The sequence below is a fragment of the Solanum dulcamara genome, chromosome 1, assembly GCF_947179165.1.
Source record: "Solanum dulcamara chromosome 1, daSolDulc1.2, whole genome shotgun sequence".
In the NCBI taxonomy this organism is placed as follows: domain Eukaryota; kingdom Viridiplantae; phylum Streptophyta; class Magnoliopsida; order Solanales; family Solanaceae; genus Solanum; species Solanum dulcamara.
The window spans coordinates 2,932,016-3,075,677 of record NC_077237.1 but is presented as its reverse complement, the minus strand read 5'-3'; the positions used below and the strand labels follow the sequence as shown (position 1 = coordinate 3,075,677).

At 32.4% G+C, this 143,662-nt stretch overlaps 15 protein-coding genes and 1 non-coding gene across 20 annotated transcripts in view; 9 read left to right on the top strand and 7 right to left on the bottom strand.

The window, feature by feature from the left end:
* LOC129897890 (kinesin-like protein KIN-14B) overlaps positions 1–2,500 on the bottom strand; it is a 20,539-nt gene extending 18,039 nt beyond the window's left edge. The window contains exon 1 of the mRNA XM_055973065.1: positions 2,127–2,500. Coding sequence (XP_055829040.1) covers positions 2,127–2,351 — 225 coding nt within the window. The 5' untranslated portion in view covers positions 2,352–2,500. The remainder of the gene's footprint in view (positions 1–2,126) is intronic.
* Positions 2,501–16,349: 13,849 nt separating this feature from the next.
* Positions 16,350–22,293, top strand: LOC129897854 (MADS-box protein JOINTLESS). 3 transcript variants are annotated; one of them, XM_055973064.1, is made up of 8 exons: positions 16,350–16,688; positions 19,477–19,555; positions 19,667–19,731; positions 19,909–20,008; positions 20,187–20,228; positions 20,462–20,503; positions 20,998–21,192; positions 22,033–22,293. In XM_055973064.1, the coding sequence occupies exons 1-8, from the start codon at positions 16,507–16,509 to the stop codon at positions 22,150–22,152; spliced, it is 825 nt and encodes a 274-aa protein (XP_055829039.1). In that variant the 5' UTR covers positions 16,350–16,506; the 3' UTR covers positions 22,153–22,293. The 3 variants fall into 3 exon arrangements, with proteins under 3 accessions (XP_055829039.1, XP_055829037.1, XP_055829038.1); XM_055973062.1 differs by having other exon boundaries at positions 16,354–16,688; positions 20,998–21,169; XM_055973063.1 differs by having other exon boundaries at positions 16,365–16,688; positions 20,998–21,188.
* A 4,184-nt stretch (positions 22,294–26,477) lies between these two features.
* On the top strand, positions 26,478–28,064 carry LOC129886035 (uncharacterized). Its single transcript, XM_055960549.1, has 3 exons — positions 26,478–27,278; positions 27,365–27,550; positions 27,761–28,064. Exons 1-3 carry the CDS (start codon positions 27,180–27,182, stop codon positions 27,821–27,823), a joined length of 348 nt encoding a protein of 115 aa, XP_055816524.1. The 5' UTR covers positions 26,478–27,179; the 3' UTR covers positions 27,824–28,064.
* A 976-nt stretch (positions 28,065–29,040) lies between these two features.
* Positions 29,041–30,884, top strand: LOC129897838 (probable methyltransferase At1g29790). The gene has a single exon (XM_055973061.1). It carries the CDS (start codon positions 29,219–29,221, stop codon positions 30,488–30,490), a length of 1,272 nt encoding a protein of 423 aa, XP_055829036.1. The 5' UTR covers positions 29,041–29,218; the 3' UTR covers positions 30,491–30,884.
* A 3,297-nt stretch (positions 30,885–34,181) lies between these two features.
* Positions 34,182–38,093, bottom strand: LOC129885088 (very-long-chain (3R)-3-hydroxyacyl-CoA dehydratase PASTICCINO 2-like). Its single transcript, XM_055959303.1, has 5 exons — positions 38,023–38,093; positions 37,813–37,909; positions 36,083–36,136; positions 35,347–35,417; positions 34,182–34,326 (listed from the first exon to the last, which is right to left on the bottom strand). The coding sequence occupies exons 1-5, from the start codon at positions 38,091–38,093 to the stop codon at positions 34,182–34,184; spliced, it is 438 nt and encodes a 145-aa protein (XP_055815278.1).
* A 7,325-nt stretch (positions 38,094–45,418) lies between these two features.
* LOC129897812 (O-fucosyltransferase 39-like) lies at positions 45,419–51,068 on the top strand. 2 transcript variants are annotated; one of them, XM_055973060.1, is made up of 10 exons: positions 45,419–45,968; positions 47,457–47,519; positions 47,623–47,704; positions 47,856–47,923; positions 48,042–48,130; positions 48,210–48,413; positions 48,796–49,066; positions 49,305–49,532; positions 49,652–49,849; positions 50,614–51,068. In XM_055973060.1, exons 1-10 carry the CDS (start codon positions 45,849–45,851, stop codon positions 50,821–50,823), a joined length of 1,533 nt encoding a protein of 510 aa, XP_055829035.1. In that variant the 5' UTR covers positions 45,419–45,848; the 3' UTR covers positions 50,824–51,068. The 2 variants fall into 2 exon arrangements, with proteins under 2 accessions (XP_055829035.1, XP_055829034.1); XM_055973059.1 differs by having other exon boundaries at positions 47,853–47,923.
* A 998-nt stretch (positions 51,069–52,066) lies between these two features.
* Positions 52,067–60,307, bottom strand: LOC129897786 (mechanosensitive ion channel protein 2, chloroplastic-like). 2 transcript variants are annotated; one of them, XM_055973057.1, is made up of 14 exons: positions 60,151–60,307; positions 59,621–59,850; positions 59,180–59,239; positions 58,498–58,652; positions 57,899–58,022; positions 57,721–57,815; positions 57,516–57,629; positions 56,184–56,244; positions 55,907–56,056; positions 55,638–55,748; positions 55,338–55,505; positions 55,130–55,243; positions 54,114–54,170; positions 52,067–53,366 (listed from the first exon to the last, which is right to left on the bottom strand). In XM_055973057.1, exons 2-14 carry the CDS (start codon positions 59,705–59,707, stop codon positions 52,389–52,391), a joined length of 2,274 nt encoding a protein of 757 aa, XP_055829032.1. In that variant the 5' UTR covers positions 59,708–59,850; positions 60,151–60,307; the 3' UTR covers positions 52,067–52,388. The 2 variants fall into 2 exon arrangements, with proteins under 2 accessions (XP_055829032.1, XP_055829031.1); XM_055973056.1 differs by having other exon boundaries at positions 57,721–57,818; positions 60,151–60,302.
* Positions 60,308–61,640: 1,333 nt separating this feature from the next.
* On the bottom strand, positions 61,641–67,975 carry LOC129897770 (uncharacterized protein At4g38062). The gene is made up of 2 exons (XM_055973055.1): positions 67,846–67,975; positions 61,641–65,800 (listed from the first exon to the last, which is right to left on the bottom strand). The coding sequence occupies exon 2, from the start codon at positions 65,766–65,768 to the stop codon at positions 61,884–61,886; it is 3,885 nt and encodes a 1,294-aa protein (XP_055829030.1). The 5' UTR covers positions 65,769–65,800; positions 67,846–67,975; the 3' UTR covers positions 61,641–61,883.
* Positions 67,976–75,246: 7,271 nt separating this feature from the next.
* Positions 75,247–78,138, top strand: LOC129897754 (uncharacterized). The gene is made up of 2 exons (XM_055973054.1): positions 75,247–76,428; positions 77,673–78,138. Exons 1-2 carry the CDS (start codon positions 75,960–75,962, stop codon positions 77,720–77,722), a joined length of 519 nt encoding a protein of 172 aa, XP_055829029.1. The 5' UTR covers positions 75,247–75,959; the 3' UTR covers positions 77,723–78,138.
* Positions 78,139–84,563: 6,425 nt separating this feature from the next.
* On the top strand, positions 84,564–88,749 carry LOC129897705 (kinase-interacting protein 1). Its single transcript, XM_055973051.1, has 2 exons — positions 84,564–85,018; positions 86,060–88,749. The coding sequence occupies exons 1-2, from the start codon at positions 84,925–84,927 to the stop codon at positions 88,747–88,749; spliced, it is 2,784 nt and encodes a 927-aa protein (XP_055829026.1). The 5' UTR covers positions 84,564–84,924.
* Positions 88,750–89,107: 358 nt separating this feature from the next.
* On the bottom strand, positions 89,108–92,180 carry LOC129897737 (nicotinamidase 1). Its single transcript, XM_055973053.1, has 5 exons — positions 91,904–92,180; positions 90,651–90,834; positions 90,439–90,572; positions 90,134–90,319; positions 89,108–89,518 (listed from the first exon to the last, which is right to left on the bottom strand). The coding sequence occupies exons 1-5, from the start codon at positions 92,057–92,059 to the stop codon at positions 89,402–89,404; spliced, it is 777 nt and encodes a 258-aa protein (XP_055829028.1). The 5' UTR covers positions 92,060–92,180; the 3' UTR covers positions 89,108–89,401.
* Positions 92,181–92,487: 307 nt separating this feature from the next.
* On the bottom strand, positions 92,488–97,587 carry LOC129897721 (protein ecdysoneless homolog). The gene is made up of 5 exons (XM_055973052.1): positions 96,288–97,587; positions 95,072–95,392; positions 94,225–94,358; positions 93,326–93,489; positions 92,488–93,010 (listed from the first exon to the last, which is right to left on the bottom strand). The coding sequence occupies exons 1-5, from the start codon at positions 97,424–97,426 to the stop codon at positions 92,831–92,833; spliced, it is 1,938 nt and encodes a 645-aa protein (XP_055829027.1). The 5' UTR covers positions 97,427–97,587; the 3' UTR covers positions 92,488–92,830.
* An 8,242-nt stretch (positions 97,588–105,829) lies between these two features.
* On the top strand, positions 105,830–106,403 carry LOC129886025 (protein SKIP34). The gene has a single exon (XM_055960538.1). It carries the CDS (start codon positions 105,904–105,906, stop codon positions 106,195–106,197), a length of 294 nt encoding a protein of 97 aa, XP_055816513.1. The 5' UTR covers positions 105,830–105,903; the 3' UTR covers positions 106,198–106,403.
* A 7,032-nt stretch (positions 106,404–113,435) lies between these two features.
* On the top strand, positions 113,436–123,560 carry LOC129897689 (nucleobase-ascorbate transporter 11). Its single transcript, XM_055973050.1, has 10 exons — positions 113,436–114,541; positions 117,949–118,046; positions 118,147–118,317; positions 118,737–118,837; positions 119,515–119,650; positions 119,977–120,027; positions 120,256–120,543; positions 121,145–121,379; positions 122,436–122,716; positions 122,998–123,560. The coding sequence occupies exons 1-10, from the start codon at positions 113,851–113,853 to the stop codon at positions 123,217–123,219; spliced, it is 2,274 nt and encodes a 757-aa protein (XP_055829025.1). The 5' UTR covers positions 113,436–113,850; the 3' UTR covers positions 123,220–123,560.
* Positions 123,561–124,174: 614 nt separating this feature from the next.
* LOC129897673 (putative U-box domain-containing protein 50) lies at positions 124,175–129,041 on the bottom strand. The gene is made up of 8 exons (XM_055973049.1): positions 128,701–129,041; positions 128,482–128,594; positions 128,264–128,391; positions 127,766–128,186; positions 126,797–126,937; positions 126,029–126,568; positions 124,970–125,677; positions 124,175–124,617 (listed from the first exon to the last, which is right to left on the bottom strand). The coding sequence occupies exons 1-8, from the start codon at positions 128,870–128,872 to the stop codon at positions 124,420–124,422; spliced, it is 2,421 nt and encodes an 806-aa protein (XP_055829024.1). The 5' UTR covers positions 128,873–129,041; the 3' UTR covers positions 124,175–124,419.
* Positions 129,042–132,432: 3,391 nt separating this feature from the next.
* TRNAA-CGC (transfer RNA alanine (anticodon CGC)) lies at positions 132,433–132,505 on the top strand. The gene has a single exon. It is a non-coding gene; the product is annotated as a tRNA-Ala (tRNA).
* Positions 132,506–143,662: the final 11,157 nt, after the last annotated feature.

The following is a 143,662-nucleotide window of genomic DNA, read 5'->3' as shown; positions in this document are numbered from 1 at the left end:
ACCCATACTGGATACTAGAAAGAAATTTTAATGGGATCTTTCACCCTAAAACTGGAAAGAAATTTTAGGCTACTAAATCAATTGAAAACCTAGATGATTAACTTTTCCACCTCTCAAGAATATGAATATGTACTTATCAATCACTTGTACTACAAATAAAGTTAACATTGGCATAAGTAGTACCAAAGACACTTTCTATCAAAAATGGAAAATTGGTTATGGAAATTCCATGCAGTCAGAAATTAATACAGCCTCTATCTCTAGTAATTACTGTCTCGGTAATAACTAATGGGGATCTCTTTGCTCCACATGCCAAAGTTAATACTTTTAATTGTGTATCTGAGACGAATCCCCTTAAGCCTGCACTTTATCACTAGAGAGTAAATACTAACATCTGTAGATAGAGAGATCGCTCTCTTCAAACATAACCAACCCTACATGGAATGTAGCCAGCCAACCATTTTAAATGGATCAAAAAAAGCTCAATATAATTCCAAAATGGAACATTTACTCCATAAGTCAAAAGAAATTCAACTTTTCTAATAAATTAAGAACTTAACACTCAAAATTCTCATCTCTCTATCTTCTTTAGCAGAAAATATCATTGATAGTGTTTGCAGCTTACATTTTTGAAGAAATTTCAATGATTTGGAAGTAGACAGGGCTGCTGAATTTTTCAACCTTCTGAATAAAAATCAGCAGCTATCTTTTTAAGTAAGTTCCTGCTACAAAGATCTAACAAAGGTGGACAACCTGAAAAGCCTTGACCATGGAAACAAATTTGGAGTCCAAAAGATGTTTTGAAGATGGTGCTAATTCCATTCACAAGATTAAGGCCAATTATATTTTTGTATTGCTTTTTGCGTAGAATGGAACGAGTAAATGAGGCTGAAATAGTTTTAAAGGTGCTAGAGTCTTTACAGGATTAGCTGGGGTAGTTTTGTTTTTATGCTCCTCTGCTTATATTGTACAGTGGCCACAGCACAATACTTATGATGGTTTATTTATAAAATTACCTTATCTTCTCAAAAAACAAATTATATCTCTCAATGTAATTAGTGTACACTAGCATCAACCACGCATACCACTAGCGAACATCTCTTAGTTCCACAAGCCAAAGTTGTAATCCTTAAATTTTAATCCAATGAACGAACTTGCTTAAACCAACTTGGTATCAGTATTAGAGAGAAAATTGTAGAATTTGTAGACATCTCTGTCTGGAGCTAACCACATAGAATTTAGAAACAAGCTCCATTAGCAACTAATAGGGGGCCAAAGAGAATTCAATATACTTCCAAATAGAATCGTGGAAAGAAATTTCAATTTATTAAATAAATTTAGGATCTTGATTACGAACTTTTTGACTCTGCAATAGTATAACTGCACACTAGGTCTAAAATAGATACAATCTAGTAACAAGCTAACCATTCCCAACAACAAAGACCAAAATTGAATTTTTCAGCCGAAACAAAAAGAAATAATTAACATTTCCATCTCTCAATAACACTACTGTACGCTGGTATCAATCACTCTAACAGCTATAAATGAACATAGCTATTAATCCTCTACCACTAGTTTCCAGAAAAGCATCGAACTCGAGTAAATACAAAAAGGAGATATCTTTCCAATTGCATTGTATTTTAGAACACTTCAATTATACAGAACACTCTAATATCTGCAGATATAGTATTATAATTGCACACTTGTTCTAAAAATAGACATAATCTAGTAGCAAGCCAACCATTCCCAACAACAAGGACCAAAAACGAATCCCATATATTTCCACGATTGGGTTTTTCACCCAAAACAAATTAAAAACTTAATAATTAACATTTCCATCTCTAAACAACACTAATGTACACAAGTATCAATCACTCTAACATCTATAAATGAACAAAAACAACAACAACAACAAACACTCAGCTTAAACATCTATAAATGAACATAGCCATTAATCATCTACCACTGGGCTCCACAAAAAACTTCAAACTCGAGTAAATACAAAAAAAAAGGAGATATCTTCCCAATTGCATTGTATTTTAAAACAGTTCAATTCTGTTCAATTATACCAATATGAGCAGATAAAGTACTAAAACGACGTAAATTGACATGAAAGGAATATAGACCTTTAGTTTGTCCTTCAATTTCAATAGCTTAGAGTTGATAGCGTGTTTAGATAACTCTGAATGCGGTGCACCGGTGGAAACGGCGGCGGCTGAGATCGAGTACCGTCGAGCCAATGGCGGCGGTCTCTGATACTCTTCATGCTCCGGCGACTTCCGAGGTTGAAATCCCGGCACATCCCAACTCCACCTATTATTGTTGTTGTTGTTGCTCTTCTGCTCCGCCATTGATAATTAAACAAAAAAAAATAGGGATAAATTTATCTAGAAATGGAGCAAAGATGAGAGATTGAGCTTTCTCTCTCTCTTCCTCCCTCTCTGTTTCTCTCTCTAAGTTTTTTCTCTTTCTCTCTCTATGGATTTTGGAAATTGAATTTGTGGTTTGAATTTCTATTGAGGGAATGATGGGAATTTTTCATTCTTCATCCTTATATTTTATTTGTTGGTATTGATTTAGTCCTTTGAAATTTTTGGTATGTTTGTCCATGCTACCAAAATAGAATGGGGGAAATCTAATACTATTAGGTGTAGTTTGGTAATAGAGTTAAGATTTATTTTTCAAATTTCTTTTTGGTAAGGTTATTTGATTATAATTTTATATATTGGAAAGTAATGTTTATAACAAAAATCTCATTATTTGTTTATATTTCTTAGTTGATATAGTAATTTCTTAATTTTTATGTCCCGTAAGATAAATTTAAATTAATTTTAGATTAAAAAAATAAAATTTAACCATCTATTCTTTTAGCGTATTAATTAAGATGTTAGTTGGGAAAAAAATGTTAATGACCTACTCGTAGACCTGATATAAAATGGATCCAAATTTGAAAATATTACAGAGAGGTAAATTGCATTTATGTGTATTATATGAGATTTAACTACTCAATCAATTAATTATTTATTTCAAAATATATATAATTTTATTTGTAATTAGTTTTATTCGAATATCTAATAAATAAATTATTTGATTTGTAGGAAGGTAAATGTTCAATCTCAAAATTAACAAGAACATTTTTGTATACTCAAATTAGTTAGTAATTGTATCAAAAATCATTCTCGTTGACTTAAATTGACATACTTAAACTAAATGGCTAAATTCAATATTTTTGTATTCAAAATTAGTTTAGGTTTTATCTTACCTATCATGAAAAATAAAGAATTAATATGACATGATATGCCAACAGAGAAATCTTATATATTGAGAGAAAGTAAATTTTTATTTTTTAGGACAACAGAGAAATCTTATATATTGAGAGAAAGTGGATTTTCATTTTTTAGGACATAAAGTTATAATTGAATGACTTTATAAGGAAAAAAAATTAAAACAGAGCTCGGTGATAGAATTAATTCTTTTATTGAAAAGATGACTACTCCTTGCATAACCAAAAAAATAATACCTAAAGGCTTTAAAAACATTGAAAAAGATGAAGGACTAAATAGAAAGGAAATGCAAAACCTCAAGGATTGAAAAGGTAAATTTTACAAAATAGAAATGTGTAGTAAACGACGCCGTAGGATTTTTGGTGACATAAAACAGAGCCACCCAAAGGCATTGGTATTCACAAGAAAATATGCGTCCCGTATGAAAGAGGGACTCGCTCTCAGCAATTATGTTTCTATTTATCTTTCATATTATGTTATGAATTTAAGTTATAAATATCGATAATATTTTACGATATTAACGGGCTATAATAAGTTATTATTCTATTTTTATGTTATTACATTAATTTTGATATGAATTCGAATCTCATTAGGTATAAAATTTATTTTGTTAAGAAGTATTTTATTTTTAATATGAGACTTTTAAGTGTGAATCTTAATTTAGTCGAAATTGACCGAAAAACTAAAAAAAAAAGATAATTTCACCTAATGGAGCATGTAGCTTTATCCCAAGTCATGATTACTTAAATTTTTTGTTTAATTATTTGTCAAGAGTTAAGGTGTTTAGCCAAGTTTTTGAGATTTTTATTTTTGATTGGTAACAAAAATTATTTTTCAGAAGTTAAAAAAAAGTAATATTCCCTTAAAAGTATTTTATAAATTTTGACCAGGTATGAATTACTTTCTTATATTAACAAAAATATTGCTGTCATATTGATTAATCAAGACAAATTATTACTTTTGAGATATATTTTTCTAAAAATACTTGTTACAAAAGTAATTGCTCAAATATATTATTCAACTCTATTTATTTTGGCTATAATTTTGGAATACTTTATCGAATGATGTTTTAAAAACAACATTTTATTTCCGTAAAGATAAAAATAAGATCCCCATATATTTTATACTTTTCATAATATGGTGTTGGGAGGATATTTAATTCATCATGTTCTTTTTAAAGATAAGGTGGAGGGAATGTAAGTGTGCCATGTTTAACTGGATTTCTTTTGCTTAGTTGGATATCGTGCAGTTGCTTTCTGTGGACCCCTGTCATTGATCGTGGTTTGAAATCACTATTTAAGTCATATTTATAGCTCATAGAAAGAACTTTTGAATAGCTTGCACTGTTTATTTTATTTTTATGACCACGGAAATCCGCATCATATAAAAAAGGTGATCTGCATTAGATAAATTTGGTGCGATGAACTTGATTTAGAAAACAAATTTCTTATTTTTGTTTGTAAGGGTTTTCAAATTTGAGACCTTCAACATGAAAGTCTCAAGTTCAAACATCTGAGTCACCACAAAAAAGTCAACTTGATGTATTATTTTCCTTTAATCCTTCAAGTGAGATGCGACAAAAGAAGAGGAAATGAAATTTATGGACCAATCCTATTATCTCCGCCTCTAAGGAACTACGAGATTACCGCATGGATGCCTTCTGCATTCGAGGGTCACATACACAATGTGTCCACCCGCCCATTCAAAATTAATTCAGATGGTGAGGACCCACGGAAAAATCCACCTTATGTATTAGAAATGATACCTTGAAACAAAATGTCTTTGCTCCACAAATGAAGTATTGTGTTTGTTGTAATAGGTGTGAATTCGCTTGTCCAACTCAATGTGAGGGGACTGGTGGTGGAATGGAGAAGTGCAAGGAAAAGTGGAAGCAAAGAAGGTGGCGTATGCTAAGTTGATGGAGAGCAAGGATGAGGTGGAGAAGTGGACGAATGGAGAACTGTATAAGATAGCGAGGAAGGAGGCGAAGTCGGCGGTTGCAATGGCAAAAATGGTAGCTTTTGAACGTCTTTATGCTGAACTGGAAGAGAAAGGTGGGGACAGAAAATTATTCAGGCTAGCCAGGGCCCGGGAGAGAAGGGCACGCGATGTGGATCAAGTGAAGTGCATTAAAGACGAAGACGGAAAAGTATTAGTAGAGGAGACCCTTATCAAACAAAGATGGCAGTCATACTTCCATAAACTTTTGAATGACAAAGGGGACAGAGAAATTGTGTTGGGAGATTTGGAACATACAGGAAGGAGTCATGATTTTGGGGGTTGTAGGAGTATTACGGTCGATGAGGTTAAGGATGCTGTTCGTAGGATGCGCTGGGGAAGAGCGACCGGACCTGACGAGATCCCTGAAGAATTTTGGAAGAGTGCGGGCTCGGTAGGTTTGGAATGGCTGACTAGGTTATTTAATGTCATTCTTATGACGGCAACGATGCCCGTAGAATGGAGATCGAGCATCATGATCCCGCTTTACAAAAACAAAGGGGATAGCCAGAGCTGTGACAACTATAGAGGTATTAAGCTTCTAAGCCATACTATGAAAGTGTGGGAAAGAGTGGTAGAGATGAGGGTGAGGAGAGGCGTGTCTATTTCAGAGAACCAGTTCGGATTTATGCCGGGACGCTCAACTACAGAAGTCATCCACCTTATGAGGAGACTAATGGAGCAATATAGGGAGAGGAAAAGAGACTTGCATATGGTGTTCATCGACTTGGAAAAGGCTTACGATAAAGTCCCACGAGAGATACTATGGAGATGTTTGGAGGCTAAAGGTGTACCTGTAGCGTACATAAAGGTGATCAAGGACATGTACGAGGGTGCCAAAACCAGGGTAAGGACAGTAGGAGGGGACTCAGAACACTTCCCAGTTATGATGGGGTTGCATCAAGGATCAGCTCTTAGCCCGTTCTTATTTGCCTTGGTGATGGATGGATTGACGCGACAAATTCAAGGTGAGGTGCCATGGTGTATGCTTTTTGCGGACGACATAGTCCTCATCGATGAGACTCGTAGCGGAGTTAACGCTAAGCTGGAAGATTGGAGACGCACCTTGGAGTCTAAGGGGTTTAAGCTGAGTAGGACCAAGACAGAGTACCTAGAGTGCAAGTTCAGTGAAACACCGCAAGAGGTTGGCGCGGAAGTTAGGCTCGAGGACCAAGCCATCCAAAAGAGAAGTAGTTTTAAGTACCTTGGTTCTATCATGCAAGACAGCGGAGAGATCGACGAGGATGTCACACACCGTATTGGGGCAGGATGGATGAAATGGAGGCTCGCCTCCGGTGTGTTATGTGACAAGAAGGTGCCACCACAACTTAAGGGCAAGTTCTATAAAGTGGTCGTTAGACCAGCTATGTTATATGGGGCGGAGTGTTGGCCAGTTAAGGTCTCCCACGTGCAAAAGATGAAGGTTGCCGAGATGAGAATGTTGAGATGGATGTGTGGGCATACCAGGAGTGACAAGATTAGAAATGAGGCTATTCGAGAAAAGGTAGGAGTGGCCTCGGTGGAAGACAAGATGCGGGAAACGCGACTGAGATGGTTTGGACATGTGAAGAGGAGAGTCCCAGATGCACCAATGCGGAGATGTGAGAGGTTGGCCATGGATGGTTTCAGAAGAGGTAGGGGTAGGCCGAAGAAATATTGGGGAGAGGTGATCTGACAGGACATGACGCATTTACGACTTACCGAGGACATGACCCTAGATAGGAGGGTGTGGAGGACACACATTAGGGTAGAAGGCTAGTACATAGTGGTTTTATTCTCCCTTATTCGTAGGCGTATTAACGCACTATGATTCCTTGTACTCGGATGTATGTTATTTATGGTATTTATGTTATTATCCAATAATAATATATACTGTTTTTTTGTGCTTTGATTATACTATTGTTTGGACCGTTTTCGTCATCTACTTATTTACTCTAATATTCTTGTCTGACCTTTTTCTATGCTTTTATTGAGCCGAGGGTCTTTCGGAAACAGCCGTCCTACATTGGTAGGAGTTAGGTCTGCGTACACTCTACCCTCTCCAGACCCCACGATGTGGGATTTCACTGGGTTGTTGTTGTTGTATATTACCCATAAATTCTCGTCACTTATCTCGTTTTTGGATAATTATTAAGCAAATAGTCATTTCTCTTATAATTTATAAGCCTTTAAAACTATGGTCTAAAAATTCTTTTTGAACAAATCTTTTTTTTTTTGGTAAAATATAGATCACATTTGAAAAATTTATAAGTTATAAATATTAAATAATTGTCTAGTGATTTGCAATATTACATCCGAGTTAATGGATAATTACCCAAAAAGTATATTTGCCCGATTTTTATAAAAGACGGACAAAATAAAAATTATGGCCTAAAATGAAACATTTACGTAAATATCCATATGGTTGAACAAGGTAACCAAGGAATTTGCAAGAACTTTCTCCTCTAACAAGCCTTATACGATATAAATTTGAATTAACTGTAATTCTAAAAAATTATTTAAATATCAACGGAAAACTTAGAAATTAAATAAATGTATAAGCAGCTTGTAATTGATTATATTTGAATTTTATGCAACTATCCAAAATCATTTAGGCCAGCTTAGACATGCATTTGTTACCATCATTACAAGTTTTTATGCAACTATATATCCTTACGTTGGTAGTTCCATAAACTTTCCCCTTTACTTTTATAAAATTATCCAAATTCATTTTCTTCTCTAATAATGAAGTATATTTTAGTTTTAACAATTTAATGGTATGTGTGGTCGAACTTTTACAATTTGCTTAATTTGAAATATATTTTTTTTGTCAATAGTGCTTTACGCAAATTGAAGATTTATTTGAATAGTAACAATTTGTGTTTGATTAATTACTTTGAGAAATATTTTTATCAATATAAGCTCATCGATTTATATTTGGTCAAGATTTTAAACATGTTTATGATGAAAATTTATTTTCCCCAGCTTCTACAAAACATCTTCATTCAAAAACACTTAGTTTTTTCTTAAAAGTTTGGCCAAACACATGAACTTTGTGATTGCCTTGTTTTTTTCTTTCTGAAGTTATTTGAAGTTCTCTCCTCTTTAGAATAAAATAATTAAAAGTTAAATTTATCTTTTTTAAAAATCTATTTATTTAAATATATTAAAAGTTTTTATGAATATTATGTTCAAAAATGAAAAGGAAAAAAGCACTTGGAGCTCTTTTTATATGTTGGGCTTGGCCCAATCTCGAACAAGTGAACAGTATCGGCCCATAACTATTTTGATTTTTTTTAGTAAATTTTACCTAAATCTCATAGTGATTCTTTCTAATTACACTTTATCCCTACTCTTCTAAAAATTATCCTAAATTCCTTTTTTTTGGAATTCGAATACGTCACGTAGAGTAATGTATCCGATCGATTCATCACATAAAGCAATGAATCCGACGTCCTGTTACATTACGTACATGATGTATCCGACTGATATATCGCGTACAGTGATGTATTAGAGAATAGAAAATAGTAGAAATTTTTCTAATTTTTTACACACTATATTTATAAAATTACATTAATTTAGCATCATCAGTGGGAAAATTGAGATGATATTACAATTTAACAATAGTAAAAATACGAAAATATGTGAAGTAATAAGTGTATTATATATTTTTCGACTTTATACAAACACCATTTTGGAAACATTTTTTCCTGGTGTTAATACACTTGTTGTCGGAAAAGTTTGACAGAAAATTTTAAACTATTGTACAATTGTTTGGAGTCTAAATTTGGGCTGACATTTAAATTGGATATCAATATCGGATCCCAATTATCTAAATAATGTACGTTGAAGTGAAAGATCACTAAATGCAGCACTATAAGGGGCAAACCAAGCACTTGTGTAGAGGAAGAAAATAATCAATCATAATTGAAATAGTAAAAAAAAAGGCGAAGAGAAAATTTTATACCCAATTATAATAATAATAATAATAATAATAACAACACACTCAATGTGTCATCGTAGTTTCATAAGATTGGATTTGGAGATCGAGAATATGATGTACGTAGAGTTTATCTTTATTTTTGTGGGGTAGAAATGATGTTTTTGATAGACTCTCAATTCAAAAGGAAAAAAAATTGACGTATGATGGCAAGAAAAATATGACAGCAAAATAACAAGATACAAAATAACTGAAATAACAAATAATATAATAGACATTAAACAATATAAGAAGTTACGCAATTACTAAACAATCTGTTAATAAAGGAGAGAGTAGAGGGAGGGAGAGGTGCCCCAGCGCAACAACACTCGATTATCAACTACACTTCTAGTCTTCAACCATAATATTAAATCTTCATATGTTCCTATTTAACGTCATGTTCTTAATATGTTGAAGTTATGTTATGTTTTACCTAATCAACTTCCCCACTTATATTTTTTTGGCATAATTATACTTCTTTCAACTCCTGTTATAGTCAATCTCTCACAATTCTTTATTGATGTATGCGCTCACCTTTTTGATATGTCCAAACTATTTCAATCTTGTATATGCCTAATTATATTACAGAGAAACTTACAAGACTTAATTCACGAACAAAATCATGTCAACTCATGTGATTAAATAATAAATTCTTGGCTATCAAGTTTTTTACGCATTTTTTGATAAACTAGAACATCATTTTTATTATTAAAAAAAAAAACTAAAATCAAGTTTTAAGGATGTCCTGATTCCAAAGAAATGTTTTCAAATTTTTCATATTCGATTAGTTAGATTTTTAAAAAATATATAAATTTCTTCAAAATGTGAAAAATTACTTTTTTAAGAGAAGTAGAAAAAATAAATTATGTAAATAATTATATAATCTCACACCTCATCTTCACCGCACCATCAAAGCCCCCATCTCCGCTATCTCACACCCTACCTTGCCTAATTACTCATAATATTTGTTTAAATTATATAAAATATTTTTATAATAATATTTTCCAGTTACGTACCTATATAATAGAAGAAACTTAAATAAAAAATTCACATATTTTCTTTTAAAATATTTAAGACATTTCTTTTTTCACACACCATAAATTGTCAAGTCAAATCAAAATTGTAAGTACTGAAAATCAGGTCAACTAATGCCTGATATAAAGTAAAAACTGAGTATTACCTAATTCCTGTAAGGTTAAAAATAAAAATAAAAATAAAAAAGTTAAAAATAGGTACAAATTGATAAGACAAATTGACAGTAATTATTCAAGACTTTCAATTTCTAGGCTTATAGCCATTTCAGTGATTACTGTTTTCCCACATGCTCACCTGCCAGTATCTTTTTTTGGAAGTTTATAATGTTACACTCACCTTAACTTTAATTTAGTACGACTTTAATTATTAATGAAAAAATAATTGTTGTTAAAATCGGTTGGATGTGGAAGCTCGTCCGTCGATCGCTACGAAATCGAACTAATGTGGATTTACAGTCATTATTCTTGTCGACTATCATTAACATCTCAATCATCAGTGTTGACAGTCACTACCACCAAGCAATTTATTATTTAAATCACAACTCATACTATATACCAATAACCTTCATTAATCATGAGCAAATGTCACTTGATTAGTAATCACCATCTTACAACCTAAAAATTTGTGAATATAATATTAAAATTATTTTATTTAAATTTATATTTAGAAACTTTAGTAAAAATAAATTATACTTTAATTTTCATTAAATTTTTAATGTTCAAATATCTTAATTATTCGTGAGAGACAAATGACTTTAGGACATTGTTTTTTTTTGTTTTTTTTTATTTGGTGTTTGATACCTGTATTAGAGCCTCACTATTCTGGATTCATGCCGCGTAGGGCCCCATTCAAGGAAAATGCTCTCTATCAAAGATTTTTTTCATATCCAATGCTCGAATTCTAGACTTTTGATTAAGGAAGGAGCAACCTCATCCACTACACTACATCCACTGATGATGACTTTTAAGGCATTATTATGTTTATGATACCCTAGAAACATATGATATTTCAATAAATAATTGCATCAGAGTACCTGAGGTTGTGGTGCAGTGGTAAGACTGTTTTACTCTTAATCAGAGGTCTTGGATTCGAGCCCTGATATAAAAAAATATTGTTGGGAGCGTCACCCCCGAATAGGCCCTACAGTGTGCGATCCAAATTTATTCGGAACTCCACACACTCCGGACACTGGATGGGAAACAAACAAAAAAAAAGGAATCAGATTAGAGAAAGTCACTCTATAGGTGAATTAAAACATGACATGTGTTTATAAAACTTTCCGGGGGATATATATAACTTATTAAATTTATAAGTAAGTTTTTTTTAAGACTTTCAAATAATATTTTGCTTAAATTGAGAATTTAAATATATGGTAAAGTGTTTTTATTAGATATTTTTAGCTCAAATTTTAATTTTTTTTGAGTGTTCTTATCTTCATTATTTAGATAAATTAACCAATTGAAATATTTCACATCCTTTAATAGTATATCAAGCTTGCTCTAATTCAGGTTATTATGGATAATTAAAAAATGTGACATATTTATGTAATCAACTTATTTTTAGGCACTCAAGAACGCATGCAAAACTTGTTTCAAAATTTGAATCAAAAATATTTATTATGATCATATTATCATGTGTTTAAATATTCAATTATAATTAACCATAATTTAAATGTTTTAATAAATTTTACTAACAAATTTAACAACATGTCAATATATCCGTCAAAAAACAATCATATTTTTATATAGAAAAAAAAACATAGGTAATCAACACACAAATTTTACCTCAATGATAATTTAATCACAATAAATCAGTATGATTGAGTTTGACTAAATTTAAATTAGGTTAATAAGTAGTAATACTTTTAGTTCGTTACTAAACATATTTAATATTTAATTAGTTAATGTGTATACTTTTTGATTTTTTTGCTTGGGAAATACATAAATTTATTATAATCATCGACCATTCTACTTTAATTACTTATATTTATGTTAAATTTGTTCTATTATACCATGTTTGACTATTATACATTTTTATAAAAAGTTCAACATATATTATTACTTTTTACATTTTACATAAAAAGATTAAAATCACACATTACAATTAATTAAAAATTTAATATACCATACTATATATTATAAAAATTAAAATTAAAATTTATCTATAATTGAGTGACCAAAAATACTATTAATATAACACTCGTGCGACGAGAATATACGAGTCACGAGATAATGACAAACGAGAGGTTCCTTTACCTTTTCAATTTCTCATCCTCTTAGTACAATAATTTCTATATCAGTCCCCAAATCTTCAGGGTCCGTAGGAATGGACCCTATACAGAACTACAAAGTGTCCAATTTTGTCCTCAACAAATACATTATGGAAAATTAGATCCTTGGTTGTCCTGTTGACACGTGACAGACTTTCAACTTATTTATCTCTCTAATAAATTCTCCCCCACTGAGATGGAAATGAAAGTAAAGACCGAGGAATTAGTTATATGTATCGAATGAGAAAAATTTAAATATCACATGTTGATAATTTAAGGAGGCAAAGGAATTGATAAGGATGCCACACATTATATTAAAGCAAGGTGAGGGAAAATAAAGGCTCGCTTATTGAGTAAAATATTGTGTGATTATAATATATTATCTAGACTCAAATATAAATTAAATCAATATTGTTGTATGAAATAGAATGCTGACCATTCAAAAGTACTTACATTTAAACGAAGAAGATAGCGAGGATGAGTGTGTAGGTATACACCAAATTGATTTGATTAGGAAAAAAAGTTATACGTGGCAGAGTGGGAAGGGTATCAATGGATTATAACATGAGAAAAAGCAAGACTTATATGATTTGAACATGTGAAGAAGAAGTGTGAGGATCCACTTAACTTTAGTGGCCTTATATTGATGGATTGTGATGGAATGGTCAGTATTTCTTTGCCTTTAACCAAAAGTATTTGGTTCGAGTCTCTCTAAGAACATAATCGTTTTTGTTAAGAAACGTTTTACCTTCTAATATCATATAAATTTTTTTAAGAAAAGACAGAAGAGATAGTAGTATTACAATACTGTGACTATGTCCCAGCTCTGTAAGTTTTGATACTATTTCATAAATAACACTTGAGAAATAAAGTACTTACCAAAAAAAACAAAAAACAAAGAATAATCCTTTCTTTACTTTATTTTCTGTGTGGTTAAAAGGTGGGAATACCAACAACATGCAATAAAGAGAAGGGAAAAAAATAAAGAGAAAAGGTAGAAAAATGATAATGATAAGAATATAATATTGAAGGGACATGATTTGCATTTGATTTGTTTCCCACTTTTTAGTTTTGAGTTAATAATAAGAATAGATATTTTCAAATAAGCTTTAGCTAGTTTTAATTACCAATTTACGAGTACTAAGATTTGCATTTGATTTATTTCCCACTTTTTAGTTTTGAGTTAATAACAAGAGTAATTATTTTCAAATAAATTTCAGCTAGATTTAATTACCAATTTATGAGTATCAAGAATGCATCATTTTCTACATGTACAAGAATATCATTTTTTTTAATGGGAAAAGTCAGGGAAGGAAGTAGACAAGAATTTACTCACATTCATATTTAAGTAATTCAATAAATAAGTCATATGTGTTTATATATACTGTGATTAGTATTTCCTCTGTTCTATATTAATTATCAGATTTTTCTTTTATATGTTCCTTACAAAATTATAAATACTTTTTTTATTACTTTTTTTTTATCTCTCTCCAATAAATTACACTTTACTTAAGATCAAAACTAATATCATGATAAAAATAAAATAAAATATTAAGCGGAACTCAGCGGTTGAACATTAATACATGAGAGAGAATTGTCTAAGACCATATAAGAAGTTCATATTTTCATCCCTTCGCTGATATGGGACACCGACACCCCTTCCACCGACACGTTCAGAATTGAACATCTCGAGCGTGAATAGTATAAAATAGAGAAGCTAATCTTATTTCAAGAACATTTAAATAAAAATTAAGATAGTCAATAAAGTGATTAAAATAATTCTTTACTATAGCTTCAAAAGATATTAGTAGGATTTTTATTATCCAAAAGATAACATGTATAACAAATCACAAACATTATATAAAATAAAAAGAGTTGGTTTTGGCTGTCTAGTCCCTAACAAGTTATTTGGAGATAAACTAGGCCCTTGAAATTGAATTGAATAGTGAAAATCTATAGAACAAACTTATTATTTTTTCACTTTTATTTTATGATTGATTGTACTTTTACTTTTTCAGAATACTGTTTATTTTAATATTTTCTTGAATTAGTAAACATACTACAGTGCATCTTTGTTCCCTCCCTTGAGATCATCAAATAGACATAATTCTTTCATTGACACAATGTTCATTTTATATTATTTGACTCCAGTTAATTTAACATAAAAAAAATTTAATTAGAAATATATTTTATTAAATTAATTTTATTAATAATATTTTAAAATTTCATACTTTTTTATTGTTATAACTTTATATAATTATTTAATATTAAAATAATATATATTTTTAAAAAAATTAAAATTCTTTTGATTTTCTAAATTGAACAATTAATATGAAACATCTAATATTTGATTTAGGAGCTAAGTAAAATAAAACACAACGAGTATCTTTTTTTTTTTAAAAAAAGTATTACTCCCTCCTCACACCCACCCCATCCCAGCATGGATGATTAATTTTTTTAACAGATATGCCAACTATAAACACTGTATATATGACTCGGAGAGAGTATTAAGAGATCGTTTAGTAGCTAATAAAGAAGCAACCTATTAATGTATTGGTTTTTGTAAAAGTTGTACAATATTTGTTAGTTAGTTAAAAAATAAATTATTTATAAATAAAATTAATATGACAATTAATTTAAAAAATCGCATAACTAATATATGTATAAGTTTGAAAGAATTGATTTATAATTTTATACGGGAAAAAAATAAAATAAAATAACTAATATCTATATAACCTACAATGGAAGTTTAAAAGAGAAAAGAATCAAATGCTTTTTAAGCCTATCCCTATCTTTTCTTTATTAGAAATTGTAGTGTCTAAATTGGGTGGATTTGATACCTGAATTTGAAATAATACCAAAATTTATGGCCAAATAAGGACTCTTTTTGCTATCCCCAAAGCTTCTTTCTTTTTCTTATTTCCATTCATCTTCCTCTTTCCCCTATAGGGTTTTTATTCTCTTTATTTTGGCAAAAATATTTCCAGCTTTCTCAAAATCTTTTTTCCTTTCTTTAAACCTTCTTTTTGGGGATTGATTCAATTTGCAATCGATAATCTATCTCATTTTCTTTTAGATAATATGATAATATAAATTTTCTAACTTATATGGCAGTGGAAATTAAACTCTCTTTTGTACCATCAGTGTAACATAACTTTTACATTGTTAGATTAACAATCACTATTAATTACTATAAGTAACCATTTGTAAAAAAGTGAGATTAGTACTTTAATTAAGTGCGGCGTTTAAAAAAAAATTAAAAGCTTTTGAAATTTATGGTCTAAAATAATTTTTAAATATTTATATAATTATAAATTATTATATTAAAAATAATTAAGTTATTTCAAAATTTTAAAGTAAAATTCTTTATTAAAACAAATCGTAAAACACAAATCGAGATAGAAAAGTAACTTAATTAGAAAATAAACTTAATTACTAGCTATAACATGTTAAAATGCATTGACCATACATTGTCCTTGTATTAGTAGACAATATTACTCCCTTCACTCTATATTAATAAAAATAATTATCTTAGATTATTTTTTAATTTACAAAATTGTAAAGAATTATTTAAATAAATTTGTGATAATTTTAAAAAATTTCTTAAGAAAATAAATAAGTAATTATTTATGATTTCTCATAAGACGTGTAAAAAAATACGTAACATATTATAAAATTAATCGAAATATACTGAACTAAAAAATTAAATCCTCTTTCTTCTTGCCTTATATATAAGCACACAATCTCTATAATTAGAAAATTTTGCCCATCTCTCACTCACCCCCCAAGCCCCCAACCCCCTCTATATAATTAGGTCATCACACATAGACAACTTCTCACCCCCACAAACATTTCTTTGTATTCTGGTTTATTCCTTGTTACCTCTTTTATAAATTTCCTCTATCCTTGTTAACTCTCTTAGTTCTATTTTTGGAAAATTAAAAAGAAAACCCCTCCTCCTGATGGCTAGAGAGAAAATTCAGATCAAGAAAATAGATAACTCTACAGCAAGACAAGTTACATTTTCAAAGAGAAGAAGAGGGCTTTTCAAGAAAGCTGAAGAACTTTCTGTTCTTTGTGATGCTGATGTTGCTCTCATCATTTTCTCTTCTACTGGAAAATTATTTGATTATTCTAGCTCCAGGTATACTCATCATCTTCTTGATAATAATAGATTGTTTTTTTTTGGTTAATTAGCGTTACAATAACATATTCAATGAAATCTTAGAAGTAATTAATTACGACAACGGCAATAATATATTCAGCCAAAATCATAGAAGCGATATTTGGAAAGGGTGGTATATACGCTGACCTTATACCCTTTTATATTTAGATTGTTTCTGATACATCATCGGCACAAAAAGAAAGTGAAAATCAAAGCAATGATTTTTGGTTAATTAATTATAATAATAATAACATATTGAGTGAAATTCTAGCTAGAAGCTAAGTGAGATCTAGTAGATCTTACTCTTATTTTTGTAGAGTAGAAAGTTAGATTGTTTTCAACGGACTATCGGTTCAAAGAGAAGTGGAAATCAAAGCAATGATTGTTGTTAATTTTTGTGGAAACAATGGAATTTTTTAAATTTTATTTTTTAGATATTTTCAAATGGGTATCTTTAGTTAGTCATGGTTGAGAAGAATCATTTATAATTATAAAATCTTGACTTTATGAGTTTCGAGTTTTTGAAAATATAATTTATTGATTTTTTGATAAATTATTAATAAAAATATAATTTTAATTTAGATACAAATTCAGAAATTGATGTAAAGCTATAGGTTTTGTGGAATTTGTTGGTGAAGTTATAGCTCCACTCTTGTTTGCAAATGGGTGGCTTTAGTTAGTCATGATTGAGAAAAAATGTTGAGAGTAATAATTTTGAGTTATACCTTTTGACTTTTAATAAACATAGTTTATTCGGGTTTTCATGATTTTTTTAATATATTTATTAAGTAGATTTTTAGATATTGATTCAGGGCTTCGATCCAAAACTATTAGATTATGCCGAATTCGCAAGGCTTTGCAAATTTCTTCTATATAATTTAATATATGTACACCGATAATATTATCAATATAGTTACTATTTTGTTATAGTTGTTAAGTTACTATTTTTGTCAAGTTAATTACTTATTAATGACATAATTTTCACAATGATTGCCACATAACATAAATACTTTCCATATTTAGCAGCTAGCTAAGAAACCCACCTCATAAAACTTTCTATTTTGTGCCATATATTAACTCTTTTTTGAGGTAATAATTAATGGGAGAAACTTGAATTTTGTAGTTTTGCATAAAAAAATCAAGGCATTAATGACTCAAATATTTTAAAAAATAAAAATAAAAAAAGAGAATACTCAAAAATATAAAGACAAAATGAGTGGTGTTGGAAGTAGTGAGTAGTTGAGGGGTTATAAGAATTGATGCAGTTTAGATTCTCTAAAAATATTGTTGCATCATATCGAATTCTTTAAAAATAAATGAATTTTTATGATTCGACGGATTCACTAAAGATAGTCAAAGAAAACAACTTTCTTTGGATAAAACTATGTAATTTTCCACCCAATGACATTATTGAAAAATCAATAGAATATAAGTAATAATTTTATTTATGAAGTATAAGTATTGTGCACTATCAGTGTATAGAAATGTTGCACTATTATATTAAATTAACTTGTAACCAGGGATAATTTTTTATTATAAGCCTGATATAATAATATAAAAAATTGAGTAATAATCCATTATAATTAGTTAAATTGAAATAATAGTGGATTTTTTTTAATATAACTGTATGTAATTTAAATTCTTAATCTTTTTATTATCTACAAAAAAAGGAATAAAATTAGCTGGATATTTTTATCGAAAGGGCCACCATATCTTATCTGCTTCAGAAAGGCAATAATATCATATCTTATAAAATAATAAAAATGAAAACTAATTATTTATGGTGGATAGGACAATCCCCTTTTCAATAGGGAAAAAAGAAGCATATTTTAGGAATTTTCTATATGCTTTGATATTTTGGATTGTTGTATGGTATAGATAAAAAGGAACAAATTTGATGAGCTATTCTTTTTGAGGTTATTGTGTAGTGTATATGACAAATTGTTTTTTCATTCTCATTCGATAAGAATGATCGTTTTTGGATTCTCTCACTTTGAATATGCGATAAAATATCACACTTTGGATATATGCGCAATACATTCTTTACCAAAGGGATTACATTTTTAGATTGAGCCTCAAGAGTTGTTGTTTAGGTGAAACAATAATTACTATCCTTCCATAACTGTTGGCGGTATATAAGTAAACATTAAGATAACATGCAGAAGAAAAGCTGGAACTCTAGTTACGGATTCGATAGAATCCATAACTTTGTCAAAAAGTTCACTGAATAAGTAGATTATTTAGCATTTTTGTCATCCACTTATTTATCATGTAGAAAAATCCTTGATACTTGAGCTTGTTGAGTGTTTCATGTCGGTTGAGCAATTAACCTATTGTCCCTTTATATGATCTTGGATAACTTTGTATCCCATAAGCTAATTAATTTCGAAGCTAAATAAGTTGATAGGCCTCTACTCGTGCGAGGGAAGAGGTGTTAACTATCCCACATTAGCGGTGGAATGAGTTGTATTCTTGTCGGTTTTGAGAATTATTTCTTCTTTTGAGATTAAGTTAGACTTGAGGTTAATTTTCTTAACAAAGATTACATCAACATCTATTAAGTTCTTTAACGTCGTGCTCATGTCCCATACATATTGGATCGATGTGAACGTATACATATTTCAATGAGTTCAACATTTATGTATCAATATCCTACATAAAAAAAACTTATACCGTCATGATCAATCACGTAAAAGATAACTATATATAATTGTCCAATTCGAAGATTTACCTGAGATCTTAAATTTCTCTTCTTTTTTCCATGAAGCATGCAACAAATTCTTGAGAGGCGTGATTTGCATTCCAAGAATCTGGAAAAATTGGATCAACCATCACTTGAACTTCAAGTAATTATTTTCTTAATCCATTTATTTAAGCCTTAATTACCTCTTTAATTAGTTTTTATAATTTTTGGATGTTTTTTTAAAACAAAAATATTTTGTTTATACTGTTTGCAGCTTGTAGAGAATAGCAATTACTCCAGACTAAGTAAGGAAATTTCTGAGAAAAGTCATCTTTTAAGGTATATCCATAGTTTGAAATCTACTGTATAAATTCTTACTGCTTCATTTAAGTTCAGCTCATAGCATTATCACGTACGTTAAGTAAAAGTAAAAAGAGAGAAAAATTTAAATACATATAAATAAATTACAATAATAATAATAATAAAAGATCTCTAACAAGTAGCATCGGTTAACAGGCAAATGAGGGGAGAAGAACTTCAAGGACTAAATATTGAAGAGTTGCAACAATTGGAGAGGTCTCTTGAAACTGGATTAAGCCGCGTCATAGAGAGAAAGGTCGGAATTTAATTTATATATACTGACATTGTAAATTATACTTGTATTATCAATATAATTTTTATACTTGTATTATCAATATAATTTAATCCGTCGTAACAAGATATTATTCAACCCCCCCCCCCCCCCCCTTTTTTTTTTTAATTATCTTACACAACTTGCTTTATTCGTATATCAGGGTGATAAAATAATGAAAGAGATCCACCAACTCCAACAAAAGGTCAGGAACAATATCTTTTAAGCTATGTTGTTTGGACTCTTTAAAAATGTCAACATCTTTATGTTGGATTTTTAAAAATAATGTATTTTTGGAGAATCCAACATGAATGCAACATCGAAAGTGAAGAGTCTGTGCAACTTAGCATTTAAGTGATTCAATAGTATAAAATTTTTATATGGTAATTTTATTTGGTTTTCGTGAGGCTGAAAATTGAAATTGTGAAAAATCAACAGGGCATGCTACTAATGGAAGAAAACGAAAAATTGAGGCAACAGGTATTTTTTATTATTATTTATTTTTTTACGGAAAAGTAGGTGAGATTAAAAAAATTCAGTGTTCCACAAAAAATTCGAATGGTAATTTGATTCTTTTTAATTAAAGATCTCGAATTTGAGCTTCTTGAAATAAAAAAAATAATCTTTGATGATAAACGTTTTTTCTTTAAATGATCCTTCCATTGCATGAATCCAAATTAATCGTGGCTAGAAGGAGAACACCGCGCACCAAGCACTATTGTCATTTTTGAATAAATAGAATCTTTCACTCCAGATTAATTAAAAGCAAATTACCATTCCAAAGTCCAATATTGGAGCATTGAAATATTTTAATTACTGGAATTCTAGAATTCGAGTCCTTGAAATGAAAAATAATCTTGATAGTGAATATATATTTTTTAAAATAGATCTTATATATATTGCATTAATCGCGAGTCCAATAATTAAGTACTTATATGTTGTTGCTAATATGTAATTATTATTTTTTGTTGTAGGTTGTGGAGGTATCTAATAATAATAATAATAATAATGGATACAAACAGCCAACAGTAGTAGCATTTGAATCAGAAAATGGATTTAATAATAATTCAGAAGGACAATCATCTGAATCAGTCACAAATCCATGTAACTCTACTGGTCCTCCTCCTCAAGATGATGACAGTTCTGGTACTTCTCTCAAATTGGGGTTAGTACTTTAATCTTTCAAATTTTCTTATTGTAACTTTGCTAATTTCTTGTTAACTTGTCGTTTAATACGGGAGATAAGGAATAACTAATTTTAAGATTAATTTTAGAATGAGTATATTTCATATTTGATTGAAAAAAATCACAGTATAATTTATTCTGAAAGTAGTTATTCCGGATTGTGGTGTTATTTTTATCCACCTAAGGGTGGTATACTAATTTCGAAAAAACTAATCCCGAGATAATTATTCTCGGGATAACTTGTTCCTCAACCAAACAAGTCTTGATTGTATAAAAAATCATTAGTCAATATGTTATTAGTACACGGTCCTCAAGGTATAAATAAAATTACATACATATTACTCTTTTCAAATCGCACTTGCGAAATTACATTTAATGATATTTTTTTGTTGTACATTATTGGTGTAACTTAACCGACTACAAGATGTATATACGATGCCGAGCTACAACACAAGTTAGGAGTTTAATCGAATCAGTAATTAGGTTCAAATTCGATATTTGAGTGTTAAGAAATTTATTTAATATTTAATATCAATGCTAGAAGTTGACATACAGGCTTAACTGAATTCAATAATTTTAGTTCATGTCTTGTATTTATATTTAGAAATTCATTAAATATGTTTAAAAAATTTAATTCAGAACTTAGTTACTAACACATAATGTTGCTATCTTAAAATTTAGACCCCATTAAATTTAAATTTTGATTCTGCCTCTGAATATACATCATTATGTGCTAAATTTATTATACATAAACTTAAAATTCTAAATCCATCCCCGTTTTATATATGTATATGCATATTCATCTTTGTCTTTTTTTATTTCAGGCTACCTTACTCAGGGTGAAGGAACAAAAAGCAAGGTGTGGCTATTTTTGTATGTTATCGGATAAAGGAGGAAAAAAATTAGTACTGACTACTAATTATTATATTAGTATGTCCGATTAATGTAAAAGCTAACCCCAAGAATTTCATATTATGTATGTAAATGGTGTATTAATCCCATGTATTGACCTCTCTTATTTTATATAATATTATGATAAGTATCTAGTAGGTTAATTAATTAGCATCAATAATCTTTTGATTGAACATGTCAACTTGTAAATAAACAAGGGCTAAATTATTTGCTTTTTTTTGGTTGCAAAATTTGATTCTATCAGTAATTTCATTTATTGACAAATACAGTTATTAGATGTTAGATTAAGAAGATAAATTTTGTTTAAAAGTTTATAATATTTACTTAGCACTAATATATTGAACTTGTCCAATTTATTGAAAAATCTAAAAATATTATTTATAAAACTATCATTGCCATTACTATCCACTAAATAAAACAAGTTCGAATGAACTAATTAATGAGAGGAAATACACTTCAGTTGGTATATGGAGGCACTTATCACGACATTATTCGCTTTGAACTTATTAGTACGAGTATTATTTTTTTTTGTTAAATTTAATTTGTTAATATATCATATTTTTGTAAATTAAATCAAGTTTATTTCACATATTTTTAAAATCTGAAATAGATAATTATGTTGATTATCTCAAATTTCTTCGTGTATGACATTGATTTCCTTCTATGGCTTCGATTAAACCATTATACCATAAAATTAATGACCATGAAAACGAGCCGTGAATGTTTCCTATTTTTGGTAAAAAATAATTAGAGTCCAAATTGTCTTATACTACTATTTTATTATTTATATTTAAATATAAATTAAAATAACTGAGAATCTTACCTATTAAAGGATGAAGAATTTTTGACAGCGTAAAATAATTGGATAATAGTTTAATCTCATTATGAATTTCCACTAGAATGAATTGTAATTTATTATGATAAGAATAATTTAAATTAATAATTGAAATTATTTCCATAATTGAAAGCTTACGTGCTCATATTTAATTAGAATTTAGATTATTTTTTTCTAGAAAAAAAGGGAGAAAATAATGTGTGCTTTTTTTGTTCTAAGGAAACCTTCTCCTTTTTTTACTTGGAGAAAATCTCTATAAGTATATGTTCTTCTAACATAAAAAGAACTTAGTTTTCTATACAATATTTATTCATCAAATTATTGAGAGTGTTTGGCACCTTAGAATTACTTGAATTTGCTTCAAGATATCTAATTACGCTTCAGCTATTTATCGAATTAAATTTCAATAAATTTATATCATAGGTTGTGTGCACCAAAATCAAACTGAGCAATGGCCGAGAAATTGACACCGGAGAAGATGGTTGAGTCGCGCGAGGAAGAAAAGAAGGAAATACGCCAGAAGATTTGGTCTAAGGTTCGTAAGTTAGAAGTATTGGATGAAAGGCGATGTATGAGGCAATAATGCGAGGAGATTGGGAAGAATCAACAAGAATTTCAACAAGAGGCCATTTCAAAGTACTTAAAAATTTACATTGAGATTCAAATTGTTAGTGTGGGCATTTTAACATTTTATTAAATTGCAATTTTAGCAATTGTCCATTGATGACATTTAATGTCATCTTTATTCTATATTTCATTAGTGCATAAAATGCCTTTCATTATCATCTTTAGTTAGTGCAAGACTAAATTATTCCATTATGTATTTTTAACATAATTATCACTAATAAGTGGTGCACTAAATCATAATGGTGCACTAAATGATGATAATGATGGCATTCCATTATTTTTTCATCTTTGTATGATTTTCTCTCCTATAAATAGAGAGGTCTTATTTGTTTTGAAATGTAAGATAAGAGAAGAAAAAAATTGAGAGAATTAAGTTTGTCTAAAAAAAGAGTTCTTATTAGTTGAAGAGAGGTGTTCTTTGTGTGGAGCTTTAAACTCAACTCTTGTCTAGAGTTTGTTGAGTTACATTTTGTGATAACGCCGTTGTATCCTGGAGGGGACAAGTCAAGAGGACTATTGCTGGACCAGTGAAACGATTTACTGCAGTGAGTTTGAATCTCCTTAAAGAGAGCGAGATATCCGCGCCTCAGCCAAGAAGTGAAGTTAATTTCTTCATTTTTATTTTTCAATTATAATTTATAATCTTATAATTTCACCAACACAAATTCTTCAAAAAGAATTGTTATTTGTGAAGGGCGAGGAAGAGCAGGCGAAGTCTCATTGGAAGAAGCGAATATTGTCATTTGAGGAGATTATGGAGCTTCGAAAAGAATTTGGTGGTGAGGTGTGTGGGATCCGGTCCGCATTTCAAATTTCATAAAAATAAAGTCAAATATGGCTGCAATTGTTCAACAATTTGCTCTTTGTTTTTTTTGTCAAATATTGGTGCCAATTGGTTCAACAATTTGCTCTGTATTTTTCTGTCAAAAAGGGTTGGCAAGGTTGGTGGGAGAAGCTCCTGTTATAGGAGCTCTTCAGCTTCTCATTCAATACTATAAACCAAGACAGAGAGAAAATATTTGAGTTGTGAGGTTTCATAGACAATGTATAAGAAAATAGTCTGTGCAAAAAAAATTAAGTGTGAGCGATATTTTTAGTAAGGTGGAGATCAAAAGTTTGTTATTACTTTTGAGTGTGTGACAGTCATTTTTTAGTATTGTACTCAGTACTACCCTGTGTAAAATTTTTTACTATAGTGATATCAGTTGCTCCTCTTGGTCCGTGGTTTTTTTCCCTTATTTGGGTTTTCACGTAAAATTCTTGTGTCATTATTTTTTCATTTTATTTCTACTATTTTTGACTATATACGTTTTTGTGTTAGTCCGTTTTTCTCAACAAACTGGTATTATAGCAAATTTTATCTGAGTATGCTCTGTGGTTGCAGCATAGTCCGAACTTCCAAATGAAATTTTTTTTACTTTGATTTAATATATATATTTTTTGGGGGGGAGGGGGGACGATGAAAGCCAACACTAGGAGAATTGTTACTTTGAATGGTGCTAATTATGTCATTTGGAAGGAAAAAATGGAACACTTGCTTTATGTCAAGAACTTTTATCAACCAACCTTTACCAAAGTAAAGCCTGAAAATAAAACAGATGAAGAGTGAAATCTGTTGCACAGACAAGTGTGTGGATTTATTAGGCTCGTACCTTATAGGAACATCTTGAAAGCTTATATATCCGGAAGACTGGAAATAATAAAATATTCTTAATAAAGCAGATGCTAAGTTTAAAGTATCATGATGGTTATCCGATGACAGATCACCTGAATAATTTTCAGGATTCATGAATCAGTTATCTGCTGGGCATTAAATTTGAAGAAATTCAAGATTTGTTTTTACTTGGTTCCCTACCAGACTCTTGGGAAGCATTTAAAACTTTATTGTGAAATTCTGCTCCGAATGGTGTGATCTCTATGGATTCCGCCAAGAGTAGTGTCTTGAACGAAGAGATGAGAAGAAAATATCCAGGCTCTTTTTCTTCTTCGGATATCCTGGTAACTGGCTCTAGGGGAGAAATAAAAATCGTGGTTCTCAGAATAGAGAACATAGCAGGAGCAAATTCAGAGGCAGACTTAGGGATATTGAGTGCTATCATTGTGGCATGAAAGGGCACACAAAGAAGTTCTGCCGGAAATTGAAGAGGGAGAAGAAAGACAAAGAGGAAAATAAAGAAGGTGGCAATGGAAATTGCCTAGCCACCGTCTCTACCAAAGATCTTGTTACAGTCCGTGATGCAGATCTGATAAATATTATTTGTGATGAGTCAAGCTAGGTTGTGGACACTAATGCCGCATCTCATGTGACATCAAAGAAGGAATTTTTCTCTTCCTATCCTCCTGATGACTTTGAAACCTTGAGTATGGGTAATGAAACTGTATCTAGGGTGGTTGGTGTTGGTACAATCTGTTTGGAAACTAGTATTGGAACTAAACTAGTTTTGAACAATGTAAAACATGCACCTGATGTTCGTTTGCACCTAATTTCTCTTGGTGTTCTAGATGATAAAGGATATATTAGTACGTGGTGGAAAATGGAAACTTATTGAGGGTTCCTTAGTTGTGGCTTGTGGTAACAAACGTCGTGGTCTATACTGGACTACAATTTCTGCTTGTGCCAATATGGTGAATCCAGTTGAGAGCGATAACTCCTCCATATTGTGGCACAAGAGGGAAATGACTCAATGTTTTGGCCAAGAAGAAATTATTGTCTGATTTTCAAAGTACTAAATTAGAAAAGTGTGAGCACTGCTTGGCGAGAAAACAAAATAGTGTCTCCTTTTAAGTCTAACTCTCCTTCAAAAAAGACAGAGTTGCTTGAGTTGATGCAGTCTGATTTATGCTATCCAATGAAGACAAAGACTTTGAGTGCTGCACTTTACTTTGCCACTTTCAATAATGATTGCTCAAGAAAGCTTTGGATCTATATCTTAAAGACTAAAGACCAAGTGTTGGAGTGTCTTTAAACAATTTCAAACTTCAATTGAAAGAGAAACTGAAAGAAAACTAAAATGTATTCGTACGAATAATGACGATGAATAATATGGACCATTTGGCGAATACTACAAGCATCAACGTATTAGACACCAGAAACTTCTCCCAAAGAGTCCTCAGCTTAATGGGAGTCGGTCGCCGTTAACAGAGGAGGACGAGACACGATTCAGAACTACTGAGAGACAGGTAAGCCATCCGTGTTTCCCATCGGCATCATGGGATAAGAGGGAATTTGTTCCTCTCACCGCTGAGATGCTCCAAACGTTTTTCGAAGAACAACAAAGTGCACCGTCTAGTAGTGTGATCTTAACTACTAGTGTGCTCTCAAGGGAGGAGAAGCGAGAAAAACTTGCCTTGATGGGTCCTATCTAACACCATATTGCATGTGTGATGGTACCTCACATCCCCCAGCTTTTGCCCCAATTTTTCTCGCATACAAACGTCAGATTCGTCAATCCCATGTAAAGGGTTTGAGAATTTCCTTTTGCTTAAATTTCTGAAATCTGAGGCTTCACATTAAATCTGTGTTATGTTGCCCCCTTTTAAAGCTGAATATAATTTCCTGTTGATGACTATCCCTGTTCGCCTTTTGGTACCTCAGTAATGCTATTAGAACGACATGAGAATTTCAGAGGCAAGGGTGAGTTACTGATGGAAATGGCTAACCTTGCTATCCTGAAATATAATGAGAGAGAGTGCAATGTATGTACATATGACCTTAATTTACTTTGTGTGATTTGTCTCAGACTACCCTTTATTTTTCAACTAATAGTGACTTCTCTTTGCAGGTTTTCAAATACAAGGTTTTGAAGATTGAGAAAGTGAATTATTTAGTGACGGCATGCTTTCACTATTGGATGACTGTTAAAGCGTTAACTCTCACTCTTGGTAGTCCTATCGAGACTTTTCAAATCCATGGTCGTATGAGTTCCCTCGATGATAAATTTATCTATTGTTGCCGACTTAAAGAAGAGGTAATTAAACACCTAGTCATGTTTACAAATTGTGTTTTCCTTGACGCTTGTATGTATTACAAAATTGAATCTTGGACTAGGATTTAATGATAAATTGTGGAGTAGAAAGGGATTGCAAATGGTGTTTATTTGTATTTTCGTTGTGTGGAAAATGCACTTGTACTCGATGATTAACTTTAGTTTGGTTTGTTTCTCCAAACTAATTTGCAGGATATTGTTGGTTTGCCAAGCTGTGATGGTTGTTTTGGGAAGCTAAACAGAGAGGAGGTTTAGTTTTGGACTGTTTGAGTTGAGGTAAAGAGTGTAGCCTAGTAGTAAATGAAATGGGCGAAGAACATGATGCCTCAGGTTCAAATTTTGTGGAATTCGTTGAGGTGTGCACAAACTTGATCAAGATACTTCAATATGAAAAATAGTTAACTTTTTGTTAGTTCTCATTCTATATGTAAATTCATCACAGTTAGAAGGTTGTTTTAGAAACCTTGTTCTTTATGAAATTGCCTATATATTTCTAAATATTTGATGTTATAAACAATGGAGTTCCTTTTATTCCTATAGTCTTGATCGTGAATCTCAAACATGTTTAAACAACTAAATCAACTATTGTGATCTCAACATGTTTTAATAACTTTTTTTTTGGGAAAGAAATATTAAACTTATCAATCAATTTGAATGTTGTGATGGCTACCTACCTTTGGCCATACATTATGAAGTTGAAAACTATTCCCAATAAATATCTTGATTAATCTCTCTTCAATTAATATTTTATTTAGTCTCTCTTCAATTAATAAAAAGAGAATTAGTCTAATCAATCACAATATTAGAGTATGAATTTATGTTCTTCACTTATATCAAGAGATAATTTATCATTTTATATCTACATTAATTTATTATTAAGAGTTTATAGTCGAACATACATAAAACATCTTAGGTGTGTGAGTTTCGTATTTGAACTATTATCAATTATCTATCAAAATACAATTCAACTATCAGATGTATCAATCACAATATTAGAGTATGAATTTTTGTTCTTCACTTATATCAAGAGATAATTTATCATTTTATATCTATATTAATTTATTATTAAGAGTTTATAGTCGAACATACATAAAACATCTCATTTTTAAGTTGTATGAACTAGTAGGTGTGTGAGTTTCGTATCTGAACTATTATTAACTATTTATCAAAATACAATTCAACTATCAGATGTGCGAGCTTTTAAACTATTTATCAAAACACATCTCAATTATCAGGCGTGTGAGTTTTTTATTTGAAATATCATCATCGCTCAAGTTAAATCGTATTTCAATAAATAATTGATAATAATTTAAAAAAATATAATTTGGATATAAAACCTAAAAATAAAAAACTTCAAACATGTTTTTATTCATTAATTATAGTCATTTTTGAAAATATTATTAATTTATTTATTATTTATTAAAGTGTTCATCAAGTCAATAGATATTTAACAAACTCCAAACTACCGACAGACATAGATCACCAAAGTCACTTTGCTAATATAAAAATTTATCCCAAATCTACCCTCTTCTTCCTTGCAACCTTTTTTCTACCACCCCACCCCGCACTCCCACACAACTTGCTTACTTTCACTCCTTATTTGCTTACTCCAACTGTAAGACAGATCAAAGCAGCAGAAGCGGATCAAAGATGGGATCTGTTTCTTTGAAAATAGGTGATGGAACTGCAAGATTCAAGAAAGTTTCATATTGCTCTTCAGCTCTAAATCTACTTATGCTCTTCTCTGTTGTAACAACTAATCTTTTTGCTTTATATGCATTTACATCCTCACCCAAGAACCCCCACCATCATCTACTACTCCCACATACCCACAAGAACATATCTTTAATCTCAGAACAAGTTTCTTTAATCCTCAGAGAAATTGATTCTTCCCAAAAGAAACTTGCCCAGATGGAAAAAGAGCTTTTAGGGTATGAAAGTTTTGATCTTTCTAGTCCAAAGATTGTAAATGAAGTGAGAAATTTCTTGCAACCCCATTTGCTACCTTTAGGTAAAGATTCAAGAACTGGGATTACTGAAATGGTAGCTTCTATTGGACATTCTTGTGTGAAATCTTTAGATTTGCTTTCTCAGTTTATGAATTACAAGGTTAATGGGCTTTGTCCTGATGATTGGAGTCTTGGGCAGAAGCTGATTCTAAGTGGATGTGAGCCTTTGCCAAGAAGAAGATGTTTTGCTAAGACAATTCCTAAGGTTGGTTTACTTTCTTTTCCTGATTCACTTTGGAGAAATTATAGTGAAAAGATTTATAGTTGGAGTGGTCTTGGTTGCAAGAATTTAGCTTGTTTGAATGTTAAGAAATTGAATAGAGATTGTGCTGGTTGTTTTGATATAGTAAGTAGTGGGGGGTACGAGAGGCAGAGGTATGTTAAGGGTAGGGGGAAAAATGATTTCTTGATTGATGATGTGTTGGGAATGTTGGGAAATGGTGGAGGAATTAGAATTGGATTTGATATTGGTGGGGGATCTGGTACATTTGCTGCTAGAATGGCTGAAAGGAATGTGACTATAGTTACTGCTACGTTGAATGTCGATGCACCATTTAATGAATTCATTGCTGCACGGGGTGTATTTCCATTGTATTTGAGTCTAGATCATCGGTTTCCCTTTCATGATAATGTGTTTGATTTGGTTCATGTGGGAAATGTATTGGATGTCAGCGGACGTCCTGAGAAATTAGAGTTTTTAGTCTTTGATATTGATAGAGTTTTGAGGGCTGGAGGGTTGTTTTGGTTGGATAATTTCCTTTGTTCCAATGAAGACAAGAAAACTGCATTAACGAGGCTAATTGAACGTTTTGGATACAAAAAGCTCAAATGGGTTGTCGGTGAGAAGATCAATGGTTCTGGAAAGTCTGAGGTTTATTTGTCTGCTGTTCTACAGAAACCAGTAAGAGTTTGATGGTATCGCGGGTTTCTCTTAGAAAAGTTGTGCAAGTTCATTATTGACATAGAATAAGTGAACGCGTTTGTCTTCTTTACACAATTGCTAACCAGTATCATAAGAGGCGGGTTCGGCTTTGTGGCAGGTATTATATGCCTACGATCTGTAAGATTATTCGCTTATCTTTGCATTGAACTAGATATTTAAAGAACCACTTGAGGTTAGCATTGACATGAGCCTTTTGTCTGTGTCAATTGTTAATTTGAGTTTAGGAAAAGCAAAAAAAAAATGTTTTTTTTTGCTTCAAATTTTATTCACAGTCTAGCTGTAATTGAATTGTATTATTGGGGTATAAATTAAATCCACTCATCTTGTTCCTTGATTAAAGCATTTGGTTGATGCCTTTTCGACATATCGTTATGTTCTTGATAAAGTCTGTTTGATATAACTTGTGGTATGCTTTCTGCAACTTAAAACAGGTGTACTTCTAAGATTCAATAGCTAAATGTTACATTCAAAACTAGTCGACTATTCGAATTCGTTAGGTACTCTTTTCCCAAGAAAAGGAAAGTGTGAGGACTCTCTCAGTCTCCAAGTATGTCATCCCTTGGAGCAGTTAGGCATTTTCTTTTACATCACACTATAGTCCTCAGATCCCTTAGATGTCTTCCATATATATAGGCATCTTTTCCAGGGTCCCAAATGTCGTTTGACATACTCCCACATGGATCCTCCACCGTGGCTAGATTTATACATTCTTCCGTCCCTCAAAAAGAACCTTGTCGTCAAGGTTCGTGTAAAGTAGAAAGTATAGCAATATCCCCTTGACATTGGGAACATCATCCAAAGGATTTATAGCAACATTAGTGTCGCGACTTCCCTATTATGCACAAATAACAACTGAGCTAGTAACCCTGTTTGTCACGAAACCCATGCAATGACAGATTTGGCTTCGCATCACCAAACTGCATAGAAAGACTGAGAGACGACTGCCACCAAATAGATTCAATGATGCAAAAGGATATCCAAGTCGTCGTTCTTTCAAATAACAACATACCCAGTGTAATCCTACAAAGAGGAGTCTGGGGAGGGCAGAGTATAAACAGACTTTACTTTGGAGGTAGAGAATTTTCATTCTTTCAAGCGTAATTACAAATGCAACAGGGTACTCCCAAGTACTGCCTAAAGGCTCACAAACACCATTTATGACACTACTATTGGAAGGGTCTGTGTACACTCTACCTTACCCTATTTATGTAGAGAAATTGCTTCTTCATGTCCTTGACACCAGCTTGTTCAAGTAGACTTTCATAAGAAAAGGTAATTGTTGCTGCCTATGGAAATTGGTTATAGTTGTTGTCAACACCAATGAATAGGATAGCCAGAAAGGTGAACCTAGCAACATCATTTTCACACTACCCTGCAACCAAAATTTCAACAAACTGTGTGACAATTCTTATCTTTGGAGTTAATGGTAAAAAACATATTTGAAGTATCCTTGATTTTTCTAGTTTAGATAGGAAACTCGCACATTTGATATGCAACTTATTTGATATTATTCTCCTGACGATGGTTTCTTCCAAGAAATAATATGATACTTATTCGTTCGACATGCTTGTGGTATCAAAAGGCATAACATCACCAAAATGACAGTTGATTTCAAATCGACCTACCTCTCCCCAAAAAAAAAAGTTAGTTATACGATCAAGTTCATTCTCTCAATAAAAGAGTGTCTCAAATCTCAATCACTTGTCTATTATTAAATTTGTTAACAACGCGTTGAACATCCCCAACTCCTCATTTGATTTTATTAATTGGTGTATAAAATTTAAAACAATCTTTCTTTGAACAAAAAGCCCGTGTCACGAAGAAAGAATAAAAGGACAAAAGGATTGATATGCCAAGATATATTCGTACAAGATCTTGCAAATTAATGAAGAATATTAGTTGACATGCGTGGCAGTATTTTCAGGTAGAACATTTTCATTGGACGTAGTAATTTAGGATTTGAGTGAAACTTTCCTATTGACTGATGTATAATCTTTGTTTCATATACATAACAATTTTTAGTTACTTATAAAGAATTGATTTTTTTTTTGTGACAATATTGAAGTAATCATTGATATTCTTGTGCTTCAAACTTTCTATTATTTCGATATTTCTTATTAAGTCTTAATTCCAAGCAAGTCAGTCTATTGTTTCCTTCGCTTACTTTACTTCATTACTGTTCTTATTAAGTTCATTTATTAACATATTACTTGTTAAAGAACTAATCAACAAGTTAAATCGATTAATATATTCTTGTCCTTGACCTAATAACAATTCAACTGCGTTGTTTTTTCGATAAACACATCTCATGGTTATACTCTTTAATGTTGTAGGGCACTTTGATGTGTTCTACAAGATACCTTGTTGGATTTCCTTGCCTTTCACCTTTCTCTCGAAGTCTATAATGCACGAACTTTTTTCTCTAAATACCACACCACTTTAAAAATAATACTATTGTTTAACCTTTTGGAGTGTGCATTTTGATGATATATTAGGTAATAATCTTTTTTCTTTTGACATAATATATAAACATGTTGTTTAATTTGGTCTTAGCTGATATGTATGTACTTCAACTTTAAGTTTGCACAAGTATATACAGACATTTAAATCTGTATAAAGTTGAATAATTACACACATGTTTTACGTAACATAATACACATAGAATGTGAATTGCTACATAGGATTCATAATATTTTCTTTGTATCAATTTACATATCATATTTTGAATTTCGAGAGTCAAAAATTTTAAATTTGATCGTGAATTTGGATATGAAGTAAATTTTTATATATTTGAAAGTAACCTAAAAATTGTTATAAATTACAATAATTGACAATTTAAAATATTTAATAGATATATATAAAAAAATTATGATCAAAGACGCCACATATATTATATTGAGACGGAGGGAGTATTGTTATAACTAAAATGGCTACTAATTATAAATTAAAGGACCAAAATAGCCTTAATCATATACTTTTAAGGGGCTATTTTTTTAATCTTTCTTTCTTTAAAAACGGTTTGAGGGACTCAAAAACCCGTAGCGCTTAGTTTCAGGGGGAGAGAGTACGTAGGGTTTTGTGCATGCGAAAGAGATCAATTTAGTTGAAAAATGGCCGATGAATCGGCACCGGAGAAGATTCAAATAGGAATTCGTTCGACGCCGGCGGAGGAAAAGGAACCGGAGAAGAGTGAAATAGGAACTCGTGTGACGCCGGCCAAAGAATCGGCACCGGAGAAGAGTGAAATAGGAACTCGCTTGACGCCGGAATCAGAGGAGGAGGAGGAGAGGCAAAAAGCAATTTCCGCTACAGGATGTGTGATACCGTCATTCACGGTTGAGGAGGAGCTGCAGAGGGAGAAAGATTTATACGAAGAGAAGAGGCAAAAATACATCATTGAACTTATTCTTTGCTTTATATTCCAGAAGCATATCAGATAAAATTTGACAAATATGTATATGAATTCTTATTCAATCATATGATTCTTTGACGTATTCAACCAGTAATAGGTGATTTTTTTCCAATGACTCAGGAAAAAAAGATACAGCTCCTATAAACCGTGTCCTCAGGATGGAGGCACAATGCTAGTAACAAGTTCGGCACAACCCAGTAATTTTGGTTCAACTCGTGTACTTGTGTTAAAAATACTATTGAATATGTATCAATAATCTTCCAGACTCCGCCTGTGTCCTATGCTTTTTTGGATTAGAGAGTGCTTTCTTTCTCTGCCCAAGCATGTAACTATACAGGTGAGGACAGCCTGCATTTTCACAAACATCGTCTCGTCAATCATAGCTCTTGCTGTCCTAATAAAAAAACTAAAAAGGAAATGTAATAAACTGGATATTTGTCTCCGAGTTCCCTCACCCAAGAAACCGGGTAATAAACAGAATGACATATTTGAGACGTGAAGATGCTTTTAGTAAGAGAATGATGTTATGGTTCATGCCTAGTACATAGATGGCAAGGCAAACAAGTGCTGCATAGAAGTAATCGATAGGAGTATAATAGGAGTACTCCTAGTAAGTCGATAAGAAGTCGATAAGAAGACATAGTAAGTACTCGAACTGAATCAGAAGCACGAGTAAGGAGCAAATATTCAATTACAAGTTCCCAATAAAGAAGGAGGAAACCCGCAATAGCTATCCTTCAGGTGTGCACAGGGTAAACCTTGCTCCAGTGTAATAGCCCGCAAACACATAGGAGGGGTAAACTACATTAGGCAAGCTCCGTGTGACGAGATCGACCAAGAAAACATGCAGAGGATTTCGAACCTGAGAGACCCCCCATTTGGAAGATCCCTTGCTCAACCAACTTGGCCACCCTTACGAGTTAGCTCTTTGCCACCTCTACAATAACTAATCAGATAGAAAGACGCTCATGCTTGATAAATGGATAGAAAGATGAGTTTATTGCCATTTCTAAGAGAGAAAAAAAATGAAAAAGAGGATCTTGGTTAACTTCATGTAAGGCAAGTCATTATATATTAGACCTACTTCACTTATGATGCCAGTAGGATACAACAATAAGAAAGTATTATACCTGCAATAAGAAAATCAGCTTGATAAGAACATGCTAGAAAATATATCCATCCATTATAATAGAAGTAGCAAAATGGGTGAAAATGGAGGCAGAGCCTGGATTTCAACTTTATGGATCCTGAATTCTAGAATGATGACTTCACGTGCTGATAACTAGGTTCTACATTTAATGTGTAAATATTTCATGAATTCCCATTTGTGTTCACCTGTTTTTCATGCATTAGCATAGTTTGCTACTTCAAAGTCATAATAATGCTGGCAAAAGTTAAATGGTACTAGTAATACCTTAGCCACAATAGCCAATAAGGTGCAGAACCAAATGCCTCCTTTGTGCCAAAAAATGAGCATCGAATAATCTGAAGTTGAACATAAGGATAATACCAATGTTAATATACTTCTTGGACCATGAACTAGCACCAAAAATCAACGGATAATTTTCATTATGAGTATTATAAGTTAAACAGTCATGGACTGGCATGTTTAATGACATATTTGTTCCTCCTGCACCTGGTTTTAAGAGTGTCTGTAGACGCTTTGTAATGTATTTTCATTAAAGATGTTCTTATTCTTTGTGGAGATCTACTCCTATGCGTTGTGTCTTTGTTGTGTATGTATCACTAATGCTTCCCTTTGTAATGTTGTGTTGTGTGGCTGGTCTATATGTGCTTCCCATGTAAGAAAATACTTCTAGTGCTGGAATGAAGAAAATCCGCTATACAATTTGACCTTTAACTGCAAATGGGACGGATGCGTTTTGCACACAAACTAGGTGTTACTAGGTACAGCCATCAGCCTTCTGCTGTTCAATGTTCTTTCTCTTTCCGCCATATATAGGAAATAAAACCTCGTAATAATAAACATATAAGGTAAGAGAACTGATGTTTGATTTTCCTTTTCCAATGGAGGATCAATGTTTAGGTATTGTATGAACTATTTGTCAGGGAGTTGAAAACTCAAGTTACTACAAAGATATATCTCATTTTCTATAATTTATTGGTGTTTATGAATAAGCAAGGCTCACCTCTGTAATAGACCAGCTAATAACTAGAGAACTAAAAAGTATATGATTCCGGACCTGTAAACAGCAAACGAGTCATTAGTAAAGAGGCTTCATAATGCCTTGGTGCTATCCAAGGAAAATACTAATCTCGGGGAAACTCCACACAATTCCCCATGTTACATATAATCTTGAACTAATTTGTGGCAGAGTTGCAGATACTGGAGATCTTACCAAATCTTATTTGAGGATAAGGAAAAATATAAAAGAGTTATTATAATATCAAACCTTCAAACTAAAACAAAGAACATAAAAATGCTTCAGATCATAAACGTACCTACTAGACTATGAAGTATCTGTTCCGCAAGTTATATGGAAAAGAAATCAACTGTTAGGCTTTATTCAGTATTTGCAGTTCATGATGACTACACTTACAATATAACAGCTAGAACAACAACAATATCATCGTCCAAAAAAATACAAGACAAGATATCACTGTCTCTGCAGCATTTATTCCCATCAATTCAATTAAGGAAATCAAGAAACTTATAGAAAGAAAACAGAAAGGAAGTAGGAACTACCACACAACTACATGTCAAAGACACACAAATGACTCATGACTAAGGATTTCCGCCAACACCAAACAGTAGTACCAATAGATGAAAACATATTTTATAAACTAGAAAAAATAGTAACAAAGGAATTGTATCATTCTCAGTTTTTTTGGCCTTTTGAGGTTAAGGTGCCATAATATCGAGGTTATGAGTTTCAATATACTTTGTTTTATGAAGGAATTCTCAAATGTAGGTAACTTTATCCTTATTATGCTATTATCCATGGTTTTATAATTCACCCATACAATAGGCTATATGCCCAAAACTTGTTTCAAATTTTAGGCAATTGAATCAATAACGTTGCCTTAGCAACAAGATTCTACCTATTACAATCCCCTAATTTTAACATAGCATAAAATTCCGCATAATATAATACAGTTTTTGGTTGGTTGCATAAGAAAAAAATAACTGTTACACTGCTTTCTGGTTGGCGTTAAGTTATGTGGAACCTAAGTTTCATTTATGGGAGGTAAAATCCTAATAAGAAATACATATATTAGCGATGCGGGGAATAAACTATTTAAAGACAAAATTGCCCTTTCAGAGTAAGAAATTCATGTATAACCATCACTTCATTATTAATGCACCACATAACAATCCATTCATAATTAATCACCGCATAAACAATCCCAGCATAGTAATCCCGCATAACTAGTATGTCAACCAAAGGACCCTTACAGCTTGTTTGGATGGTTGTTACCTATTGTATTGTTAGTTTAAATACAATGTTTGTTTTAATGATTACTTAAATTTATTGTATCGTATCATTAAATTCATCATTACTTAACAATGAAAAGTCTCATTTTGTGTAAATACCAAATTGGTATGATCACGTCGTTATCTTTTTTTTTCTTCTCATTTTGCCTTTACTTGTTATGAAATAATCTTATTTTATACTTTTATCTTACCTTTTTATAGTAATTATATCTCGTATCCTACTTTTCTCATAGGTTTATCATTCAAATTATTGAGGTGTGATACTATTTAACAATAAAAAATGATACAATCAATCCAAACGTTATATTCACTAAAACAATACAGTACGATATAACACAATACGATACGACATGACAAAATAGAACACAAGTAGACAACACAACACAAAATAATACGACACATTATGAAACAATACTTAACAACCATAAGAGCAGTAGTCTGAGCAAAAAGCAGTGCCTTTTCCACAGCATCATAGACATATTCTTTCAGAGTTTTCACACCAAAATAAAACACTTGAAACCTGAACACCAATAACCCAAAATTCATCACACAAACACCACCAACAACAACAACAACAAAAAACTACAAAAATGTGAATAACAAACAAGAATTCCAAAAGGGTATTCAACTTACCATCCAAAAAAGACAATCCAATTGTAAAAAATGAGATACAAACTCCTTAGACCTGATAAAAATACAGCCATTGAAGAACCAAAAAATGCTCAAAACTGTAATGTTAAAATCCAAGAAATTGAAACGGGTACTTAAAGAAATAGTCTTTATGCATAATTAAGCTTTGTAGGAGTAGATTACCCACCTACAATTCGGTTTCCACTGCCTCTATCAAGTGCAGCTCAATTCTTTTTGTGGAGCTATTCGAACCAGAAAAATAGTACAATAGGGTGTACAAAACGATGTCGCAATATGCTGGAATCTTCTTCTTTTTATTCGATGTCAGGTACACGTATTGAAGCCGGACAAATTCAAATTTATATTACAGTCAAGTGAAATCTACTTCACGAAATAATTTGATCAATAAACAACATTGTTATAGTAAAGACCATAACGCCAGAGAAATCATTACCGCAAGGCAAAAAGAGAAGGTCATAAGCGTCTGTACTGTAAATAGAGACTTTTGAGGAAGTGTTCCCTTATAAAAAAAGACCCAAATCAAACCCTTTAATTAATAAAAGAACAGTCTCACCACATCATTGGTGATAGTATGTTTCAAAATCCTATCGAAAGATTATAATTTTCAAATTATTTCTTATTAATTTGACTAATAGTAAAAAATATCATGATATTTGTCCTTTCCCATAGTTTTGAATTTGAAAAATGAGGATTTTACCCTTTTATTTAATGTTAAATCGACAATCTATTCTAAGTACCAAGAGCTTTTTAGATTTGAAAAAAATAGAAGAAAAAAAACATGTTAAATAAGGGTCCTCGCTAAGATCTCAAGCTATCTGGAAATAGCTCCAACATTCATAGAAATTGGGCAAACACAATATGTTTATCAATTCCTAAAATACACACTTCTTAAATGAATTAGCCAAATCCTTCAGTATTAAATATTCAATATAATATCCAGTTTAGGTCAGTGTAATCAGAGACAGAACTAAGATTTCAATTTAATGGGTTGTAAAATTTACAATAACGATTTTAAATAATAATAACTAGGTTATAAATTTAATATGTGTACATATTTAATTAATTTATTTATACGAATATATTATTTAAACAAAAAATTTCGAGTTCCATCGAATCCACATAGGAGCTGCTAGCTATCCGCCCTTAATGTAATGCTCTAAACTCATTAGCATCTTGTATTTATGGTTTTAAACATGTTTTATATAATTTCATTGCATGATTGATTGAATTTTGTAGTTTGATGAAATAATGCATATTTTTATTTTGTACATGATCTTTATAGTTGTAATATCACTCATCTACTAATACATAAATATTACTATCAATTTTTAATAATTTTTTTTATTTTTGAAATAAATTATTTAATCTCTAAACACTTTTGAGGATGGCTGAATTATTGATAGTATAAGAAGCTGCCACGTGGTATACACCACTCGTCTAACAATATTCTTTGTCCTATTCATTTTGGTTTCTCTTTTTGTTTTCACTTTATCAAAATGACAAATAAAGTCCATTAAAAATTATCAAAAAGTTAACATGCCGTACAAAAATGGGTTTTTTTTTTAAAAAAAAGATAATAGATTATTAGGTGAACCTCTATTAAACAAATTGCTAAATATTCTTTAATCTATTCAATAGTATAATTATTCTTTTAATTCATTTAATTAATGACATGATCCTTAAACAAAAGAGTAAAACAAATTAATTACTAGCTGAAAGAAGAATCAAAATGTCAGGTAAATGTGTGGCTTGTCTTATTTTCCGTAAATTGAGCAATCCTTAATTAATTCGTTTTGCTCGACGGAACTCAATAATTGTAGCTCAAATATTTCGTAATTTTAGAACTCTATTGATCTCAAGTACTATAGTCCATCATTATGTATAGGAATATAAAAAGTAAAGAAAAAATGGCATGATTAGAAGAACGATATGAAATAAGTAAATTTATTAGGCTGATAAATTGCATGATTAAAAGAACGGTGTGAAATAAGTAAATTTATCAGTCTAATAAATACAATTATTTTTTCTATCAGAAAAGATTTCGGATCGAGAAATATCATTTCGACAATGTTTTTTTTTTTGCTAAAAGAACTTATTTATAATATGTACAAATAATATATTCAAAGTACTCTAGAGTAAAAAATATTTGTAATCCAAAATTTATAAACTATTTTTTTTTGACTCCATCTATCATATTATTATCTTTTGATACAGTTGATGATTTATTATATAAATACATTGAACAGAGAATCTCCTTTTGTTGAAAGCAAAGCATCACAATTCACACGTCTTCTCATTACCAAAAGCTTCTATATATAATTGGAAAAAATCTTTTACCAAAAAAATATACAGTTTGAAAAGGAAAATTACATATAATTGTGATTACATAAAAAATTCATGAGTAATTGGGATAAAGAATTAACAGAAATATATATGTAGAAATCCTTTTTTATTTTAAAGAATGTTACTAAATTTGTAACGACCCGTTAGATCGTTTTAAATACTACGGCTTTTTATTTCATAAAAAACTCACTCCGTAAATTTTTAATGAGTATTTTGGACTATTTGATAACTATGACTATTTAATTAAGGGATGAATTTAAATAACTAATTTAATTAGTGGGCTAAAGTGATAATTTATTTAATATCCTATACCTTTTGTTTTATATTTATTAAAATAAGTAGTATAATTTGTTATTTTTAATACATAATTATCTTAGAAAAAGAACAGAGAGGAGTAAATTAGGTTAAGGAGATTCTGGTGGTACATGAATTGCAAAACGAATACCAATTTTCTTCAGGTAAACATCCCACGCCCAATTCTCCTATTACGAATATAGATAGTCATATATTACTTGTTATTGTTATTATATAATTGGAAAGAGAGAATGAAGTGGCAGAAAAAGGGTGTACGTTTTAGATATTATTAAGTGGAGTTATTGTGGTGTTCATGATTTTTTTGGACTTGGTGGGGGACAAGCATTTAATTTTCCCTGGACAATTCTTGGCATATATTAGTCATTAGGATATAATGAAATTGTTATGGATAAAAAAAGAGATAAGATGCTAACTAGTAAAATTCAGGCATATTGGTGAGTGTACAGGGAAATTTTGGTGGGTTAATTAAGTGTGTTCGTGGTTTAAGTACTGTTTTGTGTAGTTAAGTCCTAGTTATCACATTATAATTCAAGTTTTGATATATTGATATATGTAATTAAATATTAGGTGTATTATATTATATGAATATCATTAGATTTAGGTTATTTGGAGGAATTAAGGCTTAACCCTAGGCTTGGGATTCAGGAAATTAACTAAAGTAATAGGGTGTTGTTAGTTTTGAAATCTTATTGTGATTATTTATTTGATTAGATTGCACTGATTTGGGAAGCCTAACGAAAGGGGAATGCTCAAGTCTCGGAGTAATTGTTTGATTTCGGTTCTTCGGTTGAGGTATGTTATTGTTTATTCTATATCATAGATAGTTTCTTAATAGCGATTGATAGTCATTGAGTAATGTGTGAAGTTTACTATGCATTTAATTGTTGTGGTTTGGATGGTTAATATGTTGTTGTGATTGGTCTGAAATTCCAAGACAGTGAAATCTATAATCTTGAAATTGCCCTTTCAAAAATGATGCTTTGAATAAAGAAGGCTTGATAAAATATTGATAATGAAGTGGAATGTAATAATAAAGAATTATAAATTAATTATATTTGGATCAGGTGTCACGTTTCCACACGGTATATTTGGATCGGGTGTCACATTCCGACACGGTATATTTGGATCGGGTGTCACATTTCGACACGGTAATATTAGAGGAAAACAAATTAAAACGACTTAATACTACCCAATTTCCAATAACTCATTTCCCAAAAGAGCGTGATGTGGAGGCATGAGTCCTCATGTGTGATCTTGATATTGTTGATTGGTTATGAAATTGTTCATTGTGTTGTCACTTGATCTTGATCTTGTTGGTTGCCACCTGTTAAGTGCTATGATTGATTTCCCGCTATTACTTTATACATATTGATTTCTATTTTGAGTCGGCCGATGATACCTACTCAGTACATGTTATCCTGTACTGAACCCTACTTGTATTCTTCTTTGTTTTATTTTGTGGAGTGCAGCGAATGTTTCATCGACTTCGACTCGACCTCAGCTCTAGTCAATCTACGGTTCATCAGATTGCAGGGTAAACTACCCTTCTAGCTCGTGATGGATTTTCTCGGTCATGGCATGGTATCCTTAGTTTATAGACACATTATGTTATTTATTTATTCTGGCGTTTGACATTTCCAGGCTTAGTTTTAGAATTTAGATGTCCTTTATGTGCTGACTTTCAAATTTTGGGAGACGTTACGTAATAGATTTTAGTGACTTTTGTAATTTCTGACGTTAATAAAGTTGAGCTTCTGCATTATTGTCGTGGTTTATAAGTTAAATCGTTAATGTAAGTTGGGTTTTTATCGTTGGTTTTTCCACATAGGAGGTTAAGTGTGGTTGTCACTCATGACCCAATTTGGATCGTGCCAAAATTCTAGACGAATTTTAATTCAAAATCTGATGATGGTGATTTCCTAAGACATAAGCTGAGTGATTTTATTGCTCCATAATTTTTTTAACTTGAACGACCATTTGAAATATATATATATACTCGAGAAGGTAAATATATTCATACTTGAACATCAATTAAGAAATAAGTGCTTGCGAGTAAATAAAATAGTAAGATCGAGTAACTACTAAGTAACTATATTAACATAAATATCATAAGGGTGTTGCAATAATTTCTTGTTGTACCCCCGTAATGAAGGGATTAAATTTTGCGTACATATCAAGATTATATTTTATTGAGAAGTTTGAAGTTTTTTTTTTTTTTTTTAGGTAAGGTAGATTATATTTATTACTATATAATAGGAGTATTGAATTTAGTGTAGTATAATTAAATCTTTTTATAACAACATCCATTAGTTCTAAAATCTTTTGACTGCTATAGCGATTGATTGTCATACATTTATAATATAATATTTGATTGTTACGAGCAAAAATATGTCAAATTTTAAGCTTAATCACTCTTTGTATAGAGGAAAAAGAAATTTTAATATTCATAATATTCTTTTTTATAAATAATGTATCAAGACTTGTTCAACCCTGTAATGAAGAATTAAATTTTATTTCATGCCTCGCTGCTTGTTAACTAAAAATTAAAAACTCACAAATTCCTTTAACCACAAAACCAATGAAAAAACGCCAAATTATTCTAAAAAAGGCATTATTCACAAATTGATGTATTAATTAATTAACCATAGAAGAATTTTGTACATACCACACGTTAAAGAAAGTCAAATACACATGGATCGAGGCATTTACGTACACATCGAGACTATTAGCCTATTTGGATTGACTTATTTTTAAGCAGCTTGTAAGTTAAAAAAAAATATAAGTGCAGGCCAACTTTTTTTTTTTTGACTTATAAGCTGTTTTCAACTTATAAACTGCTTAAAATAAATTCATCCAAATAAACCCAACTATTTATTAGGGCTTATTTTAAGCACTAAATGACTTTAAATTGGCTAGCCAAATACTCAAAAAAAGCTGAAAACAGCTTATAAGCCAATCCAAACAGGCTCTATATATTTTATTGAGAAGTTTGAAGGTTTTTCTTTTAAGGCAAGGTAGATTTATATTATATAACAAGAGCATCGAACTATTTAGGGCATATATATAATTTTCGTAAAATCTAATTCATATGAATTATTTTACGTTAAATGAATAACTTATCATAGTTAAGCGATTTTCTTTGTCAAATGTATAGCTTCCTTTGAATCAGTTCCTACAGCTAATATGCATTAAGTTGTATTATTGGAAAGCAATTTGTAGGGCTGTACATAAAGCCATTAATTCAGTAACCATATTAATAGTGTGGGGAATATTTTTATTGAAACCAATAATTCTATGATTTGGACTATTGAAAAAGACTTTATAGTTTATTCCTTAATGTGAATGACTTCCCATGAGATCAAATAATTACTACTATTGTTTAAAACGTTTTATTGGTTAAAATTTGGAATAGGCAAAGCCCAAACAATCGCGATTCAGGGTAAGCATATGACTGAATAAAATTATGATTAATTTACATAAATATCTTTATTTAGGTCATTTAAATTTTGTTTCTATTTATAAAAGTTATATAAATATAATTCTTGAAAAATTATACTTCCCGACAATATTTGAATATTGATTAATCTTGATTTGATAAAATTTACGTGTTATCAAATTCTGAAAGAGTTAATATCTTGATTTGATTTGGATTCTGATTTTATTGGTACACAATCTATTATTACAAAGTCCCACACTTTATTAAAAAAATAAAGGAATTTTGGTGGTCGACATGAAAAAGAAGTACTCGATTCAATGTCTACTCATATTTTGTTAATACTACAAATCAAGTATTGAACATGCACCTAATATTTATAATAACTTATCGAATTTTAGATCATGAATATTATAAACAAATTTAAAAATATCATTTACTAAATGTCGTCCCCAAAAAATACAAGCAATAAAAATTTCTCATAAAAATCACTTGTAAACTAGTGTTAAATATAAATCACAGAAAATCAAATTATCGAATTAAAATTTTTTATATCAAAACTTGATTTATCATATTAAGTCGAATATTAACATTTGATATTTTAATTATTAAATAATAAAAATATCGAATCAAATACTTACTGATAACAACCACCTCCCCATCCAAATAGCCCCACCACTCACCTTCTATTTGATTGTGAAAAGAACAGTAACAGAGCAAGTGTCGGTACCTATATATCCCATTGCCACCATTATTATTAGTCACATTGAAAAGCACAATCTTTTTTTAATAAAGTAATCCTCCTTGTGACATTCACAATAAAGCTAATCAACAAAAGACGATAACGGATAAAACTGTTTTTTTTAAAAAATTAAAATTATAATTTTATATAGTGTAAAAAATTATAATTTTATATAGTGTAAATTTAGCTTATGGTTCGCAAATTAATTAAATTTTAATATGAATATTAAACATGAATATTATTATTATTTTTTTAAGAAAAGATTGATACACCATCTCAATTATTGACGCAACAGATGATGTTGTTCCTTTCTTGATTAAAAGGCTTGATTTTGAGTTGTAAATATGTACAAATTTTTAATAGGAGCACTTTTTTTAACAACTCAATTTAATTGAATTTTAATATAGATATAAGACACGAAAAATTAAGAAATTTGAGAAAAGATTAATACCCCACCTCTATTGTTGCCACGTACATACATAGCGGTGGATGTATCTTTTTTTTTATTGGTTTTTCATGTTTTCTATCCGTTGTTTGGCTGTAATTGGTCCGAACACTTTTGCATCTTGATAATTGATAAGGACAACCCACCCCCAAGTATTTACTACTACACAAAAACTTAATTATAGTAGCAGTAAAATCACTTCTCAGTGGCAGCTGTAAGCTTGCTGTTTGCTTTCTTTGGTCTTATTTATATACTTTGATTTTGGTATATGTGTTTGATAGGTGCCCCCATGTGAGATGCTTTTACTGAGGCTCATAATGATATTGGCCCCTCTTTACTCTTCCTACTGATTCTTGATTTCTTTCTTTTCTTTCTCTCTTCCTTCCTTGAAAAAAGATTGCTTTTTTTCTTTCTTGTATTCCTTTCTTCTAAGTTTTTGAGAGTTTTTAGGCAGACCCTTTTCTTTATTTGCTTTATATTTTCATTAGGGGTTGAGCCAAATACCAGAAATCTACTGCAGCAACACCAGCATGAGTAGAAATCATAGAAGAGGAGGAGGAGGAGGAGGGGGTGCCATGGCTGGTCCTTTTGTGGTTCTTTTGACTATTTTCTTTACTACTCTTAGCCATGCCTCACCCACCATTCTCTCGGTAATTTTCTATCTTTTTCTTTAGATTTTGCTTCTCTTGTGTAATTACAAACATAGTTATTTAGCCTTCTTGTTGTTTCTTGAATGTAACCTTTTTGTTGTTTCCTTCTGTTTTGTGTTCTTTGTTGGTGGTCTAATGGAATTTAATGGAAAGGTAGATGGAGAAAGAGGGTGATTAGAAAAAAAAAACAGTAAAAATGCAATCTTTAAGGTGAAAGTGGTTTCAGAATTAAGTTTGGGTAATTTTGATGAAAATGGTCATCTAATGATAAATCAATTTTATAAGGGTAGGTAAGGTGGTAAAAGATTTAGATCTTAGGGTTGGCAGAAAGGGAAGTGTAGATAGTGTTAGTGTAAGTTTCAGGGAGTGGACTTTTCTATCCAAGGAGGAAATCATTAATCTTGAATTTGTAGTGGATATGAGCAATTTGGGAAATTTTTTGGATGTGGAAAGAAAGTTGGTTTTTTGTTAGGTGGATTTTGCTTATTTTGTAGTATCTTTTGATATCAGGACTTCAGAAAAGTGAAGCAGAAACTGGCAAAAAACTATTGTTTTGGTATAATTTGTAAATCTAGCAGTGATTGGCGTTTAAGGAGGGGTTTGGTGAGTCACTAAGTTGGATCTGTCGACTTTGGACTAGTTAAGTGTCATTTCTTTAATCGTTTCTTCCAGTATTAAACTCATCTCCATGCCACTTGCCTAATTCTCAGGATGGTAAGTTTGGAATTTGTATCTGTTGACTGTACAGTCTGTATGGAAGAATTCTCGTGTCATTGAAAAGATCTGATTTTTGGTTAATTTTTTATATGTTTGGTAGATCAACACAGTGGAAGATGTTGCTATTGCCCAAAAATATATTATAATAATAATAAAATTCTGTTTAGTTCAAGATGATTGTACTTCTCTTTCAAAGAGAGGAAATCATAATTTTCTGGGAAATACATCACATGCATATCCTAGCCCAAAGAAGAGGACTTGATCAGTCTTTTTGAAAGTGGTCAGATGAACCAAGCAAGCAATAAACTAATTATTTCTATCCATGGTTTTGGCTTCAGTGTCAGTTGGAAGTATTGAAACTACCAGGTTTGATGTAATGTTATATTGTGGTCTCTATAGTTGCTACTGCATAAAAGGATTGAAAAGGGGTAACTAAACTTGGGGTCTGCATAACTTCCTTGAATAGAACCTAACATGGCTAGCCAAGAAAACAGGATATAACCAAAGAAAATATTGAGGCTGCCATGATTATTCCTGAGTCCTGAGTACATGGACTCTAAAAAGGACTAGAGAAGTTAAACTAAAACGACATATTTAGATTCTTTTGTTCCAATTCCCAGATTTCCTTGTGATCTCTTTGACGAACTTTAGGAATCTGGTAAATTTGTGTCCATAAAAAATACATTGCGTGCTTTTGGTGTGTAGCTATTTAATTGTGACTTGAAAACTTGAGAGAAATTTGATTGTATAGGCTTTTATTTGCATGTGCAGGATTTGAATGCTCCAAAATTCAGGCACTCATGTCTTGCGAAGAGTGCTTTACAACGCCAAATTGTGCGTAAGATCTTATTGATCACATTCACTTGTTCCTCTTAAATTAACTTATGTTCTCCTGTCAATGAGTTTGTTTCTTTCTTGGTTTCTTCTTTGTCTTTAGTCCAATGAAGAATTGTCAGAGCTTTGGACACCTTTGGCACACCAAGGATGGAAACCTTGTACTGAATCTGATGCCGCCTCCAGTGAGTGTCCTACAATCACATCTTCTGATACATCGAAAATTTACATCTAGTTTCAAGGCTTGCTGTTAAGCAATAACTCGATTGAGCATCAGCATGATCTTGCCTTCTACTTTTCTAATGACTAATTACTGTTCCTTGCACTATGCAGCAGTGCCTGAAAAATCTGCGGGATACGTTCAAGTGTTCCTTGACGGAGGACTAAATCAACAGAGAATGGGGGTGCGTATCATAATTCCTTTGTTTGATAGTTCATAGAACCAACATAATGACCAACTTCTATGATTATAGAAACAAGTAGTTGACCCTTCATTACTGACATCTATGTTTCTTGGAAAAGATCTGTGATGCAGTTGTCGTTGCAAAAATTCTGAATGCCACACTTGTGATCCCTCAGTTGGAAGTAAATCCTGTTTGGCAAGATTCAAGGTATCTTTAGTATATAGCTAAAATTGGTTTACCTTCAACTTTTAAGTGCATATACAAGTTATTGTCCTCTTTCCTACAGCTCATTCGAGGATATCTTTGATGTGGATCACTTCATCAATGCATTGAAAGACGACGTAGCTATAGTGAAAGAGTTGCCTGATGAATTCTCTTGGAGCACACGAGAATATTATGGTATAGCTATTCGACCTACAAGAATCAAGACTGCCCCAGTTCATGCTTCAGCAAATTGGTATTTAGAGAATGTGTCACCTGTACTGCAGAGGTTAGTCACAAGATTGTTTTTTGGTTGAAGATTTTGGTCTAGTTGTATGATAGCCATGTAGACTGTGTACAGTTTCTTTCCCAACCGTATGACAAAATAAAGGCTCAATTGGAAAATTACTGGTATGATTTAGTGCTCATGAATTCTTAGGGGAATTTTACAAAAGTTCTACTGCCCAGGATTTTATTGTTCATTTTGAGTTGTATGCTCCCTTAACCAAAATTTAAGTTGGCTTGGACTATATTATGTGTTTGATTTATTTCTTGATATAGTCATACTCTGTTCATTTAGTGATTAGATTCTGTAGATAGTAATTCTCTTATCAGCCTTTTGCTGTAATTTTTTCATTGTGTGGTATATTAATATTTTATGAATGGATCAGTTATGGAATTGCTGCCATAGCGCCATTTTCTCATCGTCTGACGTTTGACAACATGCCTAAGTACCTCCAACACCTACGATGTAAAGTCAACTTTCAAGCATTGGCCTTTGTTCCTCACATCAGACATCTCGGTGACGCCCTTATCCATCGCCTGAGGTATCCTCCTAGTGAAGACAACATGGTTAGTAACAACTACCTTAGAGAAGTTACTGATCATAAGCCCAAAAAAGGAGCTGGCAAGTTTGCTGTTCTTCACCTTCGCTTTGACAAGGTAAAAACACCTTACTGTTGTTGAACTAGCTATCCTGCATTATCTCCCGATCAAATATTAGTTCTTCCATTTTCCTGAAAAGATCGGTTTTCCTTTGATGCCTGTTAAAGGCAATATAACACTACTTATTGACTAATATTTCTCAGTACCATATTTTTGCTGTATTTTGTACCCGTCAATTTTAATGCACCTAAAGTGTGACATAATTTAAGAACCTTTGGACTTGTTATCTCTCCAGGATATGGCTGCTCATTCAGCCTGTGATTTTGGTGGTGGTAAGGCTGAAAATCTGGCTCTAGCAAAATACAGGCAAGTAATTTGGGGAGGAAGGGTCATCAACTCTCAATTTACTGATGAAGAATTAAGGAGTCAAGGACGTTGCCCATTGACCCCAGAAGAAGTTGGATTGCTGCTGGCAGCTTTGGGATTTGACAACAGCACTCGCCTATATCTTGCCTCCCATAAGGTCTTCACTAAAGTTCTGCATTTATAGAAATAAAATATGCCTTTGGTTAAACTAGAATACTTGAAGTAAAGCCGATATCTTTGTGTCCTGAGGCTTTTCTTTGTTCATGTTTTTTCTAGGTTTATGGTGGGGAACGCCGGATTTCGGCCTTGAGAAGTTTGTTTCCCCTGATGGCAGATAAAAAGAGCCTTGCATCTTCCGAGGAAAGAGCACTTATCAAAGGAAAGGCTTCATTATTGGCTGCAGTTGATTATTATGTTGGCATGCACAGTGATATTTTCGTTTCCGCCTCGCCCGGAAATATGCACAATGCAATGGTAATCACTCGAATCTTTTCATCTTCTAGTTTCACTTATACTGCCCTTTAGAATCTACTCCATTAGTTGTTAGTCATTTCTTTCAAACATATTAATATTAGATTTAAGTTAACACTGACAGAGTATAGTTTAACTTGTGATAGCAGGTTAGTTACAATTTTTACCGTATCACTCCCTCTCTGTTGTGCCTTACGGGATATTCTTTCCTTTTTTAGTCTGTCAAGTAAAGAATAACACCTTTCTAGTTATTAAAAACATTTTAATCTTGAACTTACCAATTAACCCTTAATGACATGGTTCTATAGCCACAGAAAGACATTTAAAACCTCAGGCTTCAAAAAGTCTGTCATTCTTTCTTTTTCTACTTGAACATATTCACGTAAAATGAAACGTGCCAGTCAATGTGCATCACATAGAATAGGACAGAGGGCAGACATTTACCCTCAGCGATTTGCTGATGTTACTGTTCCTTGCATGTATGCTCTGCACTTCTTTCCTATTAGTTGTCATGCTTTCTTCACTGTCGTTTTTACTTTCCATTTACTACTTTGATTTGCTTCACTTGAGTCGAGGGTCTTTTGAAAACAATCTCTACCTCCACGAGGTTAGGAGTAAGGTCTGCGTACACCGGGTATGTTGTTGATTTGGCTGTGTAAATAATTCTTACACGGTCAATGCATTGAAACTCAGAAGCAGCATTATTAGGCTGGCTATATGTGGTCCACACAACTAATGAATAATACACCTTACCTTGAAATTGACAGGTGGGACACAGAACATACAACAATATGAAGACAATAAGGCCAAACATGGCACTATTAGGCCAGCTTTTCTTGAACAAGACACTAAATTGGCCTGAATTTCAAGAATCAGTAGTTGAAGGGCACCAGAACAGACAAGGCCAAATCAGACTCCGCAAATCCAAGCAATCCCTCTATACATATCCTGCTCCTGATTGTATGTGCCAAGCTTGAGAGCGGCTGCCATATAGATCTTTATTACTATTTGTTTGGACATCAAATTATTGTTTATTATGCCTTAATATAATAGTTATAAATAAGATGCCGCCCTTTTTGTTCACTTTTAGGGGATAATATATATTTATGTGTTACCACGTGAGATTTACGGTAGGGCTGGAAAGAATATGTTGTACAATACATGTGTATTACTCCTATTAAGAGTGCATATACAGATAGTAGTATTCTAGTCTTGACAGATATATTTTGCTATGTTGTGCCAGGTCTTGTCGTTTATTTAAAAGGGTGATTTGTTTCATTTGGTTCATATAGCAGAGGTTGATAATTATCAAATGGCAGATGGTGGAATTGATTTCAACAAAAAGTTCATGAAACTTGAGCAATCTTTTATCAGCCAAGTTCTTCTGAAGCCACTTTAACTCTAGTTAAGGATTCTTTGTTTTTCTATATTTAAATTAGAGACCGCTAGTTAAGGATGAAATGCAAAGAAAAGGATAAGCAGTTGGCAAGATCTGAATCTGTGCCTTCACCTCATTGAAAGTTTTAAAAGCCTTGGATACAAAGTAGGAATCTGGATTCTTTTAAAACTTGATATTGATAAATTTATGACTAAAAATTCATATTGGCCAAATTGTACCTTTTCAAGAAACAAAAAGATTTGTGCCAAAATAACTGATGTCAAAAGAACAAATTCCTTGGACATATAGAGCCCGTTTGGATGGGCTTTAAGTTGGTCAAAATCAACTTAAACCACTTTTTAGCTTTTGAATGTGTTTGTGTAATGTTAACTTTAAGCCATAAAGTTCTTAAACTCAGTCAAAAATGAAAAGTTAGGATTCCTAACTTTTTAGTCATTTTATTTGACCATAGAAATTACTTTTATATCCCTTATATTTTAACTAAATTTCCAAACTACCATTTTTATTCTTTTAACCCTACAATTCACATCATTTTCCTCATTTAAGCACTTTTATCCAAACACTCAACTGCTTATTTATAAAAATAACTTTCAGCACTTCAAAGTTCTAAAAACACTTCATACATAAAAGTTATTTTTTTTAATCCCATCAAAACGGGCACATAATGAGACTTGAAGTACTATTTGTGCATCTCTGTGATCAAATCCACCTACATTATAATTACTCATTTATCATTGTTCAAATTTGATAGATTTGCTCTCGGAGTCTGTTGACTATCTTTTGTTGGAACTTTGGTTAGAAATGATTACACAAATGGCAGATACATGAATGTGTGTATCTGGTATTAACCAGCATGAATCAGTAAAAATGACCATTCCTATAGAAGTTGCCCAGCCAGGCCAATAACCAAAAAACATGCCAGAGGATCAAACTGGACACATGACAATAATACATACATCAAAAACCACTAGAAACTAACATGATTAAGCCCTATAAGTTACCATTTTTATACTGGAGTGATGGGGGCTAAATACTTCACTATCCTGGACATCAAGACAACTATCTCAATGGACCATAAAACATCAAATCTGGTGTTGACAAAGAATTAGTTTCACATGAATTGTTAGTGAAAACATAGGCGAATCATTTGTCGGTTGAGGGCCTTTTACCCGACTGATCCGGAGCTGTAGAATTAGGTCGGTTTGAATGTTGTCCATCTTGTTTATCTTTCTCTGCAACGGTAGAAGCATTACTACTACTACGGCTAGTAGCCATTTCCTTGGATTCTGCTGGATTTGGTGGTGGAGACAGCTCTTCTTCAATTGGAAGGGTTCTTTTTGAACCCTCAAGAGCAACACCAAGAACAATGTTCTCTTCCAATGCAGGTTTCGATGGCACAGATGGTTGTGTGACTTGTGGTTTTTCATCCTCTCTTTTAGATTGTGAAGTAGATGGGACATTGCCTGTTTTCTCTCTAACATCTGATGGAGAAGTTGCGGAATTATCAACTACATTGGTCGCGCGACCACTTCCCTGGCTAACCTTATTAACTTGCTTGCTGCTAGAAATGTTCTCTGGAAGATATTTGGAATCAGAAGTACCAACTTCTGTAGACTTTGACTCAGCCTTTGAGACAGGTTTTGAAGTGTTTTTCACTGTTGCCTTACTCCGTTTTGGATCCGACGGTGTTCTAATGTCATCTTTGGATTCAGCATATGCCATTTTGTCAACTTTGGGATCAAGTTTCAAGTCAGAAATTAGCACATCCTTACCATTAACGCTAGCTGGAATTGTTTCTTTGATTTTAGGATCAGATGCAGCTCCGCTCTTGGTTTCAACCTTGCTGTCAGGTGCCGGTTTCATGGTAGCCTTTTCCTTGGTGTCTTCTTCACCATTCACACGAATTGGTCGACCTTTTGTGCGATCTTCCCCATTGACCTTATAAGATGGCTCAATCAGTAGCAATGGACGAGTTGATGCTGCTCCACGATTGAAGGCAGAATCATATGGCATGTTGTCCAAGTCAGCATCACTATATATTTTCTGAACCGTACGGATGGGAGTGGCAAGCCGAGCTCGGTGATGTCGAATGACTCTGAGAAGATCTAACAAAATTGCTTCCTAATATCATCCAAGAAAAAAGAAAAGGTGAAACCAAAATGCGTCAATCGCCAAACAAAATGGAAACAAAACCGACTAGCAATAAAGAAGTATTCTTCCTGAAATTAAATGACCACTAAACAGGTAGGTGCCAACTTTCATCTCAGTTCACAAAGTCCATATTTTAACAGTCTCTTGTTAAACAAACATATGAAACAGCAATCGCTATGTATTTCATGAGCAGATCATTCGTAATATGCAGAAGAATCATCTGATAAAGCAACCTTCAGAAGCCGAGAAATTACTAAGTTACATTCAAGTGTCAAGCATCTCAGAAGACAAAGAAATCACTGCCTTCTTTTTCCGCTCTTTTCCTGAATAAAGTAAACTTATTGCCTATTGTTCATGGGACAAAAGGCATAAAAATAGAAAAGAGCACATCTCATTGGACAAGATCATTAATCCCAACAGATAATTTTGTCACTGGCTCCAACAAAACTGTGGCTTTTCAATTACTTGCTTTTGGGGAGCGAGCAACAGGAGGGTTGGGGAGAGAAGTGAACTTCGGCAAGGAACAATCAACTTCATTTGCATAATACATACATGGGAATTTTGAAAGAAATATTTCATCCACAGTTTGCTACCATTGCCAGGATAAATACTAAAGTCACAGAAAGCAGCGAGCTTCAAATTGAGGATAGAACATTTTACTAAATATTCTGGATTATAGACACTTTATATAGGATTTTTAGCAGGATCTTCACTCACCTTGACACACAAGTATTCTTCGAAGTGTGATGTCTTGACAAAGCAGGATATTAAGATCTGCACAATAATGAAGCAGATATTTAAGAGTAAATAAACCACCAACAGAATATCATTTCGAGAATGTCAAGCAACTTTTCGTGTGAGACAGATTCATGACGAGGAGCATAAAAGGCCCTGTCCTCGAGTGTTTCTGAGTCTCTCACTTACCTAACCGTACAAACAGATACACATGCAAACAACAAGTGGCGCCCTGACAAGCGTAGTACGCTAAATGGATGGATCAGCCATAACCCCAAGTAATAGCTGATCGAAAGCAGGTATGCAGGGCGACTAGTTTCAACTGGACCATGAACTTGAGGTCTCGATGCTACAAAGTTTTTTGCTTTTAGCAAATGGAAAGACCGTCAGTCAATTTGATAAACTGCCACCACGTAATAAACTAGATAATATTCACACACTGCTTTCCAGTTATACTTTACACTACCTTGAATCAAAAAAAGGAGAGCGGTACTTCTTGATTTACTTGCTTTAAGGACCAGTTCTCAAGGTAAATATGTCTCCAGGTACAGCGTACTAATAGAACGGCCTCACTGTCACTCATGAAGCATAAATCTTCAGTAAATGGGCACAAGGTAGTGTGCCTTGAGTTTACATAATTTGCTTCTCTCTATACGTCCCACTCGGGAACTGCAATTCAATCGATTAGTTTGGAAGACAGCCCTACTTCTTTGTTAAAAGAGTCTACCAACTTCAATTTAGATACAATTCTAGCCCAATATATCTGGAGGGAACCAAAGCAGCAGCCACGATTTATGAAATAACTCTAGTTACTCTAGATCCAGCGAATTGCAAGCAGACCAGACATACTCTTACACTCGAGAGAAAAGAATTTAATACCCAAGATAATTTTCAAAACATACTGATTAGAAAATCATGTAATTAAAGCAGCATTTGCATTGATAATGACAATCCGTCCAAAAGTCACAAGATACTAATGGTCAAACATTGAAACTAACCAACAGGGCTTGATTTTCAGGGTTGACATTCTCCAGGAATACCCTTCTATGTAACCTCTGTTGCTCAACTTGGGGATTCTTTGCCAAAACTTTGCGCATGTCAGCTACAATATTCTACAGAAAAGTCATGGTAACATTGAGATAAAACATCAGTAGTATATCTTATTTTGCTGTATTTTCTTGGATACGAGAGTGAAGTGATGCTCACATTTATCTTACTGACATCCAAATGACTGATGGCTAAGTGAGTTTTAATACGCCAATGAGTTTTCTGAGTCAGATTTCGGACAACATTAACTGTAAACTTGTGGTTTGGAATGTGAATGGCCTCTCGATCCTCACCTCTTATGATTGTGGGGGACCACCAACCCACATGCTGCAGAAAACAGATGTAGAAATTTATGAGTCGCGGAAAAGTTAACAGAGAACTGCTAGAGGAAAAGGCTCATTCATTCTTCTGATCTCAAACATTAAATACTGGGTTTTTCACTCAAGCGCAAGTTCATACCTCAACTGTGCCAGAAACTTCATAGCCTTCAATCTTGGTTTGAATCCATTCATTAAGGACAAATGGACGCGTGGCATGGATCATGATACTTGAAAGAAAATTTGTGAATATCTGATAACAACATCATAAGAATAATTGCATTATCATCTTCATCGAAATTGGAACTAGAGCTATAAATTATAAACTGCCTTTTCCATGCCTTTATGAAGATAAGCTTGAACAATGATGTTATAACTAACAAGTACAGCAAGCTAAACTACGAAACAGACCTCACGTCCAGCAAGTGTCAGCAAGACTGTCCCAAGTCCTCCCGCAGTTAGCCATCTCTGTGTAGAGAAACCTAGCAATTCCATGAATAATGACGCAGCTGCAACCCATACTGCAGTATAAATAGCTCTACCAGCAAACTGGAAACCCATCTGCCAAGAAGCAAGACACCCATATATATACAATATATCAACTGAGACTAACAATAATTACTTTCATCAAAAGAAAAATATATATTAAATGACACTAACTAATTCAATAGGTGCGAAGAATTCTTACATTTCTAGCATCATTTGCATCACTTGTCTCCATGAAAAACTTCTGTGCTTGTTGAATAACACTGCATTCAATCATTCAAGGTTTACTCTTAAGAAGATGCAACAAAGAGCTATTAGTGAAGCAAAAAAGCACATCAGTATAAATAAATTTTGACTGCAGATAACAGAGAATACTGAGTGCTAACATTCTGTCAATCTCATATAGAAAAAGACATTTAAGTAGGTAATCCACTGACCCCTAGAGCCATGGTGTAGTCAATACAACTACGTGTATTAAATAGAAAAATTTATAGGAGCAAAGTTTGGATATGGAGGCACTTATTAAGCAGCATAAAAGCTTTACCAAATGGTATTTTCAAACTCGTGATTATTGTAAAATAAGTAGCATCCAGCTTTTTTTACAAATTAATACAAGAAAGCTTAACAGAGGCTGCCCACCCCCCAACACCCAACCTCACCCAAAGCAATGTAAGAGGCCTTTTGCTCTCTAATTTATTCCAGTTTATCTGGCCTGGCTCTCCATCTCTAAGATATTAGAAAAATACACAACACTGCTACTTATATTATGCTAGTCTTGAGTCATAATTTAGCAAAGTACCTCTCTTTTAAATGATTTACTTATTACTTTAAGCACATATCTTATCATTTCTGATATAAGATGTGTACCAATATATATATCTCAAGACTTTCTTCACTTAATCTTGCTGCAAGTTAATGCAGTCATCTAATAGAAGGGAGTAGAAAATGGAAAGTACAAGACACATGCCTACATATGGACAACTGTTAAACCAATTGCAATATGACAGTCCAAGTAGACAATGTTAACACAAAAATGGTCGAAATCTTAGACTTAGACCGCTGATTTTAGTACAAGCATGAATTCTTCATAAAGCCTTACAAAATGTATTCTATTTCAGAAAATTTATTTATTTATTGTTTTCATATTGCATCATCAAATGTTATATAAGTTTAGTTGGTTGAAGAAGTTCTATTTAAAATAAGTCATACTAAAGACAAAATACACCTGAACCATATAAACCCGTGCTCAAAATATTTGGATTTTCGAGCATAGGTTTGACTGCCCTAACTATGGCAGAATATTTCCGAGATGTTAATGAACAAGACTTACTTCTAGTTATTAACAATATCTTCCCTTTTTTTCCGAGTGATAAGGCAGAGAAAAAATTTGGTCAAAAGAAAGCCATTTTGGAGTTCTATCAACAATATGCTTGTTCAATTCCCGTCTTTTACCCATAATTCATTAATAGTAAAATTAGATAAATGATTGGCTACAAAAGGGATTTTTTTTTAAGATCTCAGAAACCGCACTTACCTGGACAAACAATATGCAGAGGCTAGCACGGTAGACAATGATTTTACAAAATTCAAAAGTCGTTGTTTAACAATTTGACTAGCTTCTGTTGGTAGCACCATGGGGTCTAATGCTCTGCAAGAAATATATTTCATGCATCAGCTTGCCATCAAAAAGTGTATCAGTCATGAGGAAAAGATCTGTGCTTGCAATTGAACGAACTAACCTGCAGACAAGCATTGCCCCAGTCCACAATAGCAAAGGTTGAAGATAAAAGGTCATTACATGATACGTACCACTCTTTCCCCAGCTGTTATCGCTCTTCTGCACCATAATCAGACATTATTGTCAAACTGAAAAAAGATGAAGAGGGATATGAACAAAGAAATATAACCAAAACATACATGAAGGAGTACATTTCTACTTCGATGCAGTAGTGGTGCAAGACCCCAAACTGCAAAACCAAGGATTCCAATTGCCGGAAGCAACTTAAGCAGATGTGGGCTGCCTTGTAAGCTATTGTATGATCTGCATGAATCAACAATAATCTTCTTAATTAAAATTTATGAGGAAACAATATAAACTACGTTAAAGAGGCAAAAGGGGTGAAATATGGCCGCTGCTACTAAAGCATGTGCATACGAGTTGGAATTGTGCTATAAAAACACTATTGCTTTCTCCTCAAAATAAGCAGGCAAACCGCATCCTATTTACAGTGGTTCGAAAACCATTACAAGACACCTAAACTCAACTTCAATATATTAGATCTAAAAAAGTAAAGGGTTCCACCACATAATGTAGATAGCTGCTTTAAATAAGTATCTTAACGTCTCTATTAAGATACTATAGCTGTCCTCCTAATTCAAACGTTTTTCAAAACTATCATCGTCATCTAATCTTGAATTTCAATTTGTTCATCTTTACATGGATCTATTCATATGCAGGCAGATATAGAAAATAATACATGCATAGTCTTCTCTGATTGAACACAAACGAGGATTACCTTTTCAGTATAATAGCAGCATTCTTTACAGAAATGTCAAAAGCTTGGTCAGGTTTTAGGAAAGAATTACACTTGAACAAATTGCTTCTATATGGAAGCACATGTTTCTTCACTTGCAATCCTCTTAAGTGATGGATACTCCAAGAGTCCTGCCGCTGCAAATGTAACATAACAGAAAACTTAGTGAGTTTAGAATAAATTTCTGAAGCCAAATACATTACCAAAATTGAATGACAGAGATGATATCAACAAGGAGAAAGCATGCTATGCACACTATTTGCATAGATTACACTATCCTAAGAGATAATACGCATTGAGCTAATTCTTTTACATGTTTACAAGATTGCCACCTTATTTTTCTCTTGGAGTTTTCTCTTCTTTTCTTTTAACCAGGAGAGTGAAGGCAAAGTGATAGAAAGTTTCTCTATAACTTTCTTCTTCTCCTTTTTTTTCTCTTCCTTTTTAGACCTTATGAGGAGTGAAGACTCCATTTCTCCTTTGGGTTGTTCAATCATTTACAAGGGAACCAATATCTATAAAATGAGATAAACAAGACAGCGTTCCCAATGCATGGGTAGGAACAGGATGGGCAAGGGGAGACGGGCGAGGAACTTACAACCACTTTACGCCAAACTTTCCCGGTTTCCAAAGAAGTCATCCACGTGCAATCAAAAGTACTTACCGATGAAAAAGATGACAGATTCGTGCAACAAGAATGCCACCTGCTCCTTCCAAGTGTGTTCTGTAAGGAAGAAAGGAGAATTAAACCAAATATAATAGAAGAGTTAATGGTCAAAAACACACATAAAGTATTCCGTTTTTTTGAGTTTCATACTTGAACTAACAAGTATGTGAGTTTCCTATCTACCTAAATTATTCACCAACTATTTATCAAAACACACCTCAAGTATAGTTATTCCCCTTCCTACACAAAACATCACCATCATTCTGGTAGGAAAAGGAAACAACAGATGGTTGATGTGTATTTTGATAAGTTGCTAGTGATAGTTCACGTATGAAACTTGAAAAAGCGGATACTTTAGGTGTGTTTTCTACCCTTCACTCAACATAGAAAGAAGAAATAGTGATGTAAATAAAACATACAACCAGGTTGGAAAGGTACCTGTATTGGTGAATATTTCTTGAGGCGCTCATGGTTCTTGCAAGTCCCCAAATAATGGGACAACTGCAAAGAACCAAAAGCAGCCATTATTGGACAAAGCTAACCAAACAATAAACTATCACTAGCAGCATAAGATAATTATGCTACTCCACATTGATCAAGAGTGTTTCTAATTACAAAACAAGGATAGTGATAATTCCCTCCTCAACCTCTACTTTTCTTGAAAAAATCTGCAAAACCATAATTGAAAACATCATCAGAATTGAAATTAAGTCACTTATATAACCCTAGTCTCAATTCTATGCCCTAAAAATCAGCCTTCAGAAGTGGAATTTGAATGAAAAATCAAATCTTTTTTAAATGGGTATTTTCTTTTTTCACAGCATTCGAATTTCTACCCAATAAAAACTGAAAAAAGTAACAAAAATTGAATCTTTGAAGCCAAAAAAAAACAACTTTCCTAATAATATATAAATAAATATATAAAAGGAAACTAACAGGAAGATGAAGATGAACATGATGAAACTAACCTTGCAAGAAACCTAAAATACAGAATTGGACGTGGAGAAACGTCGTCGTATTATGATGGTTTGCAAGAACAAGGCAAAAAGTTTATGGAGGTGGGAAGAAGAAGAGAAATATGTGTTTTCCAAAATAATAAAAAATAAATATAATTGGGGCCACGTGGCATATTGGAATAATATTCCAATGGCGGGTACCAAATTGGGAATTTGAGGTTGAGGAGCTGTTTTGTCATTGTTGAAAACACCAAGGTCAATTATGAGATGATAAATAATTTGATGAAGTTACACATTTGGCCATTCGGTAAATATACTCTCTCCTCGTTTTATGTATTTGGTATCCAAATAAATGTATATAGTGTGATTTTACATGTATCTTAGATATACTGATTCTCTCTCTCCTGCTCGCTGGCCTTTCTCCTCTCTAGCCTACCTCTATCCCTATTCATTTGTATTTCAGAGTATATTTTGTAGCAGAAGAACATGTATCTAGATATATCTGACTTGAAATTTGGTGTATATATATATATATATTATTGTTACCTTATATTTTTTGTCGTAGAAAAAAGGTTTTGAGACTCATTTTTTTTTCCACTTGGTAACATCTACAAGTAGTGTTAAGCGTTTTGAGAGTCTTGTCTAGGGGGGAATTTGTAAGATGAAAGTGTTATCTTACCATTCGTGTAATCATTAAATTATTCTCTTTTTCAATAATTTTGATAGTTTTCAACTTTTTGCATGACACATGACCATTTTGATCGTGACAATTATACATTTTTGAGCTATTTTCTTTGGACGGGGGCTATTTAAGTTAATTTTCAAGCGGCAGCACCCCTACTTACGTTTTGGAGAAATCCCAGACACCAAGTATTACATGGTTTAACAAGTTGCAAACAATAGGAAGTTAAGTTTAGATAACTTTTTAAAAATAACACGAGCAAAACTTATAACTATAATGGCTCGAATTAGGAAATGCATTGTAATGTTACATCAAATCATCAATTTTTCACTCCCTTCGTTTTAATTTGGTTGTCTGATTTTGACTTGATAAGGAGTTTAAGAAAGTAAAAAAAACTTTTGAATCTTGTGTTTTTTAAAATAAGATATGTAGAATGTATCAAAATGTTCTTTAATCTTATGGCTTTAAACACGTCACGCGATAAGTTAGAATGAAAGAGTTGTCAAAAAAAGAAAGAGACATTCTATTTGAAACAGACTAAAAAGGAAAGGAAGATAAACAAATTGAAACTGAGCAACTATTTAATATCCCAAAATAAGAGGCTGCAGCAGTTAAAAAAGTAACTAATAATTTGTGTTATGAAGCAGGTTCTTTGTTAACTAACATGAAATGCTTTCTTGATGTATCTACAAAGATTTTAGTCAGACAGTTTAATTGTTCATCTGCCATAACCGTTAATTCAGCTTACTAGAGGGCATAAAAACAGTTGATAGGTAAACAAAATCCACACTTAACATGTAACAAAATTCAGTCATTAAAATAGTACTAAATGTTGGTTGTCATTGTTATTTGCTTGCAACTGTATACACGGAGCTGACTCTCTTGAAAAAGAACTAAAAAATCAAAGTGGATATATGCTACAAAGTTTCTGAAATGTAAGCTCTAGTACAAGTGTTTTTCCGAGCCAGTTACAGATTGCTGACAAGATAACAACAATTAGATCAAGTTTGTGAAGAAGCTATACAAAAAAATAACTTCTCTTTTCCCTATTTGAAATTCCTTCTTAATTGTTGAGAGATCTCAACGGTGATCTTTCATCAAGAATAGCTTCTAATCTCTTGGTTCGAGTGGAAGGGTGTCTACTATTGTTCTCTTTAACAGGGTCAAATAATTCATTATCCCATGTCAAGTCTGTTCCCGACATACTGCTGTCACAGTTTTGTACCATCCTTTCCAAACTACCAGCTAGCTGCATATCTTCCTTAGACATCCGGTTAATTCTTTCTGATAATCCCATGAAAGTATCAAGCAACTTGTCCTTGTCCGATGACAATTTCATGACATCTTCAAGAAGCTTCGCTTTTTCTCCACGAAGGTTCTTGATCACAATATCTGAGCCTCTTACTTGCTTTTCAAGTTTAAACTGCAACACGTCTATCTCTGATCTTTTCGCTTCCATCTCAGCTTCAATCTCAGTCCTTTTTCCAACAGAATTGGACAAGTGTTTCTCCAAGTTCTCCACTTCCTTTTGCAAGTTACAAAAATGATTTTCCATTTCAACGATCACCAAGTTCCTCATCTGTATTTCAATCTCCTTTAGGATCTCAGCTGTTCTCATGTTCTCCCAGGTTTTATGAAACATATCAACCTCTGCTTGCATCTCTGAGAGACTGGCTGAGAATGAACTAGTTGAACTTTCAAACTCATTTTCCAGCGAGTTGACAAGCTGCTGGAGATCATATATTCTGTGGTCTTTCTCTTCAACAAGCTGGTGGAGGCTCTCTTTCTCCTTCTTATGCTTTGTTTCTGCTTCCACTTGTGCTAAAATGGCACCTTCAAGCTCTTTTCTCACCCACTCTTGCTCCAAATACTCCACCTCCTTCTGAAGATCAGATATTCTGTGGTCTTTCTCTTCAACAAGCTGGTGGAGGCTCTCTTTCTCCTTCTTATGCTTTGTTTCTGCTTCCACTTGTGCTAAAATGGCACCTTCAAGCTCTTTTCTCACCCACTCTTGCTCCAAATACTCCACCTCCTTCTGAAGATCAGATATTCTGTGGTCTTTCTCTTCAACAAGCTGGTGGAGGCTCTCTTTCTCCTTCTTATGCTTTGTTTCTGCTTCCACTTGTGCTAAAATGGCACCTTCAAGCTCTTTTCTCACCCACTCTTGCTCCAAATACTCCACCTCCTTCTGAAGATCAGAAATTCTGTGGTCTTTCTCTTCAACAAGCTGGTGGAGGCTCTCTTTCTCCTTCTTATGCTTTGTTTCTGCTTCCACTTGTGCTAAAATGGCACCTTCAAGCTCTTTTCTCACCCATTCTTGCTCCAAATACTCCACTTCCTTCTGAAGATCCTGGGTATTCTTCTTGTCCTCAATATTTTCACTGAGCCGCGCTGTCTGTTCCCTTTCCTGGTTGAAGAGCTGCTGCTGGAGTTCATTAACTCTTATATCTTTTTCTGCCAGCTCGAGTTCAAGGTTTTCTCTTTCTTGTTTGAGGTCAAATTCAACATCTGCTTGGGCAAGAAGGGAGGCTTCTACTTGTCTCCTCATTTGAAGGTTCTCTTCCAGGTTGGCTTTCAACTTTTCGGCAACAGATTTCCATACCTGCAGTTCAAATTCCAGTTCATTTCCTTCATTGAAACTTTCAGCTAGTTCTTCGTTTGCTCTATCCAAGGCATCACGGACTTGTTCCAAGTCACTCTTTGTATGCAATACCTGCTCCTTCAAATGACCTTGAGAAGTCGATGCTTCTTTCAGCATTTCCTTTAGTGTATCAACCTCTCTTTGTAAAGGAAGCTGTTGTTGTTCTTCAGAATTCAAGGCCTCAATCTTTTCTGATAGCAGTGCTACCTTTTCACGCTCCTCTTCGAGATCTTCCTGAACTCTAACAAGAGCTTCATTCTTCTTATTCAACTGTTTGATTAGAGTAGAGATATTCTCAACTCCTTCTCTCTTTTCCAATTCCATAGAAGCATAATCATCAGCAATTCTTTGATGGAGCTCAGAAAACTGAGATTTCAACACTAACAGCATCATGGATGTCTCCTCATTCTGTAGTGTTAACTGCAATGTTAATGATTCACATATCTCCAACTCCTCTCGAAGTTCAGTTATTAAAGTGTCTTTGCTCTGTACAGAAGACTTGCAGAGATCAAGCTCCCCTGTTAGTTTCTCCAATTTAGAAGCCCATTCAGCTTCTTTGGCTTTGAGATTACCAAAACAGTCCTTGTGCACCTGCTCCAGACCTCTGAGCTTGTTTCGTAGTTTTGACGAGGAAGAAGAAGCTCCAGCTTCTTGAATTTTGGCTTCCTGGAGTTCTTTAAGGGATGTCATCAATTCATGATTCTCTTGCTCTACCCTCCTGAATTGGTATTCCATTTCCTTGTGAAGTGCATCCCTTGTGCCCAATATGTCTCTTAGATTCGCAATTTCTTTGTCCCTCTGACATGTCAGGCTCTCAATTATAGACTTGGATTCCTCGTACTCCGCACAGACACTGTTTAGAGATGTTTTAGACTCAGCAAGTTGAACTTCCAGTAGTTTTCTCCTGCTCTCTTCATGAGCTAAAGCCTGATTGCACATCCACAAACGGCTTTCAAGATCTTTCGATATTCTAAGCTGAGAATCTAAACTCACCTGCAGTTTGGAAATCTCATCAAGCAATGTGGATCTCTCCTTTTCCCAGTCTTTCTCCTCCTCTTGGTGTTGTTGCTTGAGTCTGCCATGAGCCTCCTCCAGATGACTGAACTGTTCCTTCTTCCATTTAAGTTGATCTGCAAGCTTCTTGATTTCCTCCTCCATGTCAAGCAGCATATCATCATTGTGTCTCAGTTCTTTGGATGTTTTCGCTCTCTTCTCTGCTTCTGAGGACTTTATCTGTGAAGCCGATAAAAATTCCCTTAGCCCTTCAATTTCTTTTTTGAGAGAACAAATCTGTTGCTCTTGATCCACATTAGTTGAATTAGCACTATCTAATGCCAATGCCAGCCCTTTTTTCTCTTCTTCACATTTTTGAAGTTGTTGCCTGAGCTTTCCATGAGCCTCCTCCAGATGACTGAACTGTTCCTTCTTCCATTTAAGTTGATCCTCAAGTTTCCTGTTTTCCTCTATCTCAAAAAGCATATCATCATTGTGCCTCGGCTCTTTGGATGCTTTGGCTCTCTTCTCAGCTTCTGAGGACTTTTTTTGTGAAGCCGATACAAAGTCCCTTAGCCCTTCAATTTCCTTTTTGAGAGAACGAATCTGTTGCTCTTGATCCACGTTAGTTGAATTAGCACCATCTATAGCCAATGCCAGGCCTTTTTTCTCTTCTTCACATTTTTGAAGTTGTTGCCTGAGCTTGCCATGAGCCTCCTCCAGATGAATGAACTGTTCCTTCCTCCATTTTAGTTGATCTGTAAGCTTCCTGTTTTCCTCCTCCATCTCCAGTAACATATCATCGTTGTTTCTCAGCTCTTTGGATGCTTTGTCTCTCCTCTCATCAACATCCAAGGACCTTTTCTTCTGTGAGGCCGAAGCAACTTCCCTTAGCCCCTCAAGTTCTTGTTTGAGAGAATGAATCTGTTGCTCCTGATCCCTATTAGTTGAATTAGCACCATCTAAAGCCAATGCCAGCCCTCTATTCTCTTCTTCAAACTTTCGGAGCATCTCAGCATAGTCAACACGAAGCTTATCATTTGTAGAACTTAGATGTTTGATAGCAGTCTCCTTTTCTTTAAGTTTTGACTCGATTGCTTCATGCAACTGTTTAGTGGCGGCAAGTTCATCTTCTTTCCCAAACAATTCATGAGTGAGCTTCTCTATTTTCAAATTAGCCTCCTCCTTCTTGGTTAGTAGCTCATTGTTGGCTCTTTTCAAGTTCTCACACAACTCAGCTTTACTTTGGTAGTTTGCCCTGAGCTTTTCAATCTCAAGTTTGGCCTCATCTAGTGCTTCATGTACTGTGTCCATTTCCTCACTCTAACTAAGATCAACTAAAACACCTGTTTGAACAAAAGAGAGAATTTCAGCATCAAAACATGATCTACTATCAAGAACTATATACCCAGCACAATCCCACAGGTGGGATATTGGAGAGGATAGAGTGTACACAGACTTTCTCAACCCAAGATATCCTTTCTATTAACCTAGTAGTATTTAATTAAGCAACTTTTTGACTAAAGAGTAATGACACATTTACAAGTTCCTAGTCACTTCACAACTTGAGTTGAGCAGTTTACAGAATTATAGTCAAAAACTAAAAACAAAAAACTTAAGGCTGCATACGATTGACCCTTGTGGTCGGGCCCTTCCCCGCACCCTGTGCATAGTTCCTAGTCACTTCACAACTTGAGTTGAGCAGTTTACAGAATTATAGTCAAAAACTAAAAACAAAAAACTTAAGGCTGCATACGATTGACCCTTGTGGTCGGGCCTTTCCCGCACCCTGTGCATAGCGGAAGCTTTAGTGCATCGGGCTGCCCCTCTTAAACCTTTTACCTCATTTCCAACATTATACATATATTCATACAAGATTAGTATCATCACTCTGATAGATTACAAAATAAAATTAAAAAATATTGCCAACTTCAAATTGCTACAAGTACCACATTTACAAATTACAAGTCCTATCCACTTCACAACTTGATTTGAGCACATTATATATTCACAGTCAAATTCTAGGGGGTGCTTGTTACAAGGGATTAATTGGGCTATCCCTCGGTATAAATTTTGGGAGATTAACTTAAACCAATATTATTATATACCAAAGTCTTGGCATAACTTATCCATATAGAACGCAGGATTGATTATCCAGATTATAATCTTTGGATATCCCGACCCCTAAAAAGAGCAAAAAACTTAGCCTTTTACATAATTTCCAACACTATATGTATATTTCTCTGTACAAGATTACTAAAATTAAATGAATTTCTAACTTAAAAGTGTCAACACAGACACATATATTCACAGAATTGAGTGAAAGAGAGAAAAAAAAAACTTCTACACTTCTTAAAAGAGCTGAATATTAAACCTATTATCTCATTTCCAACTCTAGACACATTTATACAAGATCACTAAAATTAAAAGAATTGCAAACTTTAGAGTGCCAACATAGCACATATATTCACAGAATCAAGAGAAAGAAACATAAAAGGAGTAACAATTAGTGATTTTTCTGGATACCCAATAAAGGAAAATTCAACCAAAACATTTCGACACTTCTGAAAAAGAAAAAAAAGTTTACCTCATTTCCAACACTGTACATATATTTATACAACAATAACAATATATCCAGTTTAGTCCCTCGAAGTGAAGTTTAGGGAGGGTAAACTGTACCCACCTCACCCCTACTTTTAGAGGTAGACCGTTGTTTCCGATAGAAGCTCGGCTCAAGAAAAAAACAATCCAAAACAGTCGAGAAAGAGAATAAACCGAAGTGAAAGCATAACAAATCATTCTTAACAATAACTAAAAGAAAATAATATGATAATCAAAGTACTAGAAACAACATATAGTAGCAGACACCCGAAGGACAAGAAATTACAAGAGTATTACTATGAGTCTATGATTACTGGTACGGATGGATAGCAAGACAATGCACTACTACCTACTAGCCTCCTTCCCCTAATTTGTATCCTCCACAACCGCGTATATTACATCATGTCTTCAAGAGAAAAAACAAACATAAAAACATTAACAATTAATAATTTTTCCGGACACCCACAACATAAAAATTCAACAAAACACATCTACACATATAAAAAGAGCAAAAAGATTAAAACTTTTACCTCATTTCCAACACTACACATATAATTCTTTCAGAAGATTCAAATTAAAAGAATCATTGCTAACTTCAGTAACATACATTCACAGAATCAAGAGAAAGAAACATAAAACATTAACAATTAATGATTTTTGCAAACACCCACAAAAGAAAATCCAACAAAAAATACTTCTACAGCATCATAGAATTAACAAGATTCAATTTTTCTTTCCGTTTACTAATCAAGAAACGATATCGAACAAATGGGTGTTCTTGAAAAAGTACCTTTGAGTGAATTTCTGGGTTGTAGTCCATTCAAAAATACAAGAAGTGGGTTTTCAGTTTGAAGTAAAGAAATTGAAAGTTATGGGCTTTAATGGAAGAGTAAAAAAGAAAAAGAGGAATTTTTTTTTTGTGTGTAGCAAAAATGATGAGTGTCAGATATGAGCCGTTGTGAAATGGAAAGTTTTGTATAGATTTGAATTTACCCGTTTGTCATTTAACGCCGTTGGTCTCGGATCTTTTGTTAATTAGCCGTTGACATCCTAGGCCCAATCATTATCTTAAGATTTGGGCTTTTTCCCTATGAGTAAAAGCCCAAAATAAGAAACACAAAATTTTTGAGCAGTTCTCTCTTTTCTTAACTTATGAACCTTTTAGATCACGGTCTAAAGATTTATAACAATAACATATTTAATGTATTCTTATAGAGTGAGGTTTGAAGAGAGTAGAGTGTATGCAAACTAAAAAAAGATGTAATGAAAGTACAACAGACAACAAATAGTAACAACAATAGATAAGATGTAATGGAAATACAAGAAATAATAGGTACTAACAAGACAGTATGTAGTAGTAGAACAGTACTATAACAAATAATAGTACTACAATCGAACTATACAGACAACATATATAAAAAAATGAAGAACAGAAAACTACAAGCATAACACTATGACTACTAGTAAGGGCACCAAGACAATGCATTCCTACCTGCTAGAATGGACGCATTCCTATATCTGCTAACATTTTATCCTAATTCGTATATTTCACATCTTCTTATCTAAGGTCGTGTCTTCGATAAGCCGCAACTTTTTCATGTTCTGTCTAATCATCTCTCCTCAATACTTCTTCGGTCTAACGCTACCTTTCAGCAACTTCTCACACTTCGGGTTAAAGCATTTGTGCATCTCCTCATCACTACCCAAACTATCTTATGAGAAAATACTAGATCACTGTCTAAAATTCTTAAAACATGTTTCACAAGTTATCTCTCTTTGGATAGTTGTTTAGTAAATGTCATTTTAAAAAACTTATGACCCTCTTAGATTATGGTCTAAATATCTCTTTTCAGCAAACTGAAAATCTTTTTGAAAAAATGTTAAATCACGATTTAATAATATTTTTTCTCTAAGGTTTAAAATATATATATAAGTGAAAATTAGACTTGAGCATAATGTTATCCAAAAGGATCATTTGCTAAGGGGTCGTTTGATTTGCGGAATGAGTTATTTCAGAATTAAAATCTCTGAAGTAAAGCATTTCATTTGAGATGTGAAGTAAAATAATATTTTATCCAAAAAAAGAAGTAAAACAATATCAAATTTGACAAGACAAAATAAATATCTAAAATTAAATTTATATATATATATATATATATATATATATATATATATATATATATATATATTTATATAGTATAAAATTATCTTTCAACCAAATCAGAGTAAATTTAGTCCTCAAATATTCATCTTATCTTATGAATCAAAAGATCCAAATTTTATATTTGTACAACTTTAAAAATTAACTCAATTCTATTAGAGAAGGTCAAATTGCCAAGTTAAATAACACGGAGATTGAAAACGCAATAAAACAATAATAAAAGGACCAAAAATGGTACTGGTATTTTTCCTTTTCAAAATTTTCTTCAAAAATATTTCTCTTTATTGATGATTGGACGGCCAAGTTGTTGTGTTCAATATCTTAGTGAAATCACTGGTTACGTGCTCAAAGTTTCAGTTACAGAGTTTATTTATTTTTCGCGCTTGGTGTGATAATTATTCTTAATGAAGAATGGAAGAATCTCAACTACAACAACATGGATTGATCAATTAATTAAGAAACTTATCCAAATTCCAAAAAAAAAATCTTCATATACTAAGATATACATATACATTATGAAGTATGATCATTTCACAGATAGTCATGTTTTCGTCTTTGCGATAAGAAATTAATAGTAGTAATTATTACTATTATGTAATTTTAAATTTCATAATTGAAACTTTATGATATAATTATTATGAAACTTCACATGTAAATTCAAATAATAACCATGGTCAAATGCATATTACAAAATGAATTAACTTTCTATTTTTAGAAAAACAAAAGCAGTTTGTAAAGCTATACGTGTAAGTAGCTTTATTGCTTTATTGCAAACTTCTTCGAGAAGCTGTTAGAGTATTAAATGAACATTCATAATATAATTAATATAATGTATTTATAACAGGATATGAATACATGAATTATGATTTCATATTTTTGTTTCTGCGATTGAATAGAATCATTACTATGAAATTTTAACTTTCCACAAATAAAACTTCAAGATATTATTATAAAATTTCACACGTAAATTTAAAATTCCATAATAATAGCTATTTTTAAAATAAGAAAAAAAATTAAAAAGGCTGAAAATTTGATCATATGTCAAGCAATTAATAACATGAACCAATATTAGTAATCATGTATCTATATGTACTCTTTGTAATGCTGCATAATATAATATACTATATATATATATATATATATATATATATATATATATATATATATAATCTCCCTATTAACAACAACCAAAAAAAAAAAACATGAACCAATATATGGTCAAATACATATTAAAACACACCAATCATTAACCACAATCGTATTCATTGAATCATTATTTTATTTTCTTAATAACATAAACAACTCTATCCCTCCAACTTTAGTTGTCCAAATTAATATTGCACTATAGTTTGTTATTCACGTAGTGAAATATTATGTCAATTTATATTGGTGGACCCATTATTTTGGACGGCTCTCTAAGATTTGGTCAACTTTATATAAAGGAAAATAAAAAAATAAAAAATATAAGGGTAGCCACTTGTACTAATAATAAAGACAGAGATCTGGAAAAAAAGAAAGAAACAACTTGCTTACCACAACATCAACTATGCTAAAACTTACGTTTATTCGTTCTAAATTTTAATATAAATAACCAATAAAAGAAGTGGAATTTTCGAAAGCAAATTTTATTATAATCAAATTTAATATAGATATCAGCTACTAAGTAGAAAATTAATTTAGTCACGTGAAATAGAATCATTACAATTTTATTTTAGTGTAGATTTTACAGGCTTGGTTTCTATGCATGTTTTCTTCTTTCCTCGTTGGGCATTTGCATGTGACAATGTGGATTTTGGCTACCTAAACACAAGTACAACTATGCAAAGAGAAAAAAATCATTACAAAAGGACAGTTGTTAGTAATTAATAATTAAAAAAATATTCAAGTAATAGTAGTCGTCTTTTGCAAGTGTTAAGAAGATTACAAAAGCAATAACATGGTATTAGGCCAAAAGTACTATTAATGTATTATCAATAATATATTTAGTGTAATCTATGTATATGTAGAATTTGAAAAAAATAATATGTACGTAGATCTTACTTCTATTTTGTGATGACATAAACTTTATTTTTAAAAGATTTTTGGCTCAAGAAATCATTCTCTAATTGGATGAAAATAAAGTTATATCTACAACAATTAAATTAATTATAGATGTGATCATGTTCTAATTGTACTATAAACAATTAATAATTTCATAGTAACTTTTTCTTCAAAATATGTTGAAGTACTTTCACATTCATATTTAATTTCCTATGTGCTAGAATACGTAAGTTTGTTACATATTATCTAAAGATTGTGATGGCTTTTGAATAGTCATTAATCATTGGACTAAGTCTAACTTAGATTATTCTAGATTTTAGCACATGTTACATGAATTTGAGAATGGTAAAATGAAACACCACAAGAATATAACAAGTGTGTGGATGATGATTAAATTGATTGCTAGCAACAATATATTAACACGTACACACCATATTATATTTGCCGTTGGGCTTATTTTGAATTGCTTCATATTATTATTCACGAATGAATTGAGAAATCAAATAAAATAATTTTATTTTAATTTTAGAGAGTTAGTATTTTTGTTAAACGATATATAATGGCTTTGTATGTTCATAACTCAAAAAAGAAAATGATCAAATAATTATCACACAACTGAAAAATCTTCTTTTTTAAAAAAAAAAAGATTATTTAAGAAAAAGACGATTTCAATAGAATTTTCTTTCAATTTCCACAAATTTTCCTTTTTCCCCCTTTTTCCTCCTTTTTTTCTCCTATCTTTTTTGTCTTTTCAAGTTTGACAAATTATATATAAATCAATTATTGATGGGGTCAATATGTACACTTAAATTCAACAAATGATTACAAATGAGAAAAATATGTGAACATATCATGTCTCTTATGATAGAAACACCTTGTTTTCAAACAAATATATATGTCAAAAGTAAATTATTTTTAAAAAATTCAGTGAAATAAAGAGAATTATTAAAACACTTTCCAAGATTTAATGTTGATATTCTAAAACCATTTAAAATTATACAAGATGCCTTTTCTAATTATTACACGTTCTTAATTATTTTAAAAATTGTACTAAGAGAATAATTTTAACTATGGAAAGCAATACAAAATATTCAAGTTTCAACCAAACATGTATAGATCGAGCTTTTTATGCATACAAGTAACGTTATTATTAAAAAAACATAACTTTTCAAAATAAAATCAATCTGAAATATATCGATTTAATTTTATCAAAAATATTATCACAAGCTAGATTGTGAGTAATTCAGACTTTTTTCTCCTTTGATTTGTCTCCGAAAAGGATATGATATTCAAATTATCTCAACATATTATATCTGAACATATATCTGAAAAAGTAAAGTTAAATTTTGAAATCCAACAAAATTAAAACTCTTTTTTTCCACATAAAAAAAAGCCCCTTTAATTTTGGCTTTTGGAGTAATCCACATGTAGCTTTAGTTTACAAGTGTGTATTGGACTATATAAAATTAGAATAATAGACTAATAAAAGTAAACTCAATAATTATATTACAATTATGGGGAAAAAAAATCTTTCGATAAGAGTCATCGTAAGTCATCCTCAACTAGCAAATGTGTATTATTATATGCAAAAAAATCTGATCTTAACTATCTTTATCTTAAGTAATAATTATGACTGTATAAGATTTGTCAAAATTTGATGAGGTTAGGAATATCATAAAAAAAAAAAAAAAAATTCTAAATCTGACATCTGACATACTTTACACGTGTCAAGTAAATGAATCCCTCAGCCACTCCAGTAGATTCTTTCCTTTTGATCCAATGGTTCTCCATTTTTCAACTCTTTTTTTTATTGCAGTTTTTTAATATCATTTTTTTACACGACACTTTAAGGTCGCAAAATTGGAATACATTTTCGTACATGTTATAAATTATTAATGAAAGATCATAAGATTCAAAAATCTTCTGTATTTATTTTTTAAATTTTTTTGTGAAATTAAAATCAGATAAATAATTTAAAATGAAGAAAATAAAAAATATTCAGATTTTTTTTTCGATTCTCAAATTTAAATTCGGAACCTACTATTACTGAAATAGGGGAGAAATTAAAGGAGTAAGAGTTTTTGGTAAAACAAAAATCATGTTATATATATAAAGTTAGTAATTTTTTATGCATGAAAACAACCTTTTATAAAAATGATAAATAAAGTTAGAGCTAACTTGGTGGTCCAATCTTTTTTTGAACTTTATATATAGCAGAAATTTAGTGCACCAAATCATCCTTTTATATATAAAAATCTTAGTTAAATAAATATGAAACTCCTTTTTAAATGTATTAATAAAAACGGTGTCACATAAATTGAGATTCCGCGAATGAATAATATCAAAGATTTTGACTAATCTCGATAACTAAACCACTCCCATGCCGATAATTTTGCTAACTCATTTATTATTTCTCAAATTTCAATGTAATATCTATTCATTGGACATACAAAACATGATCAGACGGTCACAACTGTATCACTAAATCTTAGCCATTGATTGAACCTTAAGGGGTCGTTTAGTTGAGAACAAATTATTCCAGAATTAATTATTCAGAAATAAGTTATTCCACCATTTATATGGGATAACTTATACCATCACTATAATATAAATGGTGAGATAATTTATCCCAAACTTGACAACCAAACAAAATACCAAAATTTTATCTATGAACTATTTTTTTATTCAAGAACTATTTGCTTTTATTCTTCACACCAAACGTCCCTTAATGGCCTAGAAGAAACATAAATTATAGATAATTTTCCATTTTTATTTTCAATTTATGATTGCATGATCTTCTTGCTAAAATACTTGAATTTTGTCAAATTCAATATTTACTCTAACGGTATGTTCGATAGGAATGAAAAAATTTATGTAAATAAATGAAATTGTTTTTTATTTTTTAAATATTTGATACGTAAACAAAAATCATTATTCTAGAAATATTTCTACATAATCTATATTGAAAAGTAAGTTAGGGTAGGGTTGTGGGGTGGTAGGGCATAGGGGTGGACCTAGAAGTGAAGATGAGGTTGCATTTTATTACTAAATTGTAAAATGACTTTATCAAAAAGAGATACAAGATCAAGGCAAGTTGTGTGGACACAACAACAAATTAGGAAAGCTATGGGGTTAAAATCTAGTTTGTACAAAATAAGCAATAAAATATTAACAAGACAAAATGGGCGCCGCAACAAATTAGGAAAGCTATGGGGTAAAAATCTAGTTTGTACAAAATAAGCAATAAAAAATTAACAAGACAAAGTAGGAACAACAAATAATTAGGAAAATTATGGGGTTTGGCCATGAAAATTGTGAGTTTTTGAAAAAATATATATATTTTTTGTTTTCTAAATGATGCAACTAAATTGAAAACTCGAGTTGTATTTGGATAAAAATTTAAATTGGAGTTATTTTTAATTTTTTAATGAATAATTTGAAGTGTAAAAAAATGAAAATATCTTTTTAATATTTTTTAAATTTTAAATTTTTATAGTCAAACGAGTGTTTTGAAGTTCAATTTATGAAAAACATAATGAAAAACTAAGTCCCCACCGTTATTTCATTAATTACTTGTCGATCAAAATAAAAAATAAAATTAGCCTATTCTTTTATTTTATAAATTAAGCGATTTTCATATTAACGGAGCGAAATAGAAATAGTCTAAATTGTGAAAATGAAATTATTGAAGAAAAGAACAACTAGGTAAAGCAACCCCTAATTTGTACTACAAAATAAGCAATAGAAAATTAACAAGACAAAATGTTTATACAACAACAAATTAGGAAAGCTATGGGGGGTAAAATCTAGTAGTTTGTACAAAATAAGCAATAAATAAATTAACAAGACAAAATGGATACAACAGCAAATTAGGAAAGTTATGGGGGTTAAAATGTAGTTTATACAAAGAAAGCAATCAAAATTCAACAAAAATAAAATAGTTATCCATTTGCTTATAAATTGGCCCCGCCTCAAAGTATTCAGTTGATTTTCCACTGTGTGTGTGAGACTATTGGGGGGGTGGGGTGACGACGAAAGAGGGAGTTTTAGTGAGAGAGAGAAAAAGGGGTTCACCGGCGGTGACAGAAAATGGATGTGCCGTTGAAAAGTTATGTTTTTTTCCGGTGATATTACCGTGCTGATCTCACTTTCCGGCGAGATTTCGAGAATTTTCCGGTGTTGTCACCGTTTGTTATATACATCTGCCGAAAACTTTCGGGTTTGGGTCTGACCCGATTTCCCCCAAAAGGATCTTTTTAGTGTTCTAAATCTCAATTTTGTCCTCATCAATCATGAGTTGGTTATAAAATTGATTTAAATTTAGTGGATTTCTCATATTATTAGACCCTTTGAAGTGTTTGATGTTTTCTGAAATTTGTTGTTGAAATTTAGCGGTTTTAATTGGAGATGGTGGTGAAGATGAATGAATCTGAAGTGGGGTTTGAATTTTGAAGCTTTTCTTGAAAAAAGGGGTTGTTTTTTGATGATTAAACTGCTTAAAGCTGTTTGATTTTTTGCTCTTATGATAGAAAAAAAGTGAATCTTTTGTCTTCCATCTGATATATTTTGTTTTAGTAATGGATTAAACATTTGTTGATTTTTTTTTCTGGGGTTTGGATTTGAGTTCTTGATTGTGTTTCAGAGCTTAAAGTCTGAATCATTTTTGCAAAGTTTGATAATTTCTAGAATCCCTTTTGGATGAAATGGCAGTTTCTTTGACTCGTTTGTCATGGTGGTGGTGGGGCGGGAAAGAGAAGGAACCAGTGTCTAATGGGTCTTCAATGAATCCCTTGCAAGATTTTGGGTTTGGATTGAAAGAACAAAGTGATAGTTTGAAGTTTAAGTCAGTGAGGGGGGCTAATCTAGCTTCAACTACTAGGAAACTGAAGAGGAAATGGAAGAGTAGAGAGGAGAGGAAGAGGGTTGATAAGAAATATGATGTAGTGTTGGTACCTTCAGATGGTGTTTGTTTATCAGGTTCCGAATCCGATGACTCTGACTGGTCGATCGGGTGGCTGGAACCACATGCCCCTGATTTCCAGAATGATGATGAGGGAGATGACAGTTTTGCTGTGCTGGTTCCTTGCTACAGGCATGATTGTAGAGAGATAGAAGAGCCAAACAATCAGTTTTTAAGTGCCATTGAGAATCTTTCAAATGAGTATCCTGCTGGTAAGAGCTGTAGATATGTTTCTTTTGCTTTTGCTGCATTGCTTGTGTAGAATATCTTTTTTTTGGTAGATGTGGCATCTAAAAGTAAATTTGCAATGTTGGATTTTCGGGATTTGATGACTTTTTTGAATTTGATTATGCTTGTTTGCAACTGCTCTGACAATAGTGACCCCTCTGGAGCTGAATTTGTTAAATTAGTTATGTTTGGTAATGTGTGGACTGAGAAAAAGATACATGTGAGGTTGTCGAACTGTTATCCTTCGTGTCACCAAGTGTGTGGTTACTAGCGTTGCTGCGAATATGTAGACTGAGAAAAAGATACGTGTAAGGTTGTCGTACTGTTATCCTTCGTGTCACCAAGCGTGTGGTAACTAGCGTTGCCGCGAATGTGTGGACTTAGAAAAAGATACGTGTGAGGTTGTCGTACTGTTATCCTTCGTGTCACCAAGTGTGTGGTAACAAGCGTCGCCGCATCGCATAATAGCTTCTAAAAATAGAAGCCCGTCTTGTGGAACCGATGGATAGAGTACTATCATTGGATTTGAGTATTAATGAGCAATAGTTGTATAGGAGGATAGATAATATTAGTTGAGTAGAATTGATGAGCAATATTGATGTTATTGAACTACAATTAATGAACATTATTCATCATCTTCATCGTTGTGCAATTTCTACCTGCCAAGATAGGGGTAAGGTTTGCGTACACTCTACCCTCCTCAGACTCCACTTGCGGAACTATACCATGTTTGTAGTTATTGTATTGTTGTGCAATTTGAGCTGAGGTCTTTCAGAAACTTCTCCCCACCTTGTGATAAGGTCTGCTACACTCTGCCCTTTTCAGACCCCACTGAAGGATTTCACCGGATATGTTGTTGTTTTATTGTTTGACAATAAGAACCTCGATAAAATTTCATTCTAATGTAATGCAGTGAGTTCTGCATACTCCATCTTGGTGATTAAAAACCCTTTCAATCCAGCCTTTTGGTTCTTAAAGAAAGCTTAAACATGGAGAGCAGTCGACAAAGAGCTGACTTTTCCATTTATTTTTAATGCTGTTGTTTCTTTCCCTTTGAAGTTTCCAAACTTTAGACTTGTATTTGCCTTAAACCAATTTAAAGCCTGCAGAATTTGTTATTAGTTCTTCTAGCTAGGTTACTATGCATCATCTCTATGCCAGCCTGTGTAGTCTCTATCAAACTTACGAGTGAATGTGATCTTGTCTGAAATTCTCTTTATACTTGCAGAGGGTAAGAAGTATATGGAGCAATGGCTCTCTTCTCTTCAGAATTTTTGAATATACTGCAGCTGGTCGTTTTCTGAAGCAGGGTCTATCTTTTAGTATATGTGGAGTTATGCAAGTTCTGCATCAATATTGAATATAGTAGTGGCAGCAGGACAGCATTTTCATTTGCGAGAGATGAATAATCAAGTTTATCGTGGCAGTGATCTTTGGTTACAGGCTCAAAAACTCAAAACTGTTGTCATCTTTAAACTTTGGAATTGATCTTCTGTTGGAGGGGTGGGGGTGGGGGAGAATTTGACATATCAAGCTGATTTTTTAGTTTAAATATAGCTAATGTGAATATGGGAGTAGTAGTATGCTTTTTGACTGCTGCTATTGTAAATAAATCATCTGTCTTCCAATATCCAGACAAGTGAAACATCATTGTTTATATCTTGATTATACATAAATGTTAAATATTATGTTCCGCTCTTGCTAATTTGCATGGTCTTTCTTGGTTGATTTTTTTTCTGCATATGTTGCACTGGCCATAAGATGATTGCCTAGTGAGAGTTTCTCTAATTTGTTACAGCAACTAGAAATTGTTAGCAAAGGTTCTGTTAGCATTCCTATATGCCATTGTGGTTCCACATCTCATTGTCATGAATCTATTTTGTGGTGGTTCCCTTTTAGTCTTATTGTTCATTATAGTGCCTGAGAACCAAGAACAAGGGTGGAGCCAGGGTACTGTAGTCATCGAAATTTTTTACAATTTATGGCCAAAATACCCCTTAATTTCTTCGTGTGTTTACCTCTTTATATTTTGAACTCTCTTCGTAAAATTTTTAGCTCTGACATTGATCAAGAACCCTCTATGTTCTTGGACCACTGCTGAAGTGTACATCGTTTGCTTCATTAGGACACACTATTGTAGAAGCTAGTGAAAATAGTCCTGACAATCTAAGTTCTTTCAACAAGACTTTAACTTGTCAAACTTTCTTTTCTTTACTAGGAAAGTTATTCAGTAAGCAAGAATTTTGATTAATTCTTCTTTCAATAAGGCTTTTCTTAACTTGTCGAACTTTTTTTCCCTCACTAGGAAAGTTATTCGGTACGCAAGATCTTTGATTATGTGTGTCTTTTTTTTTTATAATGATGAATGATGAAATTACAATGAGTTAGGAAAGACGAGTGCATTTGTTGATTGCTCCACTCAAAACCAAGAGAGCCTAAAAAAGATGAATTTGGACCATTTTTGTTGTTAGTATTGGTCTCAAATCCCCTTTTAGACACAAATTGATTCCAACACTCGATATTTTGCAGGAATGACATGTGACCATTGCCACTAAAGGGTGAAAAGTGATAAAACAAAAGTTTAGCTTTGATGTATTCCTTGTTAGCTAATCAAAAAGTTCTCATCCTACTTTTCCTCTGCCCTTTATAAAAAGTTTCCAACTGTTTCCCCCAGGAGGTTACTGCTAAAGGGATGTTAAACAAAAAGAAATAGACTCCACTTTTGGTATTTGAGGTTGCCAATGGGACATGCTGAGATATAAAATAAATGGTCATTGACAATTGTGTGTCCCTTGCACTTATGATATGTGAGGAGGGGGGATGTAATTTGTGGCTATAATTTTCTATGTGATTGGTTGCTTCTTCACCACATACTAGTGCAAAGAATAGTTTGGATAACTATAAATTCTTTTATACTCCTACTTGCAATATGTCTAAGTGATATTGCATTAAGTTACTCAATTTCAAGGATGTGTCTTAGTGATCAATAAAATAGTATAAATTTTAAGGAATATTTCTTTTCAATTATCTAAATCTTAGTAAGGCACCACTTCACAGTTAAAATTGCAGGTGTCAGTGATCAATGAAATGAGTGCAAATCTTAATTACTAAACCTTAGTCAGGCACCACCCCACAATTAGATTACATGTGTCATTGATCATCGAAATGAAAGTGTCCTTGATCAATGAAATGAGTGCATCTCCTAATTATCGAAGTCTTTGTAAGGCTCCACCGTACAGTTAAAGTACAAAGCGTCGATCTTTCTACCACCAGCATAAGTGAACAAGAAAAGATCATGTTGTCAAAGGTGATGATATTACCGTTTATAGGTTGTGACCTGAGTTTTAAAGTGCAAAATACTCAACGTCATGAATAAACAAATTTAAATAATATACATGCGAAGATATTGGTTCATCAATAAATTAGGTAAAATTATCGCGAGTAAAAAAAGAAATTTAATATTTATTTGATATCCACACTGATGGGACCACACCATTATTCAAAAAAAGTTATTGAGGTGTCTAGTTAGATTCTTATGGATAAAATTTCAAAAAGAGATTGGTGGCTTTAGCAAATGTCAGTTTCATTGATGTTCCTTCTAATCCTAGTAAATGTTGATAAGCAAAAGTGTCACGAGATGGATTTAGCCAAGCAATTATTGATGATAAAAAATGACATTTTTTTTTTGTGATTTAAGATATAATCAATTTGTCTTTTCTCAATTCAATTGCGCACTTGAAACATTTTTGTCACGCAAACAAAAGATGGATTTATTCCATTTGATGATAATCACATGCCAAGAAAAAATGAGTAATTTGTGGGATTCTCCATCTTTTCTTTGCATTGATTTATGCGACACGCTTCTTGAAATTCAAATTAGGAGTATATAAATTTTAATTAATATTTTATAATATATTTATTCATTATATTGATATAATAATATTTGCAACTTTTAATATTTCTGGTATAGTTTTTGTATGTCGTCTAAATTTTAGTTTAAAATATTAAGTTGATCTAATTTAAGTTAAAAATAGCTTAAACACTTTGGAGAAAAATAATATTTTTTTTCTTAAACACTTTTGAGAAAAATACACTTAGAGAATCCCCTAAATTCAAATAAGATCTTTTACCACTTCGTCAAAAGCCTAATCTCCGACCTTTGCTCTTGAAGATCTGCTCTTGAGAACCTCTATCTCTTTCTTCAAAGCCTCATTCAAAGGCAATTTTAAAAGGTTTGGTCCAATGTTAATTGCTGCTAGAGTTTTTAAAAAATTATTGGTCTAATGCAAATAACTTCTCACCAAACATACTTTTTTCGAAAACACATTTCAAAATAAGCTGATTTTAAAAGTTCAGCCTTACAGACTATAAATGCGCCAAAATGACTTATTTATTTATTTTATTTATTTATTTTCTGTATAAAAATTGGGCTAGTTTATGAAGCCTGCGACAGGCGTTGGGCTTTGATTAATGGGCTCAATATTCATCCTACTTGTTATCCCTTTGGGGCTAACTGTGAAATTGGTAAAAGCCCATTAGTTCGTAGCCTTAATGGGGGAATAGAACTCTCGAACTCGACGCGATGACTATTTTTGAATTTTATTTGTGAAAATTGAAATTTTAAAATGACTATTGTTCAAAAACAAGATCGAAAAGTCTCTAATGTGCGTTATTTCTACCGACTTTGATATGATGTCGCTAGAAATATTGTCCTTAAAAAATATTGAAAATGAAGGGTTTATTGTTTACATAATTTGAACAAGAAGAGATCAATATCTTGTTTAATTTAAAAGATCTTCTGTTATTCCTTTTATAATAAGAGTAGGATATTACATATGTAGTATGTAATAAAATTCGACTTTGGTGTTATTTACTTATAAAAAATGAGCAGAAAGGATTTGTAATCACATGACATTTTAATACTTAAATGCACTTGATCAATATTTATATCAAATTAAATAATTTAAAGTTGACAATTGAAATGATGATACCTATTCTTAATTATGGTTTAAGTAATAAATACGTCTAAGCAAGACATACATCACATTTATTTAATTGATGTAAATATTAGGCATGAGTAAATTTTACAATAATCGAGGTACATAATTTGATTTAGACGTAGGTCTAGAAAAGTAGATCATATGCAGATTTTACCATTATCTGATAGACCCCAGCTCAAAAGAAAAGAGAGTCCAAAGCCATATAATGAAATAAATGATTGAAATGAAGAAAGTCATGATAAAATGTTATAGACAACATGAAAAATCATCCTAAACAATAAACATTACACATAATTAAACGATAACCGAAGTGTAAAGGAAACCACATATATATAATAACTCAAAGAACAAATGACTATAAGAATAATATTATGAATGATAATACGACTAATGGTATGAACGGATAAGCGAGACAACACTCAGTTATCTTATAACTAACCTCCTACTTTAATTTGTGCCTCCATATATAATCTCCAATCTAAGATCATGTTCTCACGGTAAGTTAAAACTGCGTCATATCCTTTTAATCACCTCTCTCCAATATTTCTTCGACCTACCTCTACATTTCCTGAAACCATGTATAAAACCTTTCACGTCTTTGCATTTAGGCATCCGTGCATGTTCTCTGCATATGCTCAAACCATTTAAGTCCCGTTTCTCGCCTCTTGTCCTTTATCGAGGACACTAAAAAATATGTCACTACATGTTATGATCAAGTTATATCAGTGCTTCTTAAAAAGAGTTCTAGTACAAAATATCAACGTATAAGATGGAGGCAGAACACTGTTTGAAGTTTTAACTTTATAATATAACTTTATAAGATGGGCTTTTTTTGTATATTATTTAGATAGGCTTCTCAAGTTCAAATCTAAATGTAAGACAGAAAATAAAAATTATGAAAAATTTTAAAAATATATTTATAAATTACATTTTAATAAATATTTTTATGTATAACATAATTTAAAAGTAGTATATCTATAATCGGGTCGGTTTGGATTCGGTTTGACTTTTTTTAGTTAAAACCAAACCAATCCTATAATGGTCGGGTTTTTTTTCCAAACACCAACCCAAGTCAAACCAAACCACTAGTTGAGTTTTTTTTCCGGTTTGATTCGGTTTATCGATTTGGTGCGATTTATCGGTTTACCCTGTACAGTCCTAATTAAGGGTGGGGTGGGGTAAAGAGTGGGTGGATGATTATAATTTTAAGGAGAGAAAAGAAAACAAACAGCAAAGGTCTAAGTTCATAAGTTCCCTGGCCATATTCTTTTTCCTTCTATGAAGCTTCTAGTTTTCTTTTTCAATGTTCATTATGAAAGTGGGATATGTATTTATTTTTTTATTTATTCCAATCACTAGATACTTTACACCCTTAATTGTAAACATTAGTAGTACTATTTTTTTTTGAATATTATTAATAGGTCCCCTTTTCCCAGCTATGGAAATATCTAAACTCAGATCATGATGAGTTGTATTTAAATAATTATTCTTTTGAATAATTTATTTGATATAGTTGTATCATGAGATCATGGCTCTTGTTTTTTTAATGATTATTTTATGAGCAAGAAGACCTATTCTAATTGATTTTTTCCAAAATAAAAAAGAAGAAAAAAAACTCATGTAGAAAGAGAGGAAGTAATGAATATCCTTTGATTTTCCTTTGTTTTCTCCTAGTAATTTCTTTTCTTTTTGAATAAATATGTAGGTAGTCATTTTTTCTTTATCATAGAGCGTTTCAGGGGAATTTTTCGATATGAATTTACATTTAATTAATCCTCAATGACTAGCTTGAGATACCATCAACGATCATAATGAGAAAAATAAAATTATTATACCTTTAATCAGAAATCTCAAATTCAATCATTAAAAATAAAAATTTTTGGTAAGAAGCACTTTCTCATTTAATAAGTTGTACATAATGTGTATCCAAAATTCTCAAGGTCTCGAAATGAATATCGAATTGACACTTACTCGAGATATTGAATTTTACTTGACATTATTATAAAAAATAAACGATTTTCAGTAATTCTTGAATAATATCGTAAAAGTAAAATAATCACTCGTAAAATCACTACTTTGGAGAGGTAATCTGACACAATAGTCCTATATTTTAGGGACATTAATGCAAAATTCTTTTACAAAAGTAACCGAAAGTTAGTTAATGACAGGCCAAAAGCAGCTACTTGTACTATATGCAAACACATAAATATTTAAAAGTTATTTAAAAGAAGAAATTTTCAATAATTGGTAAAAAGAGGCCAGTGGATGCCATGTTCACAATAATCTAATTTCATAATTGGTTGTCAATGACTTTAGCTTTGGTTTTGCCATAAAAGAAAAAAGGAAGGGAAATAGTAGGTTTGGTCCTTGGATTATTGATAAATTCTAATTTTGATCCTTGTAATATACGACTCATCAAAACCTTCAAAAAATTGAAGTGCGTGATTTTGATTGTCTAATGTAGGAGATATGTTTTACTTGGACCATTTTTAGAGTTATTTTTATCCTGAAATATCCCTTCGATGAGAGGATACGATCCATCTACACCAAAATAGAAATAAAGTCTGCATATATTCTATCATCTTCAGACTCTACTCATGGAATTGTACTGGACATGTTATTATATTATCTTGAAATATAGAATAACAATTGAAGAGTGGAAAACGAGCATATGAACAATTAATCCGATCTCTTATAAAGGTAAAATTCATAATCAAGATGAATCGCACTTACGCGATCAACTGCCTTTGGTGATGAATTATGCAGAGAAGAACATGGCTTTTGGGGGTGCAAAACTCAGCAAGACACTATATATGTTCACTCGATTTGGCTTATTGATATTGGATCGAGTTCCTCGATCATCTTCAGTCGCGAGAAGACTTGGTTCTGTTGAAGAACTAATACCCTTTCCATTATCTATGTTGTAAAGAGGAATGTATCGCATTACAAGTTTAACATAACACGTGAGTAATGAAACAATGAGACGGATAATAAATATAAGCAAAAGGATCAAAAGTGCACATCTGAAGTAATTGAAAGCTAAATATGTTTAATCAGATATCGCAAAGACAAAATCTATCTTTAACAATAAGTGAGGGTCTAAAAATGCTATTGTCCCAACAAAAAAGTTATGTGAAAAAAGGTAGTAAATTATTTAAGAATAGAGAAGGGTCCAACATTTATTTTGGTGCGAAAGGAACTCTCAACCAATAAAAACTATAATTACACATTAAAGGCAAACAAGAAACAAAAAAAAACATCATAGTTTGTTAGTCCCTTTCAACTATGATTCCATTTCCTAACATTTTTCATTAACAAGAAAACTTCTCATGTGTTGAAACTCTTTCTCTTTCCTATACAAAAAAAAGATATATTCTTTGTTCTTGTAGGGGGAAAAAAAGAAGAAAAGAGGAAGAGTTTCATATTTGATTTGTGTTCTTTTTTAAAGAAGAAGAAAGAAAGATCAAGAATTGGTTCAAAATGTTACAAAGAGCTGCAACTAATGCTTATTCATGGTGGGCTGCTAGCCATATTAGGACCAAACAATCCAAATGGCTAGAACAAAGCCTTCAAGGTATGCTTTTTTTTTCAATATCCGAGAAATATGATGATTCGAGTTTTGAAATTTGATGGAAAATGAACCTGCCCATGTACCTTTAATGGGGTTATGATTCGTGATGAATAATGAGTCTGTCACTCTATCCTTTAATGGATTTTGATTCGTGATGAATAATGAGTCTGCCCCTCTACGCTTCAATGGGTTCAAATTCTTGATGAATATAATGAACCCGCCCTTCTGACTTCAATGGGGTTATGATTCGTGATGAATAGTGAGTCCGCCCTTCTACACTTCAATTGGGGGTTCTGATTCTTGATGAATTCTTCTTTTTGTTCTGTTTGGTTTTTACAGAGAGCAAATGTTTTTAAAAAAATGTACTTTTTTGGATTGTTGAGGAGGAAAAATGAAGAAAGAATGGAATTGTTCAAATGTGAATAAGATATATTATTGTTAGATGAACAAAAAGGGGTCTTTTTTGCACCTAAAATTTTGTGTTGACAAATTTGCAAATCTTCTGTCATAAATTTCAAGTTCTTTTATGTTCTTATTGTTGATACAGTTTCAAATTAATAGGAAAATATTATCAAAAAGTTTTCAAGATACATATGGATTGCAAAATCTTAGTAAGAAAAGATATGTTTCTATTTGATTAAGAATATTGGCACCTATAAGAATCGAATCATATTGCCATTTTCTTTCTATGTTCTCTTGTAGTGTCATTCTAAATGTTTTCTTAATATGGTTTTAACTCGTTACGACAATAACTATACCTCAGTCCCAAACAAGTTGGGATCGAGTATATGAATCATCACAGACTATGTCGTTCCATTCAAACCAATGGTTTTGGCTAGTTGAGTGTGGAAATCAGAAGTTCTAATTAATTGTACTTGTGTCATTCTAAAAGTTTTCTTAACATGGTTTTGGCTCGTTACAACAACTATATCTCAGTCCCAAGCAAGGTGGGGTCGGCTGTACATTAAGCTCATCTCAAACTAATGGATTTGGTTGGTTGAGTGTGGAAATCGGAAGTTCTAATTGTAACTCGTGTCATTGCAGATATGGAAGAGAAGGTAGAAGATGTGATCAAGCTCATTGAAGAAGATGGAGATTCATTTGCTAAAAGAGCAGAGATGTACTACAAGAAAAGGCCAGAGCTAATAAACTTTGTGGAAGAATCTTATCGTGCCTATCGAGCATTGGCTGAACGATATGACAAGTTGTCGAGGGAATTGCAGAGTGCCAACAACGCCATTGCAACACTTTTTCCAGAACAGATTCAACTAGCAATGGATGAAGAAGATGATTATGGTACCCCAAGAATGCCAAAGAGTTTCCCTCAAACACCAACTAGTGGAGCAAATATACCAAGTGTTCCTCCAAAGGCTCCTGTTAAAGACATGAAAGGTCTGTTGAAAACAGGCACAAAGCAATTTCTAGGCAAGAAACCAACTAACAAAGCAAGAGATGCTAACAAAGAAGCACCAAAATCTGGTTTGACAAAAGACGAGGCACTTGAAGAGATTGACAAGCTCCAGAGAGATATACTGTCTTTGCAAACTGTGAAAGAGTTTGTGAAAAGCTCTTACCAAAGTGGGATTGCTAAGACGATGGAAATCGAGCACCAGATTGTAGAGAAGCATCAAAAGATTTGCAGTTTGGAGGATGAATTTGGTGAGGCTCGGGTTATTGAGGATGACGAGGCTAGGACCTTGATGGCGGAAGCAGCACTAAAATCGTGTCAAGAAACGTTGGCTCAGCTCCAGGAGAAACAAGAACAATCCGCCAAAGAAGCAAAAGATGAGTTCAAGAAGATCGAAGAAGCTCGTAAGAAACTCAAGTCATTCAGGCAAAAGTACTTAGGTGATCCAGCTGATGAAACAGAACCAGATGAAAAAGATGATGAATCTGCTGAAGTAACAGATGCATCATCACAATGCACTAGCCAAGAAGAAGTCGGTGAGCAAATAGAGTCGTTGCATGGCAAGATGAACGAGCAATTCGATGCAAGCTCTATGTCATCTCTAACAGTGACACAATTGGCAGAGAAGATTGATGAGCTTGTGAATAAGGTGGTCAGCTTAGAAACAGCAGTTTCAACACAAACTGTTCTTATTGAGAGATTAAGAACAGAAGCCGGTGGACTCCACACACAAATTCAGATTTTGGAAGATGATAAGGCAGCTACTCTAACCGAGGATACACACAATCTGAACGTTAGAGTGACCGTGATAGAGGAAAAGTTGAAGGGTATTCAGGATCTAAACAAAGACGTCGAAAATCAAAACAGCAGCCTTAAGACTCACTTTGCTGAAGCTCATACCAGTCTTGGCCAGTTATCGTTCAAATTGACAAGTGTGAAACCAGATGAAGAGGTTGATGAGACAGATTCATCTCAAGATGAAGAGGAGGATCTTGCTGATATCAGGTCACAAAAAGAGCCAGAAAATAAAAAAAATCATGTTAGTGTAAGTGAAGTTAAGAAAGAACAAGATCCTGTTACAGTTGTTAGTGATAAAGAAGTTCAGGAAGATAACAAAACCCCTAAGAAACATGACGAACTTCTGGAGCCAACAGCAGCTGAAAAAGGTGAAGAGAGAGTCTCATCTCAGTCTGAAAATAGCGCTCATCATGATCCAAAACCACAGGAAGACGAGGAGAAGGACGATGACCTTACATGGCAGCAAATGCTGTTGACTGGTTTGGAAGATAAAGAAAAGATCCTCTTAACAGAATATACAACAATTCTCAGGAATTACAAGGAATTAAAGAGGAAGCTAATTGAAATGGAAAAGAAAGAAAGAGATACTGAATTCGAAGTCACGTTGCAGATAAGAGAGCTTAAAAGTGCTATTTCGAAGAAGGATGAAGAGATAGAAAGTTTACGTCTAAAGTTGAGCCTTGTGCAAGGAAATGCTTTTGAAAGTTCAGAGCCAAAAGAAGAAAAACAGCAAGATCTCAATCCTTCTGATGATCGAAGCTTAAAACCTGAAGACTCGCCTAAAAAGGAAGACGAGAATGAACAGGATGTGAAGATCATTTTGATTGATCAACGTTCATCCCTCTCGCCAGTTGAAGAGAAACTCCGGATGGGCATTGATGCATTACTAGACGAAAACTTGGATTTCTGGCTAAGATTTAGCTCAGCATTTCATCAGATTCAAAAGTTCAAGACCACAGCCCAAGATTTGCAGGGTGAAATATCAACACTCAAAGACAAGGGAACAAAAGAGGGCAGCTCCAAAACAGACATGAAATCAGAAATCAGGCCCATATATAAACACCTGAGGGAGATTCAGAATGAGCTAACCGTATGGTTAGAGCAAAGCTTGTCACTAAAAGATGAACTGAAACGTAGGTTCTCGTCTTTATGCAGCATTCAGGAGGAAATTACAAAAGCACTAAAGGATGGAGTTGAAGAAGATGAAATCAGATTCAGTAGCCATCAAGCTGCAAAGTTCCAAGGTGAAGTTTTGAACATGAAACAAGAAAACAACAAGGTAAGAGAGGAACTGGAAGCTGGTATAGAGCATGTAACTACACTTCAAGTAGATGTTGAGAAGACATTAAGAAAACTGGATCATGAGTTTGATGTTGGTGGAAGTCAACCACAATTGACAAACTCAGCAAGTAGGTCAAGGATACCTTTGCGAGCGTTCATCTTTGGAACCAAAGCAAAGAAGAGCAAGCGTTCGTTTTTTCATCACAATAGGAAATACCAGGTCCTGAAAGGTGGAGTACCTTTATAGATGTTTTATCTTGATCTTGTTTTTTTTTTTTTGTTTTTTTTTTTGTTTTTTAGGTTTTCCCCTTTGTTCTCATTCTTTTCCAGGTATTTTTTTCATGTATCTGGATAGGCAAGGAATGTTGGTTATACTTTTCTTCTTTTTTTCTATCTTTTTTTTGGTTCTTAGTGAGAAGGTTTTGGGAATTGTATGTATTGCATTGATGGGTAAGTTAGTGTAAACAGAGAATTTATATAACAGTGCCATTCTTCAAGGTGCAGCTCTTAACTCAGTTGATAGTTGATTTCATACACTGAAAATACTTCCCCTTTATGATTCTGAAGGTGCTTCTAATAGTCAGTTTGGCATTGACTGTGTAATCTAGCAAGAACTAATAGAATACCACGCATATATTAGTAGCTTTGAAACAATCAAAGTTGCCTATGGACAAATTTATTTGGCATCGAAAACGTGATAGTTAATACAATATGGAAGAAGTATTAGTAACTTCGGAACAAGCGAAGTTAACAGCACATCCAACCGAACAAGAAAAGATGCCTATGGAGATATTTATCTTTCTATACCTTAATATAGACTAAGCAAGCTAAGAAGATCTTCGTAAAAGTCTGCAATAGCTGTAGCAGTTTCCCTCTGAGTTTCGAATGAGAAAATGGATCTAAATCTCATTGTTCAAAGTTATGTCTCCTTTGGTCGCCGTGTCAAATGAGATATGTGAAACTACTTTCGCTCCTCTTCCTTTGGCCATGTAAAGGCCTATGTGATGCATCAATTCCTACACAGCAAATATAGCAAATGATAAGGTAAAATTGTCAATAGACAATCGATATTTATTCCCGTAAAAAAGAAGAGTATCTACAGCTCAAGTTTTTGGTGGCTAATAGCCTAATACACTTGAAAGGGAAATAACTTATTGCAGTTCGTCTTAGGAAATAATTACATTAAAAAGAAGTCTTAAAATAACCTTGTGTTGAGAAAGTGTAGTGATAATAGTGACATGAAAAATATTATGCAGAGCATTTCAGCAAAACACTCATAGACAAACACAAATCCAAATATGTAGTCTCCTTTTCTGATATGAAGAATATCCGTATCATCGATCAAATAAAACATATTTGTCCTTTGCTGGATATGTTGTTCACTAATTTTTTGAGTATTATGCTTTACTTGAGCCAAGGGTCTAACAGAAACAACCTCTTTACCTGAACAAGGTAGGGGTAAGGGCTACGTACACACCATCCTTCCCAGACCCCACTTGTGGGACTACACTGGGTATGTTATTGCTGTTGTTGTAATTTCTTTGAGTATTACAAGAACACTAAAAGCATCAAGTGACACTGTGATATACATAATATCATTCCGCAATGCATGTGAATACTTATCAGCTCACCTGTGGATGAGGTAAAGCTCCTTTTATATTTCTGGCAATCTGGACTGGAAGATCAAAAGTAGCACAGCCAGGGGAATATACAATCACATCTTTCAGGGGGGAGAGAAATCCACGGTTCCGTGCAGATAAGGCAGAACACACAAAATCAAGCACGCAGATGTCCGTGCATATCCCTACAACCAATATCTAAACCAACATATTCATACAACATGAGCGGTCAGTCAATGTTTGTTATGAGATCAAATCCGAGATAGAATGGAATGGAAACAAATTTTGATCAATTCATGAGATATGGTGATACGTACAGTTTTAATCTCATTAGCTTTCACCCAATTTACAAAGACATTAGATCCATCTTTCTCAATCGATCCGAGGAACCCATCAATACAATCCTTGCAGCGCACCGTCACATTTGGTTCATTTTCCAACCACTGCAGAGCTGCAAATGATGATAAAAGACCACATTGACAAAACTCACTTTTAACCTGAAATGACAAAACACGAAGGATAGACTAACCAGGAACCAACTCAGATTCATCTGTTCCAGTGATACAATGAGGAGGATGAGGTGGCTCAGGCACATCAGGATGATGAGAATCACGAAGAACATAAATAGGCCATTTCTTCTCACAGAACATTTTTGCAAGTTTAACTGACTCATCAGCCATTTCGGAAATTTGTCTATCAGGTGCCACCGGAGCCTATAGCAAAGCAAATCGCACAAAATCACAATCTAATTAAAAATGAACAATATGAGGAATAATGATCATATGAATTGCTTATTGGTAATAATAGCTTCATCTCTAACCAAAAGTTCCTAACTTCACATGAATTTCGCTCAACGTACATTTACATTGGTAAATACTCTATGCCTAATATCTAGAAGTAACAAGAATATACTTTCCAAAAGAAAAAGAAGAATCTAAAACCTCCATTAACAAATAATTGAAGAATGGCTACAAAGGCCTTAAAGTATAACTCCTCGAACATCCGATTTAAATTTCCATTTCTTGCTACAAAGGCCTTAAAGTATATTTTGCTTCTTACAAATGAACACATTACACAGACACACTCATCTCAGAAACCTTGTATGTATATATGTGTACCATAAGTCAAATTATACCATTTTTAGTCCCATTTGGTCATCTATAATTGTCATTTTTTTTCGGAAAATTGTTTGGACGTAGAATTATTACAATTCAAGTTAAATTTCGAAAAACTCCAAAAAATCGTTTTCTTCAAAAACAATTCTTATTTGTATTCATGTCCAAACACGACTTCCAATTTCCAAATACCATTTTTAAACTTGAAAAAAGATACTGCTATTCTTTTCAACTTATAAGAAACAGGCTACTATTCTTTTCCAAATTTCAAATATTTTTATGTCCAAACGCCTTCTTGAATAAATTTCAAAGTATTTCCTCCCCTTTTTTTGGTTGAGCAGGAAAAGTATGAATTTTGACTATCCGCAGATAGAGTTAAACGGTACTTGTTGTGGTGAGAGGTACATAGAAATAGTTGAGATGCCTGCAAATTGAGTAGAAGAAATAGTATAATAATTTGGAATAAGTAAATTTGTTTTACAATCAAATCTCCCCAAATAGATCGATCCAAACAGAACACGACGGATGCAATATACAGATTCGTCAAAATTCGTTTTTTATTCTTTTTTTTTTTGTGTGCTGTCTATTTCCTATAAATCCAGAAAAGTATATACATCAATATGGAAGCTTTAGAAACTAGATTAGATGATTGTGATTATAAATTTACCAAATTGCCAGCTCCGACGGTGCAGAAACCATTAACGATGTCGACGAGTACGAGACCGGTGTTAACGTCGCCGGAGAGAAGCAGCGGTTCATCTTCTTCCACCGGAATTTCACTCTTCAGAAAGTCAATCGCCGCCTCTTGCGCCACCGTTCCCATCACTGATATTTTATTTTATTTTTGCTTAATTGTCTTCTCCTTCTCTTATATTGATCGATGGATGTTCTCAGTCAAAGTCGCAACAAAAAGCTATTAGTTATAAAGTTTATAGAGTAATATTACACCTCAAACTCGTTTTGATTTCAACTTATAAAATAAATTATTTACGATAAATATTTTTTAAATTAATAAATTACGGAGACAAGATAATTGTCAGTTAGGTATGCTTGTAAACAACACTACACACGTTGCTTCAAAGTCAAAGTCATTTTCTTTCGACTTTTTTTGTCCATTGAAGTTTAACTTGCCTACTACGTAGTATTTGTAAAGATTGCCATTAGAAAAAAGGCAATGAAAAAGAGAGAATGACAAAATGCCCCTTGTAGCGCCGACTCTTTCCCGCACTATGCATGAATACAAAATGCTCGTTGGACGAACCTTTTACCTTGTATATATTTTCTTTATCTTTTGCATAGGGTTACTGAATTTAGTTTAAATATGAAGCAGCAGCATTGAACTAATAAAAAGGAAAAAATTATGAAGCGATTCACTATGGGAATAGGCCCGTAAGCACACTGGAGTGTGGATGATCTTCAACCTCAGCTATGCCAGAGTCGTCATCTCCATGGGAAGCATAAACAAACAGGATATATAGAACATCAACCTGTCTATTTATAAGTTCAGATAGAATACCAAAACTCGAATTGCAATCAAAAGACTCATGTGAAAAGGAAGCTAAGCTGAGGAATAAACTGCACAAGAAAAATATGCTTATTTCCCTTTGCTAGCATCGGGTGGTAGTTGTAGACCCATAAGTCCAAGCAAGTTAGAAGCAGGTCCTGGAAGTCCATCTTGCGAAGAAAAGGAATCGAGGAAATTCTTTACAAGATTGAAATCCACATCTATCGGAGTGAACTCCTCTTCCATGCTTTCTGCAGCAGTAGATGTTCCCTGATACATATATTTGTTCAATGAGTGACCTTAGCAACATAGCCGTAAATAGAAATGCAATGAACGATAACAATTTCCATGTTTTCTGTCTTCCGTCTATAATTTATAGAATAGCGGGGTCTATCCGAGCAACAAGCCACATGACTTTACAAGAACCCATTCTCTACCACATAAAACACTTGTCAACGCTAAATGATTTGGGGCAACTGGATCAACCCGTAAATTTAGTATAGCAGGAATATTGCTACCAGCTGAAACCTGATCACCAGGAAAGATCAGTAAACATATAAGATTTTATTGGAAGTGTAGACTAACCTCATCTTTCTTGGCGGAATCTCCATTTGCACGGACAAAGGTATTACTTAGCGTGGTGCCTTTCAGTTCTTCATTCAGAATGTCCGAATATGAATGCATGAAAGGATCAGCAATATCACTCTCATCAAATGGATCAGCAATATCACTCTCATCTTCAGATTCATCTGCATGGTGCAATAGATGTCAGTTTTTCTTCTTACTCAGCATTCTTTTAAGGGAGGGGGGGGGGGGCATGTACAAGATGATTTTTTTCCTTTTGATGTGTAAACATGTTATAATTTTGACCATAAATCCCCAACCCCACCCACCCAATAAAAAAAATAGTATTTCTAGCAGGAATTGGGACTGTTAAATAGGTGAAGGGGAAGTTCAAAAGATGAACGCACAATTCACCAATTCTATGTTACTTCCTACAGGAAGGAGGGAGAGATACTACCTGCTTAACTTCCCTATATAAAAGTGAGATTTATCAATAGTGGACAGATGAAAATTGGACGGTGAAGCTGTCGTGGAGGGGCAACTGACCATTCTTACTATCACTTCACCTCCTCACCAAAAGAGGAAAATGATCTGGCACCCCACTACCTTATCCCAACCAAGTCCAACCTACGGGAAGCAAGTCTCCCATCCCCCACCCTGTCCCACAAAGAAAAAGATTAACCCACCCACCCCACCCCACCCCCAAAAAAATGGAACAAAAGCAACCAAATAATGGTCGGAAAATTGAAAGATAAACCAAAAGCTGTGAGATATCCATCAAGACTAGGAATTTTCGTTGGCACAGGCCCACCGATTGTACAAATAAGCGACAAATTCTAATCTGCATGTAAAGTTAATACCTAACATTTTACTTGCTACCAAAAAGATCGACTTAAAGAAATAAAGAATATCTCACTCACCGAACTCCATATCCGATGATGACCCTTCTTCTATATCAACATCACTGCCAGTGTCTTCATTGCCCTGACACCTCACAAACGATTCCATATCTTTCATAAAGCGATCCACATCAAAGTCCACTTCCTTTACATTCCTATAGGAGACAGGATAGGCCAAAATAAGGTACTGGCGGAGAGACACATGGTTTTTTTGTTTTTTTGGGGGGTGGGTGGGTGGGTGGGGGATTAATGATAAAAAGGAGAACATGCATCCATCCTACAGTTTCACTGATTGCACCCCTTTTCGAAGGTGCTGCTAAAAAAGAACATAGATATGATTGGGTTTACCAAACTAGCCCTCCTTTGACTTTATATCTATGTTTTTTGGTTGACAAGGGAACCCGTATCCGCTACCCTTCGGGTGCACACAAGGTAAACCCCGCTTCAATGTAATAGCCCACAAACCACACTGAAATGGTAAATTGCACTAGGCAAGCCCCGTGTGACGAACTCGGCCAAGAAAGCGTGCAGGGGGTTTCAAAACCTGTGACCTCCCATTTGGGAGATCACTTGCTCAACCAACTCGGCCACCCACATGGGTGACTTCATATCTCAAGGAGCTTAATATTCAATGACCAAATTGATGACCAAATCTCTTGCTTCATAACTATCTGATCTAATTTTACCCTTGCACACCAGAATACGTACAAAAACAATCACTGTACTTATCAAGTAAAATCAAAATAGCACAAATCCAAACTATAACTATAAGATGCTACAATGCAACTTCTCGTCAGTAAAAATAAAATAAAAGAAACCAAGCATATGCCACGCCACGTGTTGAATGAGAGAAATTAAGGACAAAAACCTGTCTTCTGGAACCTCTGCACCTTCATAACTGGCCACTTTGGTAACAAATGCTTGCATAGACTTCGATATATCTTTTAGATCAAAATTATCAGAAAAATTGCTGGGTCCATCCTGCTCTTTTGATTTCTGTTTCCTTTTTGAATTGTAAAGTTCCATCTCCTTTTGCCTCTCTTGAAGAGCGGTATTTAGCTCATCCTCCCCACCGTAAAGCCATGAATCATCATCAGATGGTGGTAGCTCTTGATCCTTAAAGTCATCAGCAGACTCAGGAAGGGCAAGGATCTCATCTATTCTTCGCACTGGAGCACTTAGCGTAGCACTGCTTTTTCATTATTGGTTAGCAGCAGGTTAAGGAGTACTTATGACACACAAGGGTGTCTCAGACAAGAATCATAAAAACAGTAATATCAGCATTTTAAACAAGAAGAGGAGAAAATGGTAAATCAAGCAGAGAGAAAAAAAGTACCATTTTAGTAAACAATATGGCTATGTCACTTACATAGAATTTTGAAGCTTTCATTTCAGTAAGGCAAGAAGTAAATATTCAAAGAATAACAACTTCTCTAGGAGATTCAGATCTTTACAAAATCTAGTTCCAGTTTTTTCTTTTTCTTTTTTGATAAAATAAGGTAAAAGGTTTACAAAATACAGTATCATGTATATACACAAATTCTGCTATGTAGGCTTCAAATTTTTTCCTTTGACATCTAGGACACATAACTAAGTAAACAACAATTTGAAATCATTATTGAAAATCCATGGATGGACGGTCATAAGATGTCGTATCACCAAGAAAGAAGCATAAATCAAGAAATATAGCTACAAAGATACACCTAGGAGACTTTCCAGCCTAGGACTCGTGAAGCTGCAAATGGCACCAGAAAAATCCTGATAATGCAATGCCCACATTTTACCCGACATACAGAAATTATCCTGATACTATGAACACTAAGAAATAGTTTACCCAATCTACAGATATTATCAGTGATGTTCTAATGATGTCACCAACATTATTGTTTGTTACTTAGCAATAGTATCATTGAAACAAGCCAGTGCATACACCCTCCCGCCGGGCAGGGAAGTAATTAGACATATATACACCAAATTCCATATATCTAATCCCATTGTACCAAATTCTAATCTTTTGTCAATATGCATCTTCAAGAATTTTACCAAAAAAAACAAACTTTTGTACAAACTAACACAGTAGATACCTTTCTCTCGCATGCAGTGAACTATTCTTGTAATACTCCTCAGCATTCTGCATCAATCTTTTATACTCCTTCGATCCTTGCAACAGCCCATCAAAGTACCCACTCCGTTCTAGACTCTGCCTAAACGCATCCCAAGTACTCCCTTTTCCCTCCATGCCCTGCCTCTTTTTCAACTGATAAATCATCTCAATTCCACAAGCAAGCTTCATTCCCAGCTCAGCTTCCATATAAGCACCCACATCACTCCTAGGTGGCAAAGCAGGATAACATTTCGGCGCCTGAAATGTTTGCTGCACCAACTGTGCATACATTGCCCTAGACATCCTAACCACCACTTGAACCAGCTCCTCCCCACTACCCCCATCCCCCAAAAACGTCTCCATCTTTGCTGCGAACTTCATTGTATCAATATCCCTATCGTAAAACCCTTCAACAGCAAGTGAAATCAAACAAGGCTCATGCTTTAGCACCTTTGCTACTGACACAGGAACCCTAACCCTAACTTTATGCACATTCTTCTCAGCTCTATTCGGATACTCCTTCAACCTATTCTCTAACTGACGCTGCACACCCTCGGGTGCTCTAGTACTAATCCCATTCCTTAACAAATTTAACGCCTCATGGAGTGATGGGGTTGTGGGTATTACCGAATTAGGGATAATATGAAGAAACCCACCTCGGATGAAAACCCGATTCGTCGCTGTATCCGGGTTAACCCAACGAGGGAGATGAAAAGCAGTTTCGATCAACAAGAACTCGCCGTCACTATCCCAAACACGAATTGACACATTAGGGAAGTGTTTTGAGGTTATAAAAAGGAGGAAAACTACGAACCATTCGTCTTCGAGGTTGTCGCCGTAACGGAGTTTGCCGGAGAGATGGGGTGGGGTGGGGGAAACGGAGAGGGTGAGTGTGAAAGGTTCGTGTTGCCATATGTAATTGTAAGTGAAAGGAGAGAGAGTTTGGAGGATTTGGAGGTGAAGGGATTGGAGTTGAGAAGTTATGGTGGTGGGAGGGGAAGTGGGGTTTAAGGAAAAGTCTGGGTATATGGAGAAGAATACGGTGTCTTCTGCTGGACGGGAGTTTTTCTGGGAGAAGATGTTGGCGGAAGTGGCGGCGTAAGGGTGTTGATCCTCCATGGTTGGATGTTGGGTCGCCGGAAAGTTGATCGCCGGTGACGGTGAGGTTCTGGAACTTCGAAGAACAAGTAATAAGAGTGAAAGCTCGAGAAATCGGGAAATTTCCGTCCCGCCTAATATTGGTTTTGTTAGTTATTTGGGTCGGGCAGAAAATGGGCTGGATAATAAATCAAGGCCCATTTCAGCTTGTGTATTGTGTTCACATTATTTTATGGAAAAATTACTTGATTGAGTGTTTTTTAAAAATTAATTACTGATTTTAGTAATATTTTTTATTTATTATCATTTATAGTAATACATAGCAATACTATGATAAATCTACATTTATATTAAAAGTGAATTATGCATACAATATAAATGTATTATAAGGAAAATTACGTGATTGAGTGCTTTTTAAAAATTAATTATCGATTTTAGCAATATTTTTTATTTATTACCATTTATAGCAATACTATGATAAATCTACACTTGTATTAAAAGTGAATTATGCATACAATATAAATGTATTATAAGTGTTTTAAAATATATATTATGTTTGCGTAGTAAGAAACTAACATAATGTATTATAAGTCTATTAAAGTATGTGATAAATGTATTATCCATTTATAAAACTTGAATTGTATATGTTTTATAAATAGTTCTCTGCAATATGTATTAAAACTGTATTATAAATGTATTATAAGTGTTCAGTGATTTTTTTTTATTGCTATAGATGGTAAATATTTTTTTAATATTGTATATTTATGTAAGTTTTCCGTGTTTTAAAATATATATTATGTTTGTGTAGTAAGAAACTAACATAATATATTATAATTTTATTAAAGTATGTGATAAATGTATTATCCATCTATAAAACTTGTATTATATATGTTTTATAAATAGTTCTCTGCAATATGTATTAAAACTGTATTATAAATGTATTATAAGTGTTCAGTGAATTTTTTTTATTGCTATAGATGGTAAATATTTTTTTAATATTGTATATTTATGTAAGTTTTCCTTATTTTATCGTTGTTTTCGGCTCCCTCCAGGTAGAGTTTGCCCTGTTACCTTATTACTTGTTATATTTTCTCGAATGTCTCCATCTTTTTTGTATCTGAATTTGTTGCACTAGAGTCGAGGGTATTTTGAAAATAATCTATCTACCTCCACGAGATAGTGGTAAGTTTTGCGTATATTTTACCTTCCACAAACTTTACTTGTGGAATTTCATTGAATATGATATTGTTATTGTTGTTTCAAATCTCTGCTTAGCAAAATTCATAAATATTTCACAAAGCAGTTTATTTTGATATTGTCATTTAATTCGTCTCTACTTTTAACATGTGAGTAAAGTTCATGTATTTCTATTGAAATTTAGTAATTTTGGCTTGAACTTTAGTCATAACCAATATGTGCATAAAATTTGGACAAAAATAATTAAAGTCAAACAAAAATAAATGAAATTCAATCACATCTAAGTGAAATAGTCTTACATTTTTTTTGAATTCTCTTGAAAGAATTTCTGCATACACTACTGTATACAAGAGTTTCGTGAATTTTTTTTTTTCTCCCTCTTTAAAAACATCATCGCTATCTTAAAGTAGGAGTAAGGTCTGCGTACACTCTATTCTTTCAAAAATTTACTTCCAAAAATTTACTTTGTAAAATTACACTAAATATGTTATTGTTGTTGTTGTTTGGAAATACATCAGTACGTGGCGAACAATAATTTGGTGAATGTTAAAAAGAACATTAATTTGATAATCAAGGAACATATCAATTGTTAATTAGATCAAAATTGTTATATTATTAAATATAACACAGATCATTCTTATATGATATAAACTAAAATCAAACGTATTGTGAGTTCTCAAATTGGAAAAATAATGTCACTGAATAGAGAGAATTGAATTCACGCCTATTATTTTAGTAATAAATATTATAATTTTCTACAAACTCAAACTTTTTCCCAAATGACCTCCCATTCTTCTTCACAATAACGCCTCTTCATTTGATCTTTGTTGTCAAAACACCTCCAATTATGAACATCATCTTCATCTTGATAATCACAAATAACATAGTCATAAAACATCACTCCACTACTAATTATGGCTATCACATAAATAGGAAGACCAGCCAGAAATCCAAAAAGTGGATAAAATTGATAAACAAACCCAAAAATAATGGAAGAAAACAAGAACCATATAGCAAATCCCAACAAATTCTTCTCCAATGCCTTATTTTTCTTTGGTAAAAGGCTATGATATATAGACGATAAGTAGTTGGCCGAAAAGTAACTGAAATATACGAATAAGATGAAAGCTAAGAATGAGTATTGACCGTTAGAATACGCTCGATATATTATACCAATAAAATTGAATATGATCAAGAAGGTTTGAACACAAAGTAATGTGAATGGAGTAAAGGTTGTTATTGGAGGATGAGGGTTTTTTCTTCTTTTACTATTTCCATAGCAATGATGATTGCTGTTGATTGTTGTACTCATGAAGTTTGAAAATGAAATATGAATAGAGAAAAGAGTCCAAAAAGACTTTAATTTGTAATTTATGTGTGTTTTGTGGAGTGTGTGTGTGTTATTTTGTATATAACTATATAGAGAGAGAGGTAATAAAGAATAAATGAACAATTTTTTTGTGTCAAATCACTTGAAAAAGACTTTGGGGATTTTTCTTTGAACTTTCTTGGAAGATGTCTCATTTATTATAGTTGAAGTTGTGTTTGTTGCTTCTTGGTGGGTTCATGGAAATGAGCTACTGCTTTTTCATGAGGGTAATATGGTAAATAAATATATACATGAATAGTGTAAAATATATTTTTTATTTGTTATAAAAAAATATTTTTCTTTTTACTTCTTTAGATTACAGGGCTAGTGTTTGTCAAGAAAATTACTTATAATTATCTTTTCATAATTTAAAGGTATATACTTGTTTTATATTAGGGAAAAAACTCAAATATGTCATCGAACTTTGAGAAGAGGTTCATTTATGTCATCCGTTAAAAGTTTGGCTCATCTATATCATTGTCGTTTGAGAAAAAACTCATGGTTTTACAAAACCACCTAAACAACTTTTAATACTTTTCTATTAGAGTTTTTAAATCAAATGTACTTTTTTTGCTTCTTCTTCTCCAAAAACACATGAAGAACACCAAAAATTCAAATTTTCAACTTCTTCAATTTTTTTACGGAATCACCTCAAATTTCAAGAGTAGCGTCCCTCCGAGCTAGATATCAAAATCAATATCTTTTAAGCTCGAATTCAACCTAACCCAACAAGACACACTTAAATTTTTTTCAAAGTTTTAAAATTTTAACCTCTTTTAATGGTAGAATTTTCTCTACAACTTCAAATCACTTGAAATTTTGAACATAGAGATAGTGAACTTTAAAATAATGTTTTTTGGGTCTACTTTTAAAATTTCAAGTAATTTGGAATTGTGGTGAAAATTCCACCATTAAAGGAGGTTAAAATTTTGAAATTTTGAAAAATTTTAAGTGTATCTTTTGGATTAGGTTGAATTCAAACTTAAAAGATATTGAGTTTTGATATCTAGCTCGGAGAGATGCTACTATTGAAATTTGAGGTGATTTCGTGAAAAATTGAAAAAATTAAAAATTTAAATTTTTGGTGTTCTTCATGTGTTCTTGGAGAAGAAGAAGCAAAAAAATACGTTTGATTCAAAACTCCAATAGAAAAGTGTAAAAGTTATTTAGGTGGTTTTGCAAAATCGAAGTTAAAAAATAATGTCATACAAGAGCCTTTTCTCAAACGACAATGACATAGATGAGCCAAACTTTTAACGGCTGACATAAATGAGCCTTTTCTCAAAGTTTGATAACATATTTGAGCCTTTTGCCATTATATTATTAGTGTATAAAACTTTTACTTATAAAAAAAATAGCACCTGATCAAGCAAAACGTAGAAAATCATCCAAGTCTGTCTATCAAATGTATTTATATTCTATATATTGATAGTAATTGGTAGACTTTTTACATTACTGGTGAATTTTTTTACATATTATAACATGTTACTTACTGTTTATTCTAAGTTAGTAAATAATACTATTAAATGAATTGTTATAGGGTCAAAATCATTTTTCAGTCGAACTTTGATTTAAAAATCAAGCTCCCCTCCCAATTTTCAATAATAATCATTTTTTCTCCTTTATTTTATGAAATATCTATTTTGCCCTTAATTTTCTATCTTCCATCACCTATTTATACAAATAAAAATAATAGGTAATATAATAGCTTTTAAAAAATAAAACAAAAGTATTAATAAAAATAAAGGTATATCCTATAAAAAAAATTAGAAGATTATCTATTTGTATTGTAAGTAATTTTTTAATTTAAAAAATACTTCATTATTGACAAACAAAAACCGTTTATCTATTCAGACATTTAAGAATAAGAGAGAATTGAAACATGCATTTATCTACATATACATATTAAATGCATGTAATATTAAAATAATAATCATAAATTTTAATTACAAACTGATAAAAAAATTGTTCTACTTATAATTTTAATGTGCTTAAATAAAAATCTATAAATACTTAGATTAAGAAAGATAAAAATATTCACTTTTTACTCTACTCATTTATTTCATTATAGAACGTCAATAATTTATATATTCAATTAGGATTTTCTTACTTTAGTGTTTTTGAATAGAAAAAATAATTTTTATTTTTAATAAAAAGTTTGTTACCTAGAATAAAAAATAAAAAAAATTACGATTTCAAAGAAGTAGAAAAAAAAGACAAAGGTTGATAATACAAAAAGTAAAATAGATATTTTGAAAAATTAAATAGAATAAAGGGCGGAAAATGATTATTGTTGAAAGTTGATTTTTAAATCAAACTTGGGGGATGATTTTGACCCAATTTTATATGCTATAACCTTTTATTAACCAAATTATATAAAACAATTCTGCATTATCAATATATAGATGAGTTAATGTAGTACCAAATAAGTATAAAATTGATAACGTCAAAAAGAAAGGGCATAAATTAATAATCCCTCCGTTCCGTATTAAGTAAATTTTTGAGAAATTTTTCGTTGTTTAAAATAATTGAATTGTTCAAAGTTCAAGATAGATATTTGAAACTTTTTTCATATTTGCCCTTTCATTTATTGAAGTTTTATATTTTTTAGGAGATAAATCACACTACTTGCAAAGTTATATTTATGATTTTATAAAAGACAATAATGGAAAGTATAATTCAAATTATGTTTTTAAATATTTTTCTTAATATATGTGTATTGACTCACAAATTTACTTAATATGAAATGGAGGGAGTATTATATTTGAAACTCTAGACCAAAAGCAGATGTTTTGTCAATTCGTTTTTCTTATAAAATTCAATCCTCTTTTTCTCCTTTTGTTTTGTTTCTTCACCCTTTTTCTAATCTATTGATTTCATTGAATGGGAAGTCGACTATATAAAATATGCCACGTTATCAGGATCACATTTTATGGGAGTGTAATGTAAATAGTCTACTCTTATTATAGAAGCATTATTGGAAGCTTTCATGACTCGAACTCACAAGAGCGAATCGTTATGTGGTCGACAAATTATTTTCTTTATGCGGGCATCCTATCAAATCAGATCATATATTTTTGAACATGTATTCACTTACCGGCGCTCGAAGGATTATCGGCGATTCCTTCATGTGGAGAGGAGGAAAAAATAAGTATATCTATTGCTGACCCCAAGACGCCTTTTGTTGATGTTCACACTTGATTCATCGCCTGCACTTATTATATATTCACTCTCCGAAATTGAAGTAGAAATTGAAATCTTCCAGTCGTATGTATTCAGTCTCACATTGTGCATGACTAGCCAATCTACCATCCGCACAGACATAACTTTAATAATGTTGAATCATTTCTAGTATTCCTTATAGTATATGAGTTGTATATTATAACATTTTCAAATTTAAGTTATAACAATTATGTATATACCACACTATCTTTGCTTTAAGGTTTTGGCTTAAGATAAATCAAATTCTTGTATGTTACAAATTACATCATATTTATATCTATTTTTGTCACTAAATCTTTTTTGTTTTCTCTAATAAGTCCACATGGAACCGTTCAGAACTTAGACAATATATTATCCCTACTCTGTTTACGTTAAATTATATTAATTTATCATGGTAAGTCAATCAATTAAAGTGATAATGTATAATAATTAATTTAATATATTCAAAGTGCATGTTGTTGCTCTACTTTGCCTCTCAACACGCCCTTCTTTATCAGTGAGTGACTATGCCAAAATTTGAAGTTTATGAATTTTGAATTTGTCATTAAATTAATTAACTCATTCTAGTTATTGATTTCACAATTAAATATTTATATATAATTAGTAAATTTCCTAATGTAACTATAGAGTCAAAATATAAAGTTTTGGATTCAACAAATTGGTACCTAATATTATAGCTCCGTCCCTGCTTCCTGCTTTGAGAAGTTCAAATTAACTTTGTTATTGTTGTTGTCATTGCTCTCTTAAAAAAACAATTTGTTTAATTTCAATTTTAGCTTAATTAACTCATTTGATTTTTAGTTAATATATAATTATTGGATTTGAAGAACTTTAACTTGGATTCATTTACAACTTTACATATAATTGTCTTTCTCATATTAATTTTGGAAATTTTAACACATAATATTGAGATTGGTACTTTGTATACATACAAACATGATTTATTGTTTTCTATTAACTCAAACGATTAGGTAAGACTGTATACAATATATATATATCCTTATGTCTCGGTTCTTTCTCGAATTTCATACATAATGGAAGCTTAGTGCATTGCGGTACCTCAGTAACTCAAACTTTTTCCCAAATGATCTCCCATTTTTCTTCACAATAGCTCCTCTTCATTTGATCATTGCTATTACCAAAATACCTCCAATTATGACCATTATCTTCATCTTGACAATCACAAATAACATAGTCATAAAACATAACTACACTGCTAATTATGACTATCACATAAATAGGAAGACCAGCCAAAAATCCAAAAAGTGGATAAAACTGACAAACAAACCCAAAAATAATGGAAGAAAACAAGAACCATAGAGCAAATCCCAACAAATTCTTCTCAAATGACTTATTTTTCGATGGAAGGCTTCGATATATAAACGATAAGCAAGATGCCAAGTAAGCACTGAAGTATACGAATAAGATGAAAGCTAAGAACGAATATTGACGGTTAGAATATGCTCGATATATTATACCAATAAAATTGAAAATGATCAATAAGGTGTGAATAACAAAGTAATGTGAATAGTGTAGATTTTGTCATGTGAGTAGTTGGAGTTCTTTCTTCTTTTACTACTAGTTTGTGTATACATGAGTGTGTGTTAGTATCTTTGCATATATAGGAGGTGTGGTAAAGAATATAAAGTGACAAAAATGTCATATCAATTATTAAAGATTAGGACTTTTTGTCAATTGAATTATGATGTAGTTCCTATAACCTTCTTGGAAACTGCTCAACACACTTTGTGGAAATTGCTTGTTGCTTTCTTGGTTGGCTCCTGGAAATAGTGTATTACTGTAGTAAATATTATCTATTCTTGTTGTAGGGGTATGGTTCACATATTATCTATTTTTGAAATTTATTATGTATGTTGTTGTTGAATATCGAAAGTAAAAGTTTCTTTTAGTAATATCAACTTATTTTAATCAGTTGTATAGTAAATTATTTGGTTTACTTTTAAGTTATTAATTTCACATGGTATGGTATGAACAGTTACATATAATTATCATATATGGCCTGATATTATAATATATTTTTATAATATTGTTCTCGTATACAATTAAATTCAAATACTGATTTTGCGAGAAATTCATTAGCATGAAGTTTACAATATTTAACATAGAGGGTAAAATATTGACACCCTTCAAAAATATTTAATAAAGATTCACTCAACTAATAAAGGTGAAAATTATTTTAGTCTATCAATTTGCTTTAACTTTGAACAATTGAAGTAATATTTGGTGGTGTTATACTGGAAAAAATGGTTATTATTGAATGAATTTAAGTCATGCGCAATGTAGGAGATTCTTATAATATCAAATTACATTTTACGAGACATAACTTTTAGAAGATTTTACGGTAAATAAATTCAGACGATTTGATAGTGTAAAAATATGAAATTTTTGACAAGTCAATTTTTTTACTGTTTGATACGGATTGGACGATCTAAATTATACAAGAAATAATCATCAATTGATTCTCTTAAAACTCATTTGATTGGGGAATAAATTATTTTAAAATTATTATTTTACATATATAAAATAAAAACAACACTATTAATCTCAAAATAAATAATTCTGAAATAAATTATCCCGCAATTCTATTTCCGCTTATCCTCATGCCAAAGGAGCCCTTACACCTATTCCTAATTCTCGTTTTTTAATCACAAGTTCCCAACACTACTCCAAATTTTCCCCAAGGAAAAAAATGTGCTACGGCGGTCAACGATTACCGGCAAAAGACGAGTTAACCGACCCGGCCCGACGGACCCGAACTTTACCGGCGGCGAACGGGAATGCCGTGGTAGTTGAAAACCTCCGGGACAGGTTAGCTGAGACGGAGGCGCGGCTGGAGCGAGCTAGGGCTCGGGAAGCGGAGCTGAGCCGGCAACTGGAGGAGATGAAGAGGTACGTCAGCGTTATGGAAATTCTCGAATGTTACCTCAAGCGCCGATACAGAGAACAGCAAGTTAGAACCCTAACAGTGGTAAATTCGAAGTAAAGAAGGCTAAATTTCTCTTTTGATATAGATGATTTATGTGGTTAAGGGATTCTTACGGTTTCATGCTTTATGTAATCATGTGTGTTGTAATTGTATATTCTTCAGTGTGATATAGAATAGTTAATCAATTGAACTTGGAATACTCTTCAATTTTACTGTTCTATGTGTTTGGATTGGTGTTAATGTGAATTATAAACTTGGAATTGTGGAGCTAAGAATAGTAATTTATCGCAAGGGAAGTTCCTCGAGGAGCTGAATGGAAATTGGTTGTGCAAGGCTTGCTGTTAAAAGTTGTTTTTTCTTCTTCTTTTTGTTAGAAAGCTATTTTAGCAGCAATGGTTTAGGTATATATCATCTGCACACTCAAACCAACTCTATGAGAGAGATTATTCTCACCATCAGGAAGATCGATATGAGAAAATGGTAGCACATGCTGAAAGACATGAAAACTTCAACTATAAACTAGTTGGAGTCGATGTATAGCTTCCACTCTAATTGGAGCCATTTCATGTCATAATGTTTTAGTGTTAACAGAAAAAAGGTACTAGAATACTGAATTTGCTGCGTAAATTTTTAATTTGTAATTTTATGTTTTTTGGTAGAGTATTATGGTTTTGAGGCTTTCCATGAATAATGTTTAGATGAATCAAATAGTACAAGTAGACGTTTCTGTGTGCATTAGATGTGTGATCTGCCATAAGGTTTTCACTCTGCAGCCGTTAAGAGAGTTGTATTCTGTAAGAAACAAGAAATTTGGGGTTTCTTGACATATGCTGTATTGTAGTACCTATGTTGCCCTGTGCTCATTGTCAGAAATTGCATATAAGTTAAGCAGAAGCTGAACCCTAGATGCTTATTATGGTGTAGAATAGGATATCTGAGTAGTTGTTTAGTTCTTTCTCTTTGTACCTTTAATTCTGAACAAGGAAATTTCTAAGGGGAAAGTGAATGCATGTAGTAGGCATTTTTCAGTCAGAGCCATTGCAAGCTTGACATGCCTTAACTTCAGCAATTTCTTATATGTGATAGAAACTTCTGTCCATGTATAGGATTAGTTATCTAGTGATATTATGGTCCAAATAGATACTGATTGGCTTATATGTTAATGTTGAAGTTTTAAAAAGTTTTGTATGTATGGAGAAGGATCTGTATGGTGGTGATTTGAAAGGTAAAAGGCAAATGCTTTTTGAGTCTATATTTTCTTTCTTTTGATTGTAAAGGACTCCATAGCGATATGAAGATTGATTACAATTGGCTTGAAAATTGAGAAAAAATTATAGAAGTTTAGAAGTAATAGGTTGTTTCGTTTCTCTGTATTGCTTATTTAATAACTTCACAACAAAATTTTCTATGTTCCCCTAACATGTACACTTGTATGGCGCACTAAATATAGACCTTATTCTACGTTTCCAATTGCAAGTATCTCCTTTTCATTATGTACCAACACCTGAAACATAAGGCTATATACCTCATACTTGAAGGTTGTATGCCTCACCTCTTTTGTAGCTCTGCTTCTACCATACTGCCTCGGGCAATTGACTGTTGGATCTTAAGGAGTTTCCTTTTAGCACATGTAGGACATAGGTATGTTCCGCCTGTATGAAGGCTTGGGTACTTCAACTAAATATGAATGAGTAGAATTATCCTGAAGGTATAAAAAGCAAACTCTCATAGTTCAGAGCCTAGTTCCAACAACTTCTTCGTAAGTGAGGTGAGGTACTTCTTTTGGTTTGAATAGGGGGTCGCCCTTTTTTTGGTTGAAGTAGCCACGACTTTGGTCATAGTCAGTTTAAACCCATAAACCCAGTCCACTTGCAGCCATGTTGATCAAAATGACTAAGTTTAATGAGTTGACCAGTCACTCGCCCTTGTATTATAAGATTCTCTCAGCTTGTGGTCGATATTCCATTCCCCTTAGTCTTAGGTACTCATTCTATTTTGATTTGAATGGGCTGGGGCCGTTTATCTGTTACTATCATTGAATGGATAAAATGATTCATGCATCATGTCAAATATCGTTGGATATTGAAAATGTGCAGTTGAGTTCTCTAGGGAGTCATATTGGACACACGCTAAGAGATCTTATGATGATTTCCCTTCAAGATGTTTTGCAAGTTTTCTTACTTCCAAATTACAATTTTTCTGAAGTTCTAATGTGTGATTCACTAGTGGAAAAGTACATGTAACACATATTGTTCGATGGTAAATATTCTGCGATCAGTGATACAGTTGTGTTCTTCGATACGATGATATGTGTTCTTGAGAAGGCATGTGGTCTTTTCTGCTAGTGATTTATGATTTGACATAACTTCCCCACATATTTGTCAGTTCCATGTTGTATCATTTTTCTAGTAAGTGCGATGTTATTAGCTCTTGTTTGATTATAGTTGTTCTTTACCAGTGATTTTGGAAAATGGTTTCAGGATTTTGCTTCCATTCTGTATTTCTTTTTCTTACTGTTTTGGATATGCATTACTTGAGATGAGGTATATTGGAAACAACATTTCTATCTTCATAAGATAGGGATAAGGTTGCGTTCGCATCACTCTCCCTAAACCCAGCTTGTGGGATTTCTCTGGATATATTGTATTGCATACTCTTTCTTTTGTCCATAAAACTTGTTTTTTGCTCTAGCATCATTCGATACTTTTCCTTTTTAGTAATATTTGGTGTCCTAACCAACCTGTGCATACCTCTGCTAAGGGTTGGGCATAATATGGTTCAAATCGAAAAAATCGATCGAATTGAGCTTTTTTTTTAATTTCGGTTTAGTTTTTCGATTTGTTCGGTTTGGTTCGGTTTTAAATTCTAAAAATTCAGTTATTCAGTTCGGTTTTCGATTTTTAGCTATTTTAATTCGGTTAACCGAAAAATCAAAATTTATTTATATACTCTCCACAGAGGCCTGAATCCTGTTGCCTAAAGCCACAAGCTGTAACCTGTAGGAGGGTTGCGTTTGCACTGGATCTCTTTATATATATTCTCATTGCAATTCACTAGATCTATTTATATATATTTTGAACAAAATTTGTTTTTGCTTGTGTCTATTTTACTCTTTTCCTTGTGTGAATATTAGTTGTGCGTGTGTGTATTACATTTTTATCTTTGTGATTGAAACATACTAGCAGTGATATATTTTTCGAAAAATTCATATGAAGGAATGAAGGAGGTGAATTTGTTCAACTAATCTCACAAATCGAAAATTGAATCGAAATAAATCGAATCGAATTTACTTTAGTTTGGTTTGAATTAACATTTTCACTAACCAAATCAAAATTTACAAATCGAACCGAACCGACTAAACGCCTAGCCCTACCTCCACTGATCCACTAGACGGGCTGTCAAAGCCAACGAGCACAGGTTGCCCGGTAAATCTTGTTCACCATATTAGAGCCTGTTTGGATAGATTTATTTTAAGTACTTTTAAGTTAAAAAAAGCTTTTAAAGCTTTTTTATGGTGTTTGGATAATTGAAAAAAGTGCTTTTGAACATTCATTTCAAGGCAAAACGACTTAAAAGAAGCTGCAAGTGAAAAATTGATGTTTCCAACTTTAAAAAAACAGCTTAAAAAAAGTTTATCCAAACATGCTCAATAGGACTCTTTACCAATATCATAACCTCTCGATGGAAAATAAAACTTAGATCAGGTGAGTTGCACCAAGTGTTGTAGTTGGGATTTCAACCTTGATGCCTCAACCATTTAGCCATCCCATGGGGATTAAAACTCCTCCTTTCTTAGGTTACAGTTCTTATCAAATCATTGACAATTATTAGCATTCAGGTTAAGCTTCAAATTCTCATTGGACATTGTATATATGGGGGGTGTCAGAGGTTTTGTGAAATGACAAAGCATGGGCTGTTATTACCTTTAAAATAGAAAAATGTTGCACATGATCTTTCTTGTGTTCTGGAGTCTGAATCTCCTTTATGTGTACACACACACCCCTTTTAGAATTTAGTCTTTATTTCACAAAAGCACATCTTTACCATACTTTTGCACAAGGAGAAGTCCAAATTACTTATAGAGACCAAGTTGAATGTGTATTGCCACCTTGCTAGTTCCATAGTCTTGTTGATCCCTTTGTTAAAATTTAAACAGTACCAGAAGAATCAGAACAAAAATGAAGTGGATCCGATAGACCTTTGGGGAACAAGTAAAGCATATCAAATTAGGTATGAAAAGAAAATACAGTAATTAAGAAGTCATGCTAAAAATAAATAAGAGAACGGTAGAAACAACAAATAATATGGTAATCGAAGCAAAGAACACAACAAATAATAGTAGAATCGAAGAACAATAAAAAAAAAGGGCAGCCCGGTCCACTAAAGCTCCCGCTATGCGCAGGGTCCGGGGAAGGGCCCGACCACAAGGGTCTATTGTACGCAGCCTTACCTTGCATTTCTGCCAGAGGCTGCTTCCAGGCTTGAACCCGTGGCCTCCTGGTCACATGGCAGCAACTTTACCAATAACAATATTGATGAGGAAAATTAGACAACACTTAACTACCTACTAAACTTTTATTCTAATTCAAGTTTGTGAACCTTTTAACAGGCTCTAATATCATTAATTTAAAACTTATACTTTATGTTTATCAGATCTCTAGAAGGCAGTTTCTTGCATTGGAAAAGTATATAAGGATAACTTTCTAAATTATTTGTCGAGGAAAAAAGAGTAATATAGCTTTTTCTACCTCAAGGGATACTTAGAGCTTACGATTTTTGCAATAATTTTAAGGAAGAAGAACATAAATGAGGTAGCTTTTTCAATGGATTTTTTGCTTGGATTTGAAGGAAAACCATTCGAAATTGATCATATTTTGGTAATTAAAAATATTAGGCGATTTCTTTCTATATGTCCATACATTAGAGGATAGAATTACTTGGTACCTTTAAGATATCCATAAACTGACATGCATACCACGATTATAAAGACAAACAAAATAGAAGAAGACGAAGCTATGTGGAGTTCATATCATTAATGAACAACATATCCAGTGTAATTCCACATGTGAGATTTGCCATTTGGGGATGACAGAATGTACGCAGACATTATCCTTTTACCTTAGATAAATACCTCACTGAGATAGGAATATTGTTTCCGATAAACAAATTTATACTATGTCACTTGATTTTTAACAAAAGATTTTGAATTTAGACCTCAAAAATGAAATCGACACTACTATAAAGCCTTATAGATTATTTTAACTTGAATTCGAATTAATCAAATTCTAAAATAAATATCAAATAATAATAAAAAAAAGGAGCCCTAAGGAAAGACAAGATGAAGTCAAGAACTTTTGTTTGGCTACGCATCATCATCATCAACAACAACAACTCCAAAGTGGCAATCTTATCTTCTTTCTCAAGATTGTCAAAAAACATATAGATTATAACCATTAGGACCCAATTCTCAAACTTAAAAAGAAATCTGATTAGTTTAATTTCTTTTCAAGATGTAAAGTCCATAGTGGATCTTGATAGAATAGACATCACTTCCTTCCTTTTCAAGATGCTATGTGTATTAGAGTTCAATTAAATTTAGATTTGTGTCGAAAATTCTTATATTGTGAGTAAACTGTTCTCTAACAAAAATAACTTTATATCTAAAATTTGAATTTGAAATCTCTAATTAAAGATAACATAAATACTTATCACTTTACCTCAACTCAGGTGGGTAAACTTCACTTTCATTAGCTCTCTTACCCTTTTCCAATTAACACTCCATTAAGCTCTTTGAATTTTGTGCTTTCACTAATAATAACACTTTATTTCTTGTTACTTCATAATGACCTATTAATTTTAAGCCAACCAAATCATGACAATTAGCCTATGGTTTAAATACTTAGTGCTACTACTCTATAAAGTATTATTTTCTTTCAACCATTAATATTACACATTAAAAGCTCTTGTGTCCATTTCACTTCATGTTAGAAACAATTTGTATATACAAAGTTTGGTAGGTCTCAGTGAGTTGTCAATATCAATCACTAAATAGAAATTGAAATTAGAGAAAATCAAGATTAGGGAAATCACTTAAATCTCCTTTCTTCATGTAAATTTTGATTACCTTTTCTTGTCTTGAAAATGTAAGAATCATCTACCTGCTTTTATGTTTTTATATTCATTCCTAAATATGAAATACTTTTATTAAGAAGAACTTTATATTTAAATATGAAACTTTTTGTTTTTATAAATTTTAATATATTTCAATCACAAGGTACCTATTAAACACCTAATAAATTTTTTTAAAAATCTTATTCTTAATTATAATGTAATATATTTTTTACCTGATTCTTATAAACTAGTCAAACAATACAAAAGTTAGTTCTTATTTGTGCTAATAAATGGTAATACAATACCAATGAATTAGTTAAGTACATGTAAACCATCCGAATCATCGTGAAAAAAAGAAGAAGAGAGAAAGACTTAATATATAATTAGCTTTTAAATTTGTCAGAATATTTCATTTAAACACTCGAGCTAAGTCATGTTTTAATTGAAAATCTAAATTCTTAATAAGTGTTTCAATTAGACACTTTCGATTCAAATTTGAATTTTTTTACGTATAATTATATTGAAGTGAATGCATATAATTAAAACAAATGACATATTTTATATCGTTAACTGAACTATTTGATAAACGAATGAAAACACAAAAAATCATAATCAAAACTTAAACCGAAAAGTATCTAATTGAAACTTTATTAAAAATTAAAATGTTTAATTAATATAATTTAATTCGAATATCTAAATAAAATATCCTCAAAATGTTTTATTAGCTTATTAAACCAAAAAAGATGTTTCTTCTCAACAAGATATTGATGACAATCATCAGTCATCACCGTGTCCTTGAATCACTCAAGAAAACAGACAATTTATTTTCCTTTTACAAGGTAAAAGACAACATGAACTCAACAAAGATTTGGACAACATTCTTGAAAACTTAAGGAAGCCAAAGCACATAATTTTGGCAAAGGAACATAATTATATGCTCCTCCCATTTCAATTTATTTATTTACTTTTTATTTTACATAAAATTTATAAAAACATAAATAATTTTGAAAAGATATATAAACTGTATCAAAATATCAGTAAGCTAATAATTAACTTTTGAAATGAACTAAAAAAAAAAAAAACAAAAAAAAAAACAGAGTAGTAACCCTCCAATGACTATTTCTCAACGGCAACTGACATAATAGTGGCATTTTTGTCTTTTTATACTTCCACACCATCACAAGAAAGCAACAGCTCAGCAGTAATATGAAAACAAGCAAATCAAAGTATAGTACTTACTTGTAGTCTTTTGAGCTCTTCCTGGCTAAGCAGTAGCCATTAATGGTTTGAAAGAGCTCAAGAAAACCATATTCCCTTCATTCTGACACCCCCATTAGTGTATTAGCAGAAACTTCAGTTCTTTCTTTGCTTAAAGATTTGTTCTTTTCTTGTTTTTGGGTAGTGGGGGTGAGAGAAACAGAAGAAAGAATTGATTTTTTTGGTGTTTTATTGACACCCTTTTATTGCATTATTTGAAACTTCAGTTCTTTTGCTTAGAGATTTTTTCTTTTCTTGTTTTTTGTAGTGGGGGTGAGAGAAACATAAGAAAGAATTGATTGTGTTGGTGTTTTCTTGATACCCATTTGAGGAAATAGTGAAATGGAAGGTGGGTCAAACTCAGAAATGAAGGAAAGAATGGATAGGCAAAAGGGGGTAAATCCAAAGATTGAACCTTTTGTACCAAAGAAAGGTTATGACCCTAGGGAGTTGAAATCTTGGGCTAAGAGGACTGGTTTTGTGTCAACAACTTTTTCTGGGGAGAGTGAAAGAGGTGGTGGTCATAGTAGGAGGGATTTTGATAATGGGAGAGATCTGAATGTGAGGAATAATGAGAATGCTGGCTTTGATTTGGAAATCGGGGTTGATAAAACTGAAACTGTATCTCCAAAGATTGAACTTGATCCTATTTTAGGAAGGGCATGGAATAGAGGGGTTGAAATTGAGCCAGTTTTGAGGTCTAACGACGAGGGTTTGAGAAATGGAAGAGGAAGAGGAAGAGGTGAAAATCTTGGGAGGAGAATTGAGATGGAACCTATTTTGAGAGCTCATAATGAGGAGAGAAAAGATGTTTTGAATGAGAATGGCAATCATGGTAATAGTACTAATGGAGCTGTGAATGGGCACATAGCTCAAGCTGCTGCTCCAGTTACAGAAGTACCAAGGAAAGATGATGGCAATATGGATGAAGAAGTGGGAATGGGCGTATATCCCGATGGCGAGGATCCTAGTCACGAAGGGTGTCATCAGTCTCCGCGGATGAAATGTGGATTAAGGGAAAATCCTGGTCTTGGTTAGTATTTATTCTGCTTTTAACATTGTTGAATGTTCACTGACTTGATCTAATCATTTTCCCCTTATACTTGGTTGTGATTCCTTGAGTTGAGGGTCTACCGGAAACAACCTCCCTACATCCAAGGTAGGGTAAGGTCTTTGTACACTCTACCCTCCCCACACCCCACTTTGTAGGGCACACTGGCTTTGTTGTTCTTGTACATTTGTACTTGGTTGTGATTCTTGTGAATGTCTTTATGTCAAATGTATTTGATGGAAATTTAAGAATCTTTTAGAATAGCATCACTAAGAGAGATAGTACAGTAACCATCTAAGTGGAAATATAATGTAGATGAGTCAATGAAATTATTGTGGCAGGGGCTAATGTATAATGACAATAATGTGTTCAATCCTTGATGTAAGGAACTGTAATCAGCTGGCTTGCTTAAATTTGTACAGAATGTTCTTTCTGAAAACACAAGAGGGAAGTGGACTGTGAGCTTTAAAATTGAGTAGACTTAGTTTGATTTAGTCGACTGAGAACTGAAATAAATAAGCTGCACAACAAACTCATTATTTTTCAGTTGAACAAGTATGGAGGTAAACTGCAGGAAAGTAAATGAGTCGAGTTTTTTTTATTATTATTATATATATATTGGTTTGGATCACATATATTATGCCTACTCGAGTCCCCTTGGAACACACAAGGGAATTATACCTCAAGCACTTTGAGGTTTATAATTTTACAATCTGTGGTTTTCTAGCATTCGCTCCCAACACTATTGAGTTGGTTTCCACTCTATCACCAAAAATGAAAAATGCTCTTTGGTTTTTCATTCAAGCACCAAACAAGTGAACAATACCATTTGGTTTTTACACGATCACCAAAGAAAGGACATCCACACCTCTCTTTCTTTCTCTCACTTTGCCTCTAATCACTGAAGTACCTGCTACATTTCTAGGTTGCCTTGGTCGATCCTTTTGAAAGCTATGTTGTTTAGACTCTTCAAAAATGTTGTGCGTGTCAGATACTCCAAAAGTAGTGTCTTTTTGGAGGATCCGACACGGGTGCGACTTCATTTTTGGAGAGTCCGAGCATAGGTTGGTAAGTCTCTTAAGAAAGCCTTTTGTGGAAAGTAAATTCAAGCATAAGAAGCATCTTAAAAGCCACCTCAGACAATACAGTAGACAACTTATCAAAATGAATTAGAAATCTTACAGTAGACATAAACACAGGTTCACCATTGGGAACTAATCTATCTATCGATGCTATATTTAAACTGGGAAGCCCCTAAAGTTGAATACTAAAATGTCCATCAAAATTAAATGGACCATTGTACCCTTCACAACAAAGTAAATTACCTTCAATTAAATGATTAATTTGAACTACACTGAACTAGGTAAACCGGATAGAGTCTTTCATATGCTAGTAGTACTTTGGCATTTGTGTAAAATTATCTTGTTCATTATTTACAATATCAGCCTTTCACCTTTCAGCTTTTATTTGTTTGTTCCTTTCAACTTCCACCATTAATAAGATTCATGCATAGCCTTTTCACATTCTTTCTTGCACTTTAGAAAGGTGTACAATGAAGTGTCAAAATCCCCCTTTTCCATAAAATCCATTCTCTTTACGTTTGGCGTAGCTGCAACAAACAAATTACTTTTTGTTTTCTATAAGTTAGCTTTCTTAAAGAGATACTTTCAAATTGATTTTAATAACAAAAAAAGAAGCTTAAGAACAAGGAGACATGAGAATACCTGTTTTTATAGGAATAGCAAATATGTCCAGTGACCACTATGTTTGTCGATCTAATCTTATAACAACAACAACATATCTAGTGTAATTCCACAAATGGGCTTTGGGAAGGGTGGTGTGTTCGCAACCTTACCCTTACCTTATGAAGGTAGAGAGACTGTTTCCGATAATGTAAAAAGAAGAAGCAAATATATCCCACTAATCCATGGTAAAATCTTATCTGCACTCGATGTTTAAACCAAACTAAAGAATGCAAAACACATCTTTCATACGCATATTTATTACTTAATCAAGTGATAAAGATGTGTTTTGTATTATCAAAAAACAAATATTTATCACTTAATCATGATTAAGTGATATGTATTTTCACTTTAATTTTAGATGTTAAGGTTAAAGTGCTTGATTTGGTATAAACATTTGTTGCAATATGTATTTACCATGATTATGAGACCAAATGATTAACTAATGGTAAAAACTTATCAACACCAGGTGGTTGATCAACCTATACTACTTTACCATGGTTTAATGATAAATTAATGTGAGAATGTGTATTAATTAACTATGGTTCAATAATCACAGTGTATGTGATATGGATTCATTGGCTTTGTGTAAACATTGGATGCGAGTAAATTTTTACCCCACCAGATGCTTACACCGAACCAATAGATGCAAGACATTTGTTTGCATATAGACTTCTGTCACCTAGATGCAAGACACTTGTTTTCCCAGACTTCTTTCACATAACCATGGTTAATTAATATGTATTCTCACGTTATTAAATTACTCAATCATGGTAAGTTGATGTGGTTTGATGTGAATACCGGGTGCGGGTAAGTTTTTCCTCCTAGATAGTAGGCAGCAAGTATAAAATAAATTTATCTATTTAGAAAGCCAACTAACAAACAAAGAATAATTTTATCTGTCTATTGCAAATGGTGCTAAGACGATACGCCTGACGGAAGAGCAAAAAAGGAAACTTGCTATTGGTAATGCTCTTATACAAACAAGAGAAAATGATAAAGTGGGCTGACACATAGCTATGCACTTTTGTAAAGTGGAATAAAGGATGTGAAAAGGTTATACATGAATGTTATTAATGGTGGAAGCTGAATGGAGCAAATAAATTCAAGTTGAAATGTGAAAAAACTGACATTGTAAATAGCAATTTAGATAATTAGCACATCAACAATAAGTACTGGTAGATAAAATATTTCTTCCTATTTACCCTGCTCAATGTAGTTCAAATTAATCATAATTTTATGGTAATTTTACTCCGTGGTGGTGAAGAGTAAAAGGCGCCAGTCAACTTTTGATAAATATTTTGGCAGTTCAACAGCAGACTTAGGGGCTTCCAACTTTTAGTGTAATATAGATATAGATTAAAGAAGTGAACTTATAAAGAAGTCACAGTTTATTTTGGTTCAGTTCACCATGGGAAACAAACAAAGATAGTAATATGCACTTTTTGTTGGTAAATACTTACCCGCACTTGGTGTTTATACCAAACCAATAAAGTTACTGTATGCATGACACATGTCTTGCATTCGTTGGCTTGATGTAAACGTCAAGTGGAGGTAAGACTTCTCATGGTGAAATTTATTAGATGCACGATCTCCTGAGATTCTACGTTGATCACTGTTGACCTTATTTTGTCCTTCAAACTGCAGTGCCTCTTATGTTCTATGGGTTGCAGCACTATTTGTCATTGGCTGGTTCACTCATTTTTATCCCTCTGATTACTGTTCCCACCATGGGTGGAAGTGATGTGAGTTGTTTCTTTTGAACTTGCAACTTGAATTACAGTAGTATATGGTTTAGCAAGTTCTTTGTCATTCTCATTGATTTCTCTTTCCATGTGGTGACAGAAAGATACTGCCAATGTGGTTTCCACGATGCTGCTAGTGTCTGGCCTTACCACAATACTGCACTCATATTTTGGCACCCGTCTGCCGTTAGTTCAAGGGAGCTCATTTGTATATTTGGCTCCTGCATTAGTTATCATGAATTCTGAGGAGTACCGGAATATTGCTGAGCATGTAAGTTAAAACTGAAGTTATCCTAGTGAGACTTTGTTTAGGTAAATGGTTTTTATATATTAGTTGAGGGTCTATCGGAAACAACCTCTCTACCTCTGAGGTAGGGGTAAGGTCTGCGTACACTATGTTGTCTTTATATATCAATCTTTGTATGTGTATTTAATATGTTCAAATGATTACCTTCTTTTACTCTACTACTACTTGAAGTGTTGACCATTTCCAGAACAAATTGCTTCAGTAACAATCTCTAGTCTTTACACTGCATGTTCCTTGGAACATCTCTAGAAAGACTCTGCTTATTCCTCATTATGTTGTGTCAATATTGACTGCATGTAAAATTTATTTATTCTATATATTTATTTTACATGTTCTTATAATAGATGGGTTTTTGTTGATGGAAACTTTTCGGGTGTCCACAGAAATTTAGGTTCATAATGAGGGAGTTACAAGGAGCTATAATTGTTGGATCGATTTTCCAGAGCTTCTTGGGTTTCAGTGGCTTGATGTCCCTTTTTCTACGGTAATGTTTGAGCACTTCACTCAAGTTCCTTCTTGCCAGCCCCCTTTTGTGAGTTTCCTTTGTAAGAGAACTTAGAAAAGTTGTGTTTGTTTTTTAAATAATGTGAAGTAAATTTCAGTATATAGAAATGATCTTTGGATTTTGCATGCTATCGAAAAGTAAACGAGTAAACCACTAATGGAACATGAAATGATCTTTGGATTTTGCATGCTATCAAAAAGTAAACAAGTAAATCACTAATGGAACATGTTTCTTGTTCCCATTTATAGCACTATCTTGAATATTCATGTCTTACAGTTTCATGAGGAAGTCAAGTTCCCAGCTGGGAAAGTGAACACGGTTTTCAGAAAGCATAGGATGGTTAATGTTATCTACAAATTGCAGTAATGTGCAGAATCCCAGAACCATTTTAGCCTTAAAAATATACTCTTTTGTTGTATTTTACAAATATGACTTTCTATAGACATGAAGATATCAAAATAACTCAAGCATCAAAAAAGATGGATTACAATGGAGTTTGGGATCTGTATAAACTTTGTAATAATTGTCTGTATAAGTTAAAAGTTTTACCCAGACTAGCTTTGAGTCATGGTTGTATGCATTAGATCAGTCTTTTAGTTCTGTTTTTAAGACTCTACTGAGAATTAATCAATATGTTTTAAGAACATATCCTGCAGGTTCATAAATCCCATTGTGGTCGCACCAACAGTAGCTGCAGTGGGTTTAGCATTTTTTAGCTATGGCTTTCCACAAGCTGGTAGTTGTGTAGAAGTCAGCCTTCCTCAGATACTGCTTATCCTTATTTTTACCTTGGTAGGTCGTATGAATGTTTTATGATCGTAATTTTTCTTTTTTCGTATACGATTATTTACTGAAATCTTTTCTTACTTGAAAAAAATTTAAAAAACGCATTGTATTGGCATGAATAAGTGAGCTGATTTTCAGCTATGTTGCTCAGACTCTCCAAAAGTACTGCCACGCCCGTGTCTGATCCTCCAAAACAACACTCCTTTTGGAGGATCCAACACGCACCCGATTTTTGAAGAGTACAAGCAACATAGATTTTCAGTGTCTCACTTCTGAGATCTAGTATATTTTGTTTCCTTTCACTAACTTCGTTCTGTCATTTCTCTTTACAGTACCTTGGAGGAACATCCATTTTTGGTCACCGAGTGTTTCGTATATATGCTGTACGTATTTTCTGCTCGTTCTGTTTTTTCTCTTTGGATTTTTTCTTTTTGGGAGGTGGAGGGGTTTTGGGACGGGAACCTCTGAACAAGATAATATTAGTGGATTTAGTTCCAAGACCTTTGTTATGGAGAACTCTTTTAGGAGATGTATTATGATTTTTCAGCTACTACAGAAACAATCATCACATATTCATCTGTGTTCTAACGAACAAAAAATAATTATTGCAGGTCCCTGTTAGTGTTATGATCATTTGGGTGTATGCGTTTTTCCTGACAGCTGGTGGTGCATATAACTTTAAGGGTTGTAGCCCCAACATACCGAATTCCAACATCCTTATTGATGCTTGTCAAAAGCATGCAGATACAATGAGGCACTGTAGAACTGATGTCTCCAATGCTATGAGAACTGCTGCCTGGGTCAGGATTCCTTATCCTTTCCAATGGGGGGTACCGACCTTTCGGTTACGGACTTCAATCATTATGGTGATTGTATCGCTAGTTGCTTCCATTGACTCGGTGAGTAATCATTGACCTATTAAAGGTATCATTTATGGCATTGAAATCATTCTGGTTAGGTGTTTCACCAAGATGAGGTCTCGTTTTCACAATTTGGCATTTCTGGCATATCTTCTTCTATATATTAGAGGAAAAGGAATCTCACTCTTCTTTTCACTTTGCTGACAGATTGCATTTCACCTGCAAGATTAAAAAAAGAGGAAGCATGAATGAGTTTATATGATCTTCCTTCTTTGTTGTTTTTGGTTCCTCTGAAATCTTTCATGTTGCTTTTAAAAAAGAGTAAAGGGTCAAAAACACACCTGAAATATCTTGTTTTTTTCAAGTTTTCTACCTGAAATATCACAAAATGTTTATCGAAACAGATTTGGTCTAGTCAGGGTCAAGGTGTGTCTCAATACACATTTGGTGATAATTTAGGTAGGCTATTCACATACTTTACAGTTCAGGTATGAAACTTGAAAAAATGAGATATTTTAGGCGTGTTTTCGATCCTTCACTCTTTAAAAAAAAGTAAAAAGAAAAAAAAGTTTGTCTTTTACTAATCTTACCATCTGTCATAATTCAAGGCCAATTATTGATTAACATTTGCACATTGTAGATTGGAAGTTATCACTCCGCAGCAATACAAATCAATCTGAAACCCCCAACCCCAGGTATAGTCAGCAGGGGGATTGGTCTGGAAGGTTTCTGCAGTGTATTGGCTGGACTTTGGGGAACGGGTACTGGGGCAACAACTTTGACAGAGAATGTACACACGATCAATGCAACAAAGGTAGCAAACCGAAGGGCTGTGCAGCTTGGAGCAGCTTTTTTAATCCTATTCTCCTTTGTAGGTATGATTTAATGTAGACTAATTGGTCATTGAAGCTGGAAAAAACTTATCCTATCCCTTCTTTTTTTCTACTCCCTCCGTTTCAATTTGTTTGTTTGGTTTTGACTTGGCACGAAATTTAAGAAAATAAAGAAGAAAGAAGATTTTTGAATCTTGTGGTCTTAAACTAAAGATATGAAACTAAAGATATGAAGAATGTACCAAAATGTCCTTTACTCTTGTGGTCTTAAACATGCCATGTGGAAAGTTAGATTTAAAGAGTTGCCAAATAAAGCAAAGAGGCAATCTTTTTTAAACGGACTTAAAAGGAAAGTAAGACAGACAAATTGAAATGGACGGAGTATATAAAAGCTCGTATCCTTTTTCCTGCATGTTATGTCTGTTCTATGCATCACTTTTCCTGTTTTCCATAAGTTTTCGTCATACGATCTCTATTTTCAGAACATGATGACTCAACTTTGTCATAAGTTTTCTCCTGTGGAAGTTTCTATACTAGTTAGATGAATGGAAAGTAGCATTGCAAGATTTTCACCATCTCCGTTCCCCTTTTACAATGCTGTACTGGTCCATGAATTTTGTTGATAAATGTGAAACCTGAAAGACAGATTCCTGATATTTGGCAGTTCAACCATAAAGAATACTCTCGTCAATGGAACATGTAGCATGGCTTGAATAAATTCAGGGGCGGAGCTAGAGTAGAGCTTACGGGTTTGGCCGAACTTAGTAGCTTTGGTCCAAATCCTTATTTGTCTTAAAAAATCCATTTCATTTGTACAAATTATTAATTTAGAACCTAGTAACTTAAAAGAACTAGAATCCCGAACCCATAAGCTTCAAATCCTAGCTCTGCCTCTCGATAAGTTTTTAAGTGCTGTGTTTCATATATCTTACTGCCTTCTTGGTCTATTCTTGTAGATACTGAACATTTAAGTTCTTGTTATTTGCTTCTTTTAATATGAAAAATACCTAGATGATGTTGCCTTGAAAACGTCTTTGAATAGCTGGCTAGTTCATTTGCAGAGACATGTAACCTCTTATTTCTTAACTGATGTGGTAGGTAAAATTGGTGCTATTCTTGCTTCTATACCACAAGCATTGGCAGCTGCAGTACTATGCTTCACATGGGCTCTTATTGTGTCTCTGGGACTATCGACATTGCAATATACACAAAATGCAAGTTCCCGAAACATTATAATCATTGGTGTATCCTTGTTCTTTGGTTTGTCGGTCCCCGCTTATTTTCAGCAGTATGCACCAGAGACCGGCCTAATCTTGCCTGGCTATCTAATTCCTTATGCAGCAGCATCCAATGGACCAGTACATACCGGGAATTCGCAAGTGAGTTCATCTTAAAGACTTCTGATATTGTCCTTTAGTTAAATATGTACAAATATTAGATTTAGAACCCAGTTACTTAGAATTGAAGTCGACATTCTAAAATCCAAAACCTAGAAAGTCGAAATCCTTACTCCGCCTCTTATTGCACGTAATTTGGTATAAAATGGAATTGTGTACAAGAACGGAATTCTATAGATGTACTTTCTACTGAATTTTCCTTCTTAATTTTCCATGAATTCGCAATGAACTAACGACTTGTTTCTTCCTAATGTTGTTGTCAGTTCAATTTTGCAATGAATGCACTTCTGTCCTTAAACATGGTTGTCACACTATTAGTGGCATTCGTGTTAGACAATACCGTCCCTGGTAGCATACAAGAACGAGGAGTGTACGTTTGGTCAAAGGCTGAAGACATTATGACAGATCCTTCTTCCCTTTTAGACTACTCATTACCGAGTAGAGTAGCAAGATGTTTCCACTGGGCTAAATGCGTCGGTACATGACAATATGCACAAAAAAAAAACCTTGTTTGCTGCATGTCAAACTTCAGGAAGAAACTTATTGTGGTTCAAAGCATAGCTTAGAAAGAGTAGAGCTAAAATAGATGAAAGAGTACATACATATTTTACCATCTTATACACTATGAAGTTACAGACTTCAGCAAAATATAGCACATTATCTCTGTAATTGTGAAAGAGCCATGGGGCAATCCCATATTCCACTGTTAATTCATTCTTATATGGAAATGTAAGTTGGTTTTTTAGTTATGATGAATGGAAGCATTATATTGAAATACTCCCTTATAGGTTCTTTTTCTTTCAATTTCTATTACTATCTATTGTCACTGGTATTTCGTTTATCATATTATTTGTTGTAGTTATTGTTCCCTTTTACGGTATATTTTGTCATGTCTTGTGTCGTATTTTTGTCTTGATTTCTTCACTCCAGTCATTTTCTTAAGTCAAGATCTATGAGAAACAGTCTCTCTACCTCTCAAGGTAGGTTAAGGTCTACGTACACACTAGCCTCCGTAGACTCCACTCACCGGGTATGTTGTTACTCTTGCAATGGAATGTAACTTGCCTTCAGATGGAAAATTTCCCTGTTTGATTTGTGAAAAAAAGTTCTAAAAAGCCCTTGGAGCTAAGAGCACACTATGTGATGCGTGGTTAGGCATGCATGTCATTGGTTTGAACACTTGCCACAGAAAAAGGGATGGTATTTAAGTTGAGAAGGGTAGAAAGGTAGGCCTATTATACACTGAGTTTCAAACAATGCACCAATGACACTAGGGATTTCTCAGTTATATAGCTAGTGCCCTTGAGTTATTCTCTTTCAAACAATGCACCAATGACACTAGGGATTTCTCAGTTATATAGCTAGTGCCCTTGAGTTATTCTCTTTAGTATCGCCTTCTCTCATCGTTAAAGGCGCCGCAAGGCACTCGACTAGAAGGAGTGGAAGAGAAAAGTTATAAAACTATATGTTATAAAACTACATGATTGCCATCCTTGATACATTTAACAGTAAACAAATTGTCAAAGATGGTTCTTAGACCATGTTTACTCAAATCTAAGAAAATGAGTTCTTTTGTTGCTTTTGCTATCTTTATTCTTCCTCCTGCATGTACGAAATCCTATGAACCTTCGTATCAACTTTCACTATTTATCTGTCTCTCTCTATCTGTCTATTTATCTATCTATCTATCTGGTAGAAGTTGATGTTTTCTTTTGCCAGTCTTGGATCACAGCACGTAAACCGTGATTCGGAGTGAGAAGATTGTCCTTGAGCTTTAAATTTGTCATTGGTGAGGTATCTCTTCCATTCTTTAGCCATTCCTCTATAGCTTCTAGCTCATATGAAAATCCATCAGCTGCAACATGTGGATTCTTCATCACTTCCTGCAACAAACAACAAAAAGTATATGAAGAAATGAAAAAGAAAACAAGAATTAAGGGTGTGGTATGATAGAAGTCAATTTTCATGAAAAAACGTTTTCATTGGACAATATTTTGTCAATCAAACACCAGAAAATGACTCTTGCTCGTACCAATACACACCCTTGAAATGTTGGGATAGACAACAACATACCAAGTAAAATCCCATAAGTGGGGTCTGGAGAGGGTGGTGTGTACACAACCTAACCCCTACCTTACGAGGGTAGAGAGACTGTTTCTAGTAGACCCTCGGCTCAAGTAAAGGCATAACAAAACAAGAAGGAAAAAAGAATACAGTAGAGAATAGACAATGAACCTGTAAAATGGGGCAAAGGAAGAAATTAGGAAGCTCTGTGGAGTCTTCATCACCATCTAGATTTCTTCCATTTGCCACAACACATTCACCATTTGCTACTATTTCATCAGCTAACTTCTTCACTTTCTCTAGTTCTCTTGCCAAATTAGTCATGTTTAACTCCTTGTCTTCATGAATAGACAAGCACTTTATTCCTATTCTACCAAGCTCCAGTGCTATATCCAATGGCCACTCTCCGGCCATCGGATCAAGCACTTCAATAAGCCTACTCTGGTCCATCATAATCGCCTCCTCAACCAGCCCGGCCCAGTTTCTTCCGGTCAGAATTTGTAAGACTAAGTTTCCATAAGCCCGGATATCTGATCTTATATCCGATTTGTCACTGGACAAAGGTGTCCGAACACCATGGATTTTCGCCACATTGTTACGATCAAGAAGTATTTTTGAAGGGTTGAGGTTGCCATGAGCCAAGGGCCTTGGCTTGGCGTGGTGGAGGAAGCACAGGCCTGTACAAACATTGGCTACAATACATATCCTAGCTTGCCAGTTTAGGCCCTTGTTTCTCCTTTTAGAGCCTCTGTTGCCTGAGAAGAGAATGTCTCTTAAGCAACCATTATGCATATACTCGAACACGATGCACCTTAGCTCAGAGCAATATCCAATCATCGATAGCATATGAGGATGCCTCATATGGCTTAAGAGCTTCACCTGCATCAGAATTTTTTGGATTTCAGACACGTAATGATATTATTTTCGTGATATTGTTAATTTATGGAAAAAGGATAAAACATAACCCTCGACTACACGAAATATCCTAATTTTACTCTCCGTCATACTTTGAAGCCACTCTTACCTTTATCATTAGCATATTGTCTCGTACTTACCCTTGACACTAATGGAGCTCCAACTTGAAGTATAACGGAGTGTAATTTTAAACCATAGTCAAAAGTAGAGTGGTAAAGTTAGACTTATTTTTCCTCAAAAGTATTTTGACACGTGAAATCTACAGGTTTCATGCTCGACTTTATATTGCAAATAAAGAAATGTATGTTGTATTACCTTAGCTTGAAAGGTGTCTCCAGAATCAACATCAGCAGAACTATACAGTTTGATTGCAACTGATGTGTGATGAAGCTTAGCTTTATACACATCAGTCCAATCACCACCAGATTTCAACCTCATAAGATCCGAAAATCCATCCGTGGCTGTTCTAATTTCTGCAGCACTGAACTCCTTGTACTCAAACCTCGGTTCAATCAGCATTGTAGCATTACCTATTGCATCTTTTTCTCTACAAAACTCTATCCTTCGCCATAGAACATCTCTTTGCTTTCTGAACTCCACAATCTCCTGAAGTGTATCCGTTCTCTGCTTCAATACTTTTTCCACTTGGATCTCAGCACGCGATCTTGCCACAGAAGACAGCTGCATCTTGTTAGATAACTCGCGTTGTAGTTCAAGAATTGAGCTGAGCTTACTCTTTGTGACCTCGACTTCAGTGTGAAGTTCACTCAGCTCGTCTTTTATAGCGTCTAACTCTCTCTTTAGATCAGGCTTTCGCGCGAGTTCATCATTTATGCAGCCATCAATTTCCTCAGCCTATATATATATATAGCAAAGTGTAAAGTCTGTAAATTTTCAAAATGAAACTAGCTATGATGTATAAGGCGTCCAAGGACGTGGTCTAGTGATCAAGAACCATAAGGTCTCGAGTTCAAATCCCATTTGTCTAAGCCTAGGTGGACAGAGTTACCTGATACCTGTCCTGGTGGGAGGTATCAAGTACCCCGTGGAATTAATCGTGGTGCGTAAAATTGTAACACTTACTCTTCTAGTACATAATGTGATGGTCCATTGAGCCTTAGCTTGTCCTTTAACATGGGATTTTGCTTCTTCTCTGCTTAGTTGTATTGCTTCTTTAATCTCCAGAAATTTGATTCTCAAAGCTTCTTTCTTTTCTTGCACAGTCTAATATATTTGAATATTAATCAGACTAACATGAATAAGAAATCAATTTCAAAAAAATTGAGGGAATTATGAAAAAACAACAAAAGAAAAAAAGACTCAAAAAACTCATAAAATAAAACCAATGTAATTAGAATATTCAACTTTTTGCACCTAAGAATGTAGCGTAATGGTCAATGAAATCGGTACAAATTATGAAAGAAAAGGGTTCAAATCCCAGTAAAGACAAAAAAATGCTAAGAGACTTCATTCATTCTGCCTAAACCTCGGTGGCAACAATTGTTCAATATCTATACTGGTGGGAGGTAGCAAGTACTCAGACGAATAGTCGAATTGTGCACAAGTTAGGTCAGACACCCTGTTATAAAATAAGGAGATTATAACAGAGGGCTTCTCGATTCAGTTTTTGAAAAAAAAAACGATTCATCGAAGAAAAAAATGAGAAACAACGCTTCTTCATATACTGAAGAATAATAAGCAACTAGTTTGTACTATCACTATCATGAAAATTCTGATGTCCAAATAATCAAGAAATTAAGAATTTAAAATAAAAACAAATAAAGAAAAGGAAGCCAAAGTTGACTTGTCAAAAATAATAATCTCTTTTGCAACTACTCCAACTTATCATGGCCACATAATTTATTGAGATTAACTTTTATATCATCATAGATTTTGAATCAGATTTTACCTGCTCTATCACTTAAAAATTGTTACCAAGAATTCGATAACCATCTATAAAAAGTAAAAGACTACTTACCTAGAAAATAACGCAAGTTATCTGATACAACAAGTTAAAATACACTGATAATATAAAAATGTATTTATACTTACCATATTTTCTGCCATAACAAGCTCTGTAATGATGTTCTTTTGGAGAATCTCATCAGCAACAAAATCATCATTTTCTTCAAAATTTGAAGATAATAATTTACACACATAATTTTCAATTTCTTGTTTATACTTTTCCCATTGATCAAATTCACCATTGCTTGTTGATGATGATGATGAATCACATTGATTTTTCAACAATTTTGAACTATTTTCAGGAAACATTTTTATAACCAAATCTCTGAAACTTTTTCTCATTGATCTTGATTTTGCAACCATAATTCCTTGATCATCTTCAATTAATCCTCCATTATTTCCTTCTCTAAGAAAAACCAATTTCCCTCCACATATAATAAACAATTCACAAAATTCTGGCTTCTGTCTATGCACAAAAAATGATCCACTTATTGCACTTCTTGATTTCCTATATAAAAAAAATTAAGAAAATCATGAAATTAAATGATAAAAAAGATTCATAAAAAGGAGTATTTTTTTTTGTACCATGATGAAGGCTTCATGAAAGTCAATGACATGACTAATTTGGTAATCTTAAGACCAGAGATCAAATCCACCATAAAGTTTTGAATGGATTCATCATATCTTTCAATCTTGATTGCTTCAACTTTCACCTATACAAACAAAATAAGATTAATTTTTTATTAAAGAAATTACCAAATATTTTTTAAAAAGGTTATAAAGAATTATTAAAAAACATATACATTTCCACAAAAAACTTTGTATCTCCAAAGTATCTTTTGATTTTTTGCTTCTTCTAACTTTTCAAGATCCTTCAATTTTTCTTCATTCACTGATCCTGCTGGTAGCTTTCCCACTATACCAACAACAACAAAAAATAATAATTAAAATGAAGAAAAGGGTGTATGAATTAATCAAATAACAATTTTTTTTAAAAAGGGGGTAAATTGTGTTACACTTACTTGGAGTAATAACATAATCTTTACATATGTTATTAGAAGCATAAAGAATAACAATTGTGATTGAGTGAGAATTCCATCTTTTGAGAGCCCATTGTAAGGTTAAAATACCATCATGAATATCTGAATTAATTGCTACATAAACCTTGTTTTCCCTCTCCATTTTTATAGCCATGGCCAAGAAAAAAAAAGGTACTATTATATATGTATGGTAGTTTTATAAGTCATCACATATAGGGAAAAAAAAAGTCTTAAAAGGGTACGAAGTGTGAAGCACATGTGAGGAGAAAATATATATAAGTGGAAAAAAAATCTATGGTATTTTGAAGATTTTGTGTGTGATTTATTGAGGGGAAGAATTTCAAAACGGAAGTGAATAGGATTACTTGGGTTTTATATTGTTGTGTCAAGACAACCAAATTTTTTAATTTTTTTATTTTTTGATAAATAACATTTTTGGTCCAACAAATACTGATGAATTTTGATTTTAATCCTTGTGATATCTGTTTGAGTACATTTGATTAAAAGTTTGTTGAAACATGCACTTTTGATCCTTTTGCTTTGATCAAAAGTTGGGTCTTTCAATAACGTCTTTCCTCTGCAATATAAGGATAAAGTTCTTTTTTAACTTCACTTATTGAATATGTTGTTGTTCTCGCTTGTGAATCTTCATAAATTAGTCATGATTATCAATTGTTCTACCACTTTCTTCAATCTGGTTAGGGCTAGATCGATCGATTTCAGGTCAAATAAGAAAAAATAGAAGATTCCATCTCTAGAAAGCGCATATTAATCTACCTATTATTGGAGGTCAATTGTTTCACTCTCTCAAGATTGCAATTTCCATCGAGTTGAAAGAAAATGAGTAATGAGTCGGAAAATCAGGCATCGACCTTACTTATATGTTAAGCTTATAATATTACGCTATATTCAACTGTAATATAGTTTTAAAAATCACCCGAATATAATATATTTCTTAAAAGGGGGGAAAATACTTATTTAAATATGCTAATCATATATCATTTGGACTAAGAGTGTAATTTATTAATAACTTAGGGGCCAACAATGTTATTGTCTTTTATTTTTTGGACTTTTGGTTTAGGATTTTAGCCGGTCATAGCAAAAATGGGGCCAGATTGATTGGTACTTGATTTGATTTTTAGAAAATTTCTTGGATATTACTTTAGGACTCGTTTGGGAGAGATAAGTTTATTTTATATTTAGTCGGATAAAATTACATAATAATTTATTCTAAAATTAGTTATTTTGAAATTATAGTATTATTCATATCTCATATTAATGATAGAATAACAATTTTAAAATAATTAATCTCGAAATAATTTATTTCTGAACCCTTAGAATTAAAAAGGATTTAGAATATAATTAACATTTAATGTGATTAGTTAAAAAGGAGACTAGCTCTATGATGTTTGATAAATGCATATCCGAGGATATTCTTTGCCGGTAATTTACACTAAATATTAATTAATGAAAACTATACTTTGGTATGACTACAAGGACAAGTCAACGTTTTTGTTTGACACAACTTATCTCTATTAGCTATTTAGATATTTTTAACTTAGATAATTGATGTAATTTATATGCAAATTTCATTTGATTTGTTATGAATTGAATGATGAAAAAATCACTACGTTACAATTTTAGACTTTATATTTAATTATATGAAATGTAAACGTGTAAGTGGAAAAAATAAAAGAATAAATTAATTACTTAAACGATTATGTAACTTCGTATTATGTGGTTTATTTATTTCGTAAATTGTTAGGAATTAAATTATAAGAAATCATCACATTACTATTTCAGAGTATATCTTATTTTGCAGCCCCTTTGATGTTATATATGAAGGATTATGGTGCTAATATATTCTTGATGTTTGTATGGTAGGTGTTTTTGGTAATATAGAAAATTAACTAATAAGCTTTCACAGCTAATTAATTAATTTTATTTCATGGAGAAACAATTAGTAGAACACAATAAAAGTGCATTTTAAAAAGATACGTAACATGTCAACAAATAACATTAGGTACGTATGAGATGCATACCTCATCTGCAAGTATATTCTCTATTTGATTTTATCCAAAATTCTGTTAAAAGTTCAATTTTAACGTATTTATTTATTATTTACTTTTACGCTAGAAAGACGACAAAAAATATACTTTTTCTTTATATTGTTGGCTCATCGGTGATTTAAGTTTGATTAAAAAATATTTATCTCTTATTACATTTTTTTATTTAACGTGTTTATAAACCAAAAATCAATTATAAATTAAATTAATAATGCACAAAACTAAACCGAACCAACCGATTAGCCCCCCAACATAAACCTCCTTTAAAATTGATTATAGGTAAATACTCCTACTACTTGTTAATGAATATCTTATTCCACATTTATTACATTATTATTATTTTTTTTGGTGAAACAGAATGTTATATTTTGTTCCCAATTTGCTCACATAATCAATGTAGTGTAACGTGTAAAATGGAGTAATATAATATTAAAATAAAACTTATTTTAAAATCTTATAAACTTATTTCAAAATAAAACTTAATTAGAATCTTATTGATTTTGTTCTCTAATAGGCAAATTTTATCAAATCATGACATATTCCATGGAAAATCCATGAACAAATTATAGTGTAATCCATCAAGTTTTTCTTTTTCAAAATCAAAATAAAATAAATCAAAATGAAATAAATAGCGGGTCATAACCTTACCCATTTAATGCAAAACCATTTCCTCATTCTTACCAGAAAATAAATGTACAATAAATTAAAATTATAGCCTACATTTATATACATTTACTTTTATCCCTCAATTCCAAATTTACAGTCACTTTAGTTCAAAAAAAAATATTGCTTTAGGAATTCAAAGCTAAGTTTGACAATGATTTTTTCAATTATATAATTGCACATAATTTAAGAAGACGAAATTAATCTACTTTCATAAATAAAAATAACTTCGTAAACTATACAATATTACACTTAATTGACACTCATAATTTATGCTTATCTATTTCATAGAAGGGCAAGAATCAAAAGAGGGGAAAAAAGTATTTTTCCGACCAAATATGATTATATTTTTTTTTATTAGTCCTATTAAATTCAACAATTTCAATAATAGTTTTCCATCAAGCTCCCTTCTGTTTTTTGCGCGCGAGGAGTCGAGGATCAATCTTTATTCAAATTGAAAAGATAGAAGTATTGAAAACACTTATAAATTTGGTGTGAATTATTAGTTTCATTTTTGAACTATTGTCAATCTTAAAAACACTCATTTACATGATTAATTGAATTTAAACACACCCCGATCTTGTAACATAAGTGAAATACACTCCTAAATTCTCGTCAAGTTTAGGGGTATTTTCAACATTTCTCTCAGCTTTTTATTAAGAGTCTCATGTTCCTACAAAAGTTTGAGACCACTTGCTATGATATGTGGCAGATTGGGGGGTGTATCTAAGTTTACTTAGTCAAGTAAAGGGATATTTTTAAGGCTGTCAATAATTTGGAGACGAAACTAATAATGTACCTCAAGTTCAGAAGTGTTTTCAATACTTTTTTTTAATTAAAAAAACATTATTTCTTAATCCGTTCAAAGTGGTGAATAAAGTTCCAATAGAGATATATAAAAAGCATATATATCTTAATTGTAAATAGATGTAAGGGAACTTATTAATATTTATGATTAATTTTGTAAGTTAGCAACGAATATCAAGGGGGTGTAGCTCATATGGTAGAGCGCTCGCTTCGCATGCGAGAGGCACGGGGTTCGATTCCCCGCACCTCCAGTTGTTTAAACTTTTTACATTTTATTTTTAAATTTTTAATAACTAAAAAAAATTATTCTTTTTACCAATTTTAATATATAGTCGGGTGTATTTATTGTTATTTGCAGAAATTATGTTAGGCAAGTTGCTGTAATATAAGCAAAGTTTATCCTTTTGTGTAACTAACTTTTTAGTTTCTTCTTTGAATAAAAAAAAATGTATGTACAATCAATTGCCACGTTGAGAATATAAAATTTACGTCAAATACATCGACAATCTTTTAAATTTGTTGGTAAATGATGAACTATCATATGTTTTAATTGAGCATCTCTCAACATACGATAAAGTATTTCTATTAAATCCTTTTACTTTAAATTTTGAAAAATATTTTATGTATACTCTCAAACGTTCATTATGTAGTCACGTTAAATATACCACATCCTTTAATTAAACACATCACCATCAATTGGAACATATTATGGCTCTACGACTTATTGAGGCTAATGCTTATAATTAAATGAGGTGATATACTTTAGAGTTAATTTCTCTACCTAATGAACGTTCGAAAAACACATGCAAAAACTTTTCTTCATAAGTTTAATCGAAAGTCGAAAGTATCTAATAGAAACATTTTATCATTTGTTCATGTAATCTATTGGACAGACCATTATTATTGTGTTCAAATGATATTTATTGACACGTTTAAAAGGCTATCAATGTATTCGGGCTAACATTTAAGCAACCAACACAGTAGGAGGAAAAAAACTCGTCGAAAAAATAGAAAATGTTTTTAGTGCTTTAGTTTATGTAACGACCCATTATGTCGTTTTGAGAACTAGGGCTCTTATTGCATAAAAGGTTAATACCATAAATTGTTAATGGGTATTTTGGACTATTCGATAACCATAGTTATTTAGTTGAGGGGTAAATTTAGATAATTAAGTTAATTAGTGGACTAAATTGATAATTTAGTTAATATGTTATACCACTTATCCATATTTATTAAAATAAAGTGGAATAGGGTTTAATATTTCTATTACCCACTGCTATGCACGAACTGCAAACTAAAAGGGACGGTTCGGCGGCACAAAGAGAAGCAATCAATACTTCAGGTAATGACTAAAATTTCATTCTCGTTCTACACATTAGTTGCTAGGATCTACATTTTATATTAGTATATTAGTTGGCAATAAAATAATATTGAGAGGTGAGTGGAATTATGATTAGCCAGTGATGAGCAAGGAAGTGTTTAGCCTTAAAATTTTATTTAGTACTATTTTTTTGGCTTAAGTGGAACCCTCGTTGATTAATTTAATGAATGGTGTATTTCTTGAATTGTAGGTGCTTCTCGTTGCACAGCAAGTTGGTAGAACTTGATGTGTCATCGGTACAGGTGGCTAAGATGAATAGCCAACCTCTAAGTATATCACATTATGATTTAAGTTATAATATATTGAGATAGATAATTAACTATTAGATATATTATATTATATAAGTATTATTAAATCATGATATTGGAGGAATTGGGGCTTAACCCTAGGCTTGAGTTTTAAGAAATTAATTATAGAGTCGGGTGAGTTGTTGGGTTAGATTAAACATATGTATAATATTAGCATCTACGGATTAGTCTACTTATGAATATTGTATATTTGATAGATTGGAAACGTGAGGCTTCGAAGAAGGGAAAAACATTGGTGATTAGCTTGCTTGACTTCAGTTCTTCCGTTGAGGTAGGTTATGGTTTTATTCTACATCATAGATAGACTCTTAATAGTGATTGATATTCATGGAGTAATATGTGTGAAGTTTACTACGCATTTAATTGATGTGGTTTGGATGGTTGATATGTTATTGTGATTGGTCTAAAATTCCGAGGCCATGAAATCCATAATCTTGAACTTGCCCCATCAAAAATGGTGCCTTGAATAAAGAAGGCTTGATGAAATATTGTTAATGAAGTGGAATGTAATCATAAGGAAGGATAAATTAATTATATTTGGATCGGGTGTCACGTTCCGACACGGTATATTTGGATCGGGTGTCACGTTCCGACACGGTATATTTGGATCGGGTGTCACGTTCCGACACAGTATATTTGGATCGGGTGTCACGTTCCGGCACGGTAATATTAAAGGGAAATAAATTAAAATTACTTAATGCTACCCAATCTCCAAAAACTCATATTTCAAAGAGTGTGGTGTAGAGGCTTGAGTCCTCATGTGTGATCTTGATATTGTTGACCGGTTATGTAATTGTTCGTTGGTTGCCACCTGTTAAGTGTTGTTGTTGATTTCCCACTATTATTTTATGTATATTGATTTCTATTTTGAGTCGACCGATGATACCTACTCAGTACATGTTGCCCTGTACTGACCCCTACGTATATCTTTCTTTGTTTTATTTTGTGGAGTGCAGCGAGTCTTCCATCGGCTTCGACTCGACCTCAGCTCTAGTCAGTCTCCAATTCAGAAGATTTCAGGGTGAGCTACCCTTCTAGCTCGTGATGGAATTTCTCGGTTATGGCATGGTGTCTTTAGTTTTCGGACACATTTTATTATTTGTTTATTCTGGTGTTTGATATTTCCAGACTTAGATTTAGAATTATATGTCCTTAATGTGATGACTTTCAGGTTTTGGGAAAAATGTATTTATTTAAGCTTCCGCATTATTGATATATTTATTAGTTGGGGTTTGTATCGTTGGTTCTCCCACCCAGAAGGTTAAGTGTGGGTGCCACTCACGGCCCATTTTGGGTCGTGACAGTTTAGATCTACTTTCCTTGTCTATAAAAGATATATCCTTCCTAATTACACATATAAATCCTTGTATCAATCGACGATTAAGATAAGAGGGAGTTGTTCGGATGGTAAGCATCCTTCACTTTCAACCCAACTATTTGTCAATGAAAAATTAGTTAGGGCCAACCATATTTTTGTGTGTAGATATTGAGATTGTAATCTTGTATGCAATATATGGTTGTACAATTAACCAACTTTTAGTGCTTGTGAGTTGTGTTTCACAATTTGCAAGAGAAGATTAATGTGGAAGTTATAAAGTTATCTAAGATGAAATCAATATAGTATCATTAATCCTCTTGACCTGCATTTCGAATTCAAAGATCTGTGAGACTTATTTGACAAAATGATGAACAAGAAAAGAACCAGATCTTACTAATCTCATTTTCATACAATTCAATCAACATTAGAAGATCCAAATGTTAGTATCAACAGTATCATTACCAAGATATATTTTATTGAGAAAATTAATTGATGTATTGGTTTCGATTCCTATAATATTTTTATAGTGATACTTTTAAAAAATTATAAATAGAGTTCTATTATGTATTTTTATAGCAGATATATAAGATATACGTGAATTTAAAAACTCGATAGCAGTGAGTAGCCTCTTAATAGAGATGACAACAAATACCTGACATACACATATAATATACATACAATTTATAAATTTTAGGTATTAGTTCCCTCACACACACAACATACATTTCACTTGCAATTAGTCTACACATACATTGAATCCAGTTGGTCACACATACAGTTGTTGTCTTCATATACATTTACATACATCTAGTTTCTACTTGGAAAACACATGCATACACATACAATTATAATAAGATATTGTATCCGCGCGATTTCAATTAGGATTAGATTTCATATGGCTACAAATACAATATATATTGCTACGTTTTTTTGTTGTTGTTGTTTTTTTTTGGGGGGGGGGGGGGGGGTCTCGCTATATTTTGTCCTCTGTTTATGAAAAAATTACCATATAGTATACTTGGGCTTTAAAATAAAATGGTGGAGAAAAATTGAACTTCAGGCTACTCTATTGGGCCCATAACTGTCCACTACTAATGCAGAATTGGGCCAGATAATACTAGTGATTGATATGATGACCCATATATGGACCAATAAAACAGTTTCATATAGCCCAATAACTCAGTTCCATAAGAAAATCAAGTAAAAAATCATGAAGTCTAATAGGTAAATCATGTCAATCTTATTCTGAATTTTTTTTACATAAATTGCAAAAATTTATAAACATACTTCTTTAATGGGAAATTAACTTAAATAACCGTTCGTTAATAGCCTACAAATGGTTATTTATATATATATATATGTAAATATTTTTGACAGAACAGTCAAATGTGTAGTTTCCCTTTTTTTAATAGCTATTGAGGATTGCCAACAAGACCAAGAAGACTCAAATGCAAATCTTCTCCACACTAGATTTATGACCAACTTAAATTATATTGGTATTATCAAGGATCATGAAAAATTATTAACACTTTAAAAGTTTTATTCTTAAAATGCAATTATCCTCACTATCAATTTTGATCTTATTAATCTACCATAGTCGATAAAAAAAATCATTATCGTTGTTAGCTACATTTCAAAGTATGACCTAAATAATAAACTTTTTCTTTTTGGCAATAAACAATCAAACTCAAAACCACAAAGAGAAATTTATTTGCATCTTGATACATAAAATCCATAAATTGTGAAAATAACAAGTTTATCCATCTCATAAGGATTTTCAACCATCAATAATTCTCATCATACTTGTTTTAATTCTTTTGGCAAAGAATAATCCATCTCCTAAACAAGTATTTATAATGAATATCTATGAAATTCTATGGCCTTTACAAAGTGGGACCTCTAATCTAATAATAATAATAATATGAATCCAAATTCTTGTGTTGTCTCTTAGTTAAATGTCCTTAAAGGGATGACAGAGGATCCAATCCTACTTACTATAATTAATTAATAATACAATCAAATAATAACAAAGTTAATAATTAGAGGGCGGTAGCATGTAATATGAGGTATTAGATATGATAATATCTATTAAAATACAGAATTATTTTATTTTATATTTGATTGAAGGTATCAGGTAATTTTTGAATTATTTATTTTACAATTTATACCTTACTAATAGAATAAATTATCACATATACATAATAAAGTAATAAATTTGTTGAAAAGCGGGAGAAAGTGCACGTGCGTCTCTCTCCGTAATCATCGAGATATTTGAGTCAAAAGATACCACGCACGTGCCTTTGGTCAACGGTCAAAAGCCAGTGTGATCACAATGCACGAGTTTAGGGGCCGTAAACATAAATTAATAAATTACTTTACTAAACTATAATTAATTAATTTATGGACATGATTTAAATTACGGATTTTCATTTATTTAATGTGAATTTCTGACGTTATTATTTTTAAATTACTCTATCTATATTTAGAACCTGCTCAAAGGTATTATCATACACATTTTGATTAATGTATTTAATTATTTGGAAATCTTGTGTTATTTATATTAATACATAAGAATAGCACCACAAAATGATTGATGTGATAAATATGACTCCTCTATTTTAAAAAGAATTTTCATAAGAAATTAAAATGCTCGCGCACTAACATAATATTATTAATTTTCAATTTAATCTCTTAGATTTTGATCTCATGTTCGAATATTAATTTTTCAACATTTAAGCATGTATGTATATTTTATCTTGGCAACTTAAGCTAAGAAAATGGATAGGCTATTCGATAATTAGTTAAAGTAGTCGCAAACTGAAATAATATTATCAATGGTAGATGAGAACGATGAGTGGGATGGGATTTTGATTTTCTTTTTTGAATTAAGAATAGTATTAGGGTGATAATTGTGATGAACATAGGTCATGGTTTGCATGTTACTCTGCTATTTATTTCTACCTTTTGATAGATTTCTTCCACATGGAACAAATACGAACCGTTAATTATATTATAATTAATTTAATTCACAGCTGTTCTTTTTTAAAATAAATAAATAAATCATTTTTTTTCTTTTTTAGTGATTTGTTTTTTGGGATAAGCTTCAAAGTTTGGATTGTTTTTTTTAGATTCTTAGCTTTGTGTTCGGACATTCTCAGATTGTACAAGTTAGTCTGAATGGGATTAGGTTTCTATTTATGTATACTTTTGACTAATTGTAGCAATTCTTTTATTAAATAAAGAAAATAAAGCAATTTAGTTTATTTTTTCTTCATGTTTGTGTTTATCTTGATTAAATATATTTTTTACAAGTAGATATGATTCCAATAAAATGATATAGCATTGATTTATAGATATATCGGTCCATAGTTATAAAACTATGGTAAGTAAAAGTATTAAAAAGAGAACGAGATAGACCTAAAATCATATGGAAGAAAGTGATCTCATAAGATCTCCAAATAATTGATATCAATACAAACTTAATTAAAGAAAGGTACAATCAAAGAAAAGGATCCATAGTGTTATTAGTAGCTACTAGTTGAGAATATAATATGGTACGTATAAATTTAAATGAAGAAATGAAGATTCATATACTTGATTTCAACTTGTTTGAAACTGAAGTGTAGTTATTATTTTTAGATTGATTTTCGTTTCTAGTAACACATTTTGTAACTTGATTTTTGAAATTTAGTTTCTTTTTCTTTAAAAGGTTTTGGTTTTTTAAAAGATTTTCCAAATCAAATGCAAGTTTATTTTTTTCTTTCGTAATCCTTTTTCTTTTCCTTTTGGGATATGATTCTCGAATTAGAAAAGGAAAACAAAAAAAGTGGTTGGAGAAAATAACAGAAAAGAGAAAAGGGGGCTACTGATTGTTTTCTAACAAACAATTTTCTGGGAAATAAACGAAAATATTGACATTAGTGCTCTTGAGCATTTATATTATCTTTCGTAGTAGGCATTCTTATTTGTGTCACAATTGATTCAATAAGATATGTGTTTGATGCACAAAAATTTATCTTCAATTTCCCAAGTTTACTTATTCGTGGCGATTTTAAATATTAAAAAAATAATCAAAATTTGATAGGCAACACTTCTCCTTTTACGAATTTTATGTGAAGCAAATCAAAATTAATCAAATTCTGAAACGCAAGTAATTCTTTACTGGGTGAAAAACAAAAGGAGTACAATGCTTTTCCTTTCGTTCAAATTAAGTTCCAATCCTTCTTTATCTTATGGTTATTTAATTAAATAATTAGGTGCCGTTTGGCCCCAAGTTTTAAAAGATTCTTGGCAAATTAATTTTTAGTGAAGTTTTATCATGCTTTTGGCATAATTTTTTTAAAGTTTTGGTGAAGTTTTAAAAAATATTTTTTTGCATATGTAACTCTATAAATTATTTTAAAAAATCATAAGTTTGTGTTATCATTTTATAATAAACATGTTTCGTTAAATAATAACCTTATAAAATAATTGATAACAATCAACAACAAAAAAAAAATAATATGAACAAGAGCAATATATTAATCGAATTAAAAACAAATTATTATTTTTTCCAATCTTGTCACTCAAACTAATTTTTTTTTGGGGTAGGTAATAACAAACTATTCTTTTATAAAAAATATTTCATGTTGGACGAACAATCTCTTCCTGACAAACTTTCATTTCTAGATCAGATGATCGAGAAGACGAAACAATAAAGTAAGTTGGTAGATAAATATTTAGTTGGAATTAATAAATGATGGTATTTTTATAAAATATAAAAATTTGGGATAATTTTTAAATTTTTAAAACTTCCCAAGTTCTAATTTTTTGTAGAATTTGGGAACTTGAGATATTTGCCAAATATATTTGTCAAGTAATGACAAATTATATGGACAAACGCTACTTTTCAAAAAAAATTCAATTTTTTCTCAAAAACTACTCGGAGCTAAATGCTTACTTAGTTAATATTCATATAGTTTCAATTTTATTTTAGTAATAATACTACCTCCGCCCCATATTAGATTGACACTTTCAACTTTACACGATGATTAAGAAATTATTAATACATTAGAATACTTTACCATTTTGCCCTTTGTTTATATTAATGCAATATACATAGAGTATAGAAATAACTAGTATTGAAAATTATTTACGTTCAAAAGGTCAAATTAATTGTAGGGGTAAAATAGAAAAAATTTAATTAATTCTATCATCATTTAGTAAGTGATCAAGTAATATGAGATAAATATTTTTAGTAAGATTTCCGTCTAATATGGGACGGAGGGAGTAGTTTGTTTCACTAGAAGTACAACCACGTGTGATGTCACGTGCCGTTAAATCAGGCCTTTAACAAAGAATTAACCAATGACTTGTATTATTAGTTGAAACCAAATGCAACTTAAGTGTTTAATGTACGACACATTATGAATCATTTATAAAAAAGAAATAATTTTAATAAATATAATAAACAAAACTATTTTAACAGCACGTAAATCGGAATAACTGTAAACTAATTGAACTTATACAGTTCATGCACCTAATAATTACTATTTAAGTTAAACTATTAATTTTATTGTGTACTCAAGTTATTTAAATAATTAGGTGAATGTGAAATTACTGTATGTATGACAGCGTGATAATACGTAGATCAGTAACGATTGAACTCGATTATAAAAATTACAACAACAATAATATATTCAGTAAAATTCCACTAATTCAACTATGAAAATTATCTTATGTAAATCCTATATCAACATATCAAAATAGAAGAAGAAAGTAAGGGATTGTAAAAGGCCCGTTGATACTACAAAAAATAGAGTAATTGCAACAAAAATTATTTACATATCGTGATAGTTTAATACTTCTATAAATAAAAAAATGCGACAGCTCAAGAAAACATTTAATCATGTCTACTATAAAAGTTATAATGGCGATTTAAGAAAATCATCATAATATGCGTATCGAACTACAGTAATATTTTTCGGTGATTAAAATCAAAAGGACAAGATTACGAAACCAAAATTAAGAGCACAAGAGGTTCATCTGAATCACTTCTCTAAGAACTTATATACTATATGTAAAATTAAAATAATAGATATTAAATGTCTTAAATAACTATAATAAGAATGTGTGTATAATTTTCGTGAAATGAGATCGTCTAATGGGCAAAAGATATCAAAAAACATTAAATTCAAAAAATATATATATTCTATTAGAAAGAGTTTTCTTCTAAATAAGTCTTATAAGACGCAAATTTAATTAATTAAAATTTCATATCGAATATTAAACATCAAAAAAAAAAAATCGATTAAAATTATACTTGGGAACAGGAAAAGTTCAAGTTGGGTCGGCTCAACGGAAAACCCGAGAAGAACCCATTTACAATTGGCATGGGGAAAATCATTTTCCCAATTCCAACTTTTTTTATTTATGAAAATTATACATTCTCCGTTTTATATTAGTTATCCCCTTTTTTTATATATACGCTTCTTGGGAAATTATAAAATTAGTTTTACTAGTTTATTCCTTAAGAAATTTTTTTGAAACTTTATAAATTTATTTATACTTTTAAAAATAATAATAATTGATTTTGTCTTAATTTTTATAAATTGACCAGTAATTTAAGACAATTATTTATAATAATTTAAATTGACCAGGAATATTTTTTTTAATAAAAAAAGAGAAGAGAATAAGAAAAAACCTTGTTATTGGATCAAGTACTATTCTAATCTCAGATTTGCCTTCTCAAAAGTTGAGCTCTTTGATCTCTTCTCTTCTTCCTCCCAAAAAGATATTAATTCTAAAACTATTTTCTATGGAACTAAATATTTAAGATAATATTTGGTAGGCTATGACACACTAGAGGAACTTCGACTGATATCGAGGGTATTTTTGTTATTTTATTATTTTATTTCGGATAATTAATTTTGACACTACGATAGAGATAATCAGTTTTGATATTAATATTAATTTTGTATCACTTATTTCAAAATTAATAACCAAACAAGCGTTTGATAAGGCAATACATACCTATGTTTGTCCAACATATAAGACGACAACAACAACAACCCAGTGAAATTTAAATTATGAATTAATCTCTATGAATATTGACTCTAATAAACAATTAGATGAAGGAAACATTAAATGTATATCCCATGTGTACTAACTTAATTATATCCTATAGGGATTATAAGTTGTGATCTGATTATAAGGAGATTTATAAGTAAGATTTGGACTACCAGTTGAAACTTTCCAGCTATAATTAACATGTGGAAATGATAATTTTGCTGAAAATGCAAGCAATAATTCTTTGTGTTAAAATTCATTCTTGTTAGGAACGAAAATAACTAGGTGTCACGAGGAATCTAGCAAAGCAAATCACGAATGACCATGAATAAGAAGACAAACGAGAAATATACCAAAAGAGACACAAGCATTTAATGTGGTTCGGTCAACTGATCTATATCCACAAGAGGAGATGAGCAATCCACTATAAATATGAGTGTACAAATAATCGAGAGAAATAACCCCACACAATTCACTCGGAATAAAAAGAGGTTCACACAAGTGCTAACGCAACACTTGTGTCTCACCGTTTCTCCCCCTAAACAAAACTCTCAAAGCCCCTAGGACTACATTGTGAATGCTACCCAATTAGAAGGAATAAGCCTCTATTTATAGAGTCATAAACCTTTTTCCTATAAAAAAAAGGACTAGCCAAAAATGGAGACATTGTGTTTTTCTTTTAGAAAAAGAAAAACCTAATTATACTAGAAAAGTCAGGGCAATTCTTATATTCATTTATTTATTACTAGTAAGAGTTTCACTTGCTTGCTCAAAAAGACATGTACGTAAGTTTAATTTGTTTTACTTCATAAGAAAGTCCTTTGACCATGTATTTCAAAATTCGAACTACCAGATTGTGATGAGATGATTAAAATTTCTTCATCATCAAATAGACATCTCGAATTCGAATCTTGAAAATGAAAAAAATTATGTTAGAAGTGTTGCTCCCATAAATGAGCCCCGGAAAGTATTAATTTAAATTTAGTTAGATTCTAACACAAAATTGAAATACGAAATTATTTGTAATGAACTGCAAATTATATCTGTTTGGTTGCTCTAATACCTGTTTAATCTTCATAATTAAAGATTTAAGGGGGGAAAAACCCTACTTCAAAATTCCAAAGGGAAGGGGTCAAAGGGAGAATCTTTTAACACAAAAATAGCAAGTATTGTGTCCTTATTCAAAGGAGCACAACAAGTGGCCACGCCCCCCTGTGAAATCTTGTGGATCCCACTTTACGAGTATAAAATTTTATTTAAATATTCAAATTATCGCTGACTTCAATTGAGCAGATAAATACATGATAGTATATTTTTTTATTAGATGTTTTTATTTAAATTTTGAAAACACTTT

Coding starts and splice junctions, on each gene's coding strand:
- LOC129886035 (XM_055960549.1), top strand. CDS start 27,180: ATGCTATTAGAACGACATGAGAATTTCAGAGGCAAGGGTGAGTTACTG. Junction 27,279..27,364: donor ATAATGAGAGAGAGTGCAAT/GTATGTACATAT, acceptor TTCTCTTTGCAG/GTTTTCAAATACAAGGTTTT. Junction 27,551..27,760: donor GTTGCCGACTTAAAGAAGAG/GTAATTAAACAC, acceptor ACTAATTTGCAG/GATATTGTTGGTTTGCCAAG.
- LOC129897838 (XM_055973061.1), top strand. CDS start 29,219: ATGGGATCTGTTTCTTTGAAAATAGGTGATGGAACTGCAAGATTCAAG.
- LOC129897786 (XM_055973056.1), bottom strand. CDS start 59,707: ATGGCTGCTTTTGGTTCTTTGCAGTTGTCCCATTATTTGGGGACTTGC. Junction 56,245..57,515: donor TCTGCATATTGTTTGTCCAG/GTAAGTGCGGTT, acceptor GATTGAATGCAG/TGTTATTCAACAAGCACAGA. Junction 56,057..56,183: donor ATGCAAATGATGCTAGAAAT/GTAAGAATTCTT, acceptor GCTTCTTGGCAG/ATGGGTTTCCAGTTTGCTGG.
- LOC129885088 (XM_055959303.1), bottom strand. CDS start 38,093: ATGGCTGTATTTTTATCAGGTCTAAGGAGTTTGTATCTCATTTTTTAC. Junction 37,910..38,022: donor TGGATTGTCTTTTTTGGATG/GTAAGTTGAATA, acceptor ATTGGTGTTCAG/GTTTCAAGTGTTTTATTTTG. Junction 34,327..35,346: donor TATTGGCTATTGTGGCTAAG/GTATTACTAGTA, acceptor TTTTTTTATTAG/GACAGCAAGAGCTATGATTG.
- LOC129897737 (XM_055973053.1), bottom strand. CDS start 92,059: ATGGGAACGGTGGCGCAAGAGGCGGCGATTGACTTTCTGAAGAGTGAA. Junction 90,573..90,650: donor TGAATCTGAGTTGGTTCCTG/GTTAGTCTATCC, acceptor CATCATTTGCAG/CTCTGCAGTGGTTGGAAAAT. Junction 89,519..90,133: donor GAGCTTTACCTCATCCACAG/GTGAGCTGATAA, acceptor TTTGCTGTGTAG/GAATTGATGCATCACATAGG.
- LOC129897854 (XM_055973064.1), top strand. CDS start 16,507: ATGGCTAGAGAGAAAATTCAGATCAAGAAAATAGATAACTCTACAGCA. Junction 19,732..19,908: donor GAGAAAAGTCATCTTTTAAG/GTATATCCATAG, acceptor ATCGGTTAACAG/GCAAATGAGGGGAGAAGAAC. Junction 21,193..22,032: donor CTTCTCTCAAATTGGGGTTA/GTACTTTAATCT, acceptor TTTTTATTTCAG/GCTACCTTACTCAGGGTGAA.
- LOC129897673 (XM_055973049.1), bottom strand. CDS start 128,872: ATGGCTATAAAAATGGAGAGGGAAAACAAGGTTTATGTAGCAATTAAT. Junction 126,938..127,765: donor TTGTTATGGCAGAAAATATG/GTAAGTATAAAT, acceptor CAAATATATTAG/ACTGTGCAAGAAAAGAAAGA. Junction 124,618..124,969: donor TCCTTTGCCCCATTTTACAG/GTTCATTGTCTA, acceptor TGTTTGTTGCAG/GAAGTGATGAAGAATCCACA.
- LOC129897754 (XM_055973054.1), top strand. CDS start 75,960: ATGGCAGTTTCTTTGACTCGTTTGTCATGGTGGTGGTGGGGCGGGAAA. Junction 76,429..77,672: donor TTCAAATGAGTATCCTGCTG/GTAAGAGCTGTA, acceptor TTATACTTGCAG/AGGGTAAGAAGTATATGGAG.
- LOC129897812 (XM_055973059.1), top strand. CDS start 45,849: ATGAGTAGAAATCATAGAAGAGGAGGAGGAGGAGGAGGGGGTGCCATG. Junction 47,924..48,041: donor TAAATCAACAGAGAATGGGG/GTGCGTATCATA, acceptor TTCTTGGAAAAG/ATCTGTGATGCAGTTGTCGT. Junction 49,067..49,304: donor TTCACCTTCGCTTTGACAAG/GTAAAAACACCT, acceptor TTATCTCTCCAG/GATATGGCTGCTCATTCAGC.
- LOC129897689 (XM_055973050.1), top strand. CDS start 113,851: ATGGAAGGTGGGTCAAACTCAGAAATGAAGGAAAGAATGGATAGGCAA. Junction 118,047..118,146: donor CCACCATGGGTGGAAGTGAT/GTGAGTTGTTTC, acceptor ATGTGGTGACAG/AAAGATACTGCCAATGTGGT. Junction 122,717..122,997: donor TACATACCGGGAATTCGCAA/GTGAGTTCATCT, acceptor TGTTGTTGTCAG/TTCAATTTTGCAATGAATGC.
- LOC129886025 (XM_055960538.1), top strand. CDS start 105,904: ATGTGCTACGGCGGTCAACGATTACCGGCAAAAGACGAGTTAACCGAC.
- LOC129897770 (XM_055973055.1), bottom strand. CDS start 65,768: ATGGACACAGTACATGAAGCACTAGATGAGGCCAAACTTGAGATTGAA.
- LOC129897721 (XM_055973052.1), bottom strand. CDS start 97,426: ATGGAGGATCAACACCCTTACGCCGCCACTTCCGCCAACATCTTCTCC. Junction 95,393..96,287: donor TCACTGCATGCGAGAGAAAG/GTATCTACTGTG, acceptor ATGAAAAAGCAG/TGCTACGCTAAGTGCTCCAG. Junction 93,011..93,325: donor ATTCCGCCAAGAAAGATGAG/GTTAGTCTACAC, acceptor TATATGTATCAG/GGAACATCTACTGCTGCAGA.
- LOC129897705 (XM_055973051.1), top strand. CDS start 84,925: ATGTTACAAAGAGCTGCAACTAATGCTTATTCATGGTGGGCTGCTAGC. Junction 85,019..86,059: donor GCTAGAACAAAGCCTTCAAG/GTATGCTTTTTT, acceptor GTGTCATTGCAG/ATATGGAAGAGAAGGTAGAA.